Here is a 144,179-nt window from a genome sequence, read left to right as displayed (position 1 = left end):
GGAGACAACAGATTTCATCAGTACAATGTATAGTAACTGCCTTTTCCCTGTAATTATAAAACCAAGTAGAATAACAATTGATACAGCTACATTGATAGATAATATATTCACAAATAAAATTGACCATGAAATAGTAGGTGGACTTCTTATAACTGATATAAGCGATCATCTTCCTGTTTTTGCAATTTTTCAAAATTATTTTGGGATTAAAACTAAAAAAAAGAATCAAACATTTGATATGATACAACATAGAACAACAAGAGCCATTGCTGCCCTCCAGGTGGACTTAAAGGAACACAACTGGAATGAGGTTTTTGCAAATGAAGATTCAAGTAGTGCATATGATGCATTCCTATCAACTGTAATTTTACTATATGAAAAACATTGTCCTTTAATGAAAATCACTAGAAAGCATCACAGATCAAATAAGCCATGGATCACAAAGGGGATAGAAGATGCATGTAAAATGAAAAATAATCTATATAAGAGATTTATAAAACTGAGGACAAAAGATGCTGAAATAAAGTACAAGTTATATAAAAATAGATTAGTAAATATTATAAGAACAAGTAAGAAAGAATATTACCACACATTATTGGAGCAAAATAGAAGTAACACACAAGAAACATGGAGGATATTAAATAGCATAATCAAAAAGGGCTCAAAAAATAAGAATTATCCAGACTATTTTTAAAAAGATAAAGATATTTTGCTTGATAAAACTAAAGACATTGTAAATGAATTTCATGATTTCTTTGTAAATGTTGGCTTTAATTTAGCAAAAGAAATTCCAGAGTCAAGAAATAATAATGACCTAAATAAACATATTACTCAGAATGTGTCCTCCATGTTTATTGGTGCTGTAACTCATAGAGAAATAATTAACATTGTGAAGACATTTAAAAATAAAAAGTCCACCGACTGTTTTGGTATTGACATGAAATTAAGAGTATTATAGAATATATAGTGCAACCTTTCGCATACATTTGTAATCTGTCCTTTCGAACTGGTGTGTTTCCCTCACAAATGAAAATAGCAAAAGTTATTCCAATCCATAAAAACGGAGAGAGATGTCAGTTTACCAATTACAGGCCAATATCACTACTCCCACAGTTCTCAAAAATTTTAGAAAAGTTATTTGTTAATAGACTTGATAAATATATAGAGAAGCATAATCTCCTAAGTCAGGGGTGTCAAACTCAATTGCACAGGGGGCCAAAACTCAAGGCACACTTTAGGTCGCGGGCCAAACAAGATAAACATTTATTGAATATACTAAAACAATGTTTTTTAAAGATAAATATGAATAAAAACAGACAGGAATATTATTCCAGATTAAATAAACTTAAAAAAAATAAACTTTAACTTTAAATATTTTGCTCTTCATAAAAATATATCCTGTCAAAATTATGCAAGTTAGAAATATGAACATGCTGCCAAAAAAAATGAAAGCATACACAAGGTTGGAGCCGCATGTAGACGGAGCTGGGGGCCATTCAGTGTCGTACTTTCCCTTGAGTGTATCATTACACTGCAGCTCCATCTGAATCTGCACAGGTGCAGTTCAGCAAAGTCCGCTGACTTGGTTCAACATTACTTGGCAACAGGGAAAGTGAGGCAGGTTGCACTGGTGCATTTGTGACAGCTTCACTTGAAATGCCTTCACCGCATCATACATGCCATGTCCATGAACTGACAGATTTCCTTGCTGAGCTCAAAAACTCTATTGAGAATTTTTATCCCAACTCAGCCAACGGACCTCTGTATGATAAGGAATGTCGGCAAACTCTGAATCTATTTCCCACATAAAAGTCTGAAATTGACGGTGATTTAAACTTTTAGCTCAGATAAAATTTACGGTTTGCGTTACGGTGATCATTACATGCTCCATTTTTAGGACTTTACCACACAGCCTTTCCTGGTGTATGATGCAGTGATATGCTGTTAACTCACCGGTACAGTTCTCCTCCTGCATCTTTACTCGCATCCTGCTGACTAGTCCGCTTTTTTCACCGCACAACACCGGCGCTCCATCTGTTGTAAGTCCAACAAGTTTGTCCCAGGGCAGTTTCATGTCGGTTACACTTTGACATACGTTTTAAAAAATGTCTTTTCCTGTCGTTGTCCCGTGCATGATTTAATGTTCAATATTTCCTCACCACGGATGAAGATGGCCAGCTGTGCAATGTCCATCATGTCTATACTTTTCTTGTCTATACATGTCTGTACTTTTCAGCTTATCCTGACGTTTTGTCTCGTAGTGCCGTCTTAAATTAAATTCCTTAATTACAGCCACATTAGCTCCACTAATAAGACACACGGGTTTACCAGCAATGTCTCTAAACATATATTCAGTCACCCACTGCTTTCAGAATCAACTTTTCTCTCCACCATTGTGAGAGGCTAGCTTCGCAATAACAGAAGTTTGACTTGATTGACGCGGGAATGTTCCCAGTTAGCCTAGCGTTCAGCAAGGAGGCTGCAGCGCTGCATTATGGGATCTGTAGTTTGTATATTATTAGCTCCTCATATCGCCGGGCCATGCATAACAATAATAGTACATCTATATAAAATGATCTCGCGGGCCGGATATAAATGTACGCCGGGCCGGATGTGGCCCGCGGGCCTTGACTTTGACACATGTGTCCTAAGTGATTACCAATATGGCTTTAGAGTGAAAAGGTCCACTTCGATGGCAGTGATGGAACTTGTAGAAGGGATATCTAATGCTATAGATAATAAGGAATTTACTGTTGGTGTTTTTATAGACTTACAAAAGGCGTTTGATACAATTGATCATTCTATATTAATGAATAAACTGAGATATGGCATAAGAGGGATAGCATATAAGTGGATGAAAAGTTACCTGGATGACAGATATCAATATGTTGAAATCAATAATGTAAAATCTAATCAGTTGAAGGTAACTTGTGGTGTTCCTCAGGGCTCTGTGCTGGGCCCTAAATTATTCATATTATATATAAATGACATATGTAGTGTTTCCAAACTGTTAAAATGTGTATTGTTTGCTGATGATACCACTCTGTATTGCTCAGGTAAAAACCTAGAACAGCTTCTGACTACAGCGGAAAAGGAGTTAAATATATTAAAAAACTGGTTTGATGTAAATAAGTTATCGTTAAATATAAAGAAATCAAAATTGATTATTTTTGGCACTAGACAAATGAAAAATGTATCTAAAATCAGGGTTAATGGAATTGAAATTGAAAGAGTGTATGAAAATAAATTTCTTGGAGTGATAATTGATGATAAGCTGAGCTGGAAGTCTCATATAAATCATGTGACAACAAAAATGTCAAAAACCATTGCTATTTTCTACAAAACAAAGCATGTCCTGAACAAAAAATCATTATACACACTTTATTGTTCTCTGTTGCATCCATATATGACTTATTGTCTGGAGATATGGGGTAATGCATATAAAACAAATACTCTATTTTCAAGTTACAAAAAAGAGCTATAAGAATTATAAATCAATCAAACTATATAGAACCAACTAACATTTTGTTTATTAATCTGAATACCCTAAAATTTTATGATTTAGTCGAATATAAAATGGCACAGATAATGTATAAAGCACAAAATAACTTGCTTTGCCGCAGTATTCAGAAGCTGTTTAAAGTCAGAGAGAGTCAATATGACTTAAGGGGAACAGATGTCTTTAAAAAAAACAAGATAAGGACAAACATAAAGCAAAGATGTGTTTGTGTTAGAGGAGTTAACCTGTGGAATAGTTATGACAGTGATTTAAAAAGGTGTAGTTCATTTTCCTTGTTTAAAAACATGTTTAAAAATAGAGTATTAGAAAAATATATTAATCAAGAATGAAAAGAGCAAAAATAGTAATTCTGAAACTCTTGATTGTTTTGCTTTGATTTAGTTATCTAAGGTGGAAAGTTTTTTTGTTTGTTTGTTTTTGCTTTGCTTTGTTTTATTCTTTGCTTCGAGCCCTGTGTACAAGAGCTGCATGCAAAAGATTTTTTGTTAAAAGGGTTGGCATAATAAGCAAATGCTTCAGCCAATACCTTTTGATTAGCCTTGTTTCATGATTTTTGCTTTGTGGTAATATTTATTTTGTATTCTGTATTCACTGAGATATTTGAATGCTAATCAATAAAATCAATCAATCAAAACGGCTTATATTTCTAACATTTTGTGATGTAAAAGTGAACCACGCAGCTTTTTTATTTTCTGTGTGATGGAATGACTTAAGACACGAGTTATTAAAACAATTCTAAATGACAGTGTGATGGCCATAGTACTTTATGCGGGTCAATTATGTTAAGGATAATGTTTCTCAATGCAACATTGCAAATAACTTTTGGATAGGATACAACATTTTGTAAACAGTTACCTCAGAAGCTGTACTGTCAGATCTATGTATATAAGGTTAAACTTTCCACAGTACATCCACTTAAGTAACCAAACACAAAGTCACCCTCACCAATAATCGACTGTTCCTTGAAAAAAGTAGCACAAACAGACAACTGACTCAGCAATGATAAGTAGAGCTACCCGAGGCCGAGACTAAAGCAGAAGAAAATTAAAAGTTGTTTTGTTTTTTTATGGCTCGAAAGATTGAAGAAAAATATGTTTAATAATTCAACAAGACCCACACCTTCAACACATGTACATTCAAATTTTGGAACAGGCTCAACATTGCTGTTGTTCAATAGTTTTTATCCACTCTCAAAAGTCATTTTATGGCTTTAATATTTCCAGCTGATAAGGAGACTTACAGCATTTCAAATGCGCGTCCAAAGCTTTACACATCCGCTTTGTCTGTAACGACAGTATCAAACTGCAGAGCATTGTTTTTACTAAAATTCAGCATTTTCAGATGAAAATTTGGCTGCTTTTTTCACTGTAACACCCCCATCAGTGCCATTTTTAGGATGATATTCTTGGAGATTCAGTTTTTTTTATATATTTATGCTTTTGGAGTGAGGGTATCTAATACGCACGTTGTCACTGTGTTTTGTACTACCAACTGTGAGGGCTCTGCTTTTACTTTGAGAAGTCTGGTTTTATTTTGTCTCGTGAGTGTGTTTTTCAAAGGAGATCTTCATCAGTTTGATTTTGTTACCACAAACTTTGTGTAAAGTTCACAACAGAGGTAAAGAGATTTAAACACACCAGTTTAAGGAGTGATTTGGCACATTATAAGTAACACTGAAGCACACAATCCCGTCACACAACATCAACATTTATTTATATACAAAAATAAAAATGCCTTTTTTTTTTTACTTAAAAGAATTGTAACTTTACAATTCATCACCGATTACGTGGGTACATAGGGTAAGTCCTCATCCTTAACCCATAGTGGTTCGGGTAATTCCTCAAGGCCATATCAGGATACATGTTTGAAAACAGGATACGTTTGTTTTGTTTTTTTAAAGTGTGCTAAAATGTAAGATACATGCTTGAAATGTATGATGATGCTGACGGCGCTGTTCTTAGGTGAAAGGTTTTTGGGATGCAAATTCTTGCTGAAAGTGATATAAAGTTTGGTCTCTATCACTCCATCTCCTTATTCACCATTTCTTGAGATAAACGGCATCTTAAAGTCTGAAACAGCCAACGATGCTCAGTTGTTAGAAACAATGCAACACACGCACACACAATTTGCCATTTCAGCTCGATTGTCTGACAACAAAAGTCTTTCTATACTGTCAGGATAAAAACAAAGTAATTCCTGTTTGTATAAATTTACCATGAAAAGCCAAAATGCCTACAGCGGCTGATGAAACCTAAATAAAAAAAACACACCCTGCTAGGAGCGTGCAGTGGGACCGCATGGCCACAGGAAGTGCCCCTTTTCGGATGAGTGAAAGCGCGTGCATGAGAGTGCATGAGCGCGTGCTTGTACGTGCACAAGATGCCAGTTTTTAAGCTCGGCAAAGGGGGTGTCGGGGGCAAACCCCCCCAGGCAAAACCCCCCACCCCTGACCCCCTCCCTCACAAAGGTGCCAGTAATATTCTTCTCATGTTAATACTATGTTTCTGTGACACGCAATAAAAGAGCGCTTACAAATGATTTCATACGAATTTTTCATTCAAATAAATGTATGAACCTTTAATTTTTTTAATCACTATTTTAGAAAACCCTTATTTATACAATATTATCGTGGATGTGGGCTGTAGTAAATTATAATTATGCATTGCTATGAACAGTGCTGGCTGTTTATTTGTCAAAGCTTAAAAAAGGAAAAAGTACATAACTATGATTTAAATAATGTTTAAATAATATTGTTTATACCTTATTTTACTTACATTGTAAGCACCATTAGGCAACAATAAGTACACCCTTCATTCAGAACAATTACATTGTAAATATTAGGAAAGTACATAAATTTGGGGCAATATTAAGAAAGCATCATGCAGAAGTTAATAAAAAAAAAACACTTTAAAAATGTGGATTTTGTAACAATGCAAAAAAAAAAAAAAAAAAAAGGTTAATGGAAACCTGGAGTATAACCAGGCAGCTTGATCTAGATGACCTAAGAGGTCAAGCAGGTTTGCAGCTTAGGTGGACGTCAGGGAAATACTTTGATCCCAGGTCATGTGCGAGGCATTTAAAAAACAAGAATCAACATTTAAAATCTACTCTAAACATAACTAAAAAAAAAAAAAAAAAACTGTTTAAAAATAAATAACTAAATTGAAAAATACATTCAGCAGTGGTTAACACTGTTGCCTCACAGCAAGAAGGTCCTGAGTTCAGTTCCACCATCCGGCTGGGTTCTTTCTGTGTGGAGTTTGCATGTTTTCCCCGTGTTTGCGTAGGATCTCTCTGGGTACTCCGGCTTCCTCCCACAGTCCAAATACATGCAGTTAGTGGGGTTAGGTTAATTGAAAACACTAAATTGCCCATATGTGTGAATGCAGGACTGAACGTGAGTGCGAATGGTTGTCTCTGTCTATGTGTTAGCCCTGTGATAGACTGGCGACCTTTCCAGGGTGTACCCTGCCTCTCGCCCTAAGACAGCTGGGATAGGCTCCGCTTATCTTTTTTTTTTTTTTTTTTTTTTTTAAATCCTAAAAAAGTAAGCAAAAAAACGGATGGATGAATGGACATTCACCAAGTAAACATGATGTTGAATAAAATAAAAATATTTTAGAAATGTCCTTTATTTTACTCTTTTGCATTGTTCTGAACTCCAATTACAAAAACACTAACAAACAAATTAATAAAACCAATAGAAACACTTTCAAAAAATAAAATGTTAGTGGGAATAAATAAAAAAAAACACGTAAAATATGAAAATAATAACTGTTATAAACTGCTATAGTTCAGTGTGCTCACAATGAAAATATATATTGTAACAACAATATCGATCACATGAAACATCAACACACCATGATTGGCTACAGTTGTGGATGGATATTGCCATAGAAATAATAAACACAATCAGGAACGTACAATTCCTTTAGAACATAGATAGCAAGCCCTTTAAGTGCAGGGCATCAAAAATTTGGATCAAACTTATTGTTCCTCTCCACGGAAATCTTCAGTAAAAGGCAAAAGATTTATATGATCTGAAGAGAAACAAGAGTGTATTGAATTCAGCAGGGACCGCAACAGGACCCCATTGGCAACAAAGCCATGTAAAGTAACGGTTCACTGGGAAAGAGCATTTACAATGACAAAACCCACTTATTGAAACATAATGCATTAGTGAGGAAAACCCCATAAATGCACAGGGTAAGACTTTTAATGTGAACGCTGCAAGTTTATTCAGATTAGATTAACCGTCAACAGTAAGCGCAAAGCATGATGGGATTCCGTGGGGTTTTCCGGGTTGTATCAGGACACCTGTCAGGTAACCCAGACACGCCCCTACTCAGTCACCCAGGTGGATGAGCCCCCCCCCCCCCCCACTCAGAGCTGTGATGAAGGGGGAAATCTGTAAAGCTGAACTCACAATTATGGAGACCACATCCCATTTTAAAAAAAAAAATTAAATTTTTTATATAAAAGGGACAATGCACACTAATTAATATGAGCTTTTAAGATTTAGCCTTGATTTAGTCATGTATTGTTACCATTTATAAAAGAAAAATCACATTCACCAAAGCATCTTCTCTTTCAGCTGTTCCCCTCAGGGTTCATTACATCTGCCTCCATTTTATCCTGTCTCTAGCTTCCTCCTCTGCATGTCCTCCTTCAATCCATCCATGAATCTTCTCTATGGTCTTCCTCTTTTCCTCCCGCCTGCCTGGAAGCACATCCTTTTGTCCAATATTTCCACAATACATATGTAAACAATCTCAGCCTTACCCCTCTAACTTTGTCTCCAAACCTCAACCTAAGTTGCACCTCTGATGTACTCTATTCTAGTGCCAGTGCAGAATAAAATTGTCAACAATAACTCAATAACTGCTGAAATAAAAAAAATAAACAGTGTGAAACACATCTGATCTCAATGGGGGGGAAAAAAAAAAAAAAAAAAAAAAAAAAAAAAGAGAGAATCTTTGAGTACGTACTGGGTAATGAGTTAGGAACAATAGGATGCCAGATCCTTGTATGAAAATGATCAACCTAGGTTGAATTCAAAGACACCCCAAAAATCGAGTTGAACTAAATGTAAATTTTAAAGTGCATTTTTTAAATGCTGCTGACTTAATGCAAAACAATGACCTCTTGTATGGGCAGAAATCTGTGCCATCAGAAACTGAATTTGAATAAGTTAAATTCAAATTGCTCGGATTGAATCTGAATTGTAACTTGAATAAATGCTTTTAAAAACTGAATATGAATAAGCCTAATTTTAAATTCAATTTATTGGTTTGAAAATGATCATCACTAAATTGAAATTGAATTTTATATTTTGAATATGAATTCATTTGCTTTCAAACCGTATTTCATCCTTTAAAAATTTAGCTCTTGAATAATTTCAGATTCACTTCTCACCATTCAGTTTCAGTTCTACAATTCAATTTCAGTTCCAAAATTCAGTTTTTTGGGATTTACATCTGGTTCTGGTTCAAGAGTAATCGAGCGCAGATTAATAGAACTACGTTTTACTTGCGGACCGAAAGTGTTACTGACGGGAATCTACAGCATCTTGAGCTGAATTAAGACTTCAGAAGTCATTCGTCATGTCGAATGACCAGCGGATAAACTCTCGTTGGTAATAAATGTATTACATGTATAAGAACAAGCGTCATGTTAACAAATGATAGCCGTACAGTAACTTATGCTTATTGTAGCTGTTAGCTAAGAACGCTAATTTAGCGTAGTTTGCCCTGGATTTAGCTTTGACAAATAAATATGATCGACTGTATCTAGTAGAATTCCATAGTTGTCATCTTGTACCCTCTCAGAGCCCTGTATGCTTGCAGAGACCCCTACAGTAGGGAAACATGCAAAACAGTGTCCAAACCTTTGTATTTTAGCTTTATTTATGTCTTACACAGCATCCCAGCTCTTTAGCTAATTAACTAGTTAAGTTAGCTAAAGTGAATAGTTAGTCTAATTCATTAGTGCAGCATTACTGGATCACCTCTGTTTGAAGTGATATGATATGTGACTATCACTGTGTTTAACTACCATAATAGTTTTTAGGGTACTGAGTGCATGCTTAAAGTCAAAAGTCAAAAGCGTACTAAAGTACAGCACTTGGATAAAGTTCTGCTCTGAAAAAGCTGCAGGTGGTGCTGTTTACTGCAGGAGTTCATCTCAGAGCTCATACTGCAACTGTCTGAGATAGATACAGATTGGAGAAACAATTTAACCACCCACAGGCCAAAATAAACAATTTGTAGCCTTTATATCTCATCTGTAGTAGTTTTAGCAGTCGAAAAACATCACATCACATCATTTAAGTTTAATACCAGCAGCCACGTCCTGGCTACTTTTACTACTTTACATATACATACTTTTACAGAAACTAATTAACAATCACCAAAGCATTAAAACTAAATAGTACAAGTATTAAATGTAGAAGCAGAAAGGCTTTATATCCAGTAAACCTTCTCTGCATCTCTAAGAGGTTTGCCAAAAATACACATTCATCTTGTATTATTATAACAACATTACATGCCTAGTAACACTTGTAATCTGCATTTTAACGGAGTGGTATTGACTGTTGGATGTAGCTTAGTTTATGTAAAAATGTAGTTTGTTGTTGTTTTGATTTATGTGCTGAAATTGTTTTATGTGTATGTTTATTTGTTGTATATGAATGTAGATTTGTATATAGTTAAACATGTATGGATCATTCTGAATAAATTCTGAATATTGATTTGTAAGAAATGAAATTTGAAATAAGGGGCTAGGAACAGAAAGAGTGTAAATTTCATCCTAGATCGCACTGACTAACTCAAATGTGTGGTTATAATACCGGATCTTAACTGGAAGTGAACAGAATCAACTTTATTGTGGAGAAGATGTTTATGGTGCTGTTAAACAACCCTCTTATCTGAACCTCAGCTGTTTGACTTGTAATAATCGGTAAATAACAATCTCTTCCCTATCCCATTGCTTTTATTCTTGCCATTGCAGCATTGCTGCAGACCTTACAGTCCTGGGTTTACTTCTCTCCTTGATAAAGATTTAATATTTTGCTGTTATGAAGGTTTTTCCATGCGTTCTTCTCTAGAATGTAGTTGTGGTTGGAATAGAAAATGACCCTGGTTTTAACATACTTGTCATAATAGTAGTTGGAGTATTTCTTGAATTCTTCACTCATGAATCCGTATGCATCCACCTGAAGATGAAGCAGTGAGAAATAAAAAGGGGACTGAATTACACTGAAATAATAAATGATAAAAATGACATAACTGCTTTTGGAATTAGTAAAACACATGGGGAGCCACTTTAACAAGCCCAGTTTATTAGTTTATCTTTAACTCCTTCTTTAACTGCAACAGCTAATGTTAAATAAAAATATAATTATACTTTTAGCTTCACCATCTTCTCTAATGAATATTATTACTTTTATCATTAGAGAAGCAACATATTAAAGGGAGAACAATTATGGAAATTCAAATTGTCATGATTTCAGGTTTTTTAAGAATTGGTTTCCGTTTGGTTTCATGGTAGTTCTAGTGCTCAAAGAGCCAGTTTTCGCACTTTTCTCCTTTTACTACAGATACTTGTATTATTGTGGGGTCTTTAACTTAAAATATAAAACACCTTGAGGCGACTGGCTTAGATCAGCATTCTTTTTGGATTTACACATCTGAATTCAACAAGTTGCAAGCAGATGTTACGTGAGCTATCACTGCTTTCCACCTCGCCTAGACAGCATAAAGCTGGTGCAAATGTATTTAGGCTGTATTTGAACCCAGGAGCTTCTTGCTGTGAGGCAACAGTGCTAACCACGGTGCAATCCGAGGACATTCTAGAGCTTTAAATATGCAGTTTATCAAATATCCCTTAGCATTTCTATTCTTTGAATGTTTTCTTTGTCTCCTGTCCTGTCTTTCCATCTCTGAGTGAAGTTCTCTCATTCTTTTCTGTCCTTGAGAAATAAAGAAACTGTACCTTTAACTAGCACTGATCACTGTGTGCTAAGTCTTTTACTCTGAATTTTGGTCCATCTTTGAACCCTAACACAATTAGCCTGCTGTGAGAAAGTAAAAAAGAAAAATCACCCCAAAAAGAGGCCTTAAAAAAAAGAAAACTCTTGACAATAGTAACATATCAGACTTTGGCTAACAGCAAAATAAAAAGTGTCCAAAAAAAAGAAAGCTGTTAAGAGGAACTGCCAATAATTCAAAGTAAATGATAAAGTTACTATTGTGAAATTTATGTAAATGCATGAAGCTCTTGAGTTGGGTCATGTTATAGACACTTGATGAATTTGTTTGACAAGTTTATTAAATAGCTGTGTAAAACAAGGTGTGACATCAGTTTTATCAATGCTGTCCAGCTGGTCTGTGGGTCTATGTCTTCACACATTGGAACAGTTCAATAAAACTGGTGACACACCTTATTTTACAGTTTTAATTTAAACATCTTATCTTATTTTCCTAGGAGGGTACAAAAAGTCAGCGTTCCTTCAGCTTATCCCTGATAATGGTTCAGAACTTTGATACAACTTTATTATATGATTGCTGGGAAGTCTTTCCACGTATTCTCCAAAATTTAGTTGTTGTAAGTATAGAAAACGTTGCTCGAAATATGTTGCTAAAACCGTAATAAGATAATCTGACGTTAATATGCTTTTAATACAAAGTTAATGTACGCATGGTGTGCTGCATTCTTCCAAAGGTGTGGTTAGAAGTAGTTGTAATGTTAAGAAGTTAAAATCAAGTGTTAACTCACTGTGTCACAGGTGTGCAGAGCCAGGAAGAGAGCGAATGCTCCGTTGGTTGGTCTGACCATCGCCCAGTATCTCTTATTCAGATTGGGTGACTTTAAGAACCTGTAATGCAATGATTTAATAGCTTGTAGAACTGGCTTTAGCAACAATAACTTGAAGTAATAATTATTTTCTGTATTACTAACGGTCTCTCACATTGTTGTGGAAGAATTTTTCTGTACAACATTGCTTCAGTTCAATATTTGTAGGCATTTGTTTATGCACAAGTGTCTTAATTCCTCACCACACATTTCCATTGAGTTGTGGTCTGGACTTTGAATGGGACATTGCAGCACCTTGATTCCACAGCAATTCTGTTGTACGCTTGCTGCTTGATTTGGAATCATTGTCCTATTAAATGACTCAGTTTGGCTGGCTTTAGCTGTTGTGTAGGCGGCCTCACATTTGGCTGTAGACCACTTTGATATACAGACAGGTGTATGTTTAACTCTTCGACTATAAAATGTCCATTTGCTATGGCTAGAAAACAAGCCCAAATCATCATCTTTCCTCTTGCACTGTGGCTATCAGCAAATAGGTATCAGCTATTTTGAAACAAACAAACAAAAAAAAGACACTTTTTATCCATAACAAGAACTCCATAACAGCAAATGAAATGTACAACAGAAAATGCAAATGCTATTTATGGTCTCCTCACAACAATGATAAGAAAAATAAACTGGGCCAATATGGCATGTTTGTTAATACAGAGATACACATGTTAATGTGATCTCTGGTCTCCCACTCAGAGACACAGGTCTCTGAGTGTCCAGCATTCAGACGGCTGCCTGAGGACACTCTTTGTGTGAGAGAAAATCTGCTCACACAGATATGTAGAGCCAAGTACTGTCAATAAGGCCTCTGCAATGTTCTGAAGACAGTTAAACTTGTCAGGTAGTGATGTCCAGCAGGTGAAAATGCAAGCTCCATGAACACGCACAGCTATGGATTCCAGCTGCGTTCGTAGTTCTGCAAACTTTGACCCCCCACAGAGTCGAGCTTTTCAGTTCAATTAGCTGCATTTCGATGTTGCATTAACTGGCATTAACTCAGCCAGTTAATGCGAGACAAATCCAGCTGCTCATTAAAGCTTTCTGGTTTGATCAGAAAAGAAAACATTGGTCCATACACCTGAAAGTCCTGAAAATGCATTGTGAATTCTGTCTCGAGTCTACGGATGTATCCGTGTATTTCCGTGGTGCTGATGCTGCGCTGAACGAACAGCTCCTGAAGCATTTGAAGTGTCGGAATGTGGAAAGCTAACAACGTCTCTCTCACCGATTGGCTAAATTATTTTTAGCCAATTACAAGTTGAATCTGATAGTTGGGGTTGTTAGCTAAGATACCGTCATTAAGAAGAGGCACAACTAATGTGTCTATGCGAGCTAATTTGCGATGTGCACCGCTGGCCTGGCCATTTATTTTTTAATGCACCTTCTCAGATTAATTCATTGCGTGTCGTGCCCAGGGTTGGACTGGGACAAAAAAAATAAATAAATATCGGCCCGGGCATTTTGACTAGAGACCGGCCCACCAGGTATTATAGGAAACGCCATAAAGCCTTTGAATGAAAACAAACGTTGTTGTGACAGTGATGTACGCTGTCTTGTTGGTATATGTGTGATTTCTATACATTCTACATCAGATAAAAACTTTGGTTGTAAGCTTCAGATAATTATTTAATAAAAGCAAGACATTTTAAATGAGAATAAGAAAGTATTTCTTTGTGCCCCCCTTTCCCTGTTAATGCCCTACCTGGCCCCCTGGCAAAACTTTGCTAGACCCGCCCCTGCACAGTTACCAGCTGTCAGCTACTTAGAAAAGGATCCTGGTGTTATTTGTCTCTCAGAAACAGTTCATAACTTCCCTTCAACTCATTCATGTCACCTAAAAGGTAAACCTGTTTCTCCATCACCTGTTCAGCTCTGATGATTCAGTAAGGATGTCTCCTGGTTTCATCTTCATGTTTCCCTCTCACCAGATAACCAAACTGATATCATGACCAGCAGCTTTTACAGCTGTGGCTCCAGCAAACATCAGCTGATACTAGAAATTAATATTAAATAAATTCTAACAACAGCTGATCAAGCTTAAACGCGATGCTGTCGTTTAGCGCGACATCCGCTGGGTTCCTCTTTCTGGCGCAAAGTGGGCGATAAACAAACAAGACAGAAAAGCTGATCAGCTGATCATTGATCAGTTTCATGATTGAAGTAGCAACAGGAGAGAGAGGGAGAGAATCAGAGAAGAGGCAGCTGTGCAGCCTAACGACAGAATAACTCCAGCTTTGTGTCTTTTTGCATTCTAGCTGAAGTCCGGGCCAAACTGTTCCTTTTCAGCTCAATACAAAACGCGTAATATTTTCTCTGAAGATTCCGTTTTTTAACAGGACAGTTGGCAACTCTACTAACCTTATGAATAAAATAAAGTTCACTATCAGTAACATCATAGCACTCACCCAGCTGTATAAAAACTCCGTCATGCTAGCTAGTACGAGTTATTGTAACTGACTGTAAAAAGTCAGCATAACGAAAATAAACTCCACCTAAACTTGGTTTATATCTGACCCAGATAGACTGCAGGTCATAACTTCTTACCTGAAGTTCAGCTCACCTGACACTCGGACCGGCGGCCACCTCGGGTCTCTGCTCCTCCTGCCTCCCCTTTCCCTCATCCACCTGCCAGCCTCCACCACTTGCTAATGTTACTGAATCTGTGGAAGCTCCGCCATAGCCACCACCAAACAACTGAGTTATTCTTACACACCGGCCACCATCTGACCACCTTTCATTGTTTATACCGCTACAAATAATAATAATAATAAAAAAAAAAATCATCGGCCCATAAAAACAAAACAAAAACAAACAAAAAAAAAAAAATCACCATCGGCCCACCGAGCAAATGCCCGGTATGCCCGATGGCCAGTCCAGCTAGGGTCGTGCCATCAGTTAACCCTTGCCGACCCCTGGTCTAGAGCAATGTCTGTAGAAAACTTCCCCTTGATTAGCAGCACCTGGCTGCTACTCACTCAATGTAAGCAGAAAGAACTGCAAAGTGTCTGTATTTGTATACATATTGTCACAATGGGAAAAGTTGACTTGGACTATGCATAAAATCTGTACTTCAATATTGTTTGGATTGTTTGATTAAAAAAAAAATCCAAACATTTATGGACCTTCAACTTATTTAACAACTTATCAACATTTTTTATTTTATTTAACTTAACTTTTAATATTGTAATTAAGAGAAGTCTTTAAATAATTTAAGGATTAAAATAAAAATTAGAATAAATAGTCTGGACTGTTTAAAAATAAATATTCTGGACTGGATGATGAAAGAAGGCTGACCTGTTCCGCACATATCGGAGGAAATCCTGATGCAGAACGTAGAAGCGGCTCTCATTGTACTGCCCTGAATAGTAGGTCCTTGGCCTGGGGGGTTGAACAATAGGAGTAATGAAAGGATGATGAGATGTTTTAGTTTCTCAAATGCTATTAAATTTATTTGCTGGAGGGAATAGCTGAAAACATGCTTATGTGCCTGCAGTGCATTTTAGACCAGAATCTTTTACCTGAATATCAGTCTGAGTGTGCATGTATGACAAAATTTAGATGTCTGCAGAACAGCCTTGTAGTTATTTAAAAAAAGGTGTGCATTTACTTAAGTGAAAGAAGTTTACACTTCTCCGTAGTAAACTCTCAATTAATTGTCTGCAAATGAAATTTCATCAATTGACATAAACAATTCTGCTTTAAAGAGTCTTTTAAATTAAAGTGGCAATACACAAGTCTTACAGTTTGACTAATCAGTATAAAGTAAATGCTGATTATTCCCCTAAAAGCTCACTTTCACCAAAATGAAGGCTTGATTTGCACAAACAGAAAGCAGATGGTTTCTCAACAGTAACTGAACCGGCAAAATTTGGATAATCACCTTAACTTAAAAAGTAAAAAAGAAAATGAAGTGGCTTATGGTGCTTTTCTTATCTGACCATCACTCAAATCATTTTCACAAATGTTCATATAGCACTTCACATGCAAGTCTATCTCACCTACAATAAGACTAATTTAGAATCACCATCAACAGAATGCATGTTTCTGGACTGAGGGAACAGCAAGGGAATAACTACATGAGCACACAGAGAACACGGAAACTCCACAGAGGAAGGTCCCAGAAAGTTGTTCGTGAGCAAGAGATAAATGATAAATGTAAAATTATTAGTAAATTTAAGGCAAAACACTTATTGCAAAGTTCTATTTTTTAACTTAGTTTTAATAGACACTTAATAAAATGTATGTTATAGCATTTGAATAAAAATGTTCCAGATTCTGAATTGATTTTAATTTAACATCACAAAAAGCCATAAATACTGCAGCAGCACACAACATTTAGTTGATACTCACAGTCTGTTCCGGTATGGACCAGCAGAGACCTTTTCTCCTTTGAGAAGGCCCTCAAGCCATTGGTAATCCCTCATCCCCTCAGGAATCATCACATATTTTATACCCTGCCAGAAGGAAAAGGAGGACAGAGAAGCCATCTTTACTCTAGTGAAATAAAACAAAAATCAAGGGCCAATAAAAAAAACTTCATTACCTCATCATGAGGAGCAGCTTTGTATCCGTGTTTTTTAAGGATGTAAAGAGATGAAGTGATGGAGTGGGCTGTGTGGACATACACCGATGTTTTGTTTCCTACATCTTCTTCAAAGCCCTTGGTGATGGCACCATTCATCCTGCCACACAGTCGAAACAAGCAGGTGTTGCAGATGTTAAACTTGGCTTCAAATGCTTAAGCTTAGTAATTTGTTCAGATCAATTGAGAAGCAATCGTGGCTTTCATTTTGGAAGAATTGTTTCTTTGTGGACGCAACCACCTTCAGCAATACCACTGAAGTGTTGGCCCAAAACATTTCAGAACATACTCTTACTGAAAGTTAATTTACTTAACACGCTTTCCATTCTGACTCTATGATGACACTGATGTTTGAAAGAACAATACATTGGAGTTTCTACATTTCAAGCAGGTGAGCTATCAGATACAGTGCCACATTTTTACTGTCAAAAAATTTGCTAATCAGCAGCCGTTCTCACGTTTTTATCTTTTTTAGCGTTCTTACGTTTTAAACCTAACTTTTACTAAAAGATACACCTTAATAGTTGATAATTTGTTCTTTCCTACCGAAAAACATAATCATGCGCATCAATCTCTACACCCATTCTGGAGTTGTTCAAGATTCCTGCAGTACCAACCACTGCACAGTGCACACAACCATCACCACCGGATTTTGGGAGGAGCAACGGCTCTTTTGGCTTTGGAATCAACTTTACTGACTTCATCACATCTGCAAACAAAAAGAAAAATTCAAATATGTGTTTACTCTGAGTGCTGTAGTTCCAGCATAGTAATGTATGTGAAAACAAAGCAGCAAGATGAAGGCCATAACTCTTATTCATGCATTAACAGTTGTTTCTTCAGCTTCACCTCACTCACGTTTACTAAAAGAGAAGGGAGCTTTCAGCGAGCGGAACAAGAGCAAACTTGTCATGGTCTGTGTGGAGGGAGGCATGAAAGGGCGCAAATTGCAGACTAAAATGCGGAGACCAAGCTAAAACTCAAAATGGTAGTTTTATGGGCTGAACACTGGAGAAAATAAACTAAACTTGGCGATACAAAATAAACTTGGCAGGTTTGGCAAAGTCATGTGTGACTTAAATACACACATGAGGTGATCAGGAGAAGTGGCAACCCATGGGGAAACAGCTGACACACATGAACATAACGACATCAGAGGAAACTTAAAACTAAACACAGTGAACACAGGACCTCTTTCAAAATAAAACAGGAAACATAATGAAATGCAGAGCTAGAACAAAAGTGCAACAAGAAAACCTGGAGCTCCTGAAATAGTCCAAAACAAAAGTCTATGAAAGGCACTCAAGCTTAGAAGATAGTCCGTAAACCTTTCAGGGGGCCGACCCAGAGGGTGACGGCACAGGAGTCCATGATCGAACAGTTCAGGAGGCTGACCGCGGAGCCAGCAGTGGCGACGAAGCAGGTCCAAAGGTTGCCTGCACCGGCGAAGAAGTCCACAACGTGGTTGTGGAGGCTGGCGCCGCTATGGCTGAGGTGAATGTGGCTCTGGAAGTAGCCACCGGTTGTGGCGAGGAAAATGCAGCACTTGTCTGCTGCGGTCGCGACATGGACATGGAGACAGGCAGGAGACTGAACACGCCAACTTTTACTCCTGTAGCTGGTGAACGGAGAGCTGCTTCACAGGGGGGCTGGAGTGATTCAGTCTGCACGCTAGGGGGGCTGCTGCTGCTTTGGCAGTGAATGTGAAACTCCTCCCATTGTAGGCAAAACAAAGTTCTTGTGATGATCCGATAAACGCTCCACAAAAAACGGGTTGGCAGCAATAATCCGACCCAGCTGGACCATAATAGATTCCTTCTCCACCTCCTGTCCTCGTGCAGAGAAGATAATCCAAAAACCATGGAGCTGTGTAATGTGGACACTAAACTCAAAAAAAGTCAGAAATGAATGTCTGCCTGGTCCCACATGGTCAGGTCGTTCTGTCACAGTGTGCGGCAGCAGATTGTATGACTTTGCCTAAAATCCAAAAGCGAGCCGTTTAATATGGCTGACAAAAAGGTACAAAAACAAAAGGCAGATGCACACAGGAGAGAAACTAACTAGAACTAAACTGGGAAAATTAAATGCTGAACAAAAACAAAGAACAAAAGCTTGAACGTGGAAAAATCCTGGAGGCATGGAAACATGATGTGGAACAACAGACGACCAAGAATAAACAGAAACACACAGACTAAATACACACAAGGGTGATTAGGGTAAATGGCAACACATGGGGAAACAGCTGATACACATGAACATAACGACATCACAGGGGAAACGTAAAACTAAACACAATGAACACAGGAACAGAGGACCTCTTTCAAAATAAAACAGGAAACATAATGAAACACAGACATGACAACATTAACTTAACAAAAGACATGCAGATATGAAACACATGAAGAGCAAGGGAGACTTAACACAGGGGTAGGAAGACACAAGGGGAATCTAATAACAAAGAACTGCAATGACAACCTAGGCATAATAGGAATGAACTTAGAAAACACAAAGGACTTAAACATAAAAATAAACTAAAACTCAAAACGCTGGGTCAAAGGACCCAGGATTGTGACAAAACTGGGATTGTCTTCAATATTTAATTAAGTTTAACAACAATGAATGAAGGAAGGAATAACTGCTAACATGCTCTATTAAAGTAGTTCATTTAAACAATGAACTAATTGCTAATTTTATTCTGCTTGCCCAGTTCAGGGATGTGGTTGGAGCCTCATCATCATTTTCCCTGTAAAAAAACAAATCAAAAAACAACCTCAAACAAACAAACTTAAGATCTTTTAATTTTTTTTATAACTGCTCCCCTCATTGCTGGTGAACTCTGCTGTTGCCAACTTCCTTGTTTTAGCCACTTGTCAGCCAATCAGCATTCAACTAATACACGGGGTCATCTATGTAGAGCATCACGCAGCTAGGATGTTGGAGGACTGAAAGTGCTGGTTTGAAACCACTCTCAGAAAGCAAATACACACAACTGGACACAAGCTCGGTACCATAAATTCACAGCAAGCCTGGGTTTGAATTCAGCCCGGGTCTTTCTGCGTGGAGTCTACATATTGCAGGTGGTACGTTATAGCAACACCATGTGACCTTGAATTGGATAAACATAAGAAAATGGATAGGGGAGCATTGATTTGAGAAGTAGCCTCAAGTGGCTGCTAAAGAAACTGCAGTTTTTGTCAAATTCTTGTTGGCTTCATTCTTTACCTAGGAGGTTCCTGCTTTGTGTTGACAATTGGAACAGTTGTGGAAATAAAGCCATCAAATTAGAGCTTACATTTACAGCATTAGCATCATAAACATTATTATGCTTAGCATTATGTGCCAAAAAGTTGCTTGAGGATGTGGCATAACAAAAGAAAATAGGTGTGTCACTTAAAGACCTACCGTTGTACCTGAACTCCATAAAACCAAAAGGATTATTAAAATGTGAAAGCCGATTCCACTCGCTCATGTTGATGTTGTCCTTGTGCAGAAACAAACGTATGTTTGGAAGAAAAGCCTTCTTAAAGTTTTCATCGTTAGAGTTTCGCAGAGACTGGGCACATGCCTGAAAATCATAAAACTATTAAATACAGGAAATGAGCCTAAGACAGAATTTGCTCTGATGTAATGATCCAACTCTATTAAATAACAGCCTTGAATAATTCAAAACGGGGAGAACCAAATGACAGAAAAAATGTAATAAAGCAAGAGTAATTAGCCATGTGCCAGATAGTTATTTTTAAACATCTGTATTGGTTTCAGCAGAGAATTTCATAATTGGTGCATCACTGCAGGAAAGAGTGAGTGCAGACATATGAGAAGCCACAAAGGTAGAAAAACAGCTCCACAAAATGAAAATAATGAAATTAAAGGGGGAAACAAGGTACATGTATAGGTCACAAGGAAAACGATCGACTGCTTGGCTGAGCAGAATTCAGCGCTGCCTATACCCAAACACAGAAAAGTTAGGAACTGCATTTATATTACTTCTCTCATATCTTAGCATGCTTACTGTCGGTCTAGGTGGTGCATCCTGGTTATAAACATCATCAAAATCCCACTGAGGAAGCTTTGTGAAATTTATTTTGTAGAGGATAGGCATAGGAGTCTCAGCCATGGCTCCACGTGTAGCGGTTTTAGATTTTGTCACTGGGTTAATTTTTGTTGAAATAACTTTTGGTTTGCCAGCTGTGGTATACACAAAAGGTGATGCAGATGTCTTTTTTATTTTTCCCAAAAATGTAATGACACTGTCAAAAGAAAAGTTTTCCCATTTGTGTCCATTTTTTCCTGAGAAAGTTGTCCACCTGAATCGGGAATTAGACAGAAATGCAGTAGAGGTAACAAACAACAAACAAATAGCAAAGTACAAATAATAGAACTAGCAAATCAGTTCACAGTTCTTTTTTTAATGATTCCTTATTTAAACACAAAATAAAAAAAAAACAAAGAAAAACAACCCCAACTGACCTTTTGGATAAATGTTCCTGCGATAGAATAAACACCAGAAAACCAAGTGTTACTAAAAGGAGCAAAGAAAAAATCCTGAACTTTTGGACCGGCATCACTGCTGAGTGAAGGCTTTGCTGTTGAATTAAAAAGAAAAGTATTTTCTCTTTCTTTTGAGATTTGCTCAGAGGTCGAAAAACCACCTGGAGTATTTACAACTTGATGGGACTGCTGAGATAAACCCACAGAGATCAGCAATAAAATAAATTCACAAAGACACACATACACCTACACACAGATACATAGACCTAAACACACAGAGATCAGCAATAAAACAAACACACACACACTGCTTCAGAAGAATGTTTATTTTACATAAAGGGGAAGGTATGGCAAAATGACTAACGACTACAGGGTTCATACCTGTAATTGTTCTATTTTAAAACAGGAAACATCATTCCTTTAATTAATTTTAGGTCTGATTTGTAAATTAACCTCTGTGTGAAAACAGATACAGGACTGTTTTGGTTTCCTCTGGATGGCAGATGGACACAGCAGTAAAACATGCGAATCAACTGGGAGTGTTTGTTCAGTCTACTGTATTGCTGTGATACTGTAAGCAAGTTCATGTAATGAGAAGCCCCACTCTTCAAATGTTGAGAAAAAAACTGTTAGGAAAGGTGCTCTGTGAAAATTAACAATGCAAAGTTATAAGAGTGTCTCTTACCATTTGAGGAAATAACATGTAAACAAACGAGCTTCTCTACTGTGTTGCTCTTTCTCTTTTAAGTCTTTGTTTCATAGGTTTTAACATTCCTTTTATTCTGTGTGTGTCGCAGCAACTGTGTAGCAGGCAGGAGAGGACCCAAACGCAGCACTCCAAAAACACCACATAAACTCAAAAGCAGCTTTATTGCTGGAACTGAAAATAAAATATAGCCAGGAATGAAGAAACTGACACAAGGAATCTCACTTTGATCATATGGAAAAACTGCACAAGGACTAGAGAGAAGAGAGAGAGAGGGGGAGACTACGGACATAAATACACACAAAGGATCACGAGGGAACAGGCCACAGGTGGGAACACAGCTGACACTACACCAGACTAATAACACAACATGATACACATGAGGCAGGAGACTCTCAAAAAAAAAAGAAAAGAAAAGAAAGTAACACACTGAGATTCAGACACAGGGACTGGAAAGAAAAACACATGACTGACTGGGGAGACAAAGGAATGAAACACAGAGAAAACACTGAAGCCTGAAGCTCAATCACAAAACCCAAGATAACCTAGAAAATAACTTTTGGTAACCAGACATCATTATCTTACTCTTTGAAAAAGTCCAGACAAAAACCCAAAACATGACAGTGTGTCTGAGGGAAATAGTATGGCATTATTTACACAAGGACTACTAATGGCACTGACAGGAACAAGACTTGAGGTTTATGACAGTTAATTTTGCAGACCTGATCCCTGTCTTCAAAGTGACCATTTCAAAGGCAACAAGATCACAAGCGCAATAAATTTGGTTATGCTGGAGTCGCCAACCGTTGTTTTTGTTTCCACTACAGATTTCGCTTGGACTTGCAGTCGTCATCTCTCTCTGCCTGATCAGCTCTTTACCCTTAAGTGGCCTTAAAGCAATTGATGTAACTAGTTGAGGAGCCTAGTGTAGAGTTGACCAATGTCTGTAAGCCCTGTCACCCATTTAAAAAGCCTGATAGTTATTACATATACAGTAACAGAAATTTGAATGAGGTTTCCTTACAGCTGCTGTGCTCACTGTTTACGTTCTGTTAATAAAAAGTATATCTTTAGATTTTAGTAATAACATTTGAATTTAAAAAAGACATTAAAAGCAGCAAAAGTAGTGAGGATTCTGTTCCTCCATCTGCCCCACAGCACATACTGATTTTATCTGCAGTATAAATCCATTGAGGACCTTCCTCTGCTTCGCCACAAGGTGGACTCAGTGTACTGTAACACAGGGACTTGTTAAATCCTGAAATTTTCAGTCTCACAACATAATCACCAATAATTACTACAGAAGGGCAATTTGTTTGATGCATGTACAAAAATAATCAGACCAACAAAGTTGTCTATTGTTTAATGTCAAACTGATATTTAACTTTTCATGATATTGCTTGTAAAAAATATTGACAACTGAGTCAGGTGAACTGATGCAGCAGCATCGCTGTGTGCCTTAGTGGAAGAAAGTTTCTTAAAACAATGACATCAAAGAAAAGGGAAAAAAGCCTCTTAAGATGACTCTTACAAACAGGAATAGAAAATACACTATATTGCCAAAATTGTAAATTTGCCTGCCTTCATATGCATATAAACTTGAGTGACATCTGGTTCTTAATCCATAGATTTAAATATGCATCCAGAACAGCTTCAACTCTTCTGGGAAAGCTTCCCACAAGGTATAAGAGAGTGTTTATGGGTATTTTTGGATCATTCTTCCAGAAGTACATTTGTGAGGTCAGGCACTGATGTTGCATGATAAGTTCTGGCTCACAGTCTCCGCTCTAATTTATCCCAAAAGTGTTTTACTGCTTTGGGGGCAGGACTGTGCAGAACAGTCAAGTTCTTCCAGTCCAAACTTGCTCATCCATGTCTTTATGGGTCTTGCTTGTGGTAGGCATAGGAGTCTCAGCCATAGCTGCACTGGTGTGCAGTCATGTTGGAATAGGAAGGGGCCATCCGCAGACTATTCCCACAAAGTTGTTCAAAATGTCTTAATATGCTGAAGCATTAAGAGTTCATTTCACTGGAACTAAGGGCTGAGCCCACCCTCCATCAAACTTTACACTTGGGACAGTACAATCAGAGAAGTACCATTCTCTTCGCAAACACCAAACCCAGACTCATCCATTGAATTGCTATATGGAGAAGTGTGATTCAAAACTCCATGGAACACATCTTCACTCTACAGTCCAGTGGTGTCGTGCTTTACACTACTGCATCTGACACATTACATTGCGGTTGGTGATTAAGGCTTGGATGCAGTTGCTTGGCCATGGAAACCCATTTCATGAAGCTCTCTGTGCACTGTTCCTGATCCCATCTGAAGCCCACATGAAGTCACACACTGCATGTAAGTGTAAAAATAGTTATTTCTTAATTTATGGAAAGTGCTATAACCCACATAGCAGACAGGTCTGGCCTGGATCTGGTGTCAAGCCGGCACTGCTGGCTGACTTCTGGCATGGGTAAGTGGTATGTCATCCAGATATTGGCCAGGCAGGGCGTAGATGGCACTATTTATGTGATGGCATGCCATATCTGGCCCGATTGTGGTTTGGTTTATGTGGCCCAGGCTCATAGAAAACAGGTCTTCCCCGGATCCGGCATCAAGCTGGCACTTTTGACTGACTGGTGTCATGGCAGGGTGTATGTCAACCAGATGTGGGCCAGGTCTGGCAATGATGGCACTATTTATGTTCCTATTTTCCTATTTTAGTTAGAAGACCCAAATGCCATGTTGCAATTAGAGATGGCACGATACCACTTTTTTATGTCCGATACCGATACCGATATCATAAATTTGGATATCTGCCGATACCGATATTAATCCGATATAGTGTGTTTTTTAATCAATAAAACTGTTTTTTTTTATATCTTGCTGCATTTTGTATAAGTTCATACTCAAGTTTAAATAAACAACAACACTAAAGCTATTCTGTTATACCTGTATGTAAAAAATACACTGCACCCAAAATATTTCATAGTTCAGCAATACTGATCAATCTAATAAACTTAAACCTACTCCATCCTCCCTATTCTGGTATTTTAAAGAGTACTTAGCAGAAATATTAAGCAACCTAACTAATAGGGTTGCAAACTCCCAGCAAAAAAAAAAAAAAAGGGAACCACCCCCCACCCTCCACCTCATGATGCTTAATCGACGTAATCAACTTTAATTTGATGCAGTGTGAAAAAAATGCACAGAAATAAATTATTTTTCAAGAATAATTAAATATATTCAACATCTTTCTTCTACAGAATTGCAGACTGCACAGATGGTACTTTCCCAAAGGAAAAAGTACTATAGCTTACTAGGGTATATTAGACTTAACAGTTACTATATACAGTAATGGACTTCTATACATTTTACATCAGATTAAAACTTTGGGTGTAAGATTCAGATAATTATTTATTAAAAGCTAGACATTTTAAATGAGAATAAGAAAGATAAGTATGTCTTTGTGCCCCCTTTTCCCTGTTAATGCCCTATCGGCCCCCCTGGCTAAACTTTGCTAGATCCGCCCCTGCACAGTTACCAGCCGTCAGCTACGTAGAAAAGGATCCTGGTGTAAAACGTAAATAAATTCTAACAACAACTTATCAAGCTTAAACGTGCTGCTGTTGTTCAGCCGCTGGTTTCCTCTTTCTGGTGCAAAGTGGGCCAAAAACAAAGAAGAGAGAGGACTCGAGACAGAAAAGCCGATCAGCTGATCATTAAGCAGTTTCATGATTGAAGTAGCAGCAGGAGAGGGAGGGAGAAGAGGCTCCATATATCGGTTGTTAAGCTTAACGTAGGTACGCTTTACAAACATTCAGAGATGAACTTACACACTTGCTTTACTTCTCTCTGGGATCACTTCCTCGGAGATGAAATGCTGGATTGCTAGCGAGGCTACAAATAAACACAGCCCTCTATCGTGAGCACACTGCTTCGAGGTGCTACGGTTACAAGCCGAGTTACGTCGTGTCGCAAGTTTTGTGAGGTGCTTTTTTGATATTTAATGGATCGGATTACATTTTTTAATTTCTCGCCGATATCCGATCCAGTAATTTAGGTCAGTATCGGACCGATACCGATACTTAATATCGGATCGGTCCATCTCTAGTTGCAATACTATACTGCTATGGTAGCCAACATTTCAAATGCAAGTTTGACAGGTTTGTGAGTGTTGTTAAATACCCCAATTCATTCATCTTTGGGCTGAAGGAAGAACAACACTTGGTGCATAAATGCTCAATCAACAATCTCTTTATTCCATACAACACTTTGAACATTAAAAACGTATGGACAGGAGATATGCACAGGAGGGTGTCTGGCAACATCTCGAAGTGTCTAACAGTTAGACTCTTATAGCTTGTTCCCCCTCCCTTCAGGGCCATAAAGCCTAAACCCTCACATTTTTTCTATCTTACGGCACCTACGTGATGGCCTTGGCTTCCTGTTTTATCTCCTCTTGATGAGATGGGGCAGAAAAACTCCACGGTATGTTCTGTTCTCTTTGTGATCAGAGAAGGAAGGCCATGATTCTACACAAACAGCATTTCTTATAACTCAGCAGTGTAATGCATCATAAAACAGTGTAATGATTTCACAATCTTTAATCCAAGGCATAATGTGGCCTATAGCCGTATAATGATTCAGCAATTCTTTGATTAGAAGTATAAGGTGGCATAAAAATAGTATAATAATCTTACAGTGTATACTTTATCCAAAACCTAGTGACGGTTTACTCATATTTACCGCTGGGTGGCTGTAGCTCAGGAGGTAGAGCAGGTCACCAATTGATCGGAAAGTTAGTGGTTCGATCCCTGGCTCCTCCAGTCTGCATGTCAAGAGTGTGAATGTGTATGAGTGTAGTTAGGAAGCACCCAGTTTAGAGAAATTGTGTGAATGTGGCATGTTGTATGGAGCACTTTGAGTAATCCAAGAGAGTACAAAAGCGCTATCTAAGAATCCAGTCCATTCACTGTCTGCAAAGAGTTTTGTTATGTGACTTTTGCACTATTATGTTCCGGCACATGTTGTTATTACATGGCTTGATTAAGGTTCACATTAGGCTGACATCTGGGGCCAGAGCTGAAACTGTTCTGGGGCAGCACAGGACCACCAGTGTGTCTGCAACTGGTCTTGTGCTGGCCAATGTGTGGGCCACCTCTGGCAAATCAGATCTGGGCCACCAAAGGGCCGTCATTCTTTGTGGTATGTGGGCCATGTGTAAGCACATTGTGTGGGCCAGATTTTGCTATGTGGGAAGTGATATAAACATAGTACAATACAATACAACTTTATTTGTATAGCACATTTAAAAAACAACAACAACAACAACAACGGTACACCAAAGTGCTTTACAATAAAAACAGGAAAATGAAGACATGATTAAATAAAAGACTATTAACAAAGTACCACGTATGTCATCAGGTTGAGGGCACCAATTATACAGCAATAAAAGAATATAAGAACAAAGTTACTAAGAACAGATATAGCTAAAAGATAAAGTACATAAATAAAAAAATTGAACCAAATATAAAATAGGGACACTAAAGATGGAAAAGCTATGTTGAATAAGTGAGTTTTTAAACGGGATTTAAAAGATAAAATGGAGTCTGACGCACGGATAGCGATGGGAAGGTTGTCCCACAGATTAGGTGCAACCAGGGCAAAAGCACAGTCGTGTAGTAAAGCTATACTACATATTCTACAGCTCGGGGAGTGAGCTGTAGAATAATGGAAATTTATAACCACAAAAAGGTAAATAAATATTCTGTATTTAGAAATGTTCAATATTTTTAAAATGGTATACCAAATTAAAATTCATTTGTTGTAGTTTTAAGGTTTTGGACTGTGTTATGTGGTTTAAAGATATAAGTTCGGTTAAGATTCTCTGGGTTGTCTATTGTTGATTGTTCGGTGTCTATGTACATTAGTGCCCAGTTCCATCTACACGTGGAAACAAGAGATGCTACAGTATGTACATTCCCAAAATAACCAGCTGACAGAAACACTTTCACCTTACAAGCAGGAGAACTGACTGTGTTCATTGTACAACGATCCTGTGCAGACCGCCACTCAGCTATTCTCTTAAGTGCTCACTTGGTGAGGCTGATCAGCAACAGGTGAGTGTGATGACTCCAGGTGTGGCTGGCTCCAAGGCGGGAAACTCTCCAGGCCTGGTGTAGCAGAAAAACGTGAACACCACAGTGCGCTGAGGGTGGGTGGCCATGGGTCCGGCAGCAGCGGCGAAACAGTTCCGGCGGCCTGCCACGGGTCCAGTGGCGCTGGTGCTGCATCTCCGGCGGCCTGCCACGGGTCCAGTGGCACATGATCCATAACGTGCTGGCCGTGGACGCGCTGGGCGCGGACGTGGCGGCCGAGCTGGGCGCGCCGTAGCAGCAGGTGGCGGAGAAGATGGCAGAGTGGTGGCTGCAGACGAGACGATGGTGGCACAGCCGCTGCAGATGGTGAAGCAGCGAGAGGTGGGAGGCTCCTGACTGAGGTGATGTTACCTGCGCTAACGGCTGGCTTACAGCAGCGTCAGTGGTGCCACCGTCCACTGCAAACACAAAAACAGATGGTGTGGGAAAAAAAAAATTGTCCTTATTATTCACCACAGCCGGCTGTTGAGATGTCCGGGAATTCAGCTGCGGTGAGGAGCGCCGGTGGCGCGAACGTAGTTTCCGTGTAGATGACGGGGCCGGTGTGTCAGGCTGTGAATCCACCGGCTGTCCGGGCCAGTGAGCAACCTGAGTGGGAGAGTGGAGGTGGAGGTTTGAGAGCAGGAAGTCCATGACGACTGGGTTGAGAGATTCCACCAGCCAGGGAAATTTAAAAAGCTTTTCCTGCAGCCGCCTCTCCACGGCGTGACGCAACACTTCTCCGGGCTTCTCCCACCACAAATCAAAGTCTGTAAACTTTGTCCATTACCTCCCTCCTGAGCCTCTCCTCAGAGTCCGCTGGGCCCATGTTTGGCTGGATCATTCTGTCACGGTTGACGCTGGCCAACCGTGGGGATGTGAGGAAGGAGGACCCAGGCGCAGAGCTCTGAATGCAAACAGTGCGTTTATTTACAGTGAAATGGAAAATAACAAATCTTCAGTGCGTTCCCGACTCCCGTGACATGTCCTCTTCACAGTGTCAGTTTTCCTTGTCCCCGCTCCTCAGTGTATGAGCACCCCGTGCTCGCTGCCCTCTCGTCTCCACGCTTTTCCTGGGGAGATGATAAAACCACCCAACAGGCAGCCGTAACACACACACAATGTGGCAGACTAACCATACTGACTGGCTGAGAGACTAACGTGAAGTCACGCAATGATCCAGCGTCGGAGAGAGCTCCACCGCACTCTTAAGTAGCTTCTCCGACGAGGCTTGATCAGCTGTGTGATGGTCTTCAGGTGTGGCCAACCACCTGGCAGGGCCACACCCACCAGGCCTGAAGGCCTGCTCTCAGAAACACACACACACACACACACACACACACACACACACACACACACACACACACACACACACACACACACACATATATGTCTGGTTTGCTATCCTCGTGGGGACATCCCATTGACATAATGCTTTCCCTAGCCCCTACCCTAACCCTAACCATTAAAAATGAATGCCTAACTCTAACCCTTACCCTAAACCATGGCATCTCCCCATCAATAGCCAGTCATAAATATTTCCTGTTTTCATGAGTCTAATACATGCTCTGAGTATGTTTTAGAGGCTGTAGCATTCCACTTTTACTTGAGTAAAGAAGTTGAATCAGTACTTCAACTTTTACTGGAGTATTTCTCAACTAGTATCAGTACTTTAAGTGCAGAATGTGTGGGACTTAGTGGGGAAAGAAGCTGTGATGTTATTGTGGCTGTTTGCCTTGAGGTTAGATCCTTTTTTTTGTCTGACATTTTTTGTTCTTTATCGTTTCCAAAGTTGTACCTTCCAGAAAACATGTCAGTCTTAATGTTAAGCTCCGAGTTTGTAATAGCTTTATACTTAATGATATGAGAGTGATATCATTCAACACAAAATGTCATCTCTTTTGTGTAAGAGTTTTTGTTAGCATACACCAGTGGCAGCATCAGAAAACAAGACAACACCCAACCAGACAATCTCTCACCTGACCAGACTGTTCAGTATCACGCACTATCCTGCTCAGTAACCTATGAAGCACTGGAGGAACTGGTAACATTTAATTGTGTCACACCCAGTGGTGGTTTTTGATATAAGGGAGACTTCAATGCTCACGTGGGTAACGGCAGCGAGACCTGGAGGAGCGTGATTGGGAGGAACGGCCTCCCTGATCTGAACCCGAGCGGTGTTTGTTATTGGACTTCTGTGCAAACCACAGTTTGGCCATAACGAGCACCTTGTTTGAACATAAGAGTGTCCATAAGTGCACGTGGCACCAGGACGCTTTAGGCTGCAGGTCGATGATCGATTTTGTAATCGTATCACCAGACCTGCGGCCATATCTTCTAAACACTCGGGTAAAGAGAGGGGCTGAGCTGTCAACTGATCACCACCTGGTGGTGAGTTGGATCAGGTGGCGGGGGAGGACGCTGGACAGACCCGGTGCACCTAAACGCGTAGTGAGGGTGTGCTGGGAACGCCTAGCAGAGGCCCCAGTCCGTGAGATCTTCAACGCACACCTCCGGCAGAGCTTCAACAGCATTCCGAGGGAGACTGGGGACATTGAGTCCGAATGGACCATGTTCAGCATCTCCATTGCCGAAGCTGCTGCATTGAGCTGCGGCCGCAAGGTGGTTGGTGCCTGTCGTGGTGGTAACCCCCGAACCAAATGGTGGACACCAGAGGTGAAGGGAGCCACCAGGCTGAAGAAGGAGTCCTATAGGGCTTGGTTAGCCTGGATGACTTTGGAGGCAGCTGACAGGTACCGACAGGCCAAGTGGAATGCGGAAACTCGGGTGTGGGAGGAGTTCGGAGAGGCCATGGAAAAAGACTTTCGGACTGCCTCGAAGAGATTCTGGCAAACCGTCAGGCGTCTCAGGAGGGGAAAGCAGTGCTCTACCTGCACTGTGTATAGTGCTGCTGACTTCGACTGAGAAAATTGTCGGGCGGTGGAAGTAATACTTCAAGGACCTCCTTAATCCCACTGACACGTCTTCTGAGGAGGAAGCAGAGTCTGGGGATGAGGGGGATGACCCGCCAATTTCCGGGGGCGAGGTCACTGAGGCAGTTAAACAACTCCTTGGTGGCAGAGCCCCTGGCTAGTCCAACTTCAGTAACCCTACAAACATCACTGCTGTTTAGTTTTCTCTCTTCATTTATGTTGGAAGTGACAGCAGAGCTGTACGTTTTTATTTTTTCAGAAACCTCTCAGTCAGAACATGGCATATCATGTTAAGGTGGAAACTAGCGAGCGAACTTCCTGCTAACTTCTAACTCCGTTGAATTTAATAAATTCTGTTTTCATGTATGCCTGGATGTTAAACTTAATTGTTACACCTGGTAAAGCAGCAACGCTGATCATTTTATTAAAAATGAAAGAATTTGGACAGTTTTTAACTCTCAGTGATGCTGCAGTGTTTGTTTGACTTTGGGACCTGAAGCAGACGGAGTTTTGGACCCAGATTACTCCGCGAGGCTCCTGACGGCAGCCGTAATGCTCCAGCAGTCCATCAAGCCGTGCGCCTTCATAGCTTACCAAAGTCGTAAGCGCACTACATAAAATCCGTTGGAGGCCAGTAAGTACAACCAGAATTCATACATAAGGCACACTGTCGATTTTTGAATAAATTAAAGGATTTTAAGTGTGCTTTATAGTGTGTAAAATACGTTATACAGAAGAAAAGAATATATTGCGATATATATCGTTACCGCACATGCTTCAAATTATACTGTGATACGGATTTTAGGCCATATCGCCCAGCCCTACATGCAAGCATTTTTTATGCTTAAGTCTTTTCTATCTAACATTCACACATTCATAGAAAGCAACTTGTGGTTAGTAGTTTGCCAGGGTGTTTGGAATGCAGGCTGGCGTGATAAAGGCGTGATAAAGGCACAAACGTCTGATGACGTTTTGTGCTATAGCCCTGCCCTGCCGCATCAGTGCCAAGGTGTTAGGTGGCTCTTCCACCTGTGAGCAGCTCTCAGGAGGGAGAGCAGATAGTTTTTGAGCTTAACTGAACAGCAACAACTCCACAAACCAGAGATGGCAGAGTTAATTTTAAAGTTTTTTTCTTTGCTTTTTTTGTCATCATTTATCTTGATTATTTTAAATTTATTAGACAACAGAATAAAAAGTATCAGGTGGGTAGTGTTTTTTTTATGTTGACTCATGAAAAACCTATGATTGATTTAATCTGTTTACTGGTAAATTATTTTTTTCTTTCTGTAAAGTTTTTCAAAGAAACACACACTACTTGTCTCACTAATTATTTTATGTTGCTTCTGTTTCCCTTTTGATTCAGCTGGTCAACCTTCATAGATGACAGTGAATCGGAAGACTTTGTGCTTGAGAGGTACAGGGCATACTGGAAAAGAAAATTAAAATCAGGACCACCACATCCTGACTTTAGCAGAAGACTTGAAGCAAAATTAGCAGATTCAGCAAAAAACAACACAACACAACGCATTGTAGCTGACACCCCCATGGCTCTCCTCTACAGAAAAGACTTCAAGAAGCTTCCTCAGTGGGATTTTGAAGATGTTTACAGCGAAGATACTCAACATAGACGACCAGTAAGCATGTTAAGACAAGATATAGTAAAAACCGTCAAATGTATTAACTTTATGGATGTGAGCCAACATAGCTGGAGTCATGTCAGCCATCTGCATGATGACTGACATTTTAGATTCTGCCTTTTTGGCTTCTTGACGTATTGCTTTTGCTGTTTCCTGATTTGTTTCAAGTCATTCATTTTTAACTTGTTTCATGATTTCATATTTTTTATTTTCAGACATGTGCACAGTCTCTACGAAACTCTCAGGACGAGAAATTCAAGAAGGCTTTTCTTCCTAACATACATTTGTTTCTGCACAAAGACAACATTAACATGAGCGAGTGGAATCGACTTTCACATTTCAACAATCCTTTTGGGTTTATGGACTACAAATATGATGGTAGGTCTTTATGAAGCTGATATTGGGCCAGTATTGTGTGCCAGACTGAAGAATAACAGAGTAATATACATCTATTCTCTGACTGGATTTTTAAACACCTATGTAGTTTCACCAGATGAGTTTTATGAAATGAGATATGTTTAAACAGCCAATGAAATAACAGCAAGTCAATGCATTTAGGAATGGATGAATAGAAAAGATGGTGTGCTGATATAAACCTAACTTCATAAAAAAATCATGAAGCAATTAAAGCAAAATACAATTAAAATATATTAATTCAAACGTTTATTTATTCAAGTAATTAATCATTAAGGAAAATGTGCTTGGTATAAACTGAACATATACCAATCAAACAAAAGCTTACATTGAAAATCTACATGTAAACAAATTCATTAAAGTATGCATTTTAGGCATTTTTTTGTTATTTTGAGTGTATGAAGACTAACACAAGCCTGATTATGAGAGACAGAGTGACTGTTTTGGTAGTCGCTCTAATGTAATTTAACAGAGAACTATTTTGGCTGGAAATTTTCAAATGCCGGATTTAATGTGGTTCAATATGAAAGTTTACACATTATGAGATCAGACTAATGTTGGGATGAATCATGCTATTTTTTCAGGTGATTAATTATATTTTCTGATGGTGGATATAAAGATTTAGTTGTTAATATCCATAGATTTAAACTATATGCTACCTGCATCATATTGTCTTGTTTGAGACATCATTATAAAGACATCCATCATAAATATGAAAGATTAGTTTAAAGCAAACTAGCAAACCTCTTCTCTACTCATACAGCAACCATAAAACAATCACAGAATGTGTATTCATGTTTTTCTTTTCATTTGCAGATGTGCTGGATTCAGTGAAGCTGATTTCAAAGCCAAAACAGCCACTGCTTCTCCCAAAACCAGGTGGTGATGGCTGTGTGCGCTGTGCTGTGGTAGGTACTGGAGGAATCCTGAACGGTTCAAAGAAGGGGGTGGAGATCGATAGCCATGATTACGTTTTTCGGTAAGAAAAAACAACCCAAACCTTGGTTGGTTTTGTTTGACAGACACTACTTCTGACATCAGTAAAGTGGTGAAGATTTACTGCCATTCATGTCAAAGTTATTCTTATAGCTTTTATCTTGATGGTAGCGTGAAAATGTAAAAATACTACTACAGACTACCTTACTAATTTTCCAAGTTATTTATTTACATTTTTCTGTTGTTAAGAAGTAATAAGTATCTTTTTCTGTTCTGGTAGTCAGTCTAATGTTATTTAACAGAGAACTATTTTGGCTGGAAAAATGACCATGGGTAAGAAGACTCCAGACTTCAAAAAGGTTAACGAAGGATGTCATCCTTTTAGTATTTATCACCCATACCTAATTTCTTGAAGCAAAGAACAAGTATTGTGAAAAATACTTGACTTTGACGGGGAAACTTAGGGACACTTCAGGGTCATATGGCAGGCCCAGTGTAACGAAAGATAAAGTAGTGTTAAATATACCCAGCTTTATCTGTCTTTGCGACTCTCATAATTTACAAAATGAACTTCATTTTGTATTCAATAAGACTTTAAACTAGTGAGAGGTAGAAATTAGAGAGCAAGAGAACCTAAGGGTTGTTTTATCATAGACTTCTGAACAACTTCCGTACAAAGAATACAGGCTTAAATTACTTCCATATTGGCTTTACTCTTTAGATGTCCAACCTTCATATACAGTCTATGATATATCTCATTCTAGAGAAATTCAGTTCATTCATTTTTTGTATACTGCCAAATAACAACACTAGTCACCTCAAGGCAGGAAAAACTGTTCTGCAGTCATAAAAATTGAATTTTTTTTAGCAGTGCATTAAGGAATGCCTTGTATATTTCAGTAAGACATACTATTACGTCAATGCTTACTATTACATCTATTACAACAGCAGTTCTCCACCTGCTAAACTGGCCTGCCTTCAGTCCACACCCTACAAAACCTGAAATAACTTTCAGTTCAGGTCAAGTCAAGTGGCTTTATTGTCACGGTGATGTGAGATAATATTCCTCCAATAGAAAACTGCAACAATGACAGTGGGATGTGGAAAAAGACTGAGGATTGCGCAAAAAGTAAAAGTGTAAAGGTGTGTGTGTGTGTTTGTGTGTGTGCGTGAGATTGTGCAGATAAGTGCTTGAGGTAGCGATGTGTATGAAGGTATGTGTGTGTGTCAGTCCAGTCACTGAGTGTTCAGGAGTCTGACGTCTTGGGGGAAGAAACTGTTGCCCCAGTCTGGCAGTGAGGGCACGAATGCTCTGGTACCTCTTGCCAGAAAGCAGCAGGGTGAAGAGTTTGTTTGAGGGATGTATGGGGTCCTCCACAACGCTGGTGGCTTTGCAGATGCAGCGGGTGGGATAAATGTCTGTGATGGAGGGAAGAGAGGCTCCAATGATCTTCTCAGCTGTTCTCACTATCTGTTGTGGGGTATTGTGATCCGATACAGTGCAGTTACCATACCAGACAGCAATGCAGCTGCTTAGGACGCTCTCAATAGTCCCTCTGTAGAAGGTGGTGAGAATGGGTGGTGGAAGATGGGCTTTTCTCAGCTTCTGCAGGAAGTAGAGATGCTGTTGGGCCTTCTTAACTATGGAGCTGGTGTTAAGGGAGCAGGTGAACACCAAGAAATCTGGTGTACTTAATGACCTCCACAGAGGATCCATCGATGTTAAGTGGACAGTGACCTCTCCATGCTCTCCTGAAGTCAACAATCATCTCTTTTGTTTTAGGTTAACTGTCTTTGAATGTGAGTTTATAGATGTCAACACCTAGACAGTTGTATTGCCCTTTCAGCTACTTTCACACTGGTGAGAAGTGATGAAATGTATTCTTGATCTGAACCTGTTAATAAACATAAATTCCTGAAACCACTATGTTTTAATCTGTCTGGCAGGATCAATGGTGCCGTCAGCAAGGGTTATGAGGAGGATTTAGGAAACAAAACATCAGTGTACGTTCACACAGCCCACTCCATCACTACATCACTCAAGAAGTACGGGTATAAATCTGCCCCTCATGATGAGGTACTTAAACTTAAAAGACAGCAGTGTCATATTATATTTACTTCCCCTGCTCAGAAAAAACATGGGTTCTCTCCTTTTCCTTTTGGCAGGGTATAAAATATGTGATGATTCCTGAGGGGATGCGGGATTTCCAGTGGCTCAAGGGTCTTCTCAGAGGAGAAAAGGTCTCTGCTGGCCCATACCGCAATAAGCTGTGAGTAAATTAAAATTAATCCAGAAATGTACTGGCCATTTTCAAAAAGCTGCTATTATCTCATTAAGAATATAACCATTTGAAATCAAAATCAGAAATTTTTCAGACACCATGCAGTCAACATTTACTTTATCATAAGACCCCAACTCTATTTGTTTACTTTTTATTTCTGAATAACCTGTCCTGCCCGGCAGTTTTTGGAAGCAGAATAATGCTCTGAATGCTTTCCAGTTAGTAAAGGAACAGTACAACCTTCTATGGTGCCCTCTGTGGAACACATAATTACACCACTGAGGAGAAAATTATTAAAATTAGTTGTACTAGCGTAAAGTCTCCTTTACAATATTTATACTACAATGGGACAAAACAATATATCAATAAATATTTATATATATATTTCTTTTTAAATTAATTGATTTATTCAAAGTTTGTTAGCTCGGGGCAACACTATAACATAATCTAATGCAGAAAAAAGAAATAAAGAAAACACCAAATAAACAGTAATCTCAAGTCTTCAGCAAACACATACAAATAGAGAAAATGCAATATGGATGCAGCACGTGTTAAAAATAATATCTGCTCATATCTGCATTCAGATATGAGGGGCAAAGACGGAGCAAAAAAAAGAAAGAAAAAAGAATCAAATAAAAAAAGTTCCAATCAAAAAACAGCATTACTTTATTTATTTTTTTTTATTTTTTTTTTTCAACCAATTACCAGTTGCAGATTTCTAGTTTACATACAAGCCTTATTTGCATACATATAAAACATTAGTGACATGTAATCAAGATGTATTTTTATAATAACATAAATATTATGTTAATTATACATAATTATAATAATTTAGCCATTCAGCTACATGATGGACACCTTTAACACATGTTCATTTAACACATTCTATTTTAATCCAGGACTTCTCTAACAGGTTATTCTACACAAATTAAAATACACCTTTTGTTCTCCAAATCAAAATGTCTTCTGTGGCATATATATGTGACTAACAAGTGTGGTATCTTTTGTGTTTTAACCTCTCCAGGCCAAGGGACTACTATTCAAGGCAGTACAACGAGAGTCATTTCTATGTTCTGCACCAGGACTTCCTCCGATATGTGCGGAACAGGTCAGCCTGCAGTTAACACCCTTTCCACAGTATTTTGATTTCAAATGATTCAGCTATTATAATTTCATTTGTCTAGCACTGCTTATTTTGTGAGGAAATCTGGCCAATCAAACCCAGACTGCCTTTCAAAAAAGAACAAAGAGAAATGCTAATAGTCAGTAAAAAACTAAAACATGGCACTTTAGAAAGAAAAAAACAAACATTAAAGGAAAATATTTTTTATGTTAAAATAATTATGAGTAGTTAGAAGAAAGTTTGAATGATCTCAAAACTGGAGTTGAATTAACTGATCTACTGGTGACTGAACAAACAGTGATCATCATACCTGGAATTTAACTTTAGGCCACTCAAAATTGAACTCGACAGACATTTAAAAAAGTATTGCAATGAACTCAGTTAGAATAAGGAGGAAGAGATCTCAATTTGTTCTTGCAGTTTCTGTATGTTGTTTATAACTCAACCCCAGGAATGTAGCTTTATTAGCATGAACCACATCCAATCAGAAACAGTAACCAAAAGTCATTAACTACCACAGCATTGTCAGTCATGGCGGCCCATTTCTAGCTACATCCAATACTGTGATACAGCTGTAATTCACATCATAAATGAGCAACAGGAATAAGAAACAAACACAAGATCACTGAAAAAACTATTTTATTATTATATTAAAACGTGTGCAAACATACATAGAACTACAGTGTATTAGACAAACATACAGTGTACAATTCTAACCAGGTTGAAAATCAATACTTGCTATGACAATCTTTATTTTTCAACATGGTCTGAACTCTCTTAGGCAAACTTGTAATTTCTTTAAGTGCTCTTCAGGAGTAGTTCTCCAGGCTTCTTGAAGTATATCCAATTTTCTTTGGCTATTGGGGGTCTTCCCTTCCATTCATTGTCACGATAATCCCACATTGCTTCAGTAATGTTGAGAATTGGGCTCTGGGTAGGCCAATCCATGATTTCTATTGTTCCACTGAGTATTTTTCTATGCAGGTGTTCTTTTACACTGTGTTTGGAATCAAAATAGTATTTTTCTATCACTAAAAACTTACAATGTGTCTGTGTTTTGATGGTTTATGGTTTATGATTTTTCAATCAGAAAGAGACCAGATCTGTACAGCCACATATAAACTCTCATTGCTCTTGTTTTTCAATGAAATGGTGCTTTTTTTGGCAAAACAGGTATACAGTCGTGGATCAACAATATTAAAAAAATATAATTTAGGCAGACATGATAATGATGACTTCAACTGTAACAAAACACCCCAGAGAATGAATACTCAGGACATGTACAACTTTAATAAAGCAAGTTTAATTGAATTTCCAATTTTGAGGTTGCCTATCGTGCTGTCATAGCAATGTGGCTCATTTTTTTAAATATGTGCATGCTTATTTGATGCTTCTTCATTCCCCACAGGTTCTTACTGTCACCTAATTTGAATAAAACATTCCAGCCTTTAGTCAGACCAACAAATGGGGCATTGACTCTCTTCTTGGCCCTGCACACCTGTGACACAGTGAGTTAAAATAACTTGAATTTCTTGTGCTGATTGTTGGTAACCACAACTTTAGAATCACTGACCTCTCAATTAACTTTAGAATGAATAAGTCAACTTAAATCTCTCAAAAATAATAAGAAGAGTCAAAGATATCTTTCATGAAAAAGTATATTTTTACTCTGCAAGTTGAACAAAAGTTTTGAACCATAGTAATTAATGTAGTGCCTCCCAATGCATGAAAAGTCCTTCATAAAACATGAAGATGAGGGTTTTCACTGTTCCAGGCGTGACCAGAGCGGGATGGATCTGACTGTTAAACTGCACACTCACTTATTGTACATCATTAATATTATTATTATTATTGCACCTTGTTATAGATATAAATAGTATTATTGTTATTATTGTTACCGCCCCCAAAAAGTCCAGGGAGGTAGCCAGTCAGGTCAGCTGTTAGCATTGATAAGGGCTATTGCCCTGTTGTAAAAGCTGTCCTTGAGTCTGTTTGTCCAGGACCTCAGCAGCCTGAATCTCCTGCCCGACAGTAGCAGCTTAAACACCCGGTGTCCCGGGTGTGTACAGTCCAGTAGGATGCTGCGTGCCCTCTTGAGACAGCGAGCGCTGTACAGGTCCCTCGGGGTGGGAAGAGGATGGCCAATGATTTTTTGGGCTATATTATTGACCCTCTGAAGTGCCTTTTTGTGTGCCGTGGTGCAGCTGGAGAACCATACAGAGATGCAGTATGTCAGCACACTTTCAATGGAGCAGCGGTAGGATTCTCAGAAAATGGAGACGCTGTTGGGCGTTCTTCAAAATCGCCACGGTGTTTGAGCTTCATTGGAGGTCTGTGTCTATGTGCACACTCAGGAACTTGAAACTGGACACCCTTTCCACGCATTCCCCATTGATGCTGACAGGGTGCAGCTCAGACTACCTCCTGAAGTCGACTACCAGCTCCTTTGTCTTGGTGATATTGAGGTCCAGGTTGTTGTCTGCACACCAATCTGACAGCCTCTGAACCTCAACTCTGTAAGCCGTCTCGTCTCCTCCAGAGATGAGCCCCACCACAGTGATATCATCCGCGAACTTGATGACTGTGTTGGCTGGGTGGGAAGTAACACAGTCATGTGTGCAGAGTGTACAGTGGGGGACTAAGTACACAGCCTTGTGGAGAGTTGCAGTTAAGGCTGAGGAAAGATGAGGCCCCACTCGAACTCTCTGTACACGATCTGGAGGAAGTCTCTGATCCAGCACCAGGTGGCAGAAGGAAGTCTGATATCCAGCAGTTTTACTATTAGTCTGTCCGAGAGTATTGTATTGAAAGCAGAGCTAAAGCCTCTCTAACTTTGCTTTCAACCGGAGCTGTCCCTCTGATGTATTCATTGCTTGTTCACTGATTGCAGTTCATGTTTTGTACAATGTTGCAAAGTGAAATGCTAATACAATAACACTGCTGAACCAGAATTTCAGCTTAATGCCTTGGAGTTGTAATTCCTGTTATACTTAGTAGTCTGCTGCCTATTTTTTGAGAGCATTATTCTATTATTTGAATCTGTTATTTCGCATTTATATGTGAGTTTTTTCTTCTCAAACATGCCTAAGAATTTCTTTTAATAGATTACATTAAGTTTGACAAGATACTCAATAAACTATTTTTACTAGCACTAATTTTTCTTTTTCAGAAAGACAGTCTTGCTCTTAAAACAAAACCACACACCTGTTCTACCCTTTTTGTCTCTTTCTCTCAGGTTGATGCATATGGATTTACGACTGACGACTACATAAAATACCCTAGCTACTATGTTGAGAAACGCATGAGCAAAGTCATGTTCTACCGCAACCATGATTACATTCTGGAGGAGAATACATGGAAAGACCTTCATACCAGGGAAATAATGAGGCTGTATCAAAGAATTGAGTGAAAGAAAGAGAAGGAAAAGCAACACTGACATGATCTTAACAACAGTCATTATATAGATTTTTGTGTGCTAGACTTAAAAATGCCTAAATAGCTCACTAAACACGCAAACTAAACCATCCAGAGCAAAGCTGATTTGATTAATATTACTCTTCTTGGGAAGTTACTGTTACCTTAAAGTCCATCTCTGTGGGAAAATTTCCGCAAAATAAAATCAACATTTGCCATAGTGGCAAACACTACACATGGTTTTACTCATAATGATATCTGTGGGTTTTTTTCTCTCCAAGTCCATGCAGTAGTGCAGCCACTGCTTAAGAAACCTGGCCTTGATCACACAGTTTTAGCGAACTACAGACCTATTTCCAATCTGCCTTTACTTTCCAAGGTTTTAGAGAAAATTTTTTTTAGTCAACTGAAAGATTTTCTAGATGATAATGGCATCTTTGAGGTTTTTCAGTCAGGTTATAAAACCCTTCATAGCACAGAATCTGCATTATTAAGGGTTTTTAATGACATCCTTCTGGCATGTGATTCTGGTAACCATGTTGTTCTTGTCTTACTTGACCTAACTGCTGCTGTTGACACCATAGACCACAATATTTTAATTTCCCGATTAAGTGATGTAATAGGTATTGGTGGCACTGCACTCGATTGGTTTAAGTCTTATTTGTCAGATAGAACTTTCTCTGTCAGCCTTCTCGGTTCCAAATCATCTTCTGCTCCTCTGTCATGCGGCGTCCCACAGGGCTCAATTTTAGGGCCACTGCTGTTTTTACTGTATTTATTGCCTCTGGGTTCCATCCTTAGAAGACATGGGATCGCATTTCACTGTTATGCTGATGACTGCCAAATTTATTTGCCACTGAAGCAGAAGGGTGGCATCTCCATAAAACCTCTCATGACATGCCTAGATGACATTAAAGCTTGGTTGGCTCTAAACTTTTTAAATTTTAATGAAAAGAAAACAGAGTTGTTGGTGTTTGGACCCAGTGGTCCCTGTGAGCCCTCCTCTGTAGATTTGGGACCCCTGGAAGTTTATTTTAAACCTGTTGTTACTGATCTTAGTTTTAAGTTGGACAGTGATTTTAAATTGGACAACCACATCAGAGCAGTGGTGAAGTCCAGTTTTTATCATTTGAGGCGACTGGCAAGAGTAAAATCTTTTCTTTCGAGGCAGCACCTTGAAATAGTGATCCATGCTTTTATTTCTTCCCGCCTGGACTACTGTAACGCACTTTACGTGGGGGTCAGTCAGTCGTTGCTCTCACGTCTGCAGCTGGTTCAAAATGCTGATGCACGACTCCTAACAGGAACTTGTAAAAGAGAGCATATAACCCCTGTCCTAGCCTCACTGCACTGGCTGCCTATGTCTTTTAGAGTTCATTTTAAAATTCTTATGTTTGTTTTTAAATGCTTTCACAGTCTTGCCCTGCCTCAGCGCTCTGAGCTTCTTCACCTCCACACACCCTGTCGGTCTCTCAGGTCAGCTGACCAGCTGCTCCTGGAGGTACCGAGATCCAGGAGGAAGCTCAGAGGGGACAGGGCCTTCTCTATCGTGGCTCCAAAATTATGGAATAATTTGCCCTTGCACGTTAGAGAGGCCCCTTCACTGTCCACTTTTAAATCACGTCTTAAAACCCACTTTTATTCTTTGGCTTTTAACCTCAGTCAGACTTAGTTTTCCGTTGAAATGAAATTAGTTATTTAATTAATTACTTTATTTTTTCTCTCTTTTATTTATATATTATGTTATTTATTTTATGGTTCCAATGTACAGCACTTTGTGTCAGCTGTGTTTTTTTTAAAGTGCTTTATAAATAAAAGTGATTGATTGATTGATTGATTGATTGATTGATTGATGATTGGCATTATCAAAAGCAAAAGACGACTGAGCAGTCATAGCACACTAAACAGGCAAACTAAACCATTCAGAGCAAAGCTGATTTGCCCCTGACAATCACATTACCTCAACCATGTTTGACTGTTGGTATGGTGTTCTTTTTATGAAATGCTGTGTTAGTTTTATGCCAGATGTAATGGGACTCAAACCTTCTTAAAAGTTCTGATTTTCTCTCGTCAGTCCACAGAATGTTTTTATAAAAGCCTTGCGAATTATCAAGATGTTTATTGGGAAATGTAAGATGAATTTTTGTGGGGTTTTTTGGGGTCAGCAGTGGTTTTCTTGATTCAGTAGGCAATAATCAGGCCTCAGTGTGGTTTGTGATTTTAAACTCAGGTTTAAAAAAAAAATGTGGTTAATCACAGTTAATTCACAAGTTAGCAACCAGGGGCAGTTCCTTTTTCACTTTTCACCACGTAGTTTTGGATATTTTTATTTTCCTTTAATAAATGTAAATTAACAACTATTAGATTTCCTAGGACTATCTATACCTTACATTTTAATGATCTGTAGTAAGGGTAACAAAACTGCGAAAAACTGTAAAAAGGAAAAAAACATGGAATGCAATGACAGTAAAATGAATCTATTTATTTTACTTTTTAAGTCGTCATAAATGTTTTCCAAACAAAATGTTTACTTTCAACTTCAGAAAAAATATAAATTTTGTAAAGTAATGAAATATATTTAATTGCATGTGTGCTTATTTGAATACTTCATATTATTTGGGATTTTTTTGGACTCAAATTCCTTGACTACATCAGTGACTACTCAAATGGTCTGTAACAAATGTAAACATTGTGCAATATCTGCATGTAACATTATGTATAAAACTACAATATGAAAGAAATAAAGCTGACCTTTGTGTGATGCTTTAGTGTTGTGTTTTATCATTGCATGTTGAAGGAAGGGTGTTTAGAACAGGTGGGCAGATACTAAATACAGGGAGCCCATTGTTTGTCGACATTAGTGATCAGTGGAGCCTATTTCAAACCTGAACCACAGGGTTGCTACTACGCCCCTTGTAGCTGTACTTGTAGCTGTCCTCTATGTCTGCAATGTTACCTTATGGTACTTTGATCCCCTCAGTTCTGACTACCTTCCCTCTCTTTGTTACCATCCGACTACACTTCTCCAGTCCGAACAACATCTGCTGCGACCGGTTGGGGTGAGAGAAGGAAAACAGGATAAAGACATGCTGTGGAAGAGAGACAGAGATTAATAACAAGTACGATTTAATGCAGAGAGGTCTATTAACACATAGTGAGTGAAAAAGGTGACTGAAAAGGAAAAACTCAATGCATCATGGGAGTCCCCCAGCAGCCTACACCTATTGCAGCATAACTAAGGGAGGATTCAGGGTCACCTGGTCCAGCCCCAACTATATACTTTTGCAAAAAGGAAAGTTTAGTTAAGCCTAATCTTAAAAGTAGAGATAGTGTCTGTTTCCCGAATCCAAACTGGAAGCTGGTTCCACAGAAGAGGGGCCTGAAAACTGAAGGCTCTCCCTCCCTTTCTACTTTTAAATGCTCTAGAAACAAGTAGGCCTGCAGAGCGAGAGCGAAGTGTTTTAATAAGATGATATGGTACTACAAGGTCATTAAGATAAGATGGGGCCTGATTATTTAAGACCTTTTGAATTCAATTCTGGATTTAACAGGAAGCCAATGAAGGGAAGCCAAACAGGAGAAATCTGCTCTCTCTTTCTAGTCCCTGTCAGTACTCTTGCTGCAGCATTTTGGATTAGCTGAAGGCTTTTCAGGGAGTTTTTAGGACATCCTGATAATAATGAATTACAGTAGTCCAGCCTTGAAGCAATAAATGCATGAACTAGTTTTTCAGCATCACTCTGAGACAGGATATTTCTAATTTTATAGATGTTGCCTAAATGGAAGAAAGCAGTCTTACATATTTGTTTAATATGTGCATTGAAGGACATGTCTTGGTCAAAAATGACTCCAAGGTTCTTCACAGTGTTACTGGAGGCCAAGGTAATGCCATCCAGAGTAAGAATCTGGTTAGATACCATATTTCTAAGATTTTCAGGGCCGAGTACAATAACCTCAGTTTTATCTGAATTAAGAAGCAGAAAGTTAGCGGCCATCCAGGTCTTTATGTCTTTAAGACATTCCTGCAGTTTAACTAATTGGTGTGTGTCACTACATTCAGCCATCCACCCATTCACACACACATTCACACACTTTATGAGAGGTAAACAAATTTATACAGTGTCATGTCACACTGAACATTGACATTATTCATTTCAACATTATTCAGTGTCATGGCCTCATGCAGGAGATCAAGAAATACTTCTCCTATTGCTGTTATTCTGTGGCAGGCCAAACTTTTCAAAAACTTAATGAAACAAGACACCATCCATTCAGGCAATCTGGAACAACAAAACAATATCACACCCTATCCAGCCTGCACTCACCAGCTCAGTAGCTTATGAAGCGTAGCATGAACTAAGTAGAACATTTAAGCGTGTCACAACATCTCTGTTTACATTTCATGATTCATTCTATGTATTTCCTTACTCATTGTAACCTTTAAACTTTCACCAGAGGCAACAAGTGAATGAATAAAATGTAGGATAAAAGAAAAATAAGGATGCTAGATTTGTCTTCATCATTAAAACCCTTGGAGAAATACAGACATGTTGGATATATGTGTAATATATTGCAGATACTGTTAACAACATGTTTATGTGAAATATTAGTTTTTACCACTAGATGGCAGTAAAGGATTCGCTAGGCCAATCCAAAAACCTACACCTGCCTTTAGGCAATAGTCAGTTAAAAATAATTTCTTCTGTCGTTAAACTTCATTTAAAACTACCCCTTTAAAAGTGATTCGGTTTATCCACACTGTGGTTTTATGCAAAAATAAATCTAGTGTTTTATTTCAAGCTGTCTGAGTTACTCGTCAAGTGAATAACTGTTACATTTGCAGTATTTTTGGTATAGAATTCCTTTAATTAGAGTGGGATTGCAGCAGTTGTATATATACAAAAATTAATTCATTGGTGCTAAAAAGCATATTCAAGAAATCAATATGATTTGATCAATTTTGACAACAAATATTATTATTTGTGCTTCTGACACAATTAAAAACAATTAACCCTGCTTATAAGTAATTCTGTACTTATTTAGCACAGTTGAGCATTTTATTTGTAATTAATTAACTTAACACTATCATTGCATTGTACAGTAACAAAAATATACTAAATATTTACTAAAATAAAATGCAAAATGTTATAGTATCAGAATCTGAAAATGTACGTGTTAAGAATCCAGCATTGAAGCTATTACTTTGAAAAGGTTAGGTTGCATGCACTCAAAGAAGGGGGTGATCGATCGATTTTTCAATAAGGAAAAAACAAACAGAACAAACATGTTGGCCATGTTTGACAGACACCACCTTTTACTTGTAGTAAGATAGTGAAGGATGCGATACAAAGTTGTTCTGATGATTTGAATCCTGAAGGGAGCAGTTCTTTTTTTTATTTGAATTGCAAAAAGGAATGTGATTGAGGGGATTTCAGGCTTCTGAAACGTTGGCTGAGGCTTTCAGTATTTGACAGTGCTATTGCTATTTGCACATTTTATTTGAATTTACTTGAATATCTGAATAAGAAATGAAAAAGTGCTTTGAAGGGAAAACGCTATCAAAAAACTGAAAGCAAAAATTAAGGATTTACTGGGATATAATGGGAATGGAAATACTAACAAACAGTAGGAGACTCTCAGAAAAAGAAGGGAACACACAATAATGTGGGGCAACTCAACACAAGGCTGAAACAATAAATACAAAAGATATGTCTTGCCCTTTTCACTTTTTCCCTTTTTACGTAAATGGCCTCCTTGACTCCCCACTCAAACCAGCATTGCTCCCTGTGTATATCCTCATCATTGAAAGAGTGTCCACTGGCGTGTAGGTGTGAATAGACTGCGGAGTCCTGGCCTGACGAGTTAGCTCTTCTGTGTTGTCCCATCTGCTTAGCCAGGTCGGGTTCCCCGACGTATAAATCATGACAATCCTCCTGGCACCTAACAACGTAATCTATGTTACTCTGTTTGTGTCGGGGGACCCGATCCTTGGGGTGGACCAATTTTTGGCGCAGTGTGTTTTGAGGTTTGTAATCCACAGAGACATGATGTTTAAAGAGAATGTGTCTCAACTGCTGCAATACTCTTGACACATAAGAGATCACTAAGGGTTTTCGCTCAGTCAGCGGTTGTCTTTCTCTCCTGGATTGGCTGAAGTTTTCGTTAGGCGCCTTCCCAGCTTTAACAAATGTCCAGCTGGAATAATCACATTTACTCAGGGCCTTCTTGATATGATGTTCTTCTGCTTCTCTGGCCACTGTAACTGTGGGGATGGTGTTCGCTCCATGTTGTAGTGTCCTGATGACACCCAGTTTGTGCTCCAGTGGATGATGAGAGTCAAACCTTAAATACTGATCCATACGTGTTGGTTTACAGTATCATCAACTTTTCTTTGCATATCAGTATGCATGTACTCTAAAGAGTGCTAAAGTCTTCTGCATTTAACTTTTTGATTTTTTGCCCTGTTTTAATCTTATTTATTTATTGATCTTTTTTGTATTTTCTTTATCACTGAGGGCACCACTGTAATTTTTGTTACGTTCTTGTAACATAATGACAATAAATAAATAAATCTAAACCTTGAGACAATTTAGTTACAGTTTAGAGTTATAAACCTTGAAGGAGTCCTTTTACCTTCAGGTTGTCTCATAATATAAAAAATACCCTACGGACATACACTTTTTTTCCTTTTTTTTTTAAAAGTCCCATGAAATAAACCTTTAGGCTGACTTATAGAAAAAGATGTTACAGTGTCTTTAATTTAAAGATTTCTGCTTGTGATGTTGTTATATACTGGACTGAGGACCCCTTTAGGACTGGCAAAACATCCCAAACAAACTAGAACAAATCTGATCACCTTCATTCCATCCATCCATCCATCTTCCACTTATCCAGTTGAGGGTCACAGGGGGGCTGGATCTTAGTCCCTGGCGATATGGTGGATTTGAACACAGGACTTAGGCTAACCACTGCACCAACGTGCTGCCTGAAACAAGTTTTGAATATCAACAGATCAGTGGTGCAGGTTCTGTCATTAAGAGGGAACTCAGTGTTGCTTCGGGGTTTCTGTCTTTGTTTCTGGCTCCGTTCTTTGATACAGCTTTATTATTTTTCTTTTGTGAAAGTTTTTCCATGTATTCTTCTCCAAAATGTAGTCATGGTTGGCATAGAAAATGACATTACTTTTAATGTACTTCTCAAAATAGTAGTTGGAGTATTTCATGTATTCATCAGTCATGAATCCATATGCATCCACCTGAGGATACAGAAAGAGAGAGAAAAAAATATATTTTAGTACAGCACTTTTCAAAATATATTTTGCAGAATACCTTAATACAGGATCAATTTGGATCATGCACAGCACAAATCTACAGCAGAATGGCTATATATACATATATGCAGTCAACATTAAAAAATATCAGAAATGTATATATATATACATATATATATATATATCTTCAAGGACTAAGATCATGCTCCCCTGTGACCCTCAAAAGCTAAAGGGTTGTTAACTAATTCTAGTGCCAAGTAGAAATCACAATGATTAGTGGTCATTAAAAATGTGTTCGGAACTTTCAAACTGATGATTTTCTCATAAACCACAACACTTGGGTGGGTCCTGGGTCGTGTGACCCAGTGTTTCAAGTTTCATGGTATTTGGTTTTTCATTGTTTATGTTTTGGTTCATTTCAAGTTTTCAAGATTTTCATGATTTTTGTTCTGGGCTTGTTTATGTTTTTGCTCCAGTTCAAAATCATGTTCATAGTTGCTATAGTCATTTCTAGTTTCCCATTTTAGGTCCTAGTTTAGCTTTTGCCACTGTTCTTGCTGCCTAGTTTTTCTTTTATGTAATCAGCCATAATAAAGGCTTGCTTTTGTTTTTTGAAGGTCAAGGTCAAATTATATATAGCACATTTTCAGACAGACGATGTTGCACAACGCGCTTAACAATATAAAAATACCATTAAAAAAGAAACAATGTAAAACAATAATAACAATATAAAACAATTATAGGACAATAAAAGAATGAAAACAATAACTAAGACTGTCAAATAAGACCAAAGTCCTTGGGTTATAGTGTGTTAAAAGCCAGGGCATAAAAATATGTTCCGTTGTCCGCAGTGTCTGCTTTTGGATCTCCTTCTCTAATCTCCAAGCAAACCGTGACAGACATACTTCTCTCTCCTGGATAAACTGCCTTTATAGGTTTAGACGCATTGTTAGGACGCATTGTCATCGGCAGTACTAACCCTAGCCCAAATTTTGATATCAGATAGATATCAAAATTTGCTGTATCACACAGAACTGCCATTTGAGGTGGTTTGAGCATTTGATTCGGAGGCCTGCTTCACACTTCCTAGATCACGTAGTTTGGGCATTGAAAAAGGACCCAGGGAAACTCCAAGATACGTTTAACAGATTACATGTCCCGACTGGCTTTGGGGTCCCTTGATGTCCCCTCTAATCTCCAATGAGCTGCAGGAAGTGGCTGGGGTGGGGGAAGTATGAGGATCTCTGCTCAGACTGCTGTCCGGAATAAGATGAGCAGCAAAAAAAAATGGACGGACAGATGAGCTTGGATGAAAACAATGCAATGCTTTCTACTATGCAAACAGAGTAGCATTTGTACTGATATGTTTAAAATATGTGATGTTCAGTTTTATCCAATTTGCAAAATTGTGTGTTAAATAATTTCTTTTAATGAAAGAGCTGCTCTGAGGTTCAGTACCTGTCAGTTTCTGTATTGTGTGCTTTGAAATCTGTGACTCTCACAATGAAATGTAAAGGTGATATTAACTCACTGTATCACATGTGTGCAAAGCCAGGAAGAGAGTGAACGCTCCGTTGGTTGGTCTGACTATTGGCCAGAATGTTTCATTCAGATTAGGTGACTTTAGGAACCTGTGGATAAAAAAAAAGCTTCAATGGAAAATGAACAGAAAACAAACCAAAAAAAATACTGACAAGTAAGGAAACACTGCATCCTTCACACTGAACATTAAGTTAAAATAGCTTCAGGAAAGGCTGTAAATGATTGTTTGCTGTAAATGATCAAATATCTGATTGTTGGATTTATAACAATTAAATGATTTTGAGTTCAATCACCAAAAATAATATTTTATGGTGATTGTGTGGCCCAGATATCTTACATTTTTTTCATTAGTTATTTCATAATTTACTGGCTTGGAAAAAACTTCTGCTTTCCATGAATGATAAAAATAATTATTTGTTGCTTCCTAATGTCGTTTTACCCATTTTGGCAATTCTACATTACCTTCAAATGTAAGCATCTTATTTTTCATTCTTATATTTAAATAGGACAAAATCTGGTATTTTTTTTTGGGGGGGGGGGGGGGGGGGGGGTGTTTTTGGTGTGTGTGTGTTTTTTAAATTTAATTATTTATTTTTACCTCCGGTAACAACTGACCTGTTCCTCACGTATCGGAGGAAGTCCTGGTGTAGAACGTAGAAGCGGCTCTCATTGTACTGCCCTGAATAGTAGTCCCTTGGCCTGGTGAGGTTAAAACACAAAAGACAGGAGGGATCATTTATTATTATTAGTTTTTTTGTTTTGTTCGTTTGTTTCTTCTTCTTCTTTTTTTTTTAAATTGCCTATTAAAACCTAAAACCAAAGTGGATTGCAACCCAAGTTTCATCTTGTTTTGGGTGTTTCAAGAGTGTATTTGTCATTTGAATCTGTTAAGCGAGACACCTGTGCGTCTCTCACTTGGTTGTTGGTGCACTCAGCAGTGACATGTGGGAGCTGTGACAAAGGCCATGGATTTTTACCAGCTAGAAAAAACCACAGCTGCTCTTAAAAAGTTGTCTAATGTCAATTTAAAGCAATTAGAAAATCTAAATTTGTTAAAGAAAGAGAAAAATAACCAGTGTATGTAACAGTCATGTACATCAATGAGAAATCACAGATGAAAGCTATAAATTCAACATTGAGCATAAATCAAAACTTTCACTCAATTTCCTGCAGATGATAATCACCATTCCTTGTCGAATTGGCCACCAGAGACCTGCTGTCCTTTGAGAAGACCCTCGAGCCATTGGAAATCTCTTATCCCCTCGGGAATCATCACATATTTTATTCCCTGCCAAGAGGAAAATTATGGAGAGTAATCATCTTTATTTTGGGGAGTATAAAAAGTATCACAATCCTGTCTAAGCTTTAGTACCTCATCATGAGGGGCAGATTTGTATCCATATGTCCCAAAAACAGAAGGTGATGCAGTGATGGAGTACGCTGTGTGAACATACACTGATGTTCTGTTTCCTACATCTTCCTCAAAACCTTTGGTAACGGCACCGTTCATCCTGCCAAACAGACACAATTCAGAAAACTGATCTTTGGTTTGGTTTATGTTGATTTAACTGCAATGTTCAAGTTCAGTCACTATAGTTCAAGCGACAGCATTCACATCGAAAGCGGTGTCATATACCTTTCATCTTATTGTGCTTTTCCTTAGTTTCTGTCTTATAGCAGCATTTGTGCAAGGATTACCTTGATGCCTTCCCATAAAGTACAAGATATTTTTTTAATGCAAGTTTATTTACATCAATAAAAATGTTTTCAGCAATTCATTTCTATATTAATTTCTAGTTATTAATAACCCTTTTGTCAGTTTTGAGTTATCTTCCCAGTATTTTGACTTAGTGGGGGAAACAAACTAGTTTTTCAGCTCTTGACCCTGTATGATGTCACTAAGTGCTCATATCTCAGGGGTGTTAGTACAAAAGCCTCATCCACCTGCCGTCTAGTTGTACGCAAGACTGGAAATAAGGATCAGCATAATATTAATTAGCTGCAATAGCACCAATGTTTAGTAGGTTGCAGTACCAAAAAAATCTAACAGACTTCCATTCAAAGAGGTGAAACTCATGGCGTCAATAAATTTTCCATGAGTCACTGGCTAAAATCTCTTTTTCAGTGTTCTCATCTATTTCGAAATCAGTTCCACAAATAGCATGAATATTAGGTCTGTTTGATGACTGATGTGATTCATATTTCTGGAGTACCAGAGGGGGGTGTCATTTACCAGTACAGCTGACTCACATGCCGGTAAGAGATCTTTTCAGACAATAGCTGGTGTTGTTTAGGCTTAGGAAATAACAGACAGTCTGGGAACTCAAAGGCAATCTTGGCATTCCTCATATAAAGTTGATTCTTTCTACTTGTATTACTTCCTTAAGAGTTGAAGTAAGAACAAGTTTTGTGAGTGTAATTGCTTGGCTTCTCATTTGATTTTGAAAGTGTATTTCTTTCTTTGGATTTCATGTAAGGGTGTGGGACACACCACACTGGGCCAGTGTAAGCTTTCCTGTCTTCTTTTCACTGTCCTATCAACATAAAATAAAAAAATAAATAATAATATTATTCAGGAAGTGACCTCCACATCAGCATGGGTATAAGAGCAGAGGAAGCTGAAAGAGTAAGCAAAGAATTTGCAGTTTTCTCCAGAAAACTGTTGAAGCATCTCTCTCTGAGATGAATCTGTGAGTTCCTGTACTAATAGATCATTAAAATGTTGGTAAAGACCAAAACGATTGCACACTTGTGCCATATTACAAAAATCACTGGGTGGACAGCAAGCTGAAATCAGACTTGCGACAATGGTGAGCATTAGGTTTAAGTGATTCCATGGTTAAGCTGGTTCAGCTGGTTCTTTATGGATAGAGGCTTTGGCATCTGGAGAGGACCATTCCTATCAGAATGAAATTTCTCTTCATAGCTAAAAAGTGATTACACAGAGCCTTATAATTATTTCAAGCAACTCTTCCTTTCTCCAGGGATATAATTAGATCCCTTGGAAGGAGGACAAAGACATAATGAGAAAGATATGATGAAAATATACAGCTATAAATGTTAAATGGACACATATAGTTTGAATGAGCTATTTGTGACTGTTAAATTAAAAACTTATAAATATCAATTCTTGTTTCAGCAAGATGACAATAAAACTGACTGTTTGGAACTAGCACAAGAAAGCTGGTCTTCAATCACTAACCTGTGGGTAGGCACACATATAATTGTGGTAAGTGCACAGACATTTAGGCAACATCCTGGTTCAGACATTTAAGTGTTTGACACTATGGTGTCAAAGTGTGAACCTCCTCCCTGTATCTTCCCTGAATCTTTGTTGTCAGTCATGAGTCGAATGATCCGTGATGTCCATGTTATGGATGGATTGACAGTTATGTGTACAGAGCATATAGAGGAGGCTCGCATGACGAAAGTGTGCTCATATTGAGGCTTGGGGTATTTGCTTGTCCAGTCTGACAGCCTGGAGGCATTTGGTGAGCAAATATATATCTAGTAAAATATTTAAGTCAGTGCATGAACTTTGTCCAACAGCTTATTTGAAACAATGTCATTAAATGCCGAGCTGAAGTCCATGAACAGCATCCATATCAAGTGTGTTTGTCTACAGGAATAAGGGCTGTATCAAGAGCCAGAGAGTTAATCTGTTTCCTATAATTTATTGGTGTAAAGTTATTCCAACTGATAATGCTGTCTGATATGACAGGGTTTTCATCCTGTGACCAACCATTCATATACCATAGCTTATAATGAGGGTCAAAGGACAGAATGCACCTTGTACATAAACAGTGGCTTGAAAGATAAATAAATAAATAAATTATAAGACAAGACATAGCACTGTTTCTGTCAAATATATTTGCCTCAATTTTGAATTTTTTCCCCTCTTTCTTTCTTTTTTGTACATATTTGTCACATGCTGTATGCTTTAGATCGTGAAAGTAATTTCAATATAAGACACTAAAGTAAATGCAGAATGCAAATTTTTGTATATGATGATTTAATTTAGTAAGGAAACAACAAAAAAAACTATACAAACCTGACCCAACAAAAAAAAAATTATAGTCCAGCCAATCCAGAGTTTAAGTAGAATGCAATAATTTGACAAAAAAAAGTAATTTGTTCACAATTGGTTACCATTTTTTAAACCGGAGGTTTAATATAAGCCATATATACAGATATATAGAGATGGCACATGAAAAACTAAGTTTCATGACAATTTCATTAATTTAAAAAAAGAGCTGAAAAAAGTACATGTAAGTACTGTACCTATAAGTTTGGTAAGGTAGTGAAATTAAATTGTTATGCTGTAGGAAAAATCAGCTGCAAGCGTCAGAGATTTCAAAATGCTTCCAGAGTGTCCAGCACTGACTGCTTTAGCAAAGATGGCCCAAATGTACAGCGCACAGTTTCAATGTGTATGTGAAGTGCACCAGTAAAAAGTCTGTTGAAAAAGAACCTGAGGGCCGCCTGCAGTTTGCAAATGAATGAATCACTTAATCACTCTATGAAAACACCGTATGACAACAGTGATGGATTATTTAGCAGGAAAGCTTTGACTGGTAGGAAAAGGAACTCTTAGGCAATGGAAAATATTTACCACAAATTATTTCTGCAACATTAGTTCCTAGGCTTCTTTGTCACAATATTATATCATAATTATTACTATTTTTGTCATTTCTTGTTGTAAGGGTTTTCTTTATATATGCTGCCATTGTCTTTAAGCTCTTCTACAAAAAAGGATAAAAAAATATCTGCTCAACCAAAATATGTGAAAACACCCAAATACATGTCTGCACATGTTCCTGCTTCTTATTTCTTGGAGGTTTTTTCTTTTTCAAGTTGTTCAAAAGAAAGAAGTTCTTGAAGAACAACTGCCGATTTTCTGAGAGAAATGAGTTTCATATCAGTGTCTGCATAAGTGTACACAAATTATATCTCAAAGGCTCTCCACCATAGTTAAATATTGTCCTATGCATTCTAATACACAGAAATAATACATTGTTTTTTTTAAGGTGTGGAATATCCTGGAATTTTAAGAGGTGTGTTCTTCTCTTGGATCCTTCTTGCGGTCACCAGTGTGTGAATGTGTGTGTGAATGGGTGGATGACTGAACGTGTAAAGCACTTTGGGGTCCTTAGGGACTAGTAAAGAGCTACACAAATACAGGCCATTTACCATTTTTACCTTCTTTAGCTCTCTGACAGGTTTCATCGCAGGCTTTCTTTCTGTGCTATCTGCCCTACTCTACAATTACATAAACTTGAGTGTAAACAGAGATTAGGCAGTTTGGTTTGGCAGTTAGTTTGGCTGAGCTGATATACTCACTGACAGCAGCTCTCTCCACTCTCTGTTTACATATGCCCGTCTAATCCTAACCCAGTCTTGTACAATTGGTCATTGTGTTCGGTTTGCTGTGTTAAGATATGATATGTTTAGTTATGATACGTAAGAGCAGTTCTCTCTTGATACATTCAGAAAATTTTGTGAATAGAAATATCTTATAAGTTATTTTGAGTAATGTCTTGCAAAAGAGAAAAAAATCTCTGGCCACTTTATTAGGTACACCTATTCAACCCAAACCTCTGGTAAGCCAGTCATGGCTGGTCATGGCCGACAGGCTGGTCTATTTCAGAAAGTCGAACAGTAACTCAATTGACCACATGTTACAATCAAAGTACGCATGCCAAACACTGATGCAACAGAAGACCATACTGTGCCACTCTTTTTAGGGGAGGAACAAGAAATTGAGGCTACTATTCACCAGTGTTGGGTAAGTTACTTTAAATTAGTAACTTAGTTACATTACTAGTTACTTCTCTAAAAAAGTAACTCAGTTACTTCAAGTTACTCGTTACTTTCAAAGTAACTAGTTACTAGGGAAAGTAACTTTGGTTTTACTCAGAATTCTCTTGTTAATGTGTTGCTTCCGTAACTGGATACCCAGCAAGATCTTCTAGCTTGCTTACTTGCCACAAGTGCACTGTGCCACCTACCAATAGAAAGGAAAAAATAATGTGCACATTTCCACGAGAGAAATCCCATGCCTGGACCGTCGTTGACCGCCGCCATGATTCTAGCCTACGTCACAGCGTCATGTGCGCTTTTTACATCCAACACAAAAACTGCAGTCGTGGTGCTTTTGATTGTACTCAGAACTTGGAAATTCTGCCTTCTGAATAGGAAGATGTTGGTAACACCAGACTGCAGATGAGCTGCATACAGAGCTGGACTGGGACAAAAAAATCGTCCCGGGCATTTTGACTAGAGACCGGCCCACCATTATAGGAAAAATCATAAAGCCTTTGAATGAAAACAAAAAACACTGTTGTGACAGTGATGTACACTGTTCTGATGGTATATATGTATCAATCTATCAATTGTTTGTTGTAAGACTCAGATAATTATTTTTTTTAAAGCGAGACATTTTAAATGAGAATAATAAAGAAAAGTATTTCCTTGTCCCCCCCTTTCCCTGTTAATGCCCTACCTGGCCCCCTGGCAAAACTTTGCTAGACCCGCCCCTGCACAGTTACCAGCTGTCAGCTACTTAGAAAAGGATCCTGGTGTTATTTGTCTCTCAGAAACAGTTCATAACTTCCCTTCAACTCATTCATGTCACCTAAAAGGTAAACCTGTTTCTCCATCACCTGTTCAGCTCTGATGATTCAGTAAGGACGTCTCCTGGTTTCATCTTCATGTTTCCCTCTCACCAGATAACCAAACAGATATCATGACCAGCAGCTTTTACAGCTGTGGCTCCAGCAAACATCAGCTGATACTAGAAATTAATATTAAATAAATTCTAACAACAGCTGATCAAGCTTAAACGTGCTGCTGTTGTTTAGCACAACATCCGCTGGTTTCCTCTTTCTGGCGCAAAGTGGGCGATAAATAAACAAGAGAGAAAAGCCGATCAGCTGATCATTGATCAGTTTCGTGATTGAAGTAGAAACGGGAGAGAATGAGAGAAGAAGAGGCAGCTGTGCAGCTCCAGCTTTGTGTCTTTTTCATTGTAGCTGAAGTCCTGGACAAACTGTGTTCCTTTTCACCTCAATACGAAACGCGTAATATTTTCTCTGAATACCAGACGATTCTGTTTTTTAGGGGACGGTTGGAAACTCTAATAATTAACCGTATGAACAAAATAAAGTTCAACATCAGTAACATAGCACCACCCAGCTGTATAGAAACTCCGTCATGCTAGCTAGCACGCAGTATGAAAATGTCAGCATACCGAAAATAAACTCCACCTAAACTTGGTTTATATCTGACCCAGATAGACTGCAGGTCATAACTTCTTACCTGAAGTTCAGTTCACCTGACACGCGGACCGGCGGCCGCTTCGGGTCTCTCCTCTTGCCTCCCTTTTCCTTCATCCACCTGCTGGCTTCCACCACTTGCTAATGTTACTGAATCTGTGGAAGCTCCGCGATATCCACCACACGAAGTAACGAATAACGAGCCTATCTAAATCCCAGTAACGAGTAACGCGTTCCTGGTTTTGGCATAATAACTAGTTACCGTGCTCGTTACCACAATAATAACGTAGTTACTGTGTAACGCGTTACTTAATAACGCGTTAGTCCCAACACTGCTATTCACACAGGCTCAACAAAATTGGACAATAGAAAAACCCGAAAAATCTTTGCCACAATGAATCAAGGCAGTTCTGAAGGGAAAAAGGACTCCAGCATAGTACTAATAAGGTTTACCTCATAAAGTACCTGGAGAGTTTATGTGATGTTGTACCAAAGAAGAAATACTCTCTTTGTGATGCTTTCAGCCACTTAATTTATCTTGATCTTAAAGTTTTATACCATATTTCAGTGGTATTTTTAAATACCACTGAAATATGGTATTAGCTGGATGTTTCTAGAGATTTCATCAGACCTAAGCGATTGTTGTGCTCTCCATTAAACTGCTCTCAAATGGGAACATTTGATCCCTAAACTACCCTTCAGTTCAGAGAATAGAGAATAGGCAGGTATTTTTTGTAGCTCTTTCTTACCGAAAAACGTAATCATGAGCATCGATCTCTGCACCCACTTTTGAGCCGTTCAGAATTCCCGCAGTACCCACCACAGCGCAGTGAACACAGCCATCGCCCCCTGGTTTCGGGAGGAGCAGTGGCTCTTTTGGCTTTGGAATCAGCTTCACTGAAGCCATCACATCTGCAAACGAAAAGAGAACGCAAAAGTAGAGACACTTATTGGCACTCGTACAGGAGCAAACTTGTTCAGACTTGTGGATGAAACATGTGGATGCCAGATTTTCATCCTAACATGCAAATTTCACAGCAGAATTTCATCAGACCAAACAGTATTTTTTTCCAATCTTATGTTTTCCAGTTTTGCTGGATTAGGGTTAGACTAAAACTAACTAAACTAAACTGTAGTCTTAGTTTCCTGTTTTGATAGGAGTGGCAACTGGTGTGGCTTTCGGATGATTCAAGTTTCAATTTGTTATGTGTTCTTCTGCATACTATAGTTGTAACAAGTGTTTATTTGAGCTGCTGTTGTATTCATATTAGTTCAAAGAAGTCTGGCTGTTCTCCTCTGAGCTCTGAGATCAACAAGGCGTTTTCACCCAGAGAACTGCCAGTGTTCCCTACCATTTTCTGAATTATTTTTTATTGTTTTATAATTTTATTATTGTATTGTGATGGGTTATTATTATTATTATTTGACTTATGGATGGCAAAAAGGATTTTTTCATTCACAAAAAAACTTTTTCAGTGCAGAAAAAAAAGCTTCTATAGTAAGCCCTAGAGATGGTTGTGTGGGAAAATTAAAATCCCAGTAGATCAGCACTTTCTGAAATATTCAGGCCAGCCCATTTGGCACCAGCAACCACGCCACACTTAAATACGAATAAATCTTCTTTGGTTGCCCATTCAGACGCTCAGTTTGAACTTCAGCAGGTAATCCTGACCATATCTATGTGTCTAAATGCATTGAGTTGCTGCTATGTGATTGGATGATTAGGTATTTGCATGAAAGAGCCGTTGAACAGATATATAATGAAATGACTGTATTTTCATTGGGTGCTGTAAGAATAACATCATGTCTTTCAATACAAGTTCAATCTTAGCTTTCTTGACTGATCGTTTAATTACTCCTCGATAAGCTTGATGAGCTTTGACTTACTTCACCAGGACCTTTGTCTCTCTGGTTCTTCAAATAGTGTACTTACAGAAATGAAAAGTGTGTATGACACAAAAACAATAATTAAAGGTGACATAATATTTTTTAACACTTAAGGTAACTGTCTTTCTTATTGACGTGTATCTTTTTCACTATTATTTTATCAGAATATTGGGAGTTAGAATTAGGAAGAGGAAATTAAATCATAAAAAAAATATCTATTATTCCATTACTGAGCAGTCTGATACAATACTGATACTTGACCTGATATCAGTTCATAACTACCTACCATCATATTTGTACTCCATGAACCCAAAAGGATTGTTAAAATGTGAAAGTCGATTCCACTCGCTCATGTTAATGTTGTCCTTGTGCAGAAACAAACGTATGTTGGGAAGAAAAGCCTTCTTGAAGTTCTCATCCTGGGAGTTTCGCAGTGATTGGGCACATGTCTGATAATCACAGAAGTATTAAATTGTGAAATTGGTTAAAATGATTTTGTGCCAGACTTATTTTAGAAACCTTTAGGAATAATTAAGAAACATGTATTGTAATTAAAGGAGTGAAACCATTAAGAAACCCAGTCAAACAGAAAATACAGGACAGTTACACCAAAGGCAACAGACTGACTGCATGGCTGAGCACACTTCAGCGTTGCCAGCCCACAGCCATTAAGATAATTACTATATTTATACTGTTTCTGTCATATTGTGTCTTAGCATGCTTACTGTTGGTCTAGGTGGGGCATCCTGGTTATAGACATCATCAAAATCCCACTGAGGAGCCTTTGTGAAATTTCCTTGGTAGAGGAGAGGTATTGGAGTCTCAGCCACGGCTCCATGTGTAGAGTATTTCGGCTCTGTCACTGGGTTTGTTTGTGTTAAATCAACATTTTTTGCTCGGCTGGTTGTGGTAGACACAGAAGGCGGTGCAGCTGTCTTTTCTTTCTGTCCCCAGAGTTTAATATCAAATGAAAAGCTTTCCCATCTGATTTCATGTTTTCCTGGGAAAGTTATCCAACTGAATCATAAATTTGACAAAAGCAAAAATGGCAACAGGACAAAAGGGGGCAAAAAGAAAAGTTCAGAATTAGCAAATCAATTTATGGTTCCTTTTTTAAAAAACAAAACAAAATAAAACAATCTACTTACCGTTTTGATAACTTTTCCTGAGATAGAATCAAAACCACAAAACAAACTGTAATTATAAGGAGCAACGAAAACATCCTGGATGTGTGAACTGCCATCGCTGTTGAGTGAAGGCTTCACCGCTAAATTGAACACACATAGATACACTTATGCACTCCCTTCTGAATTTGACTCTTTTTCACTGATGTGAATGGGCTGGGCTACACCACAGTTTGCGGACAGATAAGCAGTCAAATATATTCAGACACACAAAGCCAACCACACAGAGCTTAACAGCAATGTGGTTTGTTACACAACAATGGAACTTCAGAAACAGACATAACTCAGGGATTAAACCTGTTATACCTGCCGTATTTTAAAACTAAAATAAACAGCCACAGCATTCCTTTAATAACGTTGAAAACTGCAAAAAGGTTCATTTGGTTTGTCTTGTGAATTTGACCGTGTGTGGGTGTGTCCTGCTATCTCCTCTGCCTTAGGTGCCACACTTTTTGTACAGCTGACTCTACTCAGCAATTAAGATAGAATACTTAGGGCCAAAAAGTCTTGTTGGTTTTGCAGCCGGTGAGATCTGTGTGTGTGTGTGAGATGACTGCTTATTCCTGCTCAGTAGAGAGGAGTGTGTTTTTTGGTCATTAAGCCTTTTAGGCTTATTTTTCAGTTTAGTGACAAACTCCTGGGTTTTGCTGTTTTCTTTCTTTAAAGGTTGATAGTGGCTTGTCTGTCACTTTTAGTTTAATTAGTAATTGAATTATTAGAAAAAACCTTTAATGTAACAATTTTGCCTCCCTGTCCCCTGTGATGGAAATTTCTTTAAGCTTCGTGTATTGATCATGTGCTTGATCAAACAATAATTCCCGTTTGGCTCTACCTCCCTTATCTTTCCTGCTTAGCTTCTCATTTCTTTTGTCTAGTCTCATCTAACTCTAGCCCTCAGAGAGTCTGTGGGTCTTGTTCTCTAAAACCTAAAGAATTATGGATTTGATCGACTGGTTCTGTAACGAAACTGACAACCTCTTCTTAACAAGAAGCCTGGGCTCGGGAGAGCCCGATTACCGATACTCGATGGTCGGTTGTGTTGTGTGTCTGGCAACACTCTCGATGGAGGACATTGAACAACATCTACCAATTTGGAACCACAAGAACAGAGTGCTGCCTGATCGGAGCTGGCTTGGACCTGGCTTATCGAAGAACAAGAAGCGATTACAGCTGTTCTGTCACGGACTGCGCTGGCAGACCGTGGGGAGATGGGGAAATAGGACCCAAACGCTGGACTCTTCAATGCGACAGTGTTTATTTACAAAGGTGGTGAAGTAAACAACAATAAATCCCCTAGTGTCCCTGACTCCCGTGTAGTGTCTTCTTTCCCAAAAAGTCCCCGTGTAGTGCTCTCTGCTCCAGTGTCTCGAGCACTCCTCGTGCTCACTGCTCTCTCTCGTTCCACATTCCTCCTGAGGGACAACAATAGAGGCAGCCGTTAACACACTATATCCTAGCAGGCATACACTCACACTTCCTACGAGCTAGAAGACTGACGTGTAGTCAAACGCAATAATCCCGCGTCGGTGGAAGCTCCATCACTCCTCTAAATAGTTCCACCGACGAGCCCTGATGAGGAGCAGGTGTGTGGCAAGGGCTTCGGGTGTGGCCAATCCTCGAGCTAGGCCACGCCCCTCAGGCCTGAAGATGCCTGTAACTTGGCCACAGAAACAGCAACACACAAACACACACAAACCTGCCTACAAACAGATGAGGATAGATCAGAGGCAGTGCAGACAACACACAATAATAATAATAATAATAATAATAATAATAATGATACAAAAGGTCCACACTGTTCACGGACCCCGAGTCCCCGGAACCGGGTCCGTGACAGTACCCCCCCTCTAAGGGTCGACTCCCGACGACCCGAAAACAAAAACCAAAAACCACAGCACAACCAACCCAGGGCGGGCGGCGGGGGGTCCAGGACGGAGGGCCCCAAAACCACTCCAACAACTCCACTAAACAACAAAAAGGAACACCTCAGTTCAATAGTCCAACCCCAGCCCTAATGGCAGCGGACATAGTTCTGGCAACCGACCCGGTGGGCGACAAAACAGGTGAGATCTACTGTAGGCAGGCAGAGGCAGAAAACAGTTCCGGAGGCCTACCTCTAGTCCATCGGAGGGAACGCTGGACCTCCGGCGGACGGCCATGTGTCCGGTAGCAACGACAAAACAGTTCAGGGGGCCTGCCACTGATCCAGTGGCGGCGAAGCTTCAGCTCAGGCGGCCTGCCACAGGTCCGGTAGCAGCGGCGAAAAGGTTCCGGTGGCCTTCTCCAGGTCCAGTGGCGGCGGCGGCGGCGGCACTGCTGCTTCCCCGGCGGCTTGCCCCGGGTCCAGTGGCAGCGGCGCTGCTCCAGTGAGCAACAGCGAGGTGTGGCACATGGCCGATGACGCGCTGGTCGCAGACGTGGACGCGCTGGACGTGGATGGTGTGGAGGGCGCGCCGGACGTGGACGGCGTGGAGGGCGCGCTGGACGTGGACCCTGCACACTGATCCCCCGCGTAGACTGATCGGATTCCTCCCGCCCGCCGACCTTCGATGGCTGTGCGCGCTCCTCCGGCCTGCCGAGCCCCTCTCTCGATGGCGGGCACTCCTCTCGCTCTCCGAGCTCCTGCTCCTGCTGCAGCTCCGGCCCCTGCAGCTCCAGCTCAGGCGGTGCGCGCTTCTCCGGCCCGCTGAGCCCCTCTCTAGACGGTAGCCGCTCCTCCCGCTCGCCGAATCCCGGCTCCGGCTCACACAGCTCCACAGTCGGCGAGGCGGGCTCCTCCGGCTCGCTGAGCTCCCCCGGCTCGCCGAGCTCCTGCTGCGGTTCGCTAAACTGCTCCTCCGGCTTGCTGAGCTCCACAGCTGGCGAGGCGGGCTCCTCCCGCTCGCTGAGCTGCTCCTCCGGCTGCGACGCGGGCTCCTCCCGCTCGCTGAGCTCCGCCGGCTCGCCGAGCTCCACAGCTGGTGAGGCGGGCTCCTCCCGCTCGCTGAGCTGCTCCTCCGGCTGCGACGCGGGCTCCTCCCGCTCGCTGAGCTCCGCCGGCTCGCCGAGCTCCACAGTCGGCGAGGCGGGCTCCTCCCGCTCGCTGAGCTCCCCCGGCTCGCCGAGCTCCTGCTGCGGTTCGCTAAACTGCTCCTCCGGCTTGCTGAGCTCCACAGCTGGCGAGGCGGGCTCTTCCCGCTCGCTGAGCTGCTCCTCCGGCTGCGACGCGGGCTCCTCCCGCTCGCTGAGCTCCGCCGGCTCGCCGAGCTCCACAGCTGGCGAGGCGGGCTCCTCCCGCTCGCTGAGCTGCTCCTCCGGCTGCGACGCGGGCTCCTCCCGCTCGCTGAGCTCCGCCGGCTCGCTGAGCTCCACAGTCGGCGAGGCGGGCTCCTCCCGCTCGCTGAGCTCCTGCTCGGGCAGCGCGAGCCTCTCCGGCTGCGGAGCGGCTATAGATGGATGAACCGGAGGTGAAGATGGCAATGCGGTAGCTGCAGGTGGTGAAGACGATGGCCGAGCGGGTGATGTGGAAGGTGAAGCCGAGAGTGCCGCGGTCGCTGCAATCAGATGGGACGCTGGTGGAGAAGTAGCTGCAGAGGGCGGAGGCGATGATGGTGTGGCAGCTACTCGTGGTAGACTGGACAGCGATGCAGGAACAACAGACTGGTGAAATAGTGGCAGAGTAGGTCCAGCAGACATATCGGCCTTCGACTGAGGACGAGGATGAAAGGCTGACTGGACTAAAGACGGGCAGCAGACTGAGTTTCGTGCTGGGCAGCAGACTGAGTTTCGTGCTGGGCAGCAGACTGAGTTTCGTGCTGGGCAGCAGACTGAGTTTCGTGCTGGGCAGCAGACTGAGTTTCGTGCTGGGCAGCAGACTGAGTTTCGTGCTGGACAGCAGACTGAGTTTCGTGCTGGGCAGCAGACTGAGTTTCGTGCTGGGCAGCAGACTGAGTTTCGTGCTGGACAGCAGCATTAGCATTCACACAGTCCGAGACAGAGTTGACAGATGGGGTGTGTAAAGAAAAATTGTCCAAATGACTCACCACAGCCGACTGTTGAGAAGTCCGGAACTCCGGCTGCGGAGAAGAGCGCCGGCGGCGCGAGCGTCGCTTCTTTGACGATGCCGGGGCCGGCGCGAAAGGCTGAGATTCCACCAGTCGGCCGGGCAGGAGAGCAGCTGTGTGGTTTGGAGCAGCTGGTCCTTTGTCTGCCGACTCAGCAGATGCCGCAGAGGTGAGTGGAGATGTGGTGAGGTGCAGAGGGCGTGTGAGCTGTTTCCCCCGCAATGGAGGGTCCAATAGGTGAGTCGCAAACGACGGTGGGGAAGCTATCTGCCTATGAGAAAAGAAACAGGCAGCAAGGGCTCCCAGGGAGGTCGCCACATCCTCCTCGCCCGGACAGCCCAAACCGAAAAGCTCAAAGCTGGAACTTGCCCTCAGCATGGTTATAATAGAAATTAATTTCTTAATGTCCAAAAAGCTCACAGAAAAGGTGGTTGAAGACAGGAAAGTATCAAAAAATACGACCTGTATGTGTCTCTGATGTGGATCTGCCGCCTGGATAATGCTCCGACAGTAATTCCAGAGCTGGGCGAGCAACCCCTCCTGTGAAACGGTCCTTGAGTCCGCTGGGCCCATGATGGCGGGATTATTCTGTCACGGACTGCGCTGGCAGACCGTGGGGAGATGGGGAAATAGGACCCAAACGCTGGACTCTTCAATGCGACAGTGTTTATTTACAAAGGTGGTGAAGTAAACAACAATAAATCCCCTAGTGTCCCTGACTCCCGTGTAGTGTCTTCTTTCCCAAAAAGTCCCCGTGTAGTGCTCTCTGCTCCAGTGTCTCGAGCACTCCTCGTGCTCACTGCTCTCTCTCGTTCCACATTCCTCCTGAGGGACAACAATAGAGGCAGCCGTTAACACACTATATCCTAGCAGGCATACACTCACACTTCCTACGAGCTAGAAGACTGACGTGTAGTCAAACGCAATAATCCCGCGTCGGTGGAAGCTCCATCACTCCTCTAAATAGTTCCACCGACGAGCCCTGATGAGGAGCAGGTGTGTGGCAAGGGCTTCGGGTGTGGCCAATCCTCGAGCTAGGCCACGCCCCTCAGGCCTGAAGATGCCTGTAACTTGGCCACAGAAACAGCAACACACAAACACACACAAACCTGCCTACAAACAGATGAGGATAGATCAGAGGCAGTGCAGACAACACACAATAATAATAATAATAATAATAATAATAATAATGATACAAAAGGTCCACACTGTTCACGGACCCCGAGTCCCCGGAACCGGGTCCGTGACATGTTCAAAACCCCACAAAGCTGGCTGAAATGATTGACGATGGGCAGGGCTGTGAGTACTCAGACTGTGGTTATTGAATGCAATATGGGCGAGATCTTGGAGAACTCACGGCTCTATAACGGGAATTGAGAGAATTGGTGACCAATGACGGACATTAGGCCAACTGTAAAAATTGGATGCAGTTGTTCGCACTAAACCCAAACAACCACCATCTTTACTCATGCGGCTATCCCACTGGTGCCAGCTGGAGGCCTGCCAGGGTTGAAGCTGACTGGAACAACAAAAATTCTTCCCTGATAACAAGACTGTTGTTGGAACTCTTTGTCCCTCCTTCAAGGCCACCTGGGTCCACTGGAGACTGTTGACCTTCGCTTAACCGGGCTTGGTGACACTTTCTCTCAGCTGAACACGGGATGCACACTCACACACACACATCCGCATGTAACTCACCTCCAAATGACTCCGACACTTGTTTTTTTCAGTCACAGTGCTTGGGCACTTTGCAATCCTTTAGTTCAGTGGTTCTCAAACTTTTCACAATGAGTACCACCTCATAAAATATATGGCTAAGTACCACCCTTATGACCAACATTTAAGGGCAGTAGTATAGGCCTATTTAACGCCATATACAGTTTACACGAGACAATTTTATTTCTTATATGAATGTTATTTATTTTAACTGTCATAAACAGGATGTGACAAGTGATAATATATAATAACAATAACAACTGTACTGTTTTAAAACATTCACAGCAGGTGGGATATCCAATTTTTAAGTGATGATGTGATGAACCCTGCTTCCAGGTCCAAACTACTCTCTGTTTATCAGGGTTGTTGTGTTTTTAACATCTTTTAATGCTTTGCATCTTGTTCTATTTAATCTGAACAAGTCCCTAAAAAATGGCAGTGATCACTGTCGGCCTTTCTCGACTTTATTTACAACTGTTTATTTTAAAGCTCCGTTTTTAAAACCTTAAGATGTAACTACAGCCCAACCCATGCAGCAGTATATTAATGACTAACCTCGTATTGTAAATGGATTATCTTCGTTGTTCTCCATGCAATTGCATTTGTCCCTAACCTTTGTGAATCCTCACGTTTTATCGAGTGGAAAAAAGTTAGCGTTCATCCTCCAGCTTCATTGTGTTTATGTTATGCTAGCCATAGCTGTATAGCTAGCCACCACATTATTACATACCAGCTAGCCCCACTTCAGTAACCCTACAAACGTCACTGCTGTTTAGTTTTCTGTCTTCATTTATGCTGGAAGTGATAGCAGAGCTGTACGTTTTAATTTTTGCCGTGCTGCCGGATTTTTTGCTTCACTCCCTCCTTTATGGTTTGTGCACATTGGCGCTCAGGTTGCTCTTAGCCGACAACACGAAATACCATCGCGTGGTGGCCTCGCTGGATCCGCTGTCCACCCGCCATGTGATGACCCTCCTCCGGGATCCCCCCACCCAAGGGAAATACACCGCTATCAAGGCGCTGCTGCTGCGACGCAACTCCGTCACCGACGCAGAGCGGGCCGAGAAACTCCTCTCTCACTCTGGCCTGGGTGATGGTACCGCTCTCAAGCTCATGGAAAGCATGCGATCCCTGATAGGAACGGACGACAGAGGACTCCTCTTCACTCACCTCTTCCTCTGACAGTTGCTGGCTTCAGTGCAAGCTGGCTTTGCCAACTCTCCGCTGCTGGCGACAAAGGATTACCGCTCACTCGCAGAAGAACCGCATTTTCCTGGCTACCAGAATCTTCGGCATCCAAATAGCTACCGACTCACCGACAGCATCTCCCAGGCCCTCACCGATTCTACCGGGGGCCTCTGACTCATTGATGGTGTCTGGGATCGCGGCGCAGTGACATCGCAGAAAAAGGCTGTGTTTTTACCATCAGTTTTTTGGCGTCACAGTACGGCGCTGTCTACCGCCTTGCAGTTTTAAGGCCCAGGGAAATGAGCCCACCAGCGCTCTGTAGCGGCCGTGACCGCTGGCGGTAAGGAAAGGCTGCTTTTCATAGATGACTCACACTCTGGGAGACGTTTTCTGGGCGATTCCGGCTCCCAGAAGAGCCTCGGGAACTCACGTGTTGTCTTTGCATACCTCCACAACGGTATATTATTTAATCTTTCCCGCGTACCACTAGAGAGAGCCCAAGTACCACCAGTGGTACGCGTACCACCGTTTGAGAACCACTGATGTAGTGGAACACAAATTCCTCTGTCAACAAAAGTAATTAAAGGTCAATTGTGAGGTCATCTGTCCAACACTTAAAACTGTATTTTGATCAGCAACAGGACAATGGCGGCAAATGTACAACAGAATGGCTTAAAAATCAATGTGCAGTCAACGTCCAGATCTAAACCTGATTGAAGTACTGTGGTGGAATCTTATGAGAGCTGTGCATAAAGAAATGATCCCAAAAGATGAGTGGGAAAAAATTTCTTAATAACAATGTGAGAAACTTTAAGTTACTGCTGCTAAAGATGATTCTACAAGGTAACAAATCATGTTTAATAAATCATTATATATCATGTGTTGTTGTTCAGTTTTTACGTAAAAGCGTTTTGCAATTTTGCATAATTTTTAAAAGTTTACATTTATTCAGTATTGAACAGCAGAAATTAGGCTTTCTTGTCGGAAGTAAGTAAAAATAAAAAAATAAAAAACAGCAGCCGACAGCGCTGTAAACAACAGTAGACTAATGGATAATATTGCAGAAAACAGAGATTTTTAGATGGAAAACTTTTCCGAGGAGAGAGAGAGCTGTGCATGATGTGTGATTTTATCGTGGTGGAAGCAAAACAGCAAAAGTAAGAGGGAATTCATAACGATATTTATGTGAAGCGTAGTTTGGATCTTCTTTTGCTGCTGGTTCGGTCAATATTGTTTGGAGAGAGATAAAACTAACAGCTTTAGAATCAGCGCAAAAAGGGCGTAAACACAAAGTGCAGACCCGCCAAAACATCAGAATCAGCGAGCTGTTGGCTTTCAGCCCCGACCGTGTCCGAGCCGTCGGGTGAGAAAGGCGACATCTCACTGATTCTGATCTGCGGGTCCGCGCTTTTTGCTCACGTCTTTTTGCAGAATCCGTGTAGCTCCTAGAGACAAGGCACGTACAAACTCCGAAGCACATACAAACCCCAAGCACGTACAAACTCCAAAACACGTAAACACTCCAAAACACGTAAACACTCCAAAACACTTAAACACTCCAAAACACGTAAAAACTCCAAAACACGTACAAAACACAACAGAAATGCTCCAGGATGCTAGGGGCAGTGTTGAGCTTTTGTTACCTAGTGGCTACACAAGCCAGGAAGTACCAACGACTGGATTTGGTGTGTGGTAGTAACAGTTAAATTAACATTTTTTTTTTAATTATTTGAATATATATGAGTGCCTGTGTATAAATAAAACAAACAATACACATATGCTTTCAATTGTGTAATTTAAGTGATCTAGGTAGCTCTGTTTTGGAAGTTCAGTTAACGCTAGAAATGTGTTTTGGAGTTTGTACATGTTTTGGAGTTTGTATGTGCTTTGTCTCTAGGGGCCACCGTATATATTTATATATAAACATATATAAATAAAACCACAGACTTTTTTTTTACATTAGTAATTCCTTTTGTGCATAATTTTATATTGTTGTTAATAATAAATTAATTAAAGCAACAAAACAACCTTAAGAGCCGGTTGGGAGCCGAAAGAGCCGGCTCTTTTTAGTGAGTCGAGCCGAAAGAGCCGGTTCTCTAAAAAGAGTCGGAAATCCCATCACTAATGCCCTGTACTGAATCAAAACAAACCCTCACTCTCTTCCCCAACTCTCGCTTGTTTTTCCAGCACACACCAACAACAACATTCTCTAACACCCACCCCCCTAACCCTCACAGCCAACCACACACATGCTCTCCTCCAGACTCTCTGTCATTGGTAGCTGTTCCGATTGACAGGCTAAACGGCCTCTAGACTACTACACATTCAAGGACACTCAGTAAGTCACCATACTGCCAGTGTGGCGCAACTATGCCATAAGTGAGTGGCAATTTTGAAAACAAATCGCTGATAACACAAAAGTCAAACTAATTTCTAACCCAGTCCATTACAATATATTAAAGAATGACAGTCATGATACTGTCAGGAATTTCATCGGCAGAATTTCTAGAGCCCCCTATGGGGTGAAGGATGTTGAATTCAGGATGTAATTTTCAATTTGATCCTACATGTCATTCATGATTGACTGATGTTGTGCCATACACATTAAAATATGCAATTCTCTTGCTTTGTGAATGCCTGTGTAGATCCTGTTCAAGGAAACTAATGGAAAGACACTACAACTAGTAAGGAATATTTGATTAAAAACTTGGACATTAATGATATTAATAATTTTTAACTGATCTATCAAAGACCTGTTGTAAACATTTACTTTACAGACTTTGTATTTGTGTCAGATTGTAAAGCAAAGTGAACAATGCAAAGCTTTCTGCAATGTAAATGTAAAAGTTTAAAATGTGTTTTTAAGCCATAAATATGGATTAAACTAATAGTTAAAAGTTAAGAGGTAAAAAGACCATTCTTAACTTCAGTTCAGTTCATGTCTTCAAACAAGGTAAAAAAAAAAAAAGGGGGGGGGGGAGGACCCCAGTTATATTTTTTGTGCTTATTATATCTTTAATTGGTGATTCACTGTTATCTCACTACACTTTACATGTTCTATGACATTACTTAAAGATACCACTAGGTGGCGCTTGGTGACCCCCTTGGACGCAAATCTGCAGAATAAATCCTGCAGTTGAAACTTTACACAAGCTCATGATCTGTGCTTTTTTATTTTACTTGAGTCATTTTGAGAGTTACTAGTCCTCAAAATGACTCATAGGTAACAGCAGAAACAATAAGACTGTTGTGAACATGTAAAAGGAAAGTATAATGTTGTAAGCTAAGTAACGTAAACATGGTCATGCTAGGCTAATGGACTTGTTAGTGGGGAAAGTGAGCTTCAAGTACCATAGCGATGTTAATGAACGTTTTCAGTTGTAGTGTGTTTTCTTTATGTCTTTTTGAGGTAAGAGGAGATGCAAATGCTGTAACCAGTGTTTTTAATAGCCTACTAATGTGCTCTATATGAATGGTTCTCTATCATATCGAGACTATCTCTCCACTCCATTATATATTCCATATGGGAATATGTAACGGAGTGTATATATGGCATACATGGGATATATGCCATATATGGGATATATGTTCCCCTTCATGTCCATGGCATATGGGATATGGTGTATGGCAGGGGTGTCCAAACTTTTTTCGCTGAGGGCCACATACATAAAAATATAGGAGGGGCCGGGCCACTTACTAGAAATTAGGTATATAACCTTAACTTTACTGTATTAAAAATCACTTAAAAGTGGTCAAATGTGTTATATTGTTGAATATAATTAAAGACAAAACTGCCTTCATCACAGTTTTCCATAAATGGATCTTTATTGGTTTATTCAGAAAAAGCTTTGGTAGCTCATTCTCAGAACAGCAGCCTCGGATTTCTTCTTAGACAGAAGATTTACAGCACAGAGAAAAAACAATAAAGGGGAAAATGGGACGGGTAAATTTCAAGTTTGTTATTTAAGTTATTAGGCTTAGCAACACACCTATCACACGTTAGTTTGAAACCGTTATCAACATTAACAGACTGCACTGGACTTAATAACAGGAGTCCATATAATTTTAGTAAATTATTCTGGTGAGTATCAGCTGCGCTGGGTATGTAAATCGGGCCATCCAGCTGCGGTGCTGATCGTACGCCACTCGTGCCAAAAATCCGGACAAATGTCACTTGATCAAGGAGCAGATCTGCATCAGATGAGATCAGCTGACTTTGCGTGTGCGTGCGCTGTGCACAGCGGTGTGTACTCTGTGTGTTAACAAGAAAAACGCATATAAGAAAGCGGTGCGCAAAAGCAGGGTAGTGACAGAATTGATGCGCATTATTGATATTTGAAGCATGTGTACCTGCACATTAACACACGGGTACTGTGGAATATATTTCTTTACTCACCTAAAGTGCTCGTGCGCTCGTCCACTCCCCGCAAAGAAATTAGCAGCTGTGCGGTGTCTGCGGCATCAGCGCTCTCATCGCATGCGATGGAGTAAAAATCAAAAGCACAGCTTTATCAGACAGCTGCAGTTTAATGTTGGCTGACGAGTCTTCAATGCGTCGCACAACTGTACTTCTGGACATGCTGACGTTGTTGAAGTCCTGCACTGTTTCCGGGCACATTATTTCGGTGACTTTAACGAGACCGTGTTTTATGAGGTCTCCATCTGAAAAAGGCTTGCCATGTCTTGCGATGAGTTGGGCGACCTCATAGCTGCTATTGGAGCCTTTTCCTGGACAATTTGAGCACGAAAAAAAATACTGTTGCTGACCCCGCAGGAGAGCTAGCATTTGCTTTAATTTCTGCTCTGGCTCAGCACCAGTGTAGGATGCATAGGCCTGATGTTTGGTTTAATAATGACGTCGTGCATTATACTCTTTCATAACTGCCACGGTTTCATTGCAGATCAAACAGACACACTTCCCCTTGAATTCTTTGAAGAAATATTCACTCTCCCACCTTGTCTGATATTTTCTGCATTCACTTTCTATCTTTCGCTTCTTTGGTTTTGGCCATGTTTAGTAACTTGGGGGTAAATTTCTTCTGTGATTGTCCTTTTTGGTGGAGCAACTGCCTTGATCAACAGCAGCTCCCCCTGGTGTTAAAACTAAGAAGTGCAATACATTCAAGAAAAAGTTGAAGTGCGGGCCATATTCTATTCTATTTATAAAATTACTTGCGGGCCAATTGAAACTGGGCCCGCGGGCCGCAATTGGCCCGCGGGCCGGACTTTGGACACGCCTGGTGTATGGGAACATGGGAACCACTAAAGATTTTGGGGTGGCACACCAAAAACAGAATTTTATGCTGTCATCAAATATTGGTTACTTGAAAAAGATGGCAAAAAGAGAGACGAATTATGAATTATGCCTAGTTAATTTCCTGCTATTAAAGTTGATATCACTGAAAATAGGCAGATATAAAAACCAAATAAGATTTTGAAATCCATAAGATGTTTTAATTGATTGACTGGAAGTCCCAACTGGGTTGGCCAGCAAATTTTGGTGGGTGGCCGGTTCCCTACTGGGAACCAACTCTCTACAAGAACCGGTTCTTGATTCCCATCCCTAGCTTTGAGTTATTTTCTCACTGCGAACAACAGAGTCAAGCCAGCGATCCAATTGCGTTCCCTGTGATTGAACTTCTGAATCATGGACTTTAGTCTTATTCCGCTGCGCCACCAGCCTGTCAGTCTGAGGATGGTAGATGCTGGTCTAAATAGATTTAATGCCCTGTAATTCATAGAGCTCTTTCAGTCTGCGAGACATGAACGATGTGCCCTGGTCAGTCAGAATCTCTTTCGGGATACCAACTTGGGAGATGACCTGAAACAGCACTTGTGCCACACTCTTTGCAGAAATGGTGCACAGCGGCACTGTCTCCAGGTATCGCCTTGCATAATCCACCAGAACTAATACAAAGCGATAGCCGTGTGCACTCTGGTGAAATGGCTTGATGAGCTCCATGCCAATGTGCTCGAACGGGACCTCCAATAATGGTAAAGGGTGCAAAAGAGCTTTGGGGATGGCTAATAGCTAAAGTGTAGCTTTTAATTATTGTCATATGATTCACTGCAACTAAGAAATAACATCAACTGTACCAATCTGATCAAAACCTGTTTCAATATCTATAATCAAACAATATTAAATATATACATAATGTGTATGCATGAGATATATAGTAAGATCACGGTGGGTCGCCTGGAGCAAAAATGGCAGGGGTGATTTTTTGTCTCCGTCTAACCCTCTTCTTGGTTTTAAACAGACTCCTTTCCAAAGAGAGGAAACCTGTGACAGAAATTCATTTTTTCTTGAGTCATTATAATATCATTAGCTGAAATCTCTTCTTCAATGTGCTTAGTCATTTTGAAATCAGTTCCATAAATAAAGTGAATATTTATTTGTTTTGTAGTTGTGTGTCTTATTTTGAAAGAAATATTTAGGCATTACCATAGCGACCAAAGAGCATTAAGGAGGAGAGAGGAGGATGTTACTCTCAATGTTGTTGGCGCATTTCAGGAGGATGCTGCTAATAAAGTTACACGATTACACAGTCAATTCACATGTAAAGACCTTCTTGCAGTGCTAACCACTGCATTGCTGTGCTGCATGACATCAATAATGTAGGTTCTATCCTTACGGGTGGACTCAGGGTTACTTTGGCTTTTCAGTCCCTGATTCTGGCTCCGTTCTTTGATACAGCTTTATTATTTTTCTGTTGTGAAGGTCTTTCCATGTATTCTTCTCCAAATTGTAGTCATGGTTGCCATAGAAAATTACTTTCGTTTTAATGTACTTCTGAACATAGTAGTTGGAGTATTTCATGTAGTCATCAGTCATGAATCCATATGCATCCACCTGAGGATACAGAAAGAGAGAGAAAAAAAAGCCTCACTTTTCAAGACTAGTTTGCAGAATACCTTAATACAGTTCCCATGAAGAAAAACAACAGCAACAACAAAAATAATAATAATAATTAATAAAATAATAATTAATAAAACTGCCTGACAGCACAATTCCAGAAGACCGATGGTTGCTTCTTCTCTATAAAAAGAGCATAGCAGCACAGTTTAATTTACAATTGCATGTGAACGACCCACAAGACTTCAGAAACACTGTCCTTTTGGGCAGACAAGACAGAGCTGAGATTTTTGTCCATAATATACAATGGCACATTTAGAAAAAAACTAACACAGCACATTATTTTTAATATTATAAACACCTCATACCAACAAGCAGGACATCGGCTTTGAGGACTGATGAGTTAAGCTTGATTTTTCAGCCACAGAGTACAAAAAATACTACAAAAAAAACCTCCTGCACTTTTTTAGTTTATAACCGGTATTCTCTGTGCAACAAATGTGCAAGAGAATGGCTGAAAAATCAAGGTGTTGCAATGGCCCAGTCAACGTAAAGAAATGCTTGCAAACTTTAATGAACTGAAGCAACATTGCAAAGATGAGTGGGACAAATTCCTCAACAACAATGTAAGAAACTTTGGTTATTGCTGCTAAAGATGATTCTACAAGGTACCGAATCATGTTGAATGAATGATTACTTGGCCTAATGTGTCATATGGTGGTGTTGTTCATCTGAGTTTATATTTACGTGATATTAAGATTGCTTCTTTTTTTTTTTCAATATTTGCTTGTTTTGTGGTTTGACTGTGACATATAGATGTCATCTACTTTGCAGAAAAGGTGTGTTAAATAGTTTCTTTTCATGAAAGAGCTGCTTTGAGGCTTTCAGTCTGTGTATTGTGTATATAGGTGTTGAAACCAAGACCTCTCACACTGAAATGTAAGGATAATATTAACTCACTGTGTCACAAGTATGCAAAGCCAGGAAGAGAGTGAATGCTCCATTGGTTGGTCTGACTATTGCCCAGAATCTTTTATTCAGATTAGGTGACTTTAGGAACCTGTGGATAAAACAAAAAAACAAACAAAAATGCTTCAATGGAACATTAACAGAAAAAAACCCCAAAACAGATTAAAAGAATATATATAAAACCTGAACGTTGACTATTTAGCTAGAACAGTTTCATAAAAGGCTGTAAATTATCCAAATATCTAGGAGACCACTAAAAATATTGGGGTGGCACCAAAAACAGAATTTCCAGTTTTAATATGCGGTCATCAAATATAGGTTACTTAAAAAACATGGCAAAAATGAGAGAAAAGTGTCACAGTCTAGGGTGGCAGACTGTGTATTTTTATTTGTGCAGACCCAAATGCAGACAAACGAGAAGCGAGACTGAACTTAACAGAAAGCGTGCCTTTATTGCGGCTTGTGACAAACAAATCACACGAGGAAAGTAAGAAGTCGAAAGGTAACATGAAACCTAAACTGGGCAGAACTGAATACATGAGACCTGGAAAAGTACTATAAAAATCCTGGAAGGGTTAAGAGACAATCCGAAATTGAAAGAAGGAAAACTCGTACAATAAATACACATGATGGTGACGAGGGAAGTGGAAACACACAGGGAACACAGCTGGGAGGAGTTAAGCGTGATGAGACAGGAGGAAGCAAAACAGAACACACTAAACTCAGGACGCAACACTGTTAATGTATATGAAAGCACATGACAGAGAGGGAAGATATGGAATGAAACACAAGGAGGGAAACGTAAACAGAAAAGGGAGACGAGGCACATCGACAAGAAAATATGGAAATTGAAATAAAACTAAACATGGAAGCAAAACCAGGACTAAACTCAATACTAAATAATAGAAAACTAAACGTTAAATTAACGTTGATATCACTGAAAATAGGTACATATGAAAACCAAATAAGATTTTGAAATCCATAATATATTTCAATTGATTGACTGGAAGTCCCAACCATCGCTTTAATGATTCTCAACAGAGCCGAGCAGAAGCTCAGAAGATTCACTCTCCCAGAATGGAGTTAACTTTAACTTTAAGAGTAAACTTGTTCAGGAAAGACAAACAATTATTAGATGATGAAACAATGTGAACTGTTGCCTGTTTCTATGTTGGCCCTGGGATGCACCAGTAATCTGTCCAGGTTTGGAACCAGCTTTTCTGCAACCTTGTTACATTATAACCAACATAGGTACATTTTAAACCACAAATAGTCTGCACAGTATGCTCATAGGAACCTGACCTGTTCTTCACGTATCGGAGGAAGTCCTGGTGTAGAACGTAGAATCGGCTCTCATTGTACTGCCCTGAATAGTAGGTCCCTGGCCTGGTGAGGTGAAAACACAAGAGAGAGGAGGGATAATTGATATGATTAATTGTATTATTATTATTTTTAAATAAAAGGCAATACAATTGTCCATTAAACCCTAAAAGAAAAAGTAGATAGCAACTCAAGTTGTTTCAGTTATTTCCACAGTGCATTTGTAGAGTACATCTGCTAATAATGAGGCACCTGTGAACACCTCACTTGTGGGTGAAATCAGCAGTGACATGTAGGAGCCACGAGGAAGACCATGGAGTTTTACCAGTTAGACAAAACCACAGCTAGTAAATTTTCTCTAGTTCTTTTCCACTTTCACCTCTGAGCTGAGAAGGCTGCTCTTAAAAGGTTGTCTAATGACACTACAAACTAATTATAAAAACTGAGATTTGTCAAAGCAGGAGAAAAAATAACTATTACATAACTACTTATTAATAATCACCATTTCTTGTGGTGTGGGCCACTAGAGCCCTCGTGTCCTTTGAAAAGACCCTCGAGCCATTGGAAATCTCTCATTGCCTCAGGAATCAGCACATATTTTATTCCCTGCCAAGAGAAAAATTATGGAGCAAAATAATCTTTAGTTTGTGGAGAGTATAAACAATATCACGCTGTTGTCTTGTAAGTTTTAGTACCTCATCATGAGGGGCAGATTTGTATCCATACTTCCCAAAAATATAACGTGATGCGGTGATGGAGTGCTCTGTGTGAACGTACACTGATGTTCTATTTCCTACATCTTCCTCAAAACCTTTGGTAACGGCACCGTTCATCCTGCCAAACAGAAACAATTCAGACAGTTGATCTTTGGTTCAGTTAACGTTGGTTTAATTGTAATGTTCAAAATCAGTCACTAGTTCAAGCAACAGCATTCAAATTGAAGGCAGTGTGATATATCTTTCATCTTATTATGCTTTTCCTTAGTGTCTGTCATATAGCAGTCTTTGTGCAAGGATTTCATAAATGGATTCCCATAAGGTCCAAGAGATTTTTTTATGGAAAGTTTAAAAAAAAATAATTAAATTGTATAACTCAAAAGTATAAGTATGTCAAAAATATTGGTTGTTATCTCAAGATTTAAATTTAATAGCTAGAAATTTCAAGTTTTGAGTAGGGATGCAAACTGATAAATATTTAGTGATTCAGATTCTATAATTGATATCACTTATTGATTTGATTCCTTATGAATTCTCTTATCGATTGTCATTGGGTTCTCATTGGCTCCTCTTTGAGATTGGCCACCATCACTAAGCATAAGAATATAAAAGACAATACATTAGTGTAAAGTAACTGCATGCTGTGTTGTCAAATGTTTGTGCATGTTGGAGGTATTTCCTGTTTGTTGCATATTGGTGTCATTATTCAAAAAAGTAAGAATTACATATATTACACAGAGCACAAGTCCTGCCCGGCATTGTAGCAATCAGAATTACTGTCTGAAAGCCTAGAAAAATACCTAACAGGTTTATTTTCCCAAATAGACCATTACAGCTTTTGCTATATATGTCCAATTGATTGTCATTTTTATATTTTTTATTATTTTTATTTTTATTTATTTATTTGTTTTTCATTTTGAGTTATTACAATCAGAATAGACAGGACCGGGGGACAGGAAAGAGAAAGAAAGAGAGGTTGGGAAGAGAGTTAACAGAAGGAGAGGGGAAGAAAAATAGAGAAGAAGAGCAATAGAGAGAGAAAAGACACAATAATTCTGCTTGATCCCTTGCTGATACAAAAAAAACAAGCAAAAAGAAGACAACACAGTAGGGAAACCACAACAACCAACATAAGTGCTTTGGGTTTTGCTTCCCCGTTATCCCAGTGTTTCACTCTGTGTACCTTTGTGTTTTACTCTCGACATTTTCGTATCTCTGGCTCCTTGTTCCCGGTTGTCAGGTTTTGCTATGTTTTCTACGTTTAACTTCTTCCTTTGTTTACCTGTTCCCAGTGTAGGTTTTATTAATGTTTTCAGTCCCCCCTTTCGCTGTTGCTTTTACAGCCACCAATAGGGCTGCCACGATTTGTCGACTAGTCACAATTACGTCAAATCTATCAAAATCGTCGACGACAAATTTAATAGTCGACACGTCGTTTGAAAGATCCCGAAAGACGCAGGAATAAGCAGTAGGATTTAAGAGTGTAATAATGGACCGAAACAGAAGATGGCAGCACTGCATGTACAAGGATGCCAGCTGACGTTAAACCCCAAAGAAGAAGCAGCAGTCTCCGGTATCGTAGCTGTGTACAAATTCAGGGGCCGCACCCTTTGGAGGCTGCATTTGTAGGCTGATTACGTTACAGCGACGGGATGAAGGCTGTCCAAATTCGAAGACGCCTCCAAATGCGGTCGACAAATGCATCCTTCATTTCCCCAGCGTGGCCCAACCTATCCCAGGATTCAACAATGGAAATTTATGCTGTAGCTCATGAGTATGTTGTTTTCTGGTGTCCTGGAGTTTGAAAGTTATAGTTCTTGATTTTTTTATGCTTCCCCTTCGTGTCCAGTCTGTCTCTGTCTCATCAGTTTAAGATAAGATAAGATGACCTTTATTAGTCCCACACGTGGGAAATTTGTTTTGTCACAGCAGGAAGTGGACAGTGCAAAAGTTATGAAGGACAATTAGAATAAAATAAAATAAGAATAAATACAGTACAGTTTATCACAATCCTTCTTTATTACTGTTTTTGCTTTTATTTTTCTCCACTGTTTTGCAAGCATTAAAGAAGCTGTGGTTTTAAGTTTACATCTGCCTGTCAAGTCCTGCATTCTGGGTTCACTTCTTGTTTGCCACAGGGCTGCTTTTGGTGACAGATGTTACTAAGAGCTCATATCTCCAGAGTGTAAAAACAATTGCTTTAGCAAGCTGCTGTTCAAACTAGTGATGTTCGATTCGTGAACGAATCGTTCAATATTCGAGAATCACTTTACTGACTCGTGAATCATGAATCACAAGCGCAACTGACTCACTGACTCATCCCTGATGCTGTTAGCAATCTAATTCCATTAGTAGAAATATATCTAGCTTATAATTAAAATTGTGGGGAAATAAACAACAGACACTTTATTAACAAAAACATTCCTGCTCTGAACTGGAAGAAAAAACCCTGAGTAGAAGCTCACATCAAGACAATAGCTCCTCGGTTCACAGTAGCATCGCTCAGCTAGCATGCTAACAGCACATTTGAGGTACTCACCCCCTCCCTTGCTGTGCTGAATCATAGCATAAGCGAATCACTCAGGACTCACTAACCCCCTTCCTCCTGGCTCACAGCTCAAACGAGTTGAACGAATCACTGACTCACTAGTCGTGTCCAAATTCATGGGCTGCATCCTCCTGAGGACCGGGCCTTCACAATCTAAGTGGGCCGGGTCCTCGGACGGTCGGGTAGGCCGGAAGTAAACGGCAGTGAAATTGGACGGTCTAGCCTTCTGATTAACGTCACCGCTGTCTCGGTGGAGTTTAATAAACTCAGCCGTCTGCTCCTTGCTATGTAAAATATAACAGTTCTATTTAATCAGTTTTCTGTTTGACGTTTAGTCAGCTGTATAAAAACCAAGGAGGAACCCACTCGGGGGATTAAAATATCATCTGCATAGCAGGCTAAGTTATGCTCCTTCTCATAGATATTAATGCCTTCTATTTCTTTGTTTTGCCTTATATATTGAGCTAATGGTTCCAGATATAACGCGAATAATAATGGCGAACACGTACAGCCCTGCCTTGTTCCTCTTTCCAGCTTAATACTATTTGATAGGTAGCCATTAATTTTAATCCTTGCCGTAGGGTTATCATAAAGTGCCAACTAATTACCATTGCTTCTATTTTATTCTTTTGAATATGGCTAATAATTTGTAATGTCCGTCGCACGTTATCTTGTATTTGGCGCTCTCGAATAAAACCTGTCTGATCATTATGAATTAGACTAGGTAAGAACTTTTCTAATCGTCTAGCCATGATAGATGTAAACAGCTTATAATCTGTATTAAGAACAGATATTGGTCTATATGACCCACTTTCTAATTTATCCTTGTTTTCTTTTGGGATGGCAGAAGTAATTGCTCCTTTCCAGCTAGAAGGTACTTGAGCCTTCTTTAGGACCCAATTCAGTGTGAGAAGCATCACTGGTATTAATTCTTCTTTTAACTCCTTGTACCATTCTGCTGTATATCCATCTGATCCTGGGGATTTATTTATTTTAACTTTACTTATTGCTATTCTTAGTTCCTTTTCTGTTATATCTTCAATCAAAGTTTTATTCTGTTCTTCATTCAACACTGGTAAATCAAGAGAGTCTAAAAAACTGTCCATTTCAACTATACTACTCTCTCTCTTATTAGCATAAAGAGTCTTATAAAATGTTTCAAATGCACCCTAAACTTCTAATAGTTTATTTTTTATTAGTTTTGTAACTGGATGTTTAATTTTGTGAACTGTATTATGTGCTATTTTCTTTTTAAGTTTCCAGGCTAAAACATTCATTGCTTTAGATCCTCCTTCATAATACCTTTGTTTAAGAAACATTTAAAAAAAATGTAATTTCATGTGTAGTCAAATCATTTATTTCATTTCTTGTTTTCATGATTTCGTCCGATATATCCTGTGTTGTTTTTCTTTTATGTTTTTTCTCTAATTCTTCTAACTTATTTTGTAACTCTTCTAATTTCTTATTTCTCATCTTTTTCTTATAAGAGGATATTGCTATAATTTTACCTCTTAGGACAGCTTTTAAAGCATCCCACAGAATAGGAGGAGGCACCTCACCATTGTCATTAGTGTCCATGTAGAAGTGAGAAAAAAACCCCTCATTTTTTCATGTGTCATTATAATATCATTAGCTAAAGTCTCTTCTTCAGTTGGCTTAGTCATTTTGAAATCCGCTCCATAAATAAAATGAATATTTAGTAAGAGACCTAAACATTAGCATGAATATGAGAGTAGAATAAGTTTAAACAGTAAACAAAGAAAACTGTTGCAACATCTCTTTCTGAGATGAATCTGTGAACTCCTGTACTTATAGATCATTGAAATGTTGGTAGGGACCAACACAGTCATACACTCGTGCCATGGTTCAGGAACACAACAGGGATGGAGCATCAATCGTCCTAAAGATATTTCCTCATTTGGTGTTTTCATTATGTGTTCTAAATCTCCATTAATTCATCTTCTCTTCTCTTCTCTTGAGTATGAAGTTAAATTTATATTTTTAATACATGATATTTAAATTTGTGAGTCAGAACAACCAGGATGTTGCCTAAATTATATTTAGGCAACATCCTGGTTGATCCTGGTTTGTGTTGAGGACTATGTTATTATTTGCAAATGTTAAGTGTGAACCTCTTCCTTCTACGAATCATCTTTGTCTGTCATGCAGCCAATGACTTGCGTGATCTGCAAACTTAACAATGATGCTCATGTTACGGGAAAATTAATAATTGTGTGTACAGAGCATACAGAAGAGGGTATTGACTCTACGATGGAGGATCTTTGCTTGCCCAGTCTGACAGCTTGAGAGCAGTCGGTGAGTAACATATGTCAGTCAGTGCACGAAGTTTGTCCACCAGTTTATTTGAAATGATGGCGTTACGTGGAGCTGAAGTTCACATAGAGCATCTGGACCTGTTGTGTTTGTGTAGGGGAGTAAGGACTGTATAAAGAACCACAAAGTCAACCACATGTGTCTGCTATCAGAATCCGAATCTGTTAACAAAATTATATGGTGTCCCATTCATATACATATATATATATATATATATATATATACATATATATATATATATATATATATATATATATATATATATATATATATATATATATATGTATATATATATATATATATATATATATATATATATATATGTATATATACAGTCAGGTCCATAAATATTGGGACATCGACACAATTCTAACATTTTTGGCTCTATACACAACCACAATGGATTCCAAATGAAACGAACAAGATGTGCTTTAACTGCAGACTGCCAGCTTTTATTTGAGGGTATTTACATCCAAATCAGGTGAACAGTGTAGGAATTACAACAGTTTGTATATGTGCCTCCCACTTCTTAAGGGACCAAAAGTAATGGGACAATTGGCTTCTCAGCTGTTCCATGGCCAGGTGTGTGTTATTCCCTCATTACCCCAATTACAATGAACAAATAAAAGGTCCAGAGTTCATTTCAAGTGTGCTGTTTGCTTTTTGAACCTGTTGCTGTCCACTGCCAGGATGAGATCCAAAGAGCTATCACTACCAGTGAAGCAAGCCATCATTAGGCTGAAAAAGAAAACAAACCCATCAGAGAGATTGCAAAAACATCAGGCGTGGCCAAAACAACTGTTTAGAACATTCCCAAAAAGAAGGAACGCACTGGTGAGCTCAGCAACACCAAAAAACTAGGAAGACCACGGGACACAACTGTGGTGGATGACCAAAGAATCCTTTCCCTGGTGAAGAAAACACCCTTCATAACAGTTGGCCAGATCAAGAACACTCTCTAGGAGGTAGGTGTATGTGCGTCAGAGTCAACAATCAAGAGAAGACTCCACCAGTGTGAATACAGAGGGTTCACCACAAGATGTAAACCTTTGGTGAGCCCCAAAAACAGGCAGGCCAGATTAGAGTTTGCCAAACGACATCTGAAAAAGCCGTCGCAGTTCTGGAACAACATCCTATGGACAGATGAGACCAACATCAACTTGTACCAGAGTGATGGGAAGAGAAGAGTATGGAGAAGGAAAGGAACTGCTCATGATCCTAAGCATACCACCTCATCAGTGAAGCATTGTGGTGGAAGTGTCATGGCGTGGGCATGTATGGCTGCCAGTGGAACTTGTTCTCTTGTATTTATTGATGATGTGACTGCTGACAAAAGCAGCACAATGAATTCTGAAGTGTTTCGGGCAATATTATCTGCTCATATTCAGACAAATGCTTCAAAACTCATTGGACGGCGCTTCACAGTGCAGGTGGACAACGACCCAAAGCATACTGCAAAAGCAACCAAAGAGTTTTTGAAGGGAAAGAAGTGGACTGTTTTGCAATGGCCAAGTCAATCACCTGACCTGAATCCGATTGAGCATGTATTTCACTTGCTGAAGACAAAACTGAAGGGAAAATGCCCCAAGAACAAGCAGGAACTGAAGACTGTTGCAGTAGAGGCCTGGCAGAGCATCACCAGGGATGAAACCCGGCGTCTGGTGATGTCTATATGTTCCAGACTTCAGGCTGTGATTGACTGTAAAGGATTTGCAACCAAGTATTAAAAAATGAATGTTTGATTTATGGTTCTTATTCTGTCCCATTACTTTTGGTCCCTCAAGAAGTGGGAGGCACATTTGCAAACTGTTGTAATTCCTACACCGTTCACCTGATTTGGATGTAAATACCCTCAAATAAAAGCTGACACTCTGCAGTTAAAGCATGTCTTGTTCGTTTCATTTGGAATCCATTGTGGTGGTGTATAGAGCCAAAAATGTTAGAATTGTGTCGATGTCCCAATATTTATGGACCTGACTGTATATTGGAGGGTGAAGGTAACGGTGGTCCCCGTGGTAATCGGAGCACTAGGTGCGGTGACTCCCAAGCTAGGCGAGTGGCTCCAGCAGATCCCGGGAACAACATCGGAGATCTCTGTCCAGAAGAGCGCAGTCCTGGGAACAGCTAAGATACTGCGCAGGACCCTCAAGCTCCCAGGCCTCTGGTAGAGGACCCGAGCTTGAAGGATAAACCGCCCGCAGGGGCGAGATGGGTGTTTTTTTTGTTTTTTTTTATATATATATCTGTCCTGCAGGTTTTAGATCTCATCCTGGGTCAACACACCTGAATCAAATGATTAGTTCATTACCTCTCTGGAGAACTTCAAGACATGTTGAGGAGGTCATTTAGCCATTTGGATCAGCTGTGTTGGATCAAGGACAAATCGAAAACCTGCAGGACACCGGCACTCGATACCTGGGGTTGCCCACCCCTGCTATAGATCTTGTTCTGACAAACTGAACATTTAGCAGTATTCACTGAAAACTCTCTTTCGTCTGATCAATTCCTAACAACGTTTAAATTTGCAATAATGCATTACACAGCAGGGGCTAATGCATCTGTCACAGTAGACGTCTCTCTGAAAGTGTGGTAACTAAGTTTAAGGATATAATTCCTCCACTGTTATCTTCCTCAATTCCTTGTGCCACCACAAAGCAGAGCAGCCAGCTGAACTCTACTCTCACAGAAGATGATTATCTTATTAATAGTATTACATCTTTACTGCGTAACACTCTGGATACTGAGGCTCCTCTGAAAAAAGCCTCAAATCAGAAGTACTCATAAGCAGGAGAGGAAATGGCATCTCACTAAATGAGAAAATCTTCATTTAACTTGGAAAAATAGTTTGCTGCTTTATAAAAAGAAAGAAAGAAGAAAGCCCTCCATCAAGCTAGAACCTTATTATTCATCACTGATTGAAGAAAATATTATAGAATACACACTTGATATATACTAGATATATGATATATTTCTGCAGCATTTTTGAATTTTGTGTGTCCCTAGAGATTACATCAAATCTAAGTGATTGCTGTGCTCTGCCTCAAACTGCAATGAGATAGAAACATTTGACCCTTACAATTCCCTTCAGTTTAAAGAACATTAACAACAGGTTTGTTTTGTACCTCTTACGTACCGAAAAACGTAATCATGAGCATCGATCTCTGCACCCACTTTTGAGCCGTTCAGAATTCCTGCAGTACCCACCACAGCACAGTGAATACAGCCATCACCACCTGGTTTTGGGAGGAGCAGTGGCTCTTTTGGCTTTGGAATCAGCTTCACTGAAGCCATCACTTCTGCAAACGAAAAGAAACACATGAGTGCAGACACTTACATGTGTATTTGTGAGCTAGTGAATTTGCATTTATTTACAAATGAAAAACATTTGTGCAACCCTTAAGATGATCATGGAGAGAATTCCACATTCTTATAACTATGACTGTTGGACACATTTGTCTTTGTGTTGTCAGAGCAAACCGATGCTTAAAATAAAACTTCCTTCACCTATCCCCATTTTCTGAACAAAATACAGAATAAAAATGATTTTATAAACAAACTTTTTGTGTGTTCTCAATATTTAACATTATGCATAACTCGCAGCGCTCTCTTCTGTAATAAGTACAATGGTTTTATATTAGTCGCATATGTATTGATCCATACTTCGACACAATAACTCAGATAGGGTAAAAATAATGAAAATATATACTATTCGCATTGCCTTGTAATCTAATATATATCTAACATTACCCAGGATATAAATACTTTTGGCCATCTTTTTTTAACATGTTCAATATGAGATTTCCATGTTAACTTGTCATCCACTATTACACCCAGAAAACGCAATTCTGTAACTCTTTCAATCAATACTCCATCTATAGATAATACTACCTCTTCCTCTTTTACATGATTTACACTGACTTTCACTCAAAAGTTGATGTTTTTCAATGAAACTATCAAATCTTTGTGCAAAGAGGTTTTTAAGCATTTAGAAAACTGCGACAGCAATGACACTGGTCTATAATTGTTGAAACTATGTATGTTTCCTGATTTATAAAGTGGTATAAATTTTGCCACTTTCATTCGGTCAGGATATACATCTGTATAAAACAAAAGATTAAAAATATAACAGAGGTTAGATTACACAATCCAACGTCTCTTTTACTATGACCATGTCTAACCCATCACAGTCAGTGGATGTCTTATTTTAGACTTCACTTTTTCAGTGATATCCCCTAAAAACATAGACTTTGCCACTCTGCTATCTCCTTTCTTCTCGTCATTCCATTCTGAATCATTCTGTTTTCTAATTAAGTTTGCCAGGTTAGGTCCGATATTTACAAAAAAGAATTAAATTCATTTACCACTTATTCATATCACTTACAACCTTATTTTTCTTATTAAAGTAAGTAGGCAAATTTAAGGATACATATTTATTACCCAATACTTTAAAAAATATTCCAAGTACCCTTATATATCTTATATTATCTGTCCACACACACTTCCTTCTTTCGTGTCATTTTATAATCTAAAGTGACAAAACAGGTAAATGGTCACTTATGTCATTTATGACAAGACCACTTATAATGTTGTTCTCCAAGCTGTTAATGAAAATATGATCAATTAAAGTAGCTGAAGTTTCAGTTATTCTACTAGGCTTAGTAATCAGAGGGTATAATCCTCTTCCAAATAATAACTCAAAAAAAAATCTGATGATGCCTTATAATTGGACACTTTTAAAAAAATCAATATTATAATCCCCACTAATACAAAATGTCTTATTTCCCTGTACCGTACTCAATAAATCTTCTACTCCATCTGTAAATGTTTCTATGAGTGTCCCAGGCCTCCTATACATATTGATAACAATTATATTACTCCTTCCTTCCATTTCTATTTCTACTGTCACACACTCCATTAAAACCATCAATAGCCACAGACATATATTCAGTTTGTTTACATTTCAAATCACTATCAACAAAAAGTGCCACACCTCCTGCCTTCTTATTAGATCTGTTTATATGATATAATTCATACCCATCAATGTTGAAAGTCACAACCCCTTTCCTCAACTATCCATGTTTCCGATAGTGCTATCACTTTAAACTTGCCTTTCAGAGTATTCAAAAAATCATTGATCAAAACAGACGTTTTATAGAGGCTTCTACAATTGAAATGAATTAATGAAAATGCATTGCCTATTTCAACATTATCCCTAAATTGTTCCTCGATATAATATTCGCATGTAACATTAATTGCATTAAGCACATTCCTTGGTGGATGGATATTTACTACAAAATCATATAGTTTATCATCCGAATCTTCAGTCATTGTGATTGAGTATTCTTCAAATGTCTGTTGTCCTTATGAAATATCCATTAACATCAATACAAGTATTTCACAGCATATTTTGGGAATCCACTCATACCTATACAGTTCTTTCCGATCCGTACACAACTGCGGCTCCGACATATATCTCGTCTCTGCACATAATGGTAACACCGTCGGACTAGTATCCAAGTTCCATATCCGACTTACAGCTTCACACTAATACTCTTCCAGTGTGCCGTCTCATACCTTGCCATTTTCTGCTTCCGACATTCGGAAATGGTATCTTGGCTTCTTCTGGAGTTCCGTTGAGCTTTATCATCACTTTGCAATTTCTCGTTGCTTGGATTTTATTTTCTTTACGCATGATGCGGGCTTGCCTGGCAATATCTGCGTTCTTTTTTGTGATATTCAAATATACTCCACTTCCTTTTAATTGTCTGGACTGCCTCAGTAGCTCAATTTTGTGTTTTTGATTCACAAATTTCACTACTATTGCTGGAGCTGCCCTAGTATTCTTTCTGGGGAGGGTATAACACGCACGATGTTGTTGCTATGCAGGAGTAGTTTTTTGCTCGCAAAAAACTCCACTACCTAATGCTCTAATGTTTGTTGCTCATCTCCTCCAGACTTCACACCATTCCCAGTCTCAGTAACTCTTGCGTAGCTCCTGTGTATGGTTTCCAAACTGGTAATAATCACGTCCTCCAGTCGTACATGCTGTTCTAAGTCGTCCACCCTCCTTTCTAAGAGTTGGATTGTCTTATCTTTTTCCTTAATCTAGCTTTTTAATTCTTTGATTTGGTCCATCAAAGTCGTTAACATTCCTTGTTACTTAACTACCCTCTCTACGTCCGTCCACTACGAGTTGAGCGACAGCTTAATCTCCTCCAAATCTTCTTCAATTTTCCTCATCTTTGCCATTTTCTCCTTTTTGTTTGTCTTTTGTTCCAAGCAAAATCTATTTCATACCTTTATAAAAAGGTATGCAGATTATTTGAACTAATTTAGTCTTCCTATCAGCTGAAAGCAGTGTGACCATTTTCCAATGACCCCTGACATCAACAAGGCATTTTCAACCACAGAACAGCCACTTGGACCACTCTTTTTAAACTATGTAAGCTTGTTTTCACTAACTAATTAATTTTCCAGCTGTAACACAAAATGTTACATGGTAATTGTCTTAAAGTTTTGATTTTAAAGGTTGAAATTAGTGATAGACCAGCCTTAAGCCTTACCCCAACTCTAAGACTTACTAAATCACACACATACAAACACGCAAATTTGAATCTATTCAGTTTCAATTTTCACATAATAACACAATTCTTGACTTATCTTTTCATTTACAAAAAAACTTGATTGTTTCTATCATGCACAAGTCTAAATGCATTGAGTTGCTACTGTGACTGAATGACTATTTTTATTAAAAGAGCAGCTGAAGAGGTGTACCTAATGAAGTGACCAGTCAGTGTATCTTAATTTAGTGCTGAATGAATAATTTCATGTCTCCTAATACAAGTTCGAACTTCACTTTCTTTAAGTCATCATTTAATTAATCCTTAGTGAGCTTTGACCTGCTTCACCAGGAACTTTTTATGACGGAAAACTGTAGATAACGAAAAAAAAACCACTGTTGCCATATATATATTTTTTTTTTTTTAACACCGACAGTATCTTTTGTTGTTTTGTATCTTTGCCTTTTTATCATAATATCAGGAGTCAGAAACTGGAAGAAGAAATGAAATAACAAAAAAAAAAAAAATCTATTACTTAGTTGCTGATCAGCCTCACACTCAATACTGATATTTAATCTGGCATCAGTTTCACAAACACCTACCATCATATTTGAACTGCATGAACCCAAAAGGATTGTTAAAATGTGAAAGTCGATTCCACTCGCTCATGTTAATGTTGTCCTTGTGCAGAAACAAACGTATGTTGGGAAGAAAAGCCTTCTTGAAGTTCTCATCCTGGGAGTTTCGCAGTGATTGGGCACATGTCTGATAATCACAGAAATATTAAATCATGAAATCAGTTCAAATGATTATGTGAAAGCTTTATACACCCAAGGAAACAACAAACACAACAGTTACAGAAATTTGATGAACAATTAAGAATTATGTATTTTAATTAAAGACATGAAACCATTAAGCCAAACAGAAAATACAGGACAGTTACAGCAGAGGCAACAGACTGACTGCATGGCTGAGCACACTTCAGTGTTGCCAGCCCACAGCCATTAAGATAATTACTACATTTGTACTGTTTCTGTCATATTGTGTCTTAGCATGCTTACTGTTGGTCTAGGTGGGGCATCCTGGTTATAGACATCATCAAAATCCCACTGAGGAGCCTTTGTGAAATTTCCTCTGTAGAGGAGAGGTATTGGAGTCTCAGCCACAGCTGTTTTTTCTTTCTGTCCCCAGAGGTTAATATCAAACGAAAAGTTTTCCCATCCGAGTTCATGTTTTCCAGAGAAAATTGTCCAACTGCAACAACGGCAACGGGACAAAAGGGAGCAAAAAGAAAAGTTCAGAATTAGCAAATCAATACATCAATCAAAAAATATTATTATATTACTATAATATTATTATTGATTAAAAAAAATACCTTTTTGATAAAGATTCCTGGGATAGAATGAAAACCACAAAACTAACTGTCATTACAAGGAGCAATAAAAATATCCTGGAGGTCTGGGATGCCATTGCTGTCAAGTGAAGGCTTGCTGTTTAATTAAACACACATGTATGCACTTCCTTCTAAATCTGACACGTTCTCACTGATGTGACTGGGCTGGGCTACAGCACAGTTTGCAGACAGATAAGCAGTCAAATGTATTCAGACACACAAAGCCACCCACACAGATATTAGCAGCAATGTGTTTTATTACACAACCAACTTCAAAAACAAACATAACTCAGAGTTTATATCAGTTATATCTGCAATATATTTTAAAACTAAAATAAACAGCGTTCCTTTAATTTCTTTCAGGTTCATTCATATATTAACCTGCTCAGTGTGAGAATTGATCCAGTCTAGTTTGGTTTTCCCTTCATGTGGATGATAGGTGGTCAGAACAACAAAAACAAAGCAGTAAAACACAATAAATCAGAAAATTGGGAGAGCACTCTCCAGCCATGTTGAATACTGCAAAAAAAAGTTCATTTGGTGTACTGGAGAAGTTTTTTTTAGTAGTTTTTATGAATAAAAGGTCGTAGTGAGCATCTATGACATGACAGGGGTCTCAGATGGAGTACAGTCTGAGCTGCTCCTCTATGTCTCCCTCTGACACCTCCCCAAAAGTCTCCTTGTTTTCTTTCAGGAGCTGGAAGATTGCAGCCAGTTGCTCATGCTGCACCCTGGAAAGAAAAGAACAAAAGAAATACTGAGAGGTGAAAGATACAAACAATCCTGGACATGTTGGATTACTTTCAAAGACTTTACTTACACTATTTAGTTCAATAAAATACTCAAATAACTAAAACACACAACACTCAAAACAGGAATGGTTTTACAGGTGGAGGCAACTGACGATTGACTCTATGAGAGCTGGACAGGGGACAGGGCCGTAGAAAGTTATTAACCCATCAGTATCTGCTCCGTTGTGGATGCAGGAACAGTATAAGCACTCTCAGAGCCCAAAATGCCAGCAAGCCACTAGTGTGACTGTCTTTGACCAAACAATCAGAAACATGCTTCATGTGGAGCCCAACTGGCATTTGCCATAGAATACCCGAATTGGAAGGTTCACCACTGCTGCCCTTTGCTTTTCACAAATGACAGGAGGTTCACACTGTGATAGATGTGAAAGGGTCTGGAGAAGCTTAAGAAAACAACATGCTGCCTGTAACATCATTCACCATGTGTGACTTGAGGATGGGTCAGTGATGGTCTGGGGAGGCATATCCATGGAGGGAGGCATGGACCTTTGTAGACTAGATAACGTTACCCTGACTACCATTAGGTATTGGGATGAACTTCTTGGAAACATTGTAGGACCCTACACATATACAGTAGGTCTGGGGTTCCAGCTGCTGCACAACAATGGTAGACCCCATGTGGCAATAGTATTCAAGATTCAATAAGTTTATTGCCATTTGTACCGCAAAACACAAATGGTTATGCAGAGCAATAAAATTCATACATTGCAGGTTCCCTTCACACAACTAAAAAGAAAGTCATAAATAAGTAAGGGCACACACAACAGTGCTTTGTAGCACTTGTAGCTTATGTAGTTTATGTGAGGGGTGTAATCAGAATTTAAAGTACAAGTAGTTGGAACACTGTCAAGTGATAATATATGAAAATATATACAGAGTATGCAATATTAAGGCGTATATGTAAAGATATGTACAAAAATTGCAAATTTACAGGTTAATATAAATGTACAAAATGGCAAATGTACAGTTATGGATAATTACAGTTCCACAGTAAGTCAGTGACTCAGTAGCCTGATGGCCTGTGGATAGAAACTGCTGTTTAGTCTGGCTGTCCTTGCTTTCACACTCCTGTAGCGTCTGCCAGATGGCAGGAGTGTGAACAGTGTGTGCTGTGGGTGGGTGCGGTCCTTGAGGTGTGTGCCCTTTTCCTGAAATGAGTGTTGTAAATGTCCTGTAGTGGTGGGTGAGGTACTCCACAGATGAGCTGTGCTGTTTTAAAGACACGCTGGAGATCCTTTCTGTCCTGAGTGGTGCTGTTCCCATACCACACTATGATGACGTTTGTCAGGATGCTCTCCACTGTGCACCTGTAAAAGTTGCTGAGAAGTTTGGAGGTTAATCCAAATTTTCTCAGCTTCCTTAGGAAGAAGAGTTGTTGTTGAGCCTTCTTGGTGATCTGCCATGTGTAATGGGTCCAGGTGAGATCCTCACTGATGAGGGTGCAGAGGAATTTGAAGGTCTTCACCCTCTCCACCTGAGTCGTGTTGATGTGTAGTGCAGCGTGCTGGTCTTTCCTCAGCCTCGGGTCAAAAATCATCTCGTAAGTCTTCTCAGCATTTAAAGAGAGATTATATTCCAGGCACCAGGACACCAGCTGAGCCACCTCTTCCCTGTAAGCAGTCTCCTTTTCACCAGTGACCAGCCCGACGATGGTTGTGCCATCAGCAAACTTGATGATGGAGGTGTTGCTCTGGGAGGGGACCCAGTAATAGGAGAAGAGGGTTTACAGGAGTGGACTGAGCACACAGCCTTGGGGAGTCCCTGTGCTCACTATCTTTGTACCTGATGTCCTGGTACCAACTCTGACTGCCTGAGGTCTGCCTGTGAGGAAGTCCAGGACCCAGAAACAGAGGCAGGGTGTTAGTCCAAGAGTAGAGAGCTTCCCCACCAGTCCGTTTCGGATGACGGTGTTGAATACTGAACCGTAGTCTATAAACAGCATTTGAACATAGATGTCCTTATTTTCGAGTTGTGAGAGGGCTGTGTGGATGGCTGCATTAACAGCATCCTTGGTAGAACAATTCCTCTGATATGCAAATTGCAGAGGGTCTAATGTGTCTGGGATGGCTTCTTTGATATGGGACATGAATATCCTCTCAAAACACTTTATTACAATTGAAGTGAGTGCGATGGGGCGATAGTCATTCAAACAGGTTGTGTTTTTTTTTCTTGGGGAGGGGCACTATGATGGTGGACTTGAAGCATGTGGGCAAAGCTGACTAGGTGAGGGACAAAGTGAAAATGTTTGTAAACACCTCAGCCAGCTCTGAAGAGCAGACCCTCAAAGCACAGCCGGGCATATTGTCAGGGCCGGCTGCTTTTCAGGGGTTAGTCCTCCTCAGAACCCTGTATAACTCAGTCGATATCACAGTGAGTGAAGAGCTCTGTGCTGCCTCCGCTGGTAGAATCCCTCTGTGTTAATTCATGTTGAGGGGTCAAAGCGAGCGTAGAACTCAGAGCGCATCGCAAACACATGTGCCATGAGGGGCGCCATGTAGTATGGAGGGAATTCATGGAAATGAAGTAATTAGCCCCTTTTCCATTACTACCTACTCGGTTCAACTAGCCATGGTTTTCAGGGATTTTCATTACATCCAGTGTTGGGGAGTAAAGGAATACATGTACCGCCATTACGTATTTAAAATACAAAATATAAGTAACTGTATTCCGTTACAGTTACCGTTTAAAAGGGTGGTATTCAGAATACAGTTACTTTGTTGAAATAAATGGATTACACGGCGGTCTTTTCCTGTTTCATATATTAGGCTAGGCTCTCTCTATTTTTGGTAATTTCACGCCGGAGGAAACCTAAACAAAACGCGCATTAAGAGGCTCAAATGTCTGTGTCTCAATCTCGCGGCCCATATCACCTCTACTTGCGGCCCGCATAATGACGTGAAGAAATATTTTTAAAAATTATTCACAAAAATAATTTAATAAGAAAGCAATAGGCAGAGTGTTACAGGCACAGCCCTAAAGAATGTAGCCTCATGGGCAGCTGTTATGTGTCTGTGAGCGCGAGGCAGGGAGAAAAAGGAGAGTGGAAAAATGAGCTGTCACCGAGCAGAAGCGGGAGATGGAAGCATGTAAATAAAATAACAACCACTGCAGCCAAAAAGAGTGCCTGATGAGCCCCGTTGTAAGTACGCTATTAAGACTCGACTGTACGCTGTGTTCGTGTTTTCCTCCGAAACAATAAGTTCCGCTGGAGCAGCCTTTCAACGCCTCTCTCTGTCTCTCGCTAGCGAAGTTGACCCAGACAACAAAGTAAAGCTAGTTTTCGGCTACAAGCCGACACGGAACCCGACGTATTAGCCAGAGGTCCCTTTACTACGGTTCGGAGCCGCGGACCTGTTTTATATACGCATGAAACAGTTTTCCATACGAGATTGCTGCAAAAAGTGCAGCCTTACCTAATGTCCACCCTACTGTTACTCATTTTATATTAAGATTTAAAAATCTAGTCGGTATTGTTATGGCGAGTAACATTCAGTAAAAGTAATAATTCACACAGCAATAGTACATTCATGTAGTTGTAAAAAGCATGATAATATAATAGGTAATCCAAAGTATTCAGAATACGTTACTCTCATTTCGTAACGTAACGGAATACGTTACGAAATACATTTTGGGGCATGTATTCTGTAATCTGTAGTGGAATACATTTTAAAAGTAACCTTCCCAACACTGCATGCGGCTGTCTTCTTGTTTGATGGCAGATACTCCCTTCACCCTGGCCAAAAAGGCTAAAATGACCAAAGAAAAAGTGGAAAACAGCTAAACATGAGAGGTTTTTGGACAAAGTTTGTGTTTTTTCCATTGTTTAAGCACTGCTTCCAGCCAAGAGTGACACCATATATGCCCTATAGCTGCAGAAAAGGCTAACATTGTTATCTTCTTACAAAAAAACAGCTAAACATGAGAGGTTTTTGGACAAAGTTTGTGTTCTCCATTCTTTAAGCACCGGTTCGAGCACCGTTTAAGCACCGGCACCGTTTCAAAAGTACCGGTTTGGCACCGGTATCGGATAAAACCTAAACGATACCCATCCCTACTGATTACATGATAGCACATGGTACCAGGTACTAAAATTGTACCTGCTCGGCCGGGGTTGCAAGCGATCTGAGCAAGTAGTAAAATGTGAAGTCATCAGATTGCATGCTGCCGATTGACTGGTCAGTGTTGTCACTTAATGAGTCATAAGAGCGAAAATCAGATTTGGCATTTTTGAAACCCGGACTCTAGGGCGCACTTAAAATCCTTTCATTTTCTCAAAAATTGACAGTGCGCCTTATGATCCGGTGCGCCTTATGTATGAATTCTGGTTGTGTTCACTGACTGAACCAATTTTACGTGGTACACGGCGTTTAAAAATCTGTCAGAATGTTTTTGATGGATCGGAGCATTACGGCTACCATAGTCAGGAGCCTCACAGAGTAATACGTACTGTTCAACATAATATTACCGTATTTTGTGTGTATAAGGACCCCAAAATGGCACCTTTGAAGAGACATGCTTACAAAGCGGATTTCAAACTGAAGGCTTTCAGTAACGCAGTAGAACATGGGAATAGAGCAGCTGCGAGAGAACTCAACATTAATGAATCAATGCGACGAAAGTGGAGGAAGTAAAAAAAATGAGATGAGTAATGTTTGTCTTATCTGACTGTTTTGTTTCACTTAATGCGCCTTATAATCCGGTACGCCTTATGGTCCAAAAATAAATACTGTAAATGACTACTAAAAAACCACGCAGTGTTCCCCGAGTCTGACGAAAAGCTACAGACTAAGCAGCAGATATATCATTGCCTCAACATCCACCTTTGTCATAGCGACCACCGTGCATATTATGTGGTACTCAATTGTAATGGAAAACCAATTGATCCGAGTCGAGTCGTGGGAAGTTGTGGTGAGCTGATCTGAAAAAAAAAAAAAAGGGGCTATTGATATTGATACCACTGACTGCCCCTCTGCTTCGCTGACCTAAATCCAATGGAGAATGCTTGACTTCCAAGTAAAAGTTACATCTACAATCAACATGTTTTAAAAGGTGCTTTTACTTTGTAGCCAAATGGTCTTCATTTCAGGTGTTGCATTATTTGAGAGTGAGTAGTCGGCAAGTGTTTGCAGACAAGTTGGCATCTTTCGTGCAAACTATGAGTGCCCAAAGCAATCTGCTTGTTGAACCATACACCTTTTCTTGGTCTTTCATAAACCAAGAGCAAGCTACCTCCAGTCACTACTTCCCAATCGGTCAGGGCACTTTTCCCATAGCAACCATTTGTTGCCAAACGGTTGTTGATCTGTCTGTAGGGCCTGTGGGACTGGGGCCTTAGATATTTACCAGAAAGAAGGACTAAAAAGTCATTAACAAAGCCAAATTATCAATAGTGTGGAGGGTTGTTTAATCTTATTTATGATTCTGCAGAAAGTTTGTAGCAATTCTAATATAGTGAAGAGTGTAAGAGCTTTTTAGGGTGTTCTCAACTACAGTTTTTAGTCAGTTAAATTTTTGGATTAGTTTTAGCAATCTGACTAGAGCGAAGAATAAAACAACTGCACCATGACCCTTTGGAAATGGGGATCTCTGTTCAGCTCCAAACAATCTCCAGAGCAGTTTGTTTATGGTGAGAACATGATCCGACCTCAATCCAATCCAGCTACCATATAATTTGCAAATCTGAGATTTTTACCTTCCCCTAGTCATCCCATATGCTTTGCATTCTGGGATGCAGCAGTGGTATCATAAGCAGAATACAAAAATAGTCAGTGCAGGCTAGCAATAGTTGTCAAATGAATGTCAATTCTCCATTTTCACTAGGCCAGAACACGGCACCTTCTTCCTGTTTTCTTTTGTTGTTGCTCCCACCCTAGACATATATAGGCAGAATGAATATCATCCCATGGTTTGCAGTGATGAATTTTGGCTCCCCAGAAGTTTGTTTAGAGAGAAAAGAAACCACAACAAAAACCTACAAGGCTACAAACTCATCAACTGATTTGGACCAGCATATGTGAGCTATAGGCATCAACATTTTTACTGCAAATGCTATACTACTACTACAACTAAGAGAAAGGAGGCAACAGCAGGAATAATTGTGAACTTCTAATAGGTAAAAGTTATAAAAACAAAGACACTGAATGTCATATCTTGTAGAAAATTGTTTCAATAAAAACTACATTACCAGCATCAATCTGACTTTGTATCAGTTCAGACTGCCTAATATTTAATGATTTATAATTGATTCCTGAATAGTTTATGAGATGACTGGGGTTACTTGTCTGCACAGGTCCTTGTGTTACATTACAGTGACTCCACCGTGAGGCAGAGTAGAGGAAATTCCTGAAAGGATCGAACACTGGAGACACAATCAACACCTGTTGTGACACCTGAGGATCACACGTCTAATGTGGAATAAAGGGGCGGCAGGAGGAGTAAGAGTGTGATCAGGTAAGCAACGCTCCACAGTTACATCAGTCGCTTAATGGCCACTGGAGCATAAAGAGCTGATTAGTCAGAAAACACTGCTGAGGTCAAGTTTGAAGTAGTTTTCATGCAATGGCCAGAAAGTGACTCTTCTGGGACAAGCAGGTGACAATGAGTCATACTTTACCCAGTTTACTCCTTTCTCGGGATTACAGACAGTTAAAGTTTGTGGTGAAGTATATCCTGCAATGATAAGAGCAGGGCATGCAGAAAAAAAACCCTATTATTTTTCACCCAGCAGTGCCAAAAAATGAAGAAAAAACTTTAAGTGTTTTTTCTTTTTCTTTTTTTAAGTTGAGTGTCATTCATCCATCAACTGATGCCTGGCAAAGACTCAATCTCGCCTTACTCAGTCTAGCCTAAAGCTGTGCAGTGATACAGGAGCTAAAGGTGGAAGGCTCAGAGTGTCAGTCTAAAGACGCACAACCACACGTGAGGCAGCGTAGATAAGGTTAGAGGAAGGAGGGCGCTGAAAAAGCAAAATAGATGAAAAACACACATTTAGTTAAGATTGTTTTTAGAGTTACAAAATGTTAAACTAAGGAGTGATGACATCCAATTCTGAGATTTTAATGTGCAATGTTATAAATAGATGTTTTTTATAAGTTTATTTGCTATAAGAAAACATTTTATGATGCTTTAAAGATAAAGTGCAAGCCACTAAACGTGAACCTTTAAACGCTTTAACAGTCTGATTTCTGTTTAAAAGACAGATTCCACATACGGGCAAAAAACAAAAAAATGGATGTGGCTTTGGATAGTGTTTCCTAACAACAACTTCAAGCATGCTGGGGTGGTCAGCTAGCTACCACATTGACTAGCTAACAAAATATTAAAAATCCAGGTTAAAACCTCAGCATTCATTCAATGAACTGAGGATCCTTTGTTTAATTTAGCTGATCCCAAGATGGCCTTTAATGTCTAACGTTAGCTGACACTACGTTGCCTTGATGTGTAGCTATCAATGAATGGATCAGGACTTTCTTCTGGACTTCCAGGACTGATCTTGCTGGTAAGTAACATATATGATGTACAGTACACATACAACAGTGCAACATAAATATGCATGGCATATTATTGTATTATTATTGTTGTTTCAAACCAGTGCTAGCAATGCCATGTTAAAAACTGCAGTTAAATCAATTTAGTCTAAGTTCTGCAGGGAACCTTTAATAAAAATGATTTCTGGTCACCAGGTTGTGTACAGGTAAGTGTCATGATGGACAGTTCTGGAGAATAATAATTCCTTGTTGTGATTAATAAATTGCCTTTTTCTATAGGCTGTGCCTTGAAACTGGTTTTCATATTTGTAGTTTTCACTGACCTCTGCTCATCCTCCAGCTCCTCTTTGGTCATCATCTTTTCCAAGTGGTGGGATCGTGCCTTTCCTGGGACGTACTTCAAGGAATTATTTGCATTTGATTCCACCTTTTCTACTGAAACAGACCAAATTTTGATGAACAAACAAACAAACAAACAAACAAAGGCCAAAAAAACAAACAAAAAAGGAAATCTAAAACATCTTGCTCTTTGCAAGTGAGTAAAAGTGCATACCATTCATCCCTGCTCTCTCTGATGCTCCTTCAGTTTGGGGGTAAGAAAAAGCACACTTTAGGAGCTCTGTATCAGAAAGCCCAATGAGCGACCTTCGGCCTGTCCCTGATGAAGCATTGGATGATGACTCTACCTCTAAGATTGTATTCCTAGATCCAGGCCTGGACCAATCAGCCAGGGTTTCCAGTTCTTCAGATTGAGGGTGGGAGTGTGCTTCCTCCTGTTAGATAATTAAGGGATAAATGAGGAGCATCATACCATACTTTTCAATGTTTTCCTCACAGACAGTGATGTCACTGATGAATTTACACACTCAGTAAGCATATCCTGGATTTCCGACACAGTCGCAACCCAAAATGAGGGGCCGAACCCGTAAGCTCATCAGCAAAGTATTTACAGAGGTCAAGGCAGAGCACTGTTGTCCCATGGACTTCTACAGGACTGGAAGTCTTTTTGCAACCAGATGTATCACCCTCACCTGGTGGCCATTAACGAGAATGCAGGTTTAAAAGACTTCTTCATTGGCTTTACTTTCGCTATCACATTTCAGACCCTCCTGATTCAATTTAATTCAATTTTATTCATACAGCGCCACAACAACAGTCGCCTCAAGGCACTTTATTCTATAAGGTAAAGACATAAGGTAAACAATTGTTCAACCTGAAGACTTTCTGCCCTGTCGTTCTTGTAGACCTCAAAATATCTTGCTGCTCTTTAAAAAACCCTAAAAACAGCCCAGAAAGGTCATAACCTGAGTGGTGGGAGGGGCTGTATGGTGGATCGCTTTCTATTAGGCGTTTCAAAATACGAGCAAAGCACGCATAACAGATAATTAAAGGACTTTAGGATGATAGACTTTTTTTGTTGTTTTTGGCTGTTTACATGCCCTGCACTATTATTTTATGCACACCTTTTACCTACACACCTTTTTTTCTGTTTTAAATTAAGTTAATAAAAAACAACCACTAGGGTACAGTTTATACTTCTCATTTTCTTGACTGATCAAATCATCTCTTATTTATAAATTATTGCCAAAAACTATCAGGAATGATACACCTACTATGATAAGAGTTAGAAAAACCTTTAGTATTCACATTTGAGATTCAACTTTGGCTCAAAGTAAGCATTTTATCAAAATTTATACTGAATACTATCCAATCAAGCTGACATACGCAGCTGTCTACAAAGAAGGTGAAACATCTTTGTAAGGAATAGCTACAACCTTAAAATTCTGATTTCACGTTAATGCATCAGTACTGATATTGTATTCACATGTAACGTTGTAAACACTAATACATCGGACTTAGTCCATTTTTTTACACAAGCTTTAAGTTTACGGTCATCGAGAATCATAGGAATAAGGATCTAAATGTTTTTCTGAGCTTCTATACTTGGATTTGAGTCTCCCAGTGGGAGGGATAGTTGTGAAACAGATTATGGGAGATCTACGCAGACCTCTATCTGTGTTTACACTAAATGACAGGCGGATTACAGACAGGCTACTTACAGAAAGCACAGATTTCACTACATCCCAGTGATCGTGTGAGCTCCCGCTGATTTCGCACCAGTCGTCCGCCTCCTTCTTCTTCTTCTTATCGGATACATGGCCATTCTGTTTCGGCCCGGATTGATTTAATCCTCCGGCCACACCATCTCTGTGTCCGAAATAACTCCGCGCATTTGCAAAGTCTGCTGCACGCGAAGAGCCGTTAAAAAGCGATGTTGCGACCACAATGGCAAGAAGCGTAGAAATAATAGCAAATAATACAAAGGTTATATCCATTGTAGGCGTGCTTTGCCCCCGTGTTGTGACTCTTAAATGCTGCTGTTCCGCTTTCTGTTCACTTTAGCCCACTGTATGCGCTCATTCGGCCATCCCGCTGCTTGCAGTAATCCCCACCAAACATCAACGTTAACGAGCAACGTTTACGGGATATGGTACAATCTCCTCTCCGAGCTGGACGTCACATCCTCTGGTTCCGCCCCTCGCCCCATGTGAGCCGAATATATCCCCAGGCTGTCGTGCTTGTCAGGTGGGCATGCACGGCCCTCTGCAACGTGCTGGGTCTAGGCTCGCCGCCCGTCTGTGCCGTTAATCGCATCAGCGGCGGTCCTAGCGCACAAAGCGAGAAACTAAAATGGTTTGTGACAGAGCCCGTGTACCTAAGGTGCAGGCTGATGAAGTCAAGCCGGGTTTACCGACAGTTTATACATTAGGTGTTCTCACCTGAGTGTGCACCTTCCAAGTAGTCTGCATCACGGATTAAAGAGGAAGGTGAACCAAGAACGAACTACATGGGATGGATGGATAGACTGTAGAGGTGGCCACAGTACGGATATTCTGTACTTAAGTAGAAGTACAAGTACTAGTGTTAAAAAAAATACTCCGGTAAAACTACTGAATCAGCTTCTTTTCTCAAGTAAAAAAAAAAAAAAAGCTCTGAAAAGCACTCAAAGTACATTTTGTACCAGTTATTTTTATGCAAAGCTAACTGAACCGTGCTATATTCATGTAATAATACAATAATATTAGTAAATGGGAGTACAAACTTTATTTTAGTCTAAATTTTAATACTAATATTTTCAATTTGAATCTGTTGAGTAGAACATGAGCAGAGAAAATTAAGGAAAATATAAAATATATATATATATATATGTATCTTTTTCTGTTGCCTGGCTGATTTCCATCCTCTGCACTGACAGTGTATTGTTTATAGAGGTGAGAAGTATTTGTACTTCGTTACTGTGCTTTAGAATTTGCAGGTATCTGTACTTTACTTGAATCTTTTTGAGCTTGATATGACCACAATCAACCTTTCTACCATGATTTCATTTATTGTGTGACTGAACTTAGCATGACTGTAAGCTTAATTTCCACTGGTCACTCAAATTTACGTTACACTGCACAGCGGCTAAGGTTCAACTAAACTTTCATTATTTAGAAAACACATTTACTCTCTCTCTCCTTCCTAATGTCCGTTTTTCTTTTTCTATTGCTCTGTCAGGGGTCGGCTAGGGAAAGCAAACGTGTTTGGGACAACGAAGCATTCAGACCATGATTCTACATGCTAAAGCTACTGGACAGGACAGTTTTTTTAAAGGGCAAAAAAAAAAAAAAAAAAAATTATATATAACCAACACTTTTTATTTCAATAACCCTGTGTTATCAGAACAAAGTCCTCTTTTCTTTGTTAATGTTTCTGGTGAAGTGTGTTTTAATCTGCACTATAAACCCAGCAATAAAATGATATCATAAACTCATTAAGAGAGTGTTTCTACTGGTCAAGTTGCCCCCCCCCCCATGGGCAGAAATCTGTGCCATCAGAAACTGAATTTGAATACCCGCCCCCCTACTGGCCGTTAGTAGGAATGCAAATTTAAGCCATTTCAGCACTTTTACTTTTCCGACCTGTCAGTAACTAAGTAACTAATTACTGTTCATTTTTAGGTATTTTAATTACAGTTACTTACAATGTACTTGCGTTACATTGTAAAATAATTAAACTCGCTGAATATCATTATTTAATTTCAATAATTTATCTTCTAAACGTAGACGTAAACTCTGCCGCTTTAACATCGCTGTAGTGCAGGTGCACGTCATTTCGCTGCATAGTCGTATTCTAAAGCAGAAGATGACGGACTCGGCTGAAGCGAGTGGCTGTTTTATGAAATGGACATATTCCCGTCTCTTCACTTTTCTGAAACAAGCAGACAAGAATATTACAGTAATATGTAAGCTATGTCCTGGGGAGAAAAAACTATCGGCCGCTGTTAATAGCAGGAGTAATCTACTGAAGCGCCTGACACAGAGCATAGACGAACACTTCTGAGTGATTCTTGTTCATCATCCATGGATAACACCGCGGCAACTCCTGCTAAGCAGCAAAACTTGATTTTACTTCAGCAGCACAGAAAGCGTCTGAAGGTGAGCTTAAAAAATGATTGCAAGCTACATTGTGGGAGAGATGCTACCGCTGCCTACTGTAGAGTCTGCGTCTTTAAAAAAAAAATTATTTAAAGAGTTTAATTTCTATTGTTTGTCCACTCAAGATTCATAGGGATTTTAAGAAGTATTTAGTTTAATTACTTATTTAGTAATTAAGTTACTTTTCTGACACAGTAATTAGATAAGTATTTTAAATACAATATTGACTAAGTAATTAGTAATTAATTGCTTTTTTAAAGTAACTTACCCAACACTGCCTATGACAAACAACTACAGTGTGCATGTGCAACTTTTAAGTTTGTAATTTTTTAATAAATAATCTACAGACTAAAGATCAACTTACAAACATAGCTGTTGCTAATGTAAATGATGGCAAATAATAGTTTTACAACTACCCTGAGCCCCAGTGTAAACTTTTCTACTAGAAATGACAAATTCTCCATCAAAACTGTAGTTGTAAAATAAAATGTTGACATTAACTCTACCAGAGTTCACCCACTTTAACTTTTCATGCCCATCCTGACATGAAGCATTATAATTGTTACGGTTTTACAATTATAAGCGCCCTATCAACAACTGCTGGGATCAATTATGGAGCCTACGTTTTACACACAAATCCATTTCAGAGTGCATAACTAAACACATTAAATATCTGTTTATATCAATGTTAATGTTTTCCGTTTTGATATAAATTCAAAATTATGTACATCAAAGGAAGTTTAAATCATTTATTTGCTACAAGACCAGCAACTCCTGCTCCTCTGGGAGTGCTTATAGTGGCTCAGTTATTTGTTAGCTGCTTATAGGCAAGTCCACAGAACAAGTTTTTGGGCCCAATAGTTTAGCTGTAACATGGAGCCAGCTTTGAAGGTCATCGACTGCTGTATTTATCCTCTGAGGAAGTGTCAGTATACCGCCCCAGCCTTCCCATTTGTGTGAACAACTGGTTTTAGCATATTTCCACAGGTTCAGCAATGCTTTCAAGACAAAGTGTCATATTTCTATTGTAGACAGATATTAGCTAACAATTAAAATGTACTACACAGTGATGATTGTCATACACACAAAAAAGAACCAAAAAAACCCCCCACCCATCAGATTGTTATGAAGTATCTTAAATCAAAACCGTCTGTTGATATAAACACTTTGAGTTGTCAGATTGATGGATCAGTGTCTTTGATTTGTGACAGATTATATGATGGATGCAACACTTCCACCTAGCTGAGGCTGGGGGTGTCGCACCTCCCGAGGAACTTTTGCATGTGATGCAGATGTGTTAACCACTGAAAATCTTTACTGACAGTGACTGCTGTCCCCAATAAATGGCACAGTCAGTGGAAGCACAAAAGAGAAAGAAAAAAGTAGCACACTTTAGCTTTTAACTGGAGTTCTATATTGCTCAGCAGCAATATTGTCAGCACCAGACTCTAAACAAGCACAAAGTGTGAGAAATGAATGTTATTTTATTTTAAACAAAAATGTTTATTAGCATTCACCTTAAGCACTTACAAGACATGTGAGAGGTTCACAGAGGAATGCAATACACATCATAAAGCAGGCAGAACTGCCCTTGAAACCCTTCAACTAAGAGTCCCACTGGAACCACTTTCAAAGCGAGCAAGACCAGTTATCAACAGTTGATAAACCATAGAGAGGAGCAAAGGGGGGAAAGGAGGAGGGAGAATAAAAAGAAAAGAAAGAGGATCTGTACAGCACATGGAGGGAAAGTGAAGTCACAAGACAGGAGAGGATGGATGATCTGCCACACCTGTGAGCTTACAAACCGGCAAACAGCAGCGGAGGGTCGAGCCCCGGAACACACCGGGCACTCAGCACCGCAACACGCCACACCATGTCACCACCGCACTGCACCGCATCTTAACAGCTAACCAGCATTATTCAACTGCTACACAACTGCGCCTAGTGCACAAAAGATACACAAGAAAGAGGGTTAGAGTCATAGGAAAGCAACTTTAACCAGACAGAAAAAAAAATTGACAGAAAAGAAAAATGTATGCTGCTGGATTAGCAAGTCACAAATTAAGTGGGTTGTTGGTCACTGAACAACAAGCCATTTTCCAAGTAAAAGTGGTAAAACATAGCTGTAAATACACTGAATAACACCCCCTCCCCTTTTTTTTTTTTTTTAAACAACTTCAAACTTTCCATAGCTAACTGGGAAGGGTGTGTAAACAAGGGTTTTCACTGGAGGAAAATCTTTAGTTCAGAGTAATTAAGTGTAAAAATCAAAGTGAAAAAAGAAAATTTAAATGACGGAAGAAAAAAAAAAAAAAAAAACCCCTCACAAATACCTTTGAATAAGCTCAGCTTTACAAACAATGATGAATCATGCCAAATTTACAGAATTTGTTTCGGTAGATCAAGTCAAATTAGACATTTAAAACATGTTAGACCAAGTTCCAATAACCTTTGAGTCTGCATTCAGTGGCAATAGTTGAGTCCACTTCAATCTGAGACTCTTCCTGATGTCCTCAGCATAGCATCAATCATTTGAGATCTGGAAGGAAAGACAGAACAGAGTTAGCAAGAGCTAAACCCAGAGGTTACATCAACTCCTGCAGCTGACCTGGACTGTAACATGTAATTCTGTACTGATATTTCTCCTGACACATCAAACTGGCTCTATGGACATTAATTTCTCTTAATAAGCCTAACATTTCTATTTATTGTCACAATAGTTAAAAAACAAAATAAAAAACAAAACACCTTTCTTGGCCCTTACTCTCCCCAAAACTAGCTCTAACAAGTCTCTTACACTCGGGCATATTTGAAAAACAAACCTCGGGGTCCGTTCCCTTTGTGAGAGGCGAAGGACACCACAGTGCATCTGCCTGTGGTCCCCGTGAACGTACCTCACCACACCACCTCATACACCAACTGACAGCCCGAACCACCGCCATGACGACCTGCTCCATAGCAACCACCGTTGCCTTGTTGACCTGCTCCTTAGTACCTGCCATCGCTCTCAGCAACAGGCAGGTCACATGGGCGGGTCACACACTAACTGCTCTCACACTGCAACACCCCCATCTCCTCCTCCTCCCTTTGCAAACAGGACTCCGCAGCTTGGAGGAAAGAATTCCACATTTAGGTGAACGTTTTGAGTGAAGCACCCCCCCCACACGTCCCAACCACCTCCCATACATACTCAACAAATATCCCAATCTCCCATTGCCTGTGCATGCTTTAGATTGGCTGGACATGCAAGCAAAGTAAAGCACACACAGAACTAGGACTGTTGGCTACAACAGTCCAACTCTTATTTAAATAACACAAATATCAGGGATTCTGCAGACTTTTGTATGTAAATGGCCATAATGTCAAAGACTGCAGAACACAAACCCAACTGGTGCTGATTACCACCCTAGTTAATATAATTGAAACTAATAATATAAGCCACCCTTTCCCCTTTATACCGTCATGTTGCATCTGCATTTGGGTTAAGACTCTGCTCCGGTGTCCTCTGGGGATTTAGGTCTACTCTTGGATTTGGACCTGGACCTGGACTTCGACTTTGACCTGGACCCTCTGTTGGAAGCTGGGGTTCGACTCCTTGACTTGGACCTGGAGCGGGACCGAGATCTGGAGGGCGACTTTGACTTGCTTCGCCGGGGGGTTCTGGATTTGGACTTAGACTTGGACCTTGACCTGGAGTAGGAACGGGACCTGGAGCGGCTGTAGTGGTGGCGGCTCCTGGATCTAGAGCGGCTTCTGCTCCTGGACCGGCTGTGGCTACGTCTTCGACGGCGAGGACTGGCTGAACGGCTACAGACAAAGAGAGAGAGAAACAATATAACAACTTAGTCAGCAAAGGTCCAACAGCTTTTTTTAAATAGGAAAATGTGAAAGTAAAATTTTTCTGTTTTCATTCACGACTAAACAATATATTTAAGTTATCAACAACTATTTATACCAAATAATGCATTTGTAAACTACCTTGAGCTTTAGCCACCATGTCAGTGAGGATTACCAGGCAATCTTTGGCTGGTAAACATAAACAGTGGAAGAATGCTAACTACTTTCGTTTAGGTCACCATGTGCTTTGCAAACAGCTTAGTGTAAACAGTCCCTTGCGCTAAACTAACGACCTAAATTACCTCCTGCTTCTGCGTCCGTATCCGTATCTCCGTGGCGGAGGGCCTCTCCGGCTGTACATGGAGTCTGGCGGCCTTCCGTATCGAGCCATCTGAACCCGAAGCTCCCGCCCGTCGAGCAGTGCGCCGTCCATGGCGTCCATTGCGTCTTCGGCGTCGCGCTTGTCGAGGAACCGCACGAAAGCGAAGCCTCGGCTCTCCTTGGTGTACCTGTCCCGCGGGATATACACATCTCCCACACGGCCGTATTTCTCAAAAACTCGGCGCAGAGTCTCCGGCGAAGTTCGGTAAGTCAGGTTGTCCACCTTTAGGGAGGTCATCCCCTCAACGTCTGGCGGCGGCCTTCCGTAGCTCATTTTCTTCTACTCCAGACAACTAAGCAGGCCAGTTAGGACAAAAACCTTTAGACCCTAGCGTGCTATTAATCCGCTACAGTGCTTGTTAAAGCTGTAGCTGATGAACTGAATTTAAAATCTTACTGTTTTTCTGATAGTATCACTCTGCTTGTTTCTTTCACCGCGCTGTTTTTCACGTGAAATGGCGGCAAGGACCCTTCCTTTTCCCCTTTCTTTGCGCCCGTGTTGGCTTCCTCTGATTGGCTGTCCCAAGAGTCCGCCTCTTTCACTTTAACGCTACACTGCCCCCTGTGGACAGGAGGTTACTTGTAACGGCGACTGCAGACCGTTATTTCTGCCTTTGTTCCGTGAGTTTGGTTAAAACGCTCCTGTTCGCCGTTTGTGAAAAGTTAACGACCTTTTTTCCTTTTAGCATGTAGACTCCACAAACTTGCCATTACCACCGGATCCATGTCAGCTTGATTTACGTGAGCTCTCTGAGCTTTTTTGTCGTACATTATTCAGCTTTCACTCGTTTTCCCGCACAAGCCTAGCAAGTAACACTGTTTTCGGCCCGGCGTGTATCCCACAGCGCCGTCCTCTCTCTGCACTGCAGTCAGCGCTGCTTGCACATTTGGCGTAGGAAGGTCACGTTATAAAGCGGCTCGTCACTAGCGGCTGCTGGAGAGGAGAGAGGGGGACTGCGCAAAAAACCACGGTCTGGATTTGTGCCTGGCTGACGTCATGGGGAGCCACAGAGCTCTCTGACAGGATCCAGCACCGACGAGCACCCGGTAGGGGGGAATACACGATCAACATCCAGTAGGGCCGGGAGACGAGCACATCGCCGTTTTGTGCCACAAACGAGCCCGTAAAGTGAAGCCAGGAGCGGGGATCGCGCTTCGGTAACGACTGCGGCGTACCACGAAAGCGCTTCCCCGCAGTTAAAGGGACTACCACAGCTGTTTTCTGCCTCAAAACACAAGCTTGCACTGTTGGCCAGGGAGGGATAAGCAGCAAGAGAACAACTACTAATCCCCGGAACGGTCACATTCACGGCGGGGCTCGGACCCGACAGTAATGGACAGGGGAGCACGAACTGGATTAAATGATAGGGAGTAAAGAGACGCAGCGTACAAAGCGGACCTGAAGTGTTATGCCCGTTAAGCCGTGTCTTTATTTGACTGGAAATGGGAGCTCTAACAAGCAGACAAAACATAGGCGTGGAAGAAGTGGACATCCCGTCCAATTCGGTGTACCGCTATCCACCGAAATCTGGTAAGTCATCAAACAACAGGTCGGACTGGGTTGGGTGAGTGTTATCTAAAACTCGCTGCAGATGATTTATTCTGGAGGGAAAACATCACCTTCGTATCCCGTGAGCTTAAAGGCCTGCAGGGGCATTTCAGCCTTTAACCTGGAGCGGCTACCTGTGGAGACCGGTGTTTTTCACGAGCCACCTTTCCACCCACTTAAAAGTGCGCTTTCCCTTTACTCCATATTTATGTGCTGGATGATTTATTCTAATTTATTCTTCATCTTGCAGCATTGTAGTGACATCCATAGAGGGACAGCAACACGCACCAGCACCCCTATGTTTCTATAACTAACTGTCCTTTGCACGTATTTATGCAAATTCACCTTCAAATTTTTCATGAATTGGAGAAACTGGCAGGCAGAACTGGGTTTGGCTTTTCCTTTGGTGCATCTGGTTGGCATTAGGACTAAATCAGGCTGTGGAAATGAATAAATCCTGATGGATGGCATTTGAAAGACTAGTATGTATGTCATCAGAGAGAAGTTTCATCACTGTTTATTTTAAAATGTCACAATAAGAAAAAAAGTAAGTCAAATATATTCACTTTGAGATCTAAAACTCACAAATTAGAATATATTTTAAAGTTTAAAGCTTGAATTTTAGCTGCAATGATCTGCATTTTTAAAACTGTTAATTTACTAACTATAAATCTCAGTTTATTTGTGAATGTCCACCCAGTATTGCCTGTCAATTATGTTTGCATTATTTTATGTTCTTTCAGTTTCAACTGTAAAATACAGTTCAAAATGTCTAAAATCTAAATATGTCTAATTTACAGTTTTTAATCAAATGAATGACTCATACAAAAAAATAATTTGTAATCATAATAAAAGCTGAAGCTGGAAACCTTTACTAAAAGAATAATCAAAATAGTTGCAACATAACTATTAATCAATAATAATTTAATTCCTTCAGCTCTGTGGAGTCTTTTAGTTTTGATCATTTATTTCCTTTTTTTTCCTAAGATAATTTTTTTCCTGACTAAATATAAATTTAGTCAGACTAAATATAAATGCCATATTATGGTATATATCTGGAAGACCTTTTCTTTACATTTAAAAAATAAATGAATAAACATTAGTCCGCACAGGTCACTTACGCTCATTCGACCCAGCTAATAAAGTGGCCTTTTCCCTCAGACTGACCTGTGTGTTTTCAGTCTGTCGTGTTTGATATTTTCTGATTGCTGCATTGTGTCCAGCCCCCTCCCCGGATTAACAATAATACCAAACAGGCATTGTGTTAGAAAATGTAATCGTATTGCTGTTCAAATCTGTCAAATGCGACTACATAAATTAAAATAAAATCTCCCACGAAATTAGATCTGCAACACAATCCGGGAATATGAGTTTTCACACGCTCAGAAACGTCAGAGTAATATTTCAGATTCATCCTGACATCGTGGGCTGATTGTGATGAGGATGGAAGGGAAGAAAAGTGGCTGCCATTAGCCCCGCTGTTGCCACAGCAGCTGAGTTAGTCGTAGGCGATATAAATTTGTGATATAACAGCCCCGTTGTAGCCTGGAGCAGTAGTGGTGGTGATGCTGGCAGGGAGGATAGAGGTGGCTATTGCTGCCAGCGAAACCGATCTGTCAGCCCTAGTTCCTGTCTGTGGGATCTGGTGACAGAGCCTGAGCCCAGGTCGCCTCTCCCACCTGCTGTAAATAAAGTGATGAGGAGAGAGGGAGACAGGCTCATCGCTTAGGCTGTTTTTTCCCCTTTATTGTGTTAATGGCTTTAAGGTCAAACTATCAAACCCTCATCCTCCTGTATGGTCTTAATAAGTGTGAAAAACCAAGCAGCCAGATTTCGACCAGCAATGCCAGACCAGATGTCCTCCCTGCAGAAACATGACTCGACTGCCCAGCATGTTATTTAGAGACCGCAAACCTCCATTACAGTCTTATGATATTAGCCTAACCTGTTATTAAAAAGCAGAATGTCCATTTAGTCTAGCTGCCATCCCCCTTGTGTCTAGGTAAACAGGTATAGAAGCTACAGCACAATAACAGCCCAGCATTAGTCTTTTAGTCATCAGCTTTTTATTTCACTATTTTCGGTCATAGTAAAATAAGAAAAGGACCATTTTGTCTAACCTGCCAGTTTAGGGATAGGAAGAGGTAATTTTATCATGCAGTTTGGGATTACTTGGCTCTTACAGCGAGTTATCTGTGAATACTGAGAATGTAGGCTCAGAGATTTATAGGAAGTATAAATGTTTTATGCCGGTGAAGTGCCAGATGGTTAGGACTCGCAAAGTGTCAGTTTGTAGCAGCTTAATTTCGCATGGCTCCTTCAGTTTTCGATGAAAATTATTTCATCAGTTTGCATTTTGTATATGTAGTTTTCATGTACATTGAAACATAATAAATGATCATAAATATGTTCTTATTTCTTCTTTTTCGTTGTGCAGGGAGTTACTTTGCCAGCCATTTCATCATGGGGGGAGAGAAGTTTGACTCCACTCACCCGGAGGGTTACCTGTTTGGGGAGAATACAGACCTTAACTTCCTGGGGACCAGACCAGTAGCGGTAGGTATTTTTACACACTAACAGCAAAACATAATGTCAAAAGCAAAAATTTGGGGTGTTTCACCAAGACAGTCTGTGACTACAACTTCAGTTTAACTAATTCTTCTTGCAGATAGTTGTTTTATGTATGAATGAATTGCTGTTACAACTAGATGTCTTTAGCTCTTGGAGCTTTTAGTCATTTAACACCATCTTCCTAGTGGATTATTTTTTTTAAAAGATATATATCCAAGGACAGAACATTGTTAATGTTATAATCACAGGAAATTCCTTATCACATTATCATGCTTTTTCCTTTATACTTCTTTGTTAGTTACACTTTGCTAGTACTGATTTACACCCCCCTTTTGCCTTCAGAATTTCCTTAATTCTTTGTAACACAGATGATTTACTGTTATTTATGCTAAATTCTGACCCTGAAATACTCAGACCATGTAACCATGGTTGATGTTCATGTTAAACGTGGACAAAAGACCAAACATTAACAAAGGCTCCTTTTATTTTCTATTGATAGATCATCCGTTTGGTTTTTCAGCAAGTTTTTACACGATAAAATGTAAAAAAGAAAAAAGAAAAAAAAAACAAAGAAATGAAAATGAAGGATATTCATTGTTTCCAAGATGACAAGGTTTAAATGTGTCCAGTCTTAAAAATTTGCACATCTGAGAAGCAGAAACATTTTTCTGCATTTGATCGATGGAAAAATTGATTCTTTAACACTTCAGCATCAATGGTATTGCTGTCTTCTTCTTATTAAACAGGAGTTGATAAGTTTCAGCAGGCTTGACTCCTGCAGTGGCAATTACCGGTCTTTCACACTGTCATTGATTGAAATTTATTTTAACGTCTCATCCTGTCAAACTAATTAAAAATGAAATGAGAGTCTGCTGAGTCCGTCTACAGAGACGTTGATAAGTGATGGTCCCTCCGGTGGGTGCGTGCAAACCTAATCATGAACCTGAAGTTCAAACTAATGAGAGCTTCAGATTGCAAAGAGCTCAAACCCGCAGAGGAAAAAGAGAATTTAACACAGTCCAAAAGGCTTGAAGGGGCTAAAATGTTGGAATACATTGAAGCTGATATAGAACAGAAAGACTGGGCTTCATCTCGCTCTGTGTGCTAATCGCAGTTGCAGTGCTGTTTCTGTCTAGACTGGGGCTAAAATTAGGAGTGCAGTTTTTCTCCCGATTATATGGGTGTTTATAATCCTCCCGTGGGCTCAGAATTCAGCTGGTGATGTTGTGTTTTTTTTGTTCTTGTATGTGTGTCTGAAGCTTTACCAGCATTATATAATGGTTGGTGGTTTCGAAGCAGATGGTGCTGTGGAATCATAAATCCAACCGCAGTTGTTGTGTTCTCAGTCTCCCGCACCACTCGACAAACAGGATAATGGACGTGGCTATATTTAGGGATTTTTTTTAGAGTGCCCTGGCTGGACAACACAAATGCAAAATGGATTTTAGCCACAACACGGGTTGGCAACGATGGTTAGGTGGCCTACTTTGAATCCAGTACCTTTGGGTTGTTGTCAAATTCTTCAGAGGCATTCCTAATTCACAGAGGATGAATCCCGAGGACTTTGGTGATCACTGACTTGCACTCATCAGCTTGATATTTTGGGGATTTTGATACTATTTCCATTTCCATTATTATTCCAGAACATTTAGGCTAAGGCTAGGCTAAGGATTTATAATCCCCAAACCTAACCAAGGAAGTAAAAAGAAGTAAAAATTGGTAGAATAATTTGTGATAAAAGGCCGAAAGACCGTGTGAAGTTGAGACACACAACCGATGATGGGTCCCGCTGGTAAAGCTTCTGGCCTGCCGTTCCTCATAGTAGCCATCCCTCAAGACTTTCTCCATTTGAAGCAATGTATTATCAGGGATTGTAACATCTAGTCCTTTTATTGAATCAGGACTTTAGGTATCTGCAGATTTTGTGTCAGGATTGGAATGGTATCATATACAAATATCAGATTGGAACATGAAAGGAGCCTGACGTTCCTGTATTTTCTTTAAAGTTGCCTGGGTCTGTTTCTATGTGTTAGCCCTGAAACAAACTAAGAACCTGTCCAGGGTGCGGCCTGACTCTTGCCCTATAACAGACAAGATAGGCTCCAGCCGCTCCTTCTTGGCACACTCTCAGTGTAGTAAAGCATACCTGGAAAAACAACCCAGTTAAACATTATCAACATGAACTGGCCATCCCAGAGGCTGCACCTAAAGGTTACTGAAGTAGTGTGAGATCATCGGCCAACATCTAAAGACGACCTTTGCATGTCCTCCAAGAAGCCTAGAGAGCTATTCCTGAAGACTACTTAAAGAAATTACAACAAAGCTTTCATGATTTTTGCACAGTACTGTATTTGTCTGTATTGTTATAGCCTTTTCCTTTCTCCTCCTCCAAACCTGCGGTTTAAATCCTGTTGTTCTTGATTGACAATGATCACAGCACAATTTTTTACTTTGGGACTATTTTTCAGCCAAAACTAGAATGTGTAGAATGGACAGCCAGCAGCACACTCTCTCTAAGAAGTGTTTTACAAATAGATAAATTTTGAGTCACATTTACAGCATTTATTTATTTTTTTAGATATGCAATAATATGATCAATATGTTCTGCCTTGTAAGGCACACCAGTCTACTGTTGGATTGGGAAACAGCATCAGTCTGGCAGTCTGCCTCATTACCACAATACTGTTTCAACTATGCTTGCTGGGTTTAATTTATGACCACAAGTATTTAATTGGCATGTTCCAAATCCACATGTTCACGGTAACTATAAGCAAATTTTAAGGGCAAGTGTGTTTACTCTGGGAAACAAAGAATAGTCAAGCACAACAGCATGGATTCTACACAAATTTTAATTAAAAGATAAAATAAAATAAAACCTCTCTTGGCATGTCTAGATGACATTAAAGCAATCTTAAATTTAAACATTTTAAATTTTAATGAAACGAAATCTGAGGTGTTCCTGTTTGGACCCAGTCGTCCCTGTGAGTCTTCCTCTGTTGATTTGGGACCCCTGGAAGTTTATTTTAAACCTGTCATTACCGACCTTGGTTTTAAGTTGGACAGTGATTTTAAATTAGAGCAGTGGTGAAGTCCACTTTTTATCACTTAAGGCGATTGGCAAGAGTGAAATGTTTTCTTTCTATGCAGCACTTTGAAACAGTGATCCATGCTTTTATTTCATCCCGTCTGGACTACTGTAACTCACTTTCTGTGGGAGTCCGTCAGTCGTTGCTCTCAACTCTGCAGCTGGTTCAAAATGCCGCTGCGCGACTGCTAACAGGAACTCGTAAAGGAAAGCATATAACCCCTGTCCTGGCCTCACTGCGCTGGCTGCCTGTGTCTTTTAGAGTTCATTTTAAAATTCTTATGACTGTTCTTAAACGCTTTCACAATCTTGCCCTGCCTCAGCGCTCTGAGCTTCTTCATCCGTACACACCCTGTACGTCTCTCAGGTCAGCTGACCAGCTGCTCCTGAAAGTACTGAGGTCTAGGAGGACACTCAGAGGGGACAGGGCCTTTTCTGCCATTGAATTAAATTGAAATTGAAAGCCTTTATTGTCATTATACACAATATAATATAATATATAATATAAATACACAGCACCGGGTGACACTGACAGACAGAGAATGATGACACGGACAATTTGAGCACCGACAATTTTAAGCACAGACATAAGTCCAAGGAGTATCAGAATGAGCACGAACGGTCGGGGTAATTTATGTCAAGTGGTGCAGTGGTCAGTGCAGATATTTCAGTGCAAATTACTTCTGTGCAAGTTTGAGTTGCTCCTAAATTATGGAATAACCTGCCCTTGCACGTTAGAGAGTCACCTTCGCGGTGCACTTTTAAAACACGTCTTAAAACCCATTTTTATTCTTTGGCCTTCGGCCCTAGCGAAACTGAGTTTTTTCTTGTTTTAGGTTTCTTTTTATTTGCCTTTTTTATATTTATGGTTTTATTTATATCTTATGTATTTTTTTGATTTAGTTTAGTTCCAATTTACAGCACCTTGTGTCAGCTATGGTGCTTTATAAATAAAGATGGATGGAAAAAATCTATTAGAGGTTGATAGAGGTTGAGCATCTCTGGAAAGAATTTGGAAAATGTTAAATTAAATTGATCAAAGAGAAGAGTTTAAGGTTCAGCTGTCCGAGGCTTCGTGTAGGTGTTATTTCCTGAGTGGTTAAATGTGTTATATATGTGGTGTCAGCTATAGAGTTAGTATTAGGAGTCTAGCTTTAGGACAAGCTTTTGCAAAGTGTAACTACCAAATATTAGCATGCTACATGCTAAACTAACATGGTGAACATAGTAAACACTGTAACAGCCTAGTATCAGCTTGTTAGTGGTGTTACTCTGAGCTTTTTTCTACAATTTCTCAATACCAAAACTGACCTGTGGGTTCTTTGAACAACGCTCGCCTTTATTTGAACAGGAGAAACAATCTGTGAGTTTTGATTTTACTCTGGGAGTGTGCGAGGAAGTGCAGAGTGTTGCTCTGATGTTTATGATTTTTAATAAGACCTACAGTATTGCCCGTGAGTTCCCGATGAATGGCTCTTTTCAGCATCTGTTACTCGATGTGTGTTTGTTTGTGTGGTTTACAGGCGTGACTCCTGCTGAGCCCAGATGTGTAATAGTGCTGAATACAGTGCCATTCACAGCCACGCAAACACACTTAAACACAGAGGCGTACAGATTTGGGGGTTGTAGTGTCGAGGTATCTGACCACATCCTCCAGAGATCCTTAAACCACCTCGGCTCTCCGCTTACGCTAATTCAGCAACTTTTGGCTTCAGACACGCAACAAAGGAGTGCTGAGCAGTGATCCGCAGATAGGGTCAAGTTTAATGCTCATGTGTTAATTTACACCAAGGTTTAACCCATCACAGAAAGTATTTATATTCTTGTCAATTAGCCATTTGTCTTGTAAGTAGATTCAGTTTTACGCTGGGCTGTTTTACACACAAGTTCAGGAGCCTACCAAACACTGTCTGAAGTGTCAGGCCCATCCCTGGAAAGACACAGCCAGGGCAGATTTTTTACTCTTGCTCAGCACTTGTCAGCATCGACGAGATCTGTGCTGACAAACCAAAAACATCTTTGTGTTAAGGTTAAACTGGGAGCAGCCAAGGTCATCATGCAGCCCTAAATTTGCTGTGGTGAAGAGAGGAATGTTGTGCGGTCGAGACGAAAATGAATGGTAGTACTCTTCGGTATCATAACATGTATTTAGCATCTATAATTTGTTTTTTGTTTTCTGTTCCTTTCTGTTTTCAGTTCCCGTATGCAGCCCCTCCACCTCAGGAACCTGTAAAGACGCTACGAAGCCTTATAAACATTCGGAAGGACACACTGCGACTTGTACGGTACGCACCTTTGTCCACTGATTACACAGCGTTGGTCTAATTTTATGTCATGTATGCGGAATGAAAAAAATGAGATTTACGTTATTGAGATATTTATCGCACTCCATAAAACAGATTTTTTTTGCTTTTTGCAAACACACACAAAAAACCCTCATAATCATAGACTAACAAACAAGACTAAAACAATAATTTACATTTTTATTCTCCCTTTTCCATCCAGGTGCAGTGAGGACCTGAAGCTGCCCGGTGACGAAGCAGCGGGGAAGACCAGAGCCTGCTACAATGTCGAGTTCACCTTTGATGCTGACACACAGGTGGCCATCACCATCTACTACCAGGCCATAGAGGAGTTTCACAACGGAGTGCCAGTGTGAGTGAGAGTCATTTTCCTGATGAAGTAACTATATAAGAACCAGTCCATTTGTCATTTATTGAACTATAACTGCATATCTGGTGTTAGTCTGCAGAATTTGTTCTAGTTATGTAGAACCAGATGTCTCGTAATCACAGCTGTGTTTCTATTTGTGCTTATTTTTGGTGAAACCGTCTAGAATCGAGAGTCTGTAAGCTCTTGAGTTGAGCACAAATTACTCTAGCTTGTGTTTTCATAAAACACTGATCCACATTAAACACAGATTCTTCCTCCGAGTGGCAACAGGCTACTTTCGCCCCACAAAACTACTGCTGCAAAGACAGGATCGATTTCTATGTGTGTGTGTGTGTTTTTTTTCTTTCTGTTTTCTAAACATCCACTTGTGGCCCAAACAGAGCCTGTGGTAGTGTGATTCAGGCCCCACTGGTGGGTGCATAGAGCAACTGCGGTTGTGGTGTGGATGACCAGGGGAAAAATATGAAGTGCTACTGAATTGAATCCGTTTGTTTTGTGTAGGGAAAAAAGAGTGCTGATGCCGTTTTGCTGATTTTATTTTCGCTAAATCTTCAGCTTGGATCATAAAAATGTGGGAGGCGTGTAGCTCTCAACACAGAGCGAGTGCCCTTGTTTTAATTTCGGATTTGATCACTTTCACTTTGAGCTTCTTCTTTTTTTTTGCCACTGCCAACAATATCTACTAGCCTACAAGGGAAAACAGAAACACTATGTTCTTTTTTGGTTAATATTAAAATATGAAGACCAGCTATGGACTCGTGTTTTTACATGAAAGTGAGCCCAGTGACTTCTCTGCAGTGCCATGCAGACTTGAAATTAGCGTACACGGAACAGATGTTTAGAGTTTGAGATAAGTTGTGGCTGACAACCAAAGCTAAATATATGTGAATATATTGCGTGTATATGCCTATTTATGTATTGCATATTTAAAAGGCTTTGTTTTTTGTATGCAGAGAGGAAAGTGAACCAGAGTCCAATTCATTTAAGATGCTTCTGATTCTGAATAAATATTTGAAGAGAAAAAAGGGACATTGCTGCATCCTTAAAGAAAAAAGATAACTGTGTAAATTAAAACAGGCTAGTGTGGCAGAGAAAAGCATATCCATAAATATTCATCCAGACAATTGTTATGCCAGCACGGTCTCGCATATCTTAAATGCAGCTCAGTGTTTGCATATCTTGCATAAGAAGCTGTGATTCTATTTCTGTCCAAACAGGACGGAGGACCTATGCACATTTTGCTTTTTCACCACTTTACTCAGAATAAATTACATTTAAATGAGACTCCCCCTCTCCAGCTGCTACATTTAAAAAACAATTAGCAGATAGAAACAGCCATTTCCTGTTACCTTCCTCTTATATCCTGACCCGTATCTATCTGCTTCCTGCAGTTACCTGCCCCAGGACAGCTCACTGCAGTCTGAGACGGTACACTTCAAAAGGGGAGTTTGCCAGCAGTTCTGTCTGCCATCACACACCGTCAACCTCAGCGAGTGGGCCGACGACGAGGTAGGCAGCTTGTAGCTGCAGCACGATCACTGAAACGTGTGTTTACATGAGGTTGTGCTGGAGCATGAAGCCAGTTTGTACAGATGGATATCTGCGGTGTTTCTCTCCTCAGCTGCAGTTTGATATGGACAAGGAAATCTTCCCCATGGTTGTGCAGGCTGTTGTAGACGAGGGAGAAGGTGAGCTAATGTGCTTTGTCACACTGGTGATGTGATATGAATATGCATAAAGATGTACCAACTTGTTTTTTGGTTTTTTTTCATCCTTGCAGAACATTTGGGCCACTCTCACATACTGCTAGCTACATTTGAAAAGGTAAGAGCCGAAATCATATTTCCAGAATTTGGATAATTTATTCTTGATTTATCACGATTCATTATTATGATGTCTTGTCAATATTAAACTCCAAAAACAGGCTAATATTTTACAGATGTATTAATAATACATACAACTGTTGCCTTCTTTGCCAGCACATGGATGGAAGCTACTGTGTGAAGCCTCTGAAGCAGAAACAAGTGGTGAATACATCTGCCTTTCTTCTTTCCCTCCATCTTACGTCCTTTTGTGTAGCAACTTTATTCTTTTGAAAGACAAAGACACACCAAAGCTTTATTTCCTCCTTGAAACTCACGTCTGGCCCGTGAGAGCGGCCGCCTTTATTCATTGCTGTGTTCCTTTTCCCAGGTGGATGGCGTGAGTTACCTACTGCAGGAGATCTATGGGATCGAGAACAAATACAACAGCCAGGAATCAAAGGTAAAAATTGGAAAACATATGAAGCGTTTTAGAGCACTTTAGAAGTGACGTGAAAGTCTACCAAAACGAATCAGTGTCACTGTCTGCTTTCGCAAATCGACTTCTTCCGAGTGTTTTGATGATTTTTGTCTCCAGGTTGCTGACGACGAAATCAGCGACAACAGCGCAGAGTGCGTTGTGTGTTTGTCTGATGTACGAGACACGCTCATCCTGCCATGCAGACACCTGTGTCTCTGCAATGCCTGTGCAGACACCCTGCGCTACCAGGCCAACTGCTGCCCTATCTGCAGACTGCGTAAGTTCAGATATCGAAACACTGATCTTTTGGCAGATTTGTTTTACAGTCAAATGAAAACAGTGCAGAACGAGTGCATATTTTAGCTGAACAAGATGTATTCTGCACACTGAGGGGGATAAATATCCTATGGTCGCTCACTCAGTTAGCTTTTCATTTATTTAAAGACTACATTAATAGAGGAAAAGCGGTACAGGTAATTGATTTCATGTAGAATTAAATATGGGAGGAAGGAAACACATTTTAAACAATAGCTGCTTCTATTCTAGAGACTATAGGAAACTGCATCAGAAATGCAAAAGAAAAAAGTGTCAAATCTGCATCATAGATTGAACAGACCCACTGCAGGAGAGATTTGGGTAGTAAGAGAGTGGAACCTCTCGTGCTAAAACATTTCTTTTGTAGCTAAAACCAGAATAATTAAAAATATAGTAAATTTTGATACGCTTTGACAGGGTTAGTGTTTCCCAAACTGATAAAAGCCAAACAAAAATGAAGACACTTGTTCACAGATAATCTGTAATGCAAAGGTGTCAAATTGGCAATTAAATAATAATTAACTCAGTTCCTCCAAACCCTCTTCATCTTGTTTGTAGCCTTTAAAATCATATTTTTCCTCAAAATTTTGTTTGTAGATGTATGGATTGTTTGAATTTCCATCTTCTTTGTCTTTAAGCATTCAGAGCTTTGCTGCAGATTCGAGCAATTAGGAAGAAACTCAGTCCTCTGTCACCTAGCAGCTTTAACCCCGTCATCACTTCCCAGACCTCCGACTCAGAGGAACACTCGGTGAGACAGAACTCACGCAACAGAGAGACAGTGTTGTGATCATTTCCAGTCATCCTGAACTCAGATTCTCACCGCCCTCTTCTCCTCACAGGCATCAGAGCACATCCCTCCTGGTTATGAGGCGGTGTCTCTCTTGGAGGCCTTGAACGGCCCGCTCAACACCACCTCAGTAGCTCCTCCTCCTCTCCACTCTGGTCCCAGCCACGTCTCTGGAGCCCTTCCTCCGTATAGCAGCGAGCCTCACCCTGCCCCGGCTCGCTCCCTCTCTCCTCTGGACCACTCCAACTCCGGTCAGGCTCTTAAACTCAAGAAGAGTGGTTCAAAGTGAGTCTGCCTGTGAGGCCAGAGAGAGTACTGGTCAAAGTTGATGTTTGTTTTTTCTGCTTGGATCAGCGGGAAGGGTGGGTGGAGCTGGCTGCTTAGGACAGCATGCTTTGATCATAGGAGCATATTTTTAAAAAAAAAACAACTTATGGTTGCCCCGCTCTTTCTTATGAGAAATTGTTTTTTTCAGTTCAAGTATGCTAACTGTAGCTTAATTTGTTGGACCTTGAAGTAGATTTCACAGAGAAAAAGTAAAAGATTCTTCCACACACATTTTTACAAAATTATAATAATAATAATACTTATTATTATTATCCTTCTCTATTTAATTTCAGTTTCTGCTCCATAATATTTTCAGCCTCCTGGTGTTATTTTCTCTGATGTACATTCACTTTGTTGCTTATCTTAGGTCACTTTCCCAGAATTCCTCTGTGCTTCCCGAGGAGGACGAGAAGTCTTGCAGTGAATCCGAGGCCTGTCGCCACAAACTCGCTGTGGACCAGCAGGAGGTATGTGTGTGTTAAACATACACAGAGAGAATATGCATTTTCACAGTGTCACATGTCTCCTACGGCTGTGGGAGTTTACACGTTAGTTTACACATCATGTTGTGAACGTCTCTCTCACGGCTTGCTGTTGTTGGTTTACAGTGCGGAGTAACTCCAGACAGCGAGAACCTGACTTTCTCCTCCTCTGGAGCCATCGACCAGTCATCCTGCACCGGCACCCCCCTCTCCTCCACCATTACCTCCCCGGAAGGTATACACTGGCACACATGCACACACACACTAAATCTCAAAATACTCCTTTTCCTACCTTTTTATAACACCTCAAGCCTATTTTTTGTGTGACTCACACTTGCATAAGCATGATAACATGCATAATGCCTGTGACTTATGTAAATTTTGAGTTGCTCTAAAAATTGCAGCAACTGATGTGAATCACTTCCATTTGCTAAAGGCAAAATGTGGTTTTAAAGGTTTTGTTTTATGCCTCACATTTTATATAGTTGATGCCACTGTAAGTCTTTTCATCATGCATGAAATGTGACTCTGGACTTAATTTTTATTGTGGGCCATAATTTTCCAGTGATAGCAAGTAGGCTTACTATGATCTATGCCACTGTGAAACGCTGGTATGTGCTCCTATAGAAACCACAAGTCTGATTATATCAACCATGTTTAACAAGAAAAGGTTGTTTTTTTTGCATCGCCATGGACAAAAACTACTCTACACACAACCATACTTTGAAACAGCAACGGCTTTTTTTGGTGGAGATCATTTTTACTATGCTTAAACCTGCCAACATCAGGTCACTTAAGAGCATAAAATCACCGATTCGATTCAGGAACGAAGCACTGGACCGTACCAGTAAATAGGCTGTACTGTACTACACACATACAACACAAACTACAAAGTATATTGTAAAGTGTTATTATGCAACACTACAATAATGAAAAGGATTACATTTGAGAAGATTGAAAATCATTTGCTATTAAATCTGGGATTTGCAGTGTGAGTAGTTCCTTCACTGTTAAATGTAATTATATAAACAGTGTGGTACCTTTGCATCCTTTTTGTTTTCATTTCCCTTCTTTTTTCAATCCAAATCAAGTCTTTTTATGGCCGCGATACACCTTGTAGTTCATTGTTTCAGTGCAGGCTGTCAAATGAATATCAAAATTCAATTCTAAAACCAGAGCTATCAAAAAAGTTGGGAGTCAATCTTGTGGGAAAGTGATGATGACGGTGGCCATCACTGTGGCTACACCCATTATGATCATTCTATAGTTTCCCCTTTAAAACTCTGTAATAAGTTTAGTACACCCTCATACTTCAGATGATTAAAAAAAATGCATCAACTCTTTTTTTTTTTTTTTTAACCTGTCCCGTTTGGTTCTTTTGCCATCAGAATTATTGTCTAAAGGCGAAGAAAGATGCCCAACGGATTTACTTTACCAAATGGACCATCCCAGCCTTGCCGTAATGGTCCATTTGATTCAACTTTTTATTGTTTATTTTATTTTCACTTGCTGAATACGGGACAGACTTGACTGGAGGAGAGAATGTGGAGAAAGAAAGAGGGAAAGAAAAAAACCTGAGAAGAGGGACGGGGAAAAAGGGCAAAAAACAAAAACCAACAGAATAAGCAGACAAAAAATACATATATCGATCACCTGGATCACCTGTTGAGAAAGAAAAAAGAAAGCAAGCAGAAGAAAACGAGAGTAATAAACAAGATCACAATGATATATGAGAATATGACAGTAAATACTAAATATTAAACATTATTGTGCAGCACGTGAGATCGACAGCGCACAGTGTGCTTTGAGGTAGGAGCCAAAAAGGGTGTAATTTGTGTGTGTGATCACCCGTGTGTACACCTGTGAGCATGAACGCGCTTGTTTTTAAAAGGTTCCTTCATGTAATGATCTGCTAGAGGGTGTGGGGGGCCACTGCCCCGACCTCCAGGGCATGAAGCAGGTATGGAGGAGATCAAGACTCCAGACATCCAGAGGCCCCCAGAACACAAGAGACCAAGGAAGACCAACAGAGGGGCAGCCGCGCCACTATCCCAGAAAGAGCTGAGGAGAGTCCCAGATGAGGGGTCACTCAGCAGCCGCGGAGCAGAAGCCAGGGGGGGTTGCAGTGACGTGCCCGTGAGCTCCGCCGGCAGCCAGCTGTGCCTGAGTGGCCGAGCCCCGGGCCATGAGGCCGAGGGCACCCCATCCCCAAAGTGGCCCGAGCGAGCCCCAGGCTCCAGGCCCCAATAAGCAGCCGCCAAGGAGTGAGCCGGTGGGTACCTGGGCGCCCACCCCCGGAGACAGAGAACCACCAACGCACCGATGTCTGAGGGCGTCCGCCACCGGCAGGGGAAGTGGTGGGGGGAGATGGGCCTCCAAACCTTGGAGGGCCTGAGATGTCCTCAGAGAGGTGGCGTCTGATACCCAACCTGACATATAGACACAGACAAACAGGCACACACAGATACAAACATCTATTCCCACCCTCATGCTCTCATATACAATTGCTCAACACTCACCCAACGTGGAGACAGACATAGAGAGACGCTGTACACACAATCACACTCCCCAAGCGTACTCTAAGCCCCGAGTCTAGGTACCCTTGCCCCTGGAGGGGGAAACTGCACCCAGACTCAGGTGGTGTAACCCTTTTCCCTGCGGTGGGGAGAAGCAGACCGCCCCGACTCCGCAGCAGCAGGGAGGCCCCATACACCAGACCCCAGTCGGACGGCCAACTCCTCCTCCTAGCCCCCCTGCTCCAGCAGGCCGCAGAGAACGGGGGTGTAGGAAGACTCCAAACCTCCCTCCACCCGCTCATATGTACTGTTGATGTATGTGTGTTCTAAGGTGCATTTAAAACCCAGGAGGGCATGGAGCCACCTGCCAGAGCAGCAGGTAAGCATATAGCCCCTCCTGCTAGCCCTCAATGTCTACATGTATTTAAAATTGAGAGGTGGGCAACGACGCCAGGGGTGAGGTGTACACCCTGATGGTAGTTTGGAATCCGTGTAGCGTGCCCACCTCCAAGATCCTATATGTATGTGTAATGAGAGTGTGAGTAATGTGAATGTCTAAGTTGTGGGATAAAATTGAGGCAGAGGCAGCCAGAAGGGGACAGAGGGGGGGGATGTCTCCTCTGCACCCTGGTGACACACCCCTACCCCAAGGCCCTGCATGTGTGGGTGATTGTGGTGGAGCGGGAAGAGGGAGGCCGCTGGAGATGGGGAGGGAAGGAAGGGAGGGGCAAGTGACCCCTCCCTGGGGCCAGCTCCCCCGCTGACCCCAGTAGGCACCCCCATGCTGTGCAACCCGCCAGGGAAAGGGGGCCCAGGCCCATCCGGACCGGGGCCCAGTGCAGCAGCGCCCCCCGGCCCCACAGAGCCCGGGACAATTCACCTGACCCCACCACAGAGAAAACTGCACCCACCCCATCATCCACTCATCTTCCAGACTACACAAGACAATAGACGCCCAGGCTGAGATCTTCCTCCACCACTCCTGTATCTCCCCCTCCTGCAGAGAGAGTTCCTGAAGAGAGGAAAGCTCCTGCAAGATGTGACAACCTCCCCCACCAGTTGAAGAGCCCCCCAGGTGGCTCGATGCACCGGCGGCACCCCGCGCCAGGGCCGGGCCCCCATACACCCACCCGCCCACAACCTCGGCAACACACCAACCAGGACCCAAGCCCCTGAGGCCCGGCCAGGGCCCCAGCCCAGAGACGGAGCGCCCCCAGAACCTCACGCCCATCCCGGACCCACCCAGGGGCAGCCAGGCTACCAGGTCAGTAACCCACGTCCGTCAGCACAGACCCTCCCCTAGCCCCGCTGCACGCAGCCACGAGGAAACCGTCACCTAAGAGCCAACAGAGCCCCTAATTGGCCATGACCGCTACCCCGGGTTGAGCCCCCCAAGGAAGATGCTCCTGGGGAACCCCCCGACGCCCTAAGCCTGTCCCTACCCCCACACCAATCACAACAGTGAAGGTGGGACCAAACTATGGCCCCCCACCCCCACTAGGTGATGGAGCTGATCAAAGGAGCCCAGAGCAATTGATCTGATGTGGTGGCAGAGGCTGTATCAAGACTAATGTAATCTAATAGATAATTTCTATATTGGTTAGAATTAAGATTATTTTTATTTTTCCAGTTCATGAGGACTGTTTTCTTGGCTATGCATAGGGCAGTGAAAACCATGTGGGCTATATTCTTTTCCGTAGTGACATTATCTAAGCTGCCCAACAAACACACTAAAGGAGAAGTTGGAATGTTACATTTCAGACACTTTGATAAGTCTTCACATATCTCACGCCAAAACTTCTGAACTGATGGACAGAACCAAAGAGCGTGGATATAATTGTCCGGTGAATTGGTTTGGCAGTGTGAGCAGTTGTTGGTAGACGTAAAGCCCATCTTGAACATCCGATGACCTGTATAGTGCACTCTATGTAGTATTTTGTATTGAATTAATTGAAGACTGGGATTTCTAATTAAATGAAAGGTTTTTAAGCAAATCTGAGACCAGAAGTTTTGGTCTAAGTTAACTGATAAATCCGCTTCCCATTTTGCAATAGGAAGTGATATTGATTCATCTGTTTTAGAAAGCATTCTGTATATTTTGGATAGTAATTTGGGGGTTTTAAGAGTAAGAAATTGAACCACACTTGGTGGTGTTTGTAGTTCAACTTGACCCGGTTTAAATCTCTTTTTTACTATGGATTTAATTTGTTGATATTCTAAAAATCTTTTCTTGTTGATCCCATATTGTGTAACTAGTCTGTCAAATGAAATAAATTCTGTTCCTTCTAGTATATGTTCTAAATATTTGATTCCTTTACTACTCCAATCTGAAAAGTTTATCATATTATTGTTTTGTAATATGTCAGGGTTGTTCCAGATAGGTGTACGTTTGCATGGGATTAATGGAGACTCTGTCAACTTCAGAAACTCCCACCACGCTGTCAGAGAGGAGCTGATGTTGACGCTTTTGAAGCATTCATGTCGTTGGATGTTTGAGCTGATAAACGGCAGATCTGAAATCTCTAGATTATTGCAAAGTGCTTGTTCTACATCTAGCCAAGGTTCATCTAAGAGGGTATGTTTTTGCCATCCTGAGATAAACTGAAGCCTGTTGGCCAAGAAGTAGTGCTGAAAGTTAGGTAGTTCTAATCCTCCTTTATCCTTGGTCTTTTGTAGTGTTTTTAAGCTTATACGTGGGGGCTTATTTTTCCAAAGGAATTTGGACATATATGAATCTAGAGATCTGAACCAATCTTGCGGCGGTTTAGTTGGGATCATTGAGAATAAATAATTTATTTTTGGTAATAACATCATTTTTATAGCGGCAACCCTTCCCATGAGTGATATGGGTAGACATTTCCACCTAGCCAGATCACCTTCTACTTTCTTTAAAAGTGGGATATGGTTTAATTTAGTTAGATCTGTACCAGTAAATAGGCTGTACTGTACTACACACATACAACACAAACTACAAAGTATATTGTAAAGTGTTATTATGCAACATTACAATAATGAAAAGGATTACATTTGAGAAGATTGAAAATCATTTGCTATTAAATCTGGGATTTGCAGTGTGAGTAGTTCCTTCACTGTTAAATGTAATTATATAAACAGTGTGGTACCTTTGCATCCTTTTTGTTTTCATTTCCCTTCTTTTTTCAATCCAAATCAAGTCTTTTTATGGCCGCGATACACCTTGTAGTTCATTGTTTCAGTGCAGGCTGTCAAATGGATATCAAAATTCAATTCTAAAACCAGAGCTATCAAAAAAGTTGGGAGTCAATCTTGTGGGAAAGTGATGATGACGGTGGCCATCACTGTGGCTACACCCATTATGATCATTCTATAGTTTCCCCTTTAAAACTCTGTAATAAGTTTAGTACACCCTCATACTTCAGATGATTAAAAAAAATGCATCAACTCTAATGCCATTTAATTTGTGCAACACCCAGCATGTGAGGTAATAGGAAACAAACTAGAGTCCAGCTTAATTTCTTGCACTATTCCTGAATTACAAAATACAACATAAGTTGTCCACTTAATAAGAGATTTCCTTAAGTGGAAGCACACACATGATGGTCATAATCAAGACGTCAATTACAAAGTAAGTTTGCCATCACAGAAAAAGGCTGTGATGAACTCTTAAACTCACTCTTGTTCTTTCACACCCGAATAAAGGTGTAAAAGTCACAAGAATTGTAGTGTTCTAATTTTTAGGGTAGCTTGTCCATAGTGTGGTGTTATTGCTATACTCTTTTTTTTCTGTTGTAACATTTATGCAGGGTTAATTAAGTCCATCTTGTTCTAAAAGTTGGTTTCAGCTGCTCTACCCAGCCAGGAAACCCATTTTCCTCAAAATGGTGTTCAGTGTCTCAGAAATGTTGCATGAAAGCTAAATACAAGGAGCTCAAGGCAGCTTCAATGAAGGCTTTTAACATAAATAAATCAGAGGTTTACCACCTCAGCGTTTTGTGTTGGTGCCACTAGATGAAATTTTCTGGGAAATCTACAGAGCGGCCTTTGAGCAAAACCCAGAAAGCAAGGTCTATTATTCCAGCTGGAACGATTTTTGCAAGTCACTATTTACATTTTCTGCCGCTGATAATATTTGCGGACGCACGGCCTAGTTTTTTTCCAACCTGGCAGCCGAAAAACGAAAACAAACAAACATCCGAAACCCCCCAAAGCCGGACCGTGATGTGTGTCTCCGTCTGTCTGCCAGACCCAGTGAGCAGCAGCCTGGCCCAGTCAGTGATGTCCATGGCCTCGTCCCACTCGCAGCACTCCCACATCAGCACTGACACCATGTCCTCCATGTCAGGGTCCTACCTGGCCGGGGCCGAAGGTGAACCCGGGGGGGACGAGGGGGGAGATGTGGACTGCGAGGAGAACCAGGAAGCCTCCATGGAGAACCGAAGACCGTCACAGCAAGACAGGGTGAGCATGGAGGATAAACTAGCTGCACATTCATGTAGTTTTAAATAAATTGTTGTCTCATCAGGACTCAAAGCTTCCCTTTGGTTGTTTTCTTTTTCGTAGGAATTTTCCAAAGAGCCAAAGGAACAAAACTATTCAGTGGCTGTAGAGGAACAGGACTCAGAGGTGACTAACACAGTGATGAGCAGGCTGCGATTATTGCTTATTTTACAAATTAAGTTGCCTATTACAACGTTTCATAACACTCACCCCCCCCCCCCCCCCCCCCCCCCCCCCCCCTATTTTCATCAGGGAAATGATGTCACTGAAGAGGACTGCTCATCTCCATCTAATGGGAAAGGTAACTATAGTAACCATCTTTCACCTTTCACTCATGGCAACTCATCTCTGTTTGCATTTGTTGTTCTCAAGCTATGAGAAAAAAAAAAAAGGAAATACACCCTTTCATACAAACTACATATTATAGCAAATCTGTTCGTGTCATGGCTGAGTGATACCAACCCTTTCAAAGTAATGGAGTTGTGTGTTAATAGCTGTCCTCTAGATGGGGCAGTCTCTTTCAAAATGCTTGCAATTTTGGCTGCATCTGTATGACAGTGAATGGCTTCTCATGCAGCGTGTCTGCAAAAGGAATCTGATCTTCTGCCCAGTGATGGCTGAGCTCACAAGTCCACAGGAGCCAAAATAAATTACAGATGCTTTGATCAAGCCTTCAAAGTGTTACTGTTACTAATTTAATCACTTTTATAGTCAGTATGTGATATTTAAGTCTCATGCTGACATTAACAGCTGTGATGATCTAAAATTTGTTAATCCAAGTGTTAGTTAAGAAAAGGACTCTGAAGGTGTCTCAGTAAGCTTGTAGGATGCAGGCATACTTTCTAGGTATGGATGGAGGTTCCACAATGAGATTAGTCAAGTAAAGCCAGAAACATTATGAAAATCATAACCATTAATTATACAGTCTAAGGAGCTTAGAAAGAAAACAACTAGGAATGCATTCTTTTGAATGTGTACCATAATCCTATGAATAAACCCTATAAATAAAATGGCATTTTATCAGTAATCACCATACCTCGGTGATGATACTTCCACTTTCCGCAGTGATAAATCCATCAACGGGCTTCAGGGTATTGGTAGCAGCATCTGGGTAAATTACATCTGTATAGTCAAACACAGTTCAGTTTCTAGATATGAGTTTTAAAAGTTAATGCTGGAAAGGTGTGAGGGTAGGAGTAAGAGTATTAGCCAACTCCACCTCAGTCCTAAGCACCAAATCAGCCCTTTTCTTGTCAGCAGCCACCGAGAGTTGTTACAGAGCTGAATGAAGCAGCACAAACTCAGTTGATTTGCTCTTACTTATTTATTCTGTTCTCCAAAGTGTCCTCATTCTGAATTAAAGGCTGGTCATTTGCAATAAGTATTCTGATCGATCAGAGCATCCTTTCACTAACAGGAAACGAGCCTCTAGAGTCATCCTTTGTTGATCAGATTCAGGTTTTGCTCCACACGGGGCTGCTGACTTGCATCTGCATGGTTTGAATTTCTCTATGAATGTTTGTGTACTCGCTGTTGGCGTTAGTGTAAAATCTATGTGTTTTTACTCTCTAAGCCTTGCTGCCTGCACCTGCTTTTATAGCTTCTGTATCATGACACATGCTTCACCTGCACTGCTCCTGGATGCCGTTTATGTGCCTGCAAGTGTGTGAAGTGTGTGTGTGTGTGTGTATGTGTGTGTGAGAGAGAAGGCAAGCGCGATGGAGTGCTAAAGAAAGTGTTGTGGTGTGCACCGCGTGGGCGTCCATTACCAGTAAGGCTTGAAGCGAAAATAACAAGGTCACCTTTAATTAGACAACGGTTTGAAACGTGTATATGTAAATTACTTGTGTGTGCGCGTGGGTGTGTGTGTTGTGATACCTCGGGCCAGACTGAAACAATCTCTGCGCGTTACTGAATGACCTTTCAGTTTTTTAGGAGACGAGCGGACCTGTGCTGCCTGACAGACTGTGAATGAGCACACGCGCTGTAGGATGTATGTTTGCACGCACACTTGTGTGCATCTGCACCAGCGCTGCCAGACGGCTTCTGAATGCGCCCTGTCTGTGTCTCTGTGCTGAGCTGCCAATCATTCACTCATCACTTCCTTATTAGCACACACACTCTGCACACGAGCAGGCTTGCTGCAGGCATGAGGCACTCACACATATGATACAACTCAGAATTTATTATCTGGCCATGCTGGAAAAGGAAGAAAATCATATTCCATACAGGTCCCGTTTATTTCTTTTTAATTTATTTTTCATCTCATTTATCTGTGCTTCATGAATAAGGTAAAACCTCAAGTTCATTGCTTCATATTAACTTACGATATATATATACATAGATATATATATGTATATATACACACAAGAACATTTGTATGAGAAAGACCTAAATTCCACAGAAGAACAAAATGTTGGGCAGGCAAAGCTAAAGAAAAAAAAAGCAGCAAAATGTGATTTTTACTATGAAGATTTTCTCATTATACGTGCTGTCAACATCACCACAGCAGCATAGTCTACTTTGAGTACATGTGGAAATCAAATACAATGCAGTCTATGAATGAGCGCAAGAGACAGAACTGAAGATATCATCAAATTAAATGCACTACCATTTGATGTAAACCATGACTGATCAAAAGAGCATAAAAAATCAAACAGTTCTTCCTGTAAAAATATGGGAAAAAAATTACATATAAATATGTAAAAATTGTGTATCTTTCTGTTCTGTGTCTTGTGTACTGTTTGTTTGTATATGTGTCTTTCTTGCTGCTGTTACACCCAAATTTCCCCTTGTGGGACAATTAAAGGATTATTCTATTCTGTTGATTCCTGTTGGAATAGTGAATTTGACAGCCACGATGATCTGTGACAGGTCAGAATGGCAGCGTTTTGACAGTCCTGACAGTGCAGTCCTGCACACTAAGCTTTGCAAGTGTCCAAACTTCTTTGTTTTATCATAGTTCCTTCACTTGTCACATTTTTTTCAGCAGAACATGCTCACCTTTGCTCCATTTTTTTTTTAGAGTCACTGGATTATGATTTGACATATGCATTAAGCTGAAGGCCAAATAAAGAAAAAAAGTGAACATCTTCACAAGCTTTCTTGAAACCTGATCTTAGAGACTCATATTGATCAAATGTGCAAATATTTGATCAATTATTATTCTGTTATTGCCATTCTAGCATGGCCACCTCTGACACCCTCCCCCTCTTCCTCTTTCTCTCACCCTCCTGCCTGTCCCACCTTCTCCTCCTCCTCCTCCTCCCCACATGCTGTGCCTGGCTGCTCTTGTTTGACCTTTGCCCTCGCTTGCAGGTGGGCGGAGCAGGTGTCCAGAGTTGGCCAATAACAATCAGGGCGTCGCCCTCTGTGACACGCCCTCTTTGGGGTTGGATAATGAGCAGGCTCCCAACAGCCGTTTCGCGGGTGAGTGGCAACCTCCCGAACATGGACCAATGAGAGCTGAAGACTGAGAGTGTAGGGACGGGGGATGAAGAGAGATACAGGAGGAAAGAAAACGTGAGGAGAGTTATCTGCAGAGGACTAAAGGATTTCTGATGCATTAGCTTGCTATGCTAACGTGCTAATGTGAATGGAAGCTAGGGAGAGCAGCAGTTAGGTTTTTAAACGCTGTTTTTAGATGAGGATTTGTAGCATTTTTTGCCCAGCATGAAGACTAGGAGCCTTCCTTCTTCTCTTCATCCTTACCCTTTGATGTTGTGGTGCTTCATTGCTTTTTTTTATTTCTCCAGTAGCGGTTAGCTGTCCACTCTCTCCCTCCTCCTCCCCTTTAGCTGAAGCCCCGGTGTGCGTGAGCGCGCGTGTGTGTGTTTGTGTAGCCGTGTTTGAGTGAATCTTACCGTGTGACTGACGGGTGATTTCTGCATTTGCTTTCATGAGAGTGTGCGAGAGAGAAACAATCTGGCCCTTCCCAAAAGTTGAAGTTCATGTTCAGTGTCTGCCAGCTCCGAGCCGCTTTGCCAAACATCTGCGACTCATTTTCACACCCTCCATCTTCCCTCCTGTCCTTCCCCGGCCCTCCCGTCTGCTTCGCCACACGGGGTGAGTTACTGTGATGAGAGCTAAAGGTGTCGATTTTGTTCATGACGACCAGCGTTTGTAAATCGCAGTCAGTTATTTTCTGGACTCCTGGTTGAATTTGATTCCATTTCTACTTTGTTTCACACCTTATCTTTACACTGTTTCAGCAAAGATTTGCCTATAAAACTTCCCTTTCTTTGTCATTTCAACAATTTTAAAGCTGCCAATGTAACACAGACCTCTTTAAAAAGCCATCACAACCTTTGGTGTGGTATGAATAATATTATTAAATGGCTGAAAGATAAGGATATTGTTTCATTATTTATACAAATACAAATGTGACATATAAAATACACTCCATATAAAACGTTTAAGGAATTCTCTCAGTTTATTTCTACTAGATATTCAAATACAAGAGTTCACCATTCAGTAAATAGACAAACTCCGGAGTGTTAGTTTACCTCATCAGAATATATCATTTTGTGTTCAAACTTTCTTCACAGCCTCTAGCTCTCCATCATTCTGGTAGCTTTTGACCTCGTCCCCTCTCCAAACCTCGAGACTCCTTTCGTTCCCATGAACCCACTCAACCCTGTTTGCGTTTTACGGTGAATGTCGTGACATGTTTTCTATTCCTGTGTTGTAAAGGTGTTCTGTTATCTCTCTGTTTCTCTCCTTTTTACTTCCCATCATTCTTCACATCCTCTGCTGTCTTTTCCTGGACATTTTTTCTTCCTGCCCCTTTCTTCTTCTCTTCTGTCTTTTTTCCTTCTTTCGCTTTCTTTCGGATGGACAGATGAGGAGTCGTGCCCAGTGCACATTGAGGACTAGGTATGGAGATGTGGTTAGATGGTCGATCAGACTTTAAAATCTCAATTTGGGGGTTTGTAATTTATAAACTGTAGCAGTTATGTTCTTTTGTTCTTATTTTACCTTTTGATTTCTCATTCAGCCTCATCATTAAATTGTATTTCACAATCTAATTAGGTCATCGAGTACCAAATCGATGAAAGTAAGAAGCGTTTTTTTAAGCTTTCAAAAGAAAATGCAAGTCTACATTATTTTTCTTTTCGATTTATTATTTCTTCAGGCTTGCAAACGGTACAACTGCTTAGGAAATGTGGATCCACCAAATTGTGTTTCTGTTTATTATTCAGGTTTTCGCTGGTGACATGAAAAGTATGAATTATTTTCTTTCTTTGTGTCTGTGGCTTTATTTTTAAATAGGGAATAGCACAACATGTGTCACTGAGATCTACTGAGCATTGATTTATTATTGTTTATCTAAAAATAGAATACAATTTTCAATATTTGAATGTTTTGGATAAATTTGATTTGAAAAGAAGAAAGAGTATCATGTCTTTGTACAGTTACACCTCAGCTATCTCTGTTCTTTTTTTATAAAGGGTAATCAGCTTAATGGTTATCGCTTGTTATTACAATAAACTGTAATGTAATGAAAAAGTATTCTTAGGACGTTTATCACTTTGATCCCGGTCTAAAATTTATGATAGGCCGATGTCTTCAGCCACCCCTCATCTCTTTGTCTTTAAAAACACTTTAGCAATAGTTCTCCAGGCTTTCTCTAAGTCTTTCAATTTTTTTTATTTGGACGTCAGCTGTTTTTACTCACTTTCTGTCTTTCTGCCAAATCATGACTATCAGTCATGATTTGGCCTCCAGAAGTTGGATCAACATTGTTACGCCAAAACAAAAGACAGCCAACATCCAAAGAAGGGCTTTGACTGTCTTTTAGGAAGCCTGGAGGACTCTTCTTGAAGACATACAAGAAAGCTTACTAAGAGAATTTAGTTCTGTGTTGAATAATACAGGTGATCATATGAAATATTAATTTTCAAGCTCATTAGAACTGCACAGACTCTGTTTTTGCCTTAAATACTGCATTTCTACATATATTTGCACGTTTCAGTGAATTGCTGCACCCATTTCCCATTTTTCTAGCAAAACATAAAGAAATGTGGGACAGTCCAAGACTTTTGCACGGTACCTTGGGTTTATTGATTTCTGCAAATGAAGTTTAACTGGAAAATTACGGTTTGTCTGTGAGTTAGCTGGAAAAATGGATTCAAATCATCTTCTCGTTCTCTTCTCTCATTCAGATCTGTTGTACCTCGGGGGCTACAGGCCTGTTTTGGAGCCTCTCCCCCACCACAACTCCACCAGCAACATGAACCTGGAGGAGCAGGGGGCAGAGAGCAGGGTCCAGAGTCCCAAACATCCCTGCCGCGGACCACTCATTGTGTAACACACACGAACACACACCAATCTAAACTTACCCATCCAGTCAGCTCTTCTTAATCCTGCCACAGTGCTGCAGCGCTGGATACTGTCCTCACTGAACAGGGACTCACATCCCCATCTTTCTCAAAGTTTCCTGGATGATTCTGGATTGGAGTGAGGAAGAAAGAGGAATCACACCTCTCCATTGTCTGTGCGGTTTTTTTTTTCCCTCACAGGAGTTTCCTTGTTTTCTTGTCTGTGATCTAACTTGTTGTGGGAATGATTAGCCTACTGCTATGTTATTATTTATTACCTGTAGGTTTAATGAGAGCTGTGTATTGTGACACTATCTTTAGAAAAAATATATGCTGCTCCTCTTCTTTTTTCCCTTTCTTCCTATTACCAGCTAAACAGTCAGGGGCTACTGTGATCGGCAATCGGATTTATTACTAGCGTATTTCTCCTTCTTTGTTGTAAACTGTATGCCTGACGAGTGGTCGGACGCTTTGACGCTAAAAGTCAGCTGACACCGGACTACCTTACCTTACTGAGCTAGAAAGTGCTGACCCCTATCCTCTCATCAGGGAGCTCCTGTCTCGACTTCGCATGCAACTTTCCAAGTTTTCCTCTCATTTCCACCATGCTTTTGAAACACAACGACCTGTGCTGAATGTCAATTCAAAAGTGCAGAAGTGATCGGACTCGTATGGCGGTCGATGAGCCAAGTTATGGTGGCCAAAATGAACAGAGATCAACTGGAGGAAGGAAAAAAAAGATGCCACACAGAATGTAGGACGATAATGTCTTAGAAGGGGAATGTACAGGACATCTGAAATGTCCCCTGACTGGAATCAAACACAAACTTTGACTCACACTCAAACACACCACTGGCACCGTCTCCATCTACAGCTCCATCTTAGCATGTCAGTATTATTGTAGTGCAACTTGAAATCAACAAATACCACCGAGCAATAAAGACACTGCATCTCGTCCTTTTTTTCCTGCACTAGGATGCTTGTTCGCAGTTCAAACAGTGAAAAAAACTGTTTGCGTTGCTGGGTCATATTCAGACGTTTCATTGTGTTTGTTACTGCTTTTTTTTTTTTTTTAAATAAATTTCAGCGTTGCCATTGTAAATGGATTTCTTGTGAGACAAGCATCAATACAGTGAAAGACTTGGCCCACACTGCTGTCTTGCATCTTGCTCATCTTCATGCTTCCCAGTTTGTACCATTCCCTCGAGCGTGTTTCTTCCTATTTGTGACGCTTTTAGTTCGTGAGATACACTTTAATGTATGTCACCTGTTGTTGACCTCTGTTTCTGTGTTTTAATTTGTTGCAGAACACTGTGTTGTTTATTAGAATGTGGATGAAAATATGTGAAAAATTTGTAAAGGTTTACACACGAATAACTGAAAAGGGACAATATCAACATTTAATGCACTATTAGCTGATTCCTAGACGACACACTTTGCGGTGCATGAGGCGACAGTAGAGTAAGCATGTTAGTCTAGGTCAGCCTGCACCCTACTGTAGACTTGATGATGGATCACTGCACACGCATAAAGACGTAACGTATCCTTCTGCAGTGTTAAATATCAGTTTCTGGAACCCTGTTCTGTTGGCCGTTAAGGTCAAGACTACTGCACTACTATAACCAAGCTGCGAACAGTCACATGATCACAGTCCGAATGTGTTAATGAAGCTGTATTACGGCACCAGTCACAGTATGATATCAAAGGGATGGGTCCCAAATCTGCAAGACCCCACTTTTCTAGAGTGAACATGTCAATGAAGACTTTAAACAGACAATAAAGTTTTTGCAACTAAACAGACATTTGAGGGATTTTCTGTTGAGTTAAAATGGAAGGATTCATTAATCAGTGCTAGGTTGTGTTTTGGTTTATGTCTCTGAGCATGAACTGCTTCTCTGAGGAGTTTCCTAACATGGTCACTGTCAGTGAAAATCGCTCGACGCACTTATTTTACAGTCATTTTTCAGACTTTGGTATGCTTTATTTTGCCAGGAGAAAGTTCATACTCACTAGTAGAAAATTCTTACAGCTAAATTGGAACCATTCCCACACAACAAAATTGACTTTTCCATCCATCTATTCTCTTCCTTTTATCCTTATCTGTGTTGGCCAAAATTATCTTTTCTGCTTACAAATATATACATGTGAGCGGATTTGTGTACTTTCCAACAGATGTCACCAATCAGCATAACAGCAGCCAAATGTGGCATCCCTATCAGTCCCTGTCCTAAAAAAAAAAAGAAAAAAAGAAAATGAAGTAATAATCCAAAAACAGAAAAAATAAGAATATGGTTTCATCTTTTTACTTATAACTACACAACTCAGCAGATTTTTCTGTATCTTTCAGCTAACTTGTTTCCATCACTCCAAACTAAAACCAATCTTGTATTGCCAATGATCCGTCTGGTGATTTGTCCTCATTCTGTGATATGGTTTTGGTCATCCTCCATATGACTCACACAAGGCTATATAGGGAATTCCAGGAGCTGCTAAAAATTCTTGACAAACCCTCCTTTTCACTACGGTATGGTATGTAGTTTGAGCTGGAGAATATTTAGACAGTCCTAGCACAGTGTCCTGTTGTAATCCAGACACATTACATTCCGTGTTTCTCTGTGACTACCAGGTCTATAGCAACACAACTGAAAAATCCAGGAACTGCTGCCAACCAGTCAGGAAATACACATTTTCCCAGCAACCAGTGGTTGTATCACATCTAACTCAACAACTCTTAAGCAATGTGCACATGATGTCATGTGAGAAACCTCAATACCACTAGAAGACTTTTTGACAGGCAGAGGAGGGGCCCTTGGTTGCCCATCATAGAGAACTCAGGTTTAATTTGCATTTAAGAGGTTAAAAGTTAAGAGCTGTTATACTTGTGTTATTAATGAAGCAAAAATGAAGCTCAAACACTCAACTGTTCATTTAGATAAGTAATCTAACGAATAATCAGTAGCAAAGATAAACTCCAGTTTGATAACAGCCAGCCTGTTAAATCTATTAAAGTATAAAAGGCTGAATCTGAACTGTATGAGTGAAGTCACTTAACTGTACAGAAAGTCTTTTTGCCTAAATAATACATGATATGTGATGTTCAGCTGGGCACTGAGACTGGAAGACAATGGGAGTAAGTGGTTTTAAATGGGGACAGTGTTCATAATGTCATTACCACATTGTTTTGGTGATCAAGTTGCGCTCTAATTGAATTCTACCTTCTCATTTGAGGTTTGCAGCTTTGTGTCTGTTACAGGAAATATCTCTTATGTAACTCAAAGACTGTGTCACCAGCAAGCTGCAAATTTGCGTTACCTCTGTCCCAAAGCATATAAATCCCCTCCACCTGCCTTTACCTTAGCTTTATTTGTTGTTCTTCTCGTAAACCTATAATCTTTATCTGCCTCAAGAAGTAGGTGTCATATATACTGTATGTCCCTTTCCTCTGTAAGCCAATTACAGAATCATTGTGCAGGGGAGGGTTTTTCTCATTTAAGGCAGCAAGCCAGGTCATTTATTGTGCCCAGCCCTCCCCTTCTCAGATTAAATGTCAGGGCAGCAGCTCTAACAGCAGGGACACATGTTCCTCTGGAAGTAGCTCAACCACACAGAGACACTCTCACAGCTGCATATACGATGTATTCAGCTTTTCTCATCCTGATCATCTTAACTGGTAAGACTTTGTGTTGTTTGGAGTGTTATTTCATTAATGGACAGCAGAGTACTTCCCATCCTGCATGTATCTGATTCTTTAACTTTTTACATTGTTTGTAACAGTAACTTTTCTTGTACATATCTCATAAAGGCATAATAAAGATTAAGACAAATCGGGGACCGAAAAATGTTCAAATGAGAGTTATTGTTATTATTTTCAATAAAAAAAGATGAAACTTGAGATTTAAGCAGGGGAAGAAAAAAGGGAAACACAAGTCATTTAATGGGCTAGAAGTGTACATAGACAGTTTTAATTCTTAAAATTCATTCTTTAAAAATTTAAAATCCACATTAATCTAATTCTAGATTTAAAAATGTTATGAAACTTGAGTTTCCTGAAAATAGTATCCTGACACTACAAGGAAAATTAAATGATAAAAGCATTGCAGACAAAAAAAAAAAACAGATTAAGAAACAAGAAGCAAACTAAGCAGCTGTGTACAATCTCTCAATTTCTCTTTTTTTCCCAACAAAAGTTAAAAATGAATGGAAAAATATATTGTTTAAAATCTAAATTCCAAGAGAAATCATTTATCTGACAACTATTTGCTGTAGATGTGACTTCCTGTCAGAAAGTGTGCAGTTACCAGGATGTTCTGGACTATCTGAACCTGACCACAGATAACAGTGTGTTTAAACTGACGCGGCCTGTGCTGGACTACACACACCCCACCAAAGTAGAGCTGGACATCATCCTGTATGCCATCCTGGCTGTGGTAGGTGCAACATTACTGCATTTATGTGTAATTAATGAGCTTAATGCTACAATGAAGGTGGTCATTACTGACATCACTTTATTTTCAGATTGAGAAAACACAAACTTTTATTCCCTTTGTCTGGGCAACCCTGGTGAGTTTATTTTCTTCAGATCTACATTAGGTTAACACAAAGCACAGCTAATCTTTCTGGGGTCTATATTAAAAATATATGTCAACACATTTGACTTTTCTGATAATCTAACCTTACTGCAGATATGGAATAATGAACGCATCTCATGGGACCCTGATCAGTTTTGTGGAATTACTCATATCACAATTCCTCGAGAAATCCTCTGGAAACCAGATGTCTTCATTTATGAGATGTGAGTCTGCAACACACACGGACATGAAGTGTAGTTTATTACAAAATCAAACACAAACAGGTTCAAAAGGAGACACTTTTATTCATTTTGTTCAAATCAAAGTGTGTCAAAAAAGTGTTTCCTGGCCTGGAGCAGCAACAGCTGAGAGATCAATATTTTGAATAAAATTGGATTCACATTGCAAAATAAATACTTTTGGCATGTTAAATCTTTGAAAATCACAGTGAAATGAAGGTCATAACTCTTTTTCTCATAGCTGAAGTTGAAATATTAGTGGGTTGCCATCATTTAATACCACTTTTTATTAACAGTGAAATGTGAACAGGACTGCTGAGGGCAGCTGCTAAAACAAATCATATATAACAACCAATAAACTATGACCGCTCACCTGTCATAAGTGTAAAACAGTATTATTTGCTAGGTCATCACCAATTTATTTTTCATGGACAATGCTGCTTTGTGATGCTATCTATTTATTAAGCCAGTTTATTGATATAACAGACACTTTCCTGTTTGCAGTTTACGTTGTTTTTGGCTAGACATATTTGTTAGGTACACCTGTTTAACTGCTTGTTAACAGGAATATCTAATCAGCCAATTATATGACAGCAACTCAATGCATTTAGGTATATAGACACTATGAGAACAACCTGCTGAAATCCAAACTGACCATCATAATGGATATTACTAGGGAGGAATGTTTGCAGGAGCTTGTTTTTTTGCAAAAATTCATTTTATAGTTGTTCAGCATCAAATGTAACAGCTTGATATCTGCTGCCGTCCTGTGTTTGTTTAGAAGGTCAGGAGCTTCATTGTGTGCACACTTTATTAAAGTACACACAGCAGCTTTTATACTACTTTAAAACAAACACATTATCCTGCTGCTGTGACAGCAGGAGCTTCAGAATAATTCAGTCAGTTTATAATTAGTATCATTAAATTTTGCTGTTTAGGTGCTCTGCAAACATACTGCAAGAGAGAATAATGTGTGTGTGTGTGTGTTGTGGTCTTAGGATACAGACGGACGACTCCCCTCAGAGTTATTACATCTCCGTAGCCTACGATGGGACGATCACTTCTGAAGACGACATTAAGATTGTCAGCACCTGTAAGATGGATGTCCACAAGTTCCCCTTCGACACACAGAAATGTAACATCACCATTGGTTCTGCAAGTCACTGTGGTGAGGGAGGATGAGTGTTTTGGTGTGTTTTCTCCTGCTTTCATAGTTGTTTGAACTCTGAAACATTTCTCTCATTCTTTCTGTCATTTCTCAAAACAGTAGATGAGATGCGACTTTCTCCTTTCTCCAACTCCTCCCGGGCCACGCAGTTTTCCCGTGAAGTGATGAAAACACAGGGAGAGTGGGAATTCCTCCAACTATCCATCTCCAAAGTCAATATGACCTTTGAAAATAAACTGTGGGAAAACCTCATATACACTGTACGTAATACACAGAAAGAAAAACATAAGTGGCAAATTACATTAAAAAACAACAACAAAAAAACAAGATAAGAGGCGTCATTAACATTTACATCTCTACAAGCCCAGTTCCAAAAATGTCAGGACGCTGTGTAAAATGAACAGAGAAAACAATGAAATGTTTAAACTGAGACATTTTTCAATTTCATTAAAAATATTTCTTGAAATAAAAGCTTCTTGTATTCATACAACAGGAATGCTGAAGAACTGACTACAATGGTCTTCTGATAATAACTTTATATGATCAAATCAAGCAATTTATAATAAATAACCAATTTTAAAAGTTACTTCTGCAATACTACACCCACACAATATGATAACTTTTACACAAGGTAAATCTAACCTAACCACTGAACCCGTTTTCCCAGTTCAGCATGAAGAGGAGGCCACTCCTCCACGTCATTAACTTCCTGTTGCCCATCTTATTCTTCCTAACCCTGGATCTTGCCTCCTTCTTCATCGCTGACCATCGAGGAGAGAAGCTGGGCTTCAAAGTCACCGTCCTGCTGGCAATCTCCGTTCTGCTGCTCATCCTGAACGACATCCTGCCCTCCATGTCCAACAAGACCCCACTCATAGGTAAAGACTCCTTCCTTAAAGGATTATGCTTGAGCGTGGTGAAGTATTTCATGTATTTAGAAGCACCCGATACCAAAAGACAAAAAAATTTAAATAACTGTTTTGCTTGTTTCGTCCTTTCAGCAACATACTGCATTGTGATTTTTGCCCTTATGCTGCTCAGTCTGCTGGAGACGATTTTGGTTACACATCTGATAGAAAAAGACTCCCAAGTCAAGCTCAAGGTGAAGAACGAACATAAAAAAGCCAAAACTAATAACAGCGATGCAGGTGAGATACGTAATAACAACCAGAAGCTTCTCAGATACTGATCACAGATTTAGTCTATAACCTTAGTATCAGTCTGCTAAAACCAGAATTCAGATCTCAGGTAACCCCTGAGAGAACCTGCAAAGGAAAAATGCTTTAAAACAGGAAATGAAATAAACATGAAAAGTGTCTGGAAACACAAGCAAACATATTGAAAAAGAGAACAAAAAGAAGGCGATGATTTGCATGCTGTACATTTAATTTCAAAAGCTTCATCTTATCTTTAGTTAGCAGATGTTTCATGTTGTAAATGTGTGTAAATTCTTGTGACAAACCTACTGTTTGCTTTCAGAAGACAAAAGACAGACCTGCTGTTCCTGCATCTGCATAGTGTCCAGTGATGAGCAACAGCATGAGTTACTGCCTGTTGCTGAAGTGGTACAGTTTGAGTATATACATGCAGATATTGCATTAATATGACATGATAGGAGGGCAAAATTGTATTAACATCTTTACAAGATCTTAATTAATCAGTGACAACAAAACAAATGTGTAAATTTATCTTGAGTGGGATGAATAAGATCTTCAGAGCACACTGCCTCTGGATGCATTTTGACTGAACTGACCAACATCAAATCAGGGCTCAGATTCCTGTTTGCAGACTAAAAAGAAAAGATACGTGTTTGTGAAGAATACAACACAGCCTTACAGAAATGGAAGAAAATAACATTGATTATGTTACAGTATTATTTGGGGAACCTCTGGGGTCCTGATATATTCCTCTGGACATTACTGTCACATGAAAGTAATGCTTTGGATAAAGCTGTTGTTAGTCAGTGATAAATTATGTCTATATCTGTAGCGCTGGAGGAAATGTTTTAAATAGAATATCATTGCTCTGATGATGAGATAAACTTGCTATAAATAACTGATACTAAGATTATTTATAAATGGGATTAAGTTCCCTTAAACACACAAAAACACAGTTTTGGAGGAAAATGACTTAGAATTGTTCTTTATTCAGGGCTAAAAATGATCGTTGATACAATAACAGAAAGTTATTAAATTATTAAAAGTACATGTCTATGCAGTTTTAATAAAAATAAAGACCAAACTGTTGTTGCAGCATTAAAACACCAGGGGTCACTGCAGATGGATGAGGTTACAGAGTGTTACATGATGGTTAAGTGCAAGATTCAGTAGATTCAGTAGTTTTACACATGAACCCTCACATTTATTAAGTGGTGGCACTAAATAAAAAGTAAAACGCTAGTATTCACAGATGTTAGATTGTTGTAAAATATTTATTTTCATCATCTTTAAAATTGTGAGTTTCTCGTGTGTCAAAACCTATTTCCTGTTTAATCAAACTATTTGAACAAATATTGGGAAAAAACCTTGTGTTAATAAGTGTTACAGTATAATAGAGGTGCTATACTGAGCTACCTACAAAATGTTGCTGGTAAATACCTGCTAATAATGCAATAAATATGATTTATTTATTTTTTTAAATGTGGGAGCTGCACCCCCCAAATAAATTGCTGGCATCTTTGCGTTATTGCAGAGGCCTCATTTCAGCCTGAAATAGTCATACAAGATTTGATTTAGCTGGAAACTAGAGCAGAGGTAACGTCGCAAATCAAAAATAGGCCAGTTATTATTCTGATTGTGCTCATAATATCAATTTATGTCCATTTAATGTTTTTAGACACCAGATTAGTGTTTTTGCCACTATTGCTCATGATGCAATATCACTCTCATCACCATAAACTCACTCTGACATCCTTCTTTGACTGCTTGACTTTGTGCAGGTTAACAACAGTAATCATACAGGAGAGTATCATGTGCTGGTGCTGATCCTGGAGGAGCTGAAGGAGCTGAAGAAAGCACTAAATCTGCACCTCAGTGGCAGCGAAGAGGGAGGGAAGTACGTCCAGTGGGCAGCCAGAATCAACAGGGTTTTCTTCATTTTCTATGCTGTCACCGTGTCGCTCTTTCTCTCTCTCATGTACACTGAGTGGAACACTTAGAAATGTAGAGTAATTCCTATTAATACTACAGTTTCTGTACTGTAGAGTATTTGTGTCAAATACGGCTTGTATTGTCTTTTTGTATTTAGGACATCATGTTAATATTGTAAAACCTTGTTATTTTTTGCTTTATATACACTTTATATAGTTTTGCTTTCAACTTTTACATAGTTAAAGTTAGACGATCCTTCAGACATGTATTGGAATGAGAATGATCAAAGTTTAACCCTAAACTCTTGATTTATCAGCCATCACTTCATAGGTCAAGCTGTTGTATTATGCTTAATGAATGCTGAATGAAGTGTCCAATAAACCAAGAAACAAAAAAACCCAAACTACTTAAACAATGACTCAGTTTGTGGGCCATAATAAACAAATATTATCATCTCAGAATATTTTTTTAATAAATAAAGCCTTAAGCCATCACATGTTTCTTTATATTTTGTTTCCAATGAGTCAGACTTTCATTTAATTTTTAAAAGCGGTCTTCAGCAACAGTTCCCCAGGCTTTCTGAAGGTCTTGAAAAGTTTCAGAAGAATGTTTTTTTATTCATTTATTTGTTTGTTAAGTCACTTAACACTGACATATGAATCATTTAAGCATGAAAAGCCACCTAAATCAAAGAATGAACCGATGTTGTGTCTGTACATGCCAGACAACAACAACAAAAAAAATGTTTTGAAAATGCACCTTTAGACACTGTGTTGTTAAAAGTCTATTACATTAACATATGAGGAAGTTGTTCCCATTTCTTTAGCTGAATTTACAAAAAATGCCAAAGAAGAATAACATGTTTCTCAAAGCGCTTTATCAGGTGTGCAGT

The 144,179-nt window shown here is 40.0% G+C and overlaps 6 protein-coding genes, 1 non-coding gene and 1 pseudogene across 12 annotated transcripts; 3 read left to right on the top strand and 5 right to left on the bottom strand.

Moving 5' to 3' along the window:
- Positions 1–7,468: 7,468 nt before the first annotated feature.
- Positions 7,469–7,578, bottom strand: LOC134633893 (U5 spliceosomal RNA). The gene has a single exon (XR_010094796.1). It is a non-coding gene; the product is annotated as a U5 spliceosomal RNA (small nuclear RNA).
- Positions 7,579–10,556: 2,978 nt separating this feature from the next.
- On the bottom strand, positions 10,557–28,956 carry LOC134633478 (alpha-N-acetylgalactosaminide alpha-2,6-sialyltransferase 1-like). The gene is made up of 11 exons (XM_065471624.1): positions 28,262–28,956; positions 26,912–26,993; positions 21,425–21,454; positions 20,980–21,075; positions 20,370–20,532; positions 17,514–17,676; positions 16,929–17,067; positions 16,736–16,839; positions 15,680–15,763; positions 12,296–12,395; positions 10,557–10,733 (listed from the first exon to the last, which is right to left on the bottom strand). Exons 1-11 carry the CDS (start codon positions 28,954–28,956, stop codon positions 10,557–10,559), a joined length of 1,833 nt encoding a protein of 610 aa, XP_065327696.1.
- A 2,076-nt stretch (positions 28,957–31,032) lies between these two features.
- Positions 31,033–41,063, top strand: LOC134633477 (alpha-N-acetylgalactosaminide alpha-2,6-sialyltransferase 1-like; annotated as a pseudogene).
- Positions 41,064–48,086: 7,023 nt separating this feature from the next.
- On the bottom strand, positions 48,087–59,806 carry LOC135933522 (alpha-N-acetylgalactosaminide alpha-2,6-sialyltransferase 1-like). Its single transcript, XM_065471605.1, has 8 exons — positions 59,740–59,806; positions 59,301–59,463; positions 57,877–58,039; positions 51,226–51,364; positions 51,038–51,141; positions 50,469–50,552; positions 49,843–49,942; positions 48,087–48,296 (listed from the first exon to the last, which is right to left on the bottom strand). The coding sequence occupies exons 2-8, from the start codon at positions 59,365–59,367 to the stop codon at positions 48,087–48,089; spliced, it is 867 nt and encodes a 288-aa protein (XP_065327677.1). The 5' UTR covers positions 59,368–59,463; positions 59,740–59,806.
- Positions 59,807–73,794: 13,988 nt separating this feature from the next.
- On the bottom strand, positions 73,795–100,818 carry LOC134633476 (alpha-N-acetylgalactosaminide alpha-2,6-sialyltransferase 1-like). The gene is made up of 13 exons (XM_063482312.1): positions 100,201–100,818; positions 98,694–98,913; positions 98,464–98,572; positions 97,267–97,322; positions 89,824–90,572; positions 89,510–89,702; positions 89,051–89,213; positions 85,022–85,184; positions 76,986–77,124; positions 76,793–76,896; positions 76,273–76,356; positions 74,962–75,061; positions 73,795–73,998 (listed from the first exon to the last, which is right to left on the bottom strand). Exons 5-13 carry the CDS (start codon positions 89,916–89,918, stop codon positions 73,795–73,797), a joined length of 1,245 nt encoding a protein of 414 aa, XP_063338382.1. The 5' UTR covers positions 89,919–90,572; positions 97,267–97,322; positions 98,464–98,572; positions 98,694–98,913; positions 100,201–100,818.
- Positions 100,819–104,097: 3,279 nt separating this feature from the next.
- On the bottom strand, positions 104,098–107,305 carry srsf2a (serine and arginine rich splicing factor 2a). Of its 3 annotated transcripts, none has more exons than XR_010094782.1 (4): positions 106,758–107,305; positions 106,077–106,425; positions 105,068–105,725; positions 104,098–104,559 (listed from the first exon to the last, which is right to left on the bottom strand). XR_010094782.1 is itself a non-coding variant. In XM_063482729.1 (3 exons), exons 1-2 carry the CDS (start codon positions 107,108–107,110, stop codon positions 106,101–106,103), a joined length of 678 nt encoding a protein of 225 aa, XP_063338799.1. In that variant the 5' UTR covers positions 107,111–107,304; the 3' UTR covers positions 104,098–105,157; positions 106,077–106,100. The 3 variants fall into 3 exon arrangements, 1 of the variants encoding a protein (XP_063338799.1); XR_010094783.1 differs by having other exon boundaries at positions 105,068–105,157; positions 106,758–107,304; XM_063482729.1 differs by having other exon boundaries at positions 104,098–105,157; positions 106,758–107,304.
- A 494-nt stretch (positions 107,306–107,799) lies between these two features.
- rnf157 (ring finger protein 157) lies at positions 107,800–136,019 on the top strand. Of its 4 annotated transcripts, XM_063482727.1 has the most exons (20): positions 107,813–108,367; positions 110,823–110,941; positions 116,238–116,326; positions 116,547–116,696; positions 118,106–118,223; positions 118,336–118,402; positions 118,495–118,538; positions 118,694–118,741; positions 118,908–118,979; positions 119,115–119,274; positions 119,951–120,063; positions 120,155–120,387; positions 120,797–120,896; positions 121,038–121,146; positions 127,650–127,864; positions 127,967–128,029; positions 128,156–128,204; positions 131,222–131,332; positions 132,744–132,778; positions 134,068–134,177. In XM_063482727.1, exons 1-19 carry the CDS (start codon positions 108,280–108,282, stop codon positions 132,776–132,778), a joined length of 1,983 nt encoding a protein of 660 aa, XP_063338797.1. In that variant the 5' UTR covers positions 107,813–108,279; the 3' UTR covers positions 134,068–134,177. The 4 variants fall into 4 exon arrangements, with proteins under 4 accessions (XP_063338796.1, XP_063338798.1, XP_063338797.1 ...); XM_063482726.1 differs by lacking the exon at positions 132,744–132,778 and having other exon boundaries at positions 107,800–108,367; positions 127,749–127,864; positions 134,068–136,019; XM_063482728.1 differs by lacking the exon at positions 131,222–131,332 and having other exon boundaries at positions 107,812–108,367.
- A 1,837-nt stretch (positions 136,020–137,856) lies between these two features.
- On the top strand, positions 137,857–143,404 carry LOC134633475 (5-hydroxytryptamine receptor 3C-like). The gene is made up of 9 exons (XM_063482311.1): positions 137,857–137,893; positions 138,490–138,650; positions 138,906–139,015; positions 140,029–140,198; positions 140,298–140,458; positions 140,866–141,076; positions 141,200–141,346; positions 141,678–141,763; positions 143,137–143,404. The coding sequence occupies exons 1-9, from the start codon at positions 137,857–137,859 to the stop codon at positions 143,353–143,355; spliced, it is 1,302 nt and encodes a 433-aa protein (XP_063338381.1). The 3' UTR covers positions 143,356–143,404.
- The last annotated feature ends 775 nt before the right edge of the window (positions 143,405–144,179 follow it).

Source organism: Pelmatolapia mariae, linkage group LG8 (assembly GCF_036321145.2).
Source record: "Pelmatolapia mariae isolate MD_Pm_ZW linkage group LG8, Pm_UMD_F_2, whole genome shotgun sequence".
NCBI classification, from domain to species: Eukaryota; Metazoa; Chordata; class Actinopteri; order Cichliformes; family Cichlidae; genus Pelmatolapia; species Pelmatolapia mariae.
The sequence above is the reverse complement of the archived record's forward strand: the minus strand, read 5'-3'. Positions and strand labels throughout refer to the sequence as shown.

What these genes read in the sequence shown, in the direction of transcription:
- srsf2a (XM_063482729.1), bottom strand. Translation starts at nt 107,110, where the DNA reads ATGAGCTACGGAAGGCCGCCGCCAGACGTTGAGGGGATGACCTCCCTA. An exon ending in TACGGACGCAGAAGCAGGAG is followed by an intron (nt 106,426 to 106,757) that starts GTAATTTAGGTC and finishes CTTTGTCTGTAG; the next exon opens with CCGTTCAGCCAGTCCTCGCC.
- rnf157 (XM_063482725.1), top strand. Translation starts at nt 108,280, where the DNA reads ATGGGAGCTCTAACAAGCAGACAAAACATAGGCGTGGAAGAAGTGGAC. An exon ending in GCGAGTGGGCCGACGACGAG is followed by an intron (nt 118,224 to 118,335) that starts GTAGGCAGCTTG and finishes TTCTCTCCTCAG; the next exon opens with CTGCAGTTTGATATGGACAA. An exon ending in CTCTGAAGCAGAAACAAGTG is followed by an intron (nt 118,742 to 118,907) that starts GTGAATACATCT and finishes TCCTTTTCCCAG; the next exon opens with GTGGATGGCGTGAGTTACCT.
- LOC134633476 (XM_063482312.1), bottom strand. Translation starts at nt 89,918, where the DNA reads ATGGCATCCCAGACCTCCAGGATATTTTTATTGCTCCTTGTAATGACA. An exon ending in CAGGAATCTTTATCAAAAAG is followed by an intron (nt 89,703 to 89,823) that starts GTATTTTTTTTA and finishes CCGTTGTTGCAG; the next exon opens with TTGGACAATTTTCTCTGGAA. An exon ending in CTTTGCATACTTGTGACACA is followed by an intron (nt 73,999 to 74,961) that starts GTGAGTTAATAT and finishes CTGTATCCTCAG; the next exon opens with GTGGATGCATATGGATTCAT.
- LOC135933522 (XM_065471605.1), bottom strand. Translation starts at nt 59,367, where the DNA reads ATGAGCGAGTGGAATCGACTTTCACATTTTAACAATCCTTTTGGGTTC. An exon ending in CATGGAGTACAAATATGATG is followed by an intron (nt 58,040 to 59,300) that starts GTAGGTAGTTAT and finishes TTTCGTTTGCAG; the next exon opens with ATGTGATGGCTTCAGTGAAG. An exon ending in AATCTGCCCCTCATGATGAG is followed by an intron (nt 51,142 to 51,225) that starts GTACTAAAGCTT and finishes TCCTCTTGGCAG; the next exon opens with GGAATAAAATATGTGATGAT.
- LOC134633478 (XM_065471624.1), bottom strand. Translation starts at nt 28,956, where the DNA reads ATGGACTTCCTGCTCTCAAACCTCCACCTCCACTCTCCCACTCAGGTT. An exon ending in TGAGCTACAGCCACCCAGCG is followed by an intron (nt 21,455 to 26,911) that starts GTAAATATGAGT and finishes ATTCTATCGCAG; the next exon opens with GAACATTTATCCAAAAGGTC. An exon ending in GGTCCATACCGGAACAGACT is followed by an intron (nt 15,764 to 16,735) that starts GTGAGTATCAAC and finishes TCAACCCCCCAG; the next exon opens with GCCAAGGACCTACTATTCAG.
- LOC134633475 (XM_063482311.1), top strand. Translation starts at nt 137,857, where the DNA reads ATGTATTCAGCTTTTCTCATCCTGATCATCTTAACTG. An exon ending in CATCCTGATCATCTTAACTG is followed by an intron (nt 137,894 to 138,489) that starts GTAAGACTTTGT and finishes TATTTGCTGTAG; the next exon opens with ATGTGACTTCCTGTCAGAAA. An exon ending in GATGTCTTCATTTATGAGAT is followed by an intron (nt 139,016 to 140,028) that starts GTGAGTCTGCAA and finishes TTGTGGTCTTAG; the next exon opens with GATACAGACGGACGACTCCC.